Here is a 123,092-nt window from a genome sequence, read left to right on the forward strand (position 1 = left end):
GCAATTGAAGAATCCATAGACTCTAACCACTTCTGGGAAAATTGGAAAACACTAAACAAACAACAACACGAAGAATTATCTATCCAAAATGGAGATGTATGGGTAAACCACTTCTCCAATCTTTTTGGCTCTATAACAAAGAATAAAGAGCAAAAACATATACATGATCAAATACAGATCTTTGAATCAACTATTAAAGACTACCAGAACCCACTGGATTCTCCAATTACATTGAATGAGTTACAGGACAAAATAAAAACCCTCCAACCCAAAAAGGCCTGTGGTGTTGATGGTATCCTCATTGAAATGATCAAATATACAGACAACAAATTCCAATTGGCTATACTAAAACTCTTTAACATCATACTTAGCTCTGGCATCTTCCCCAATATTTGGAACCTAGGACTGATCACCCCAATCCACAAAAGTGGAGACAAATTTGACCCCAATAACTACCGTGGAATATGTGTCAACAGTAACCTTGGGAAAATCCTCTGCATTATTATTAACAGCAGACTCGTACAATTCCTCAATGAAAACAATGTACTGAGCAAATGTCAAATTGGCTTTTTACCAAATTACCGTACAACAGACCATGTATTCACCCTGCACACCCTAATTGACAACCAAACAAATCAAAACAAAGGCAAAGTCTTCTCATGCTTTGTTGATTTCAAAAAAGCCTTTGACTCAATCTGGCATGAGGGTCTGCTATACAAACTGATGGAAAGTGGTGTTGGGGGTAAAACATACGACATTATAAAATCCATGTACACAAACAACAAGTGTGCGGTTAAAATTGTCAAAAAACACACACATTTCTTCACACAGGGTCGTGGGGTTAGACAGGGATGCAGCTTAAGCCCCACCCTCTTCAACATATATATCAACGAATTGGCGTGGGCACTAGAAAAGTCTGCAGCACCCGGCCTCACCCTACTAGAATCCGAAGTCAAATGTCTGCTGTTTGCTGATGATCTGGTGCTTCTGTCACCAACCAAGGAGGGCCTACAGCAGCACCTAGATATTATGCACAGATTCTGTCAGACCTGGGCCCTGACAGTAAACCTCAGTAACACCAAAATAATGGTGTTCCAAAAAAGGTCCAGTCACCAGGACCACAAATACAAATTCCATCTAGACACTGTTGCCCTAGAGCACACAAAAAACTATACATACCTTGGCCTAAACATCAGCACCACAGGTAACTTCCACAAAGATGTGAACGATCTGAGAGACAAGGCAAGAAGGGCATTCTATGCCATCAAAAGAAACATAAATTTCATCATACCAATTAGGATTTGGCTAAAAATACTTGAATCAGTCATAGAGCCCATTGCCCTTTATGGTTGTGAGGTCTGGGGTCCGCTCCCCAACCAAGACTTCACAAAATGGGACAAACACCAAATTGAGACTCTGCACGCAGAATTCTGCAAAAATATCCTCCGTGTACAACGTAGAACACCAAATAATGCATGCAGAGCAGAATTAGGCCGATACCCACTAATTATCAAAATCCAGAAAAGAGCCGTTAAATTCTACAACCACCTAAAAGGAAGCGATTCACAAACCTTCCATAACAAAGCCATCACCTACAGAGAGATGAACCTGGAGAAGAGTCCCCTAAGCAAGCTGGTCCTGGGGCTCTGTTCACAAACACAAACACACCCTACAGAGCCCCAGGACAACAGCACAATTAGACCCAACCAAATCATGAGAAAACAAAAAGATAATTACTTAACACATTGGAAAGAATTAACAAAAAAACAGAGCAAACTAGAATGCTATTTGGCCCTACACAGAGAGTACACAGCGGCAGAATACTTGACCTCTGTGACTGACCCAAAATTAAGGAAAGCTTTGACTATGTACAGACTCAGTGAGCATAGCCTTGCTATTGAGAAAGGCCGCCGTAGGCAGACATGGCTCTCAAGAGAAGATAGGCTATGTGCTCACTGCCCACAAAATGAGGTGGAAACTGAGCTGCACTTCCTAACCTCCTGCCCAATGTATGACCATATTAGAGAGACATATTTCCCTCAGATTACACAGATCCACAAAGAATTCGAAAACAAATCCAATTTCGAAAAACTCCCATATCTACTGGGTGAAATTCCACAGTGTGCCATCACAGCAGCAAGATTTGTGACCTGTTGCCACGAGAAAAGGGCAACCAGTGAAGAACAAACACCATTGTAAATACAACCCATATTTATGCTTATTTATTTTATCTTGTGTCCTTTAACCATTTGTACATTGCTAAAACACTGTATATATATATATATATATATATATATATATATATATATATATATATAATATGACATTTGTAATGTCTTTACTGTTTTGAAACTTCTGTATGTGTAATGTTTACTGTTAATTTTTGTTGTTTTTCACTTTATATATTCACTTTGTATGTTGTCTACCTCACTTGCTTTGGCAATGTTAACACATGTTTCCCATGCCAATAAAGCCCTTGAATTGAATTGAATTGGAAACCGTTCTCCTCCGCACACAACTGATGCTTTGTAGCGACGCATTCAAGGGCATGTTTTTTATGACGACATGGTGGGTGTGTTCTTAGCTGACAATTAGTGTTTGGTTTCACATTATATTCGTTCAGTCAACATGCGTTCCTCCCACAACTGTGTATCCGGAGACCACCATTCTTTTTTTGCGTAAATAGAGTGATATTATAGTACCAGTGTGCATCAACAAAATTGACCGCATAACATATTTGATTATTACGCCAAGTGCATGAATTGGGATGTCTGCAACGGACTGGTACGCGCACAAATCCATCGGAGAAGGTCTGTACTGGATCCAGGAGAAGTTTTTTGATTCGTCAAACAGAGCAAATATTTGGCTCCTTCGAGGATCTCACCAAGATGTAGTGATAGACACAGGCTTGGGGTTGAGGAGTTTACCAGATTACATTAACACCAAATGTCTGCTTGGAGACGACCCGCAGCGAAAGAACCCCATTTTGGCGATCGCCACCCACGCCCACTTCGACCACTCAGGTGGTCTGCATCAGTTCGAACTGGTGGGAGTCCACAGTGCAGAGGTCGATGCACTGGCCAACGGAGACAACTACGAGACCGTTACGTGGCTGTCTGACAGAGAGATAGTCCAGGCTCCCTGGCCAGGATGGAGGGCCAGAGGATACAGGGTCAAGGCTGTACAACCAACACACATACTACAAGAAGGTAATAACCAAACCATACAATCTAGTGGTTATGGTACACCAATGTGGTGGCATGATTATTACCAGTAATCTGAAAGACCATTTGCTGTGTTCAGTCTCTAATGCATGATATGGATTTGAGAGAAGGATATGGTCAATATGAATGTAATTACACAGTCCTTAAAGGATGTGGATTTGCCCCTTGTTACAGAAAATCAACATTGCATTGGAATCCGCTTTCGCATTAAGCTGCATCCCATAGGGAAATGTATACTGCAGAGTAGACTTGGCAGGGCACCAACACTGACCTCCCAACTCACACACACACACACACACACACACACACACACACACACTCGCGCACAGGTGCGCATGCAAGCGCACACATGCAAGAACACACGCACACACACACACACAGCCTCACATTAAGCATGATCCACCCCTATTTTATACAGTTTTCTAACTGTATAATCAATCTCACCATACTCTCTCAATAGAAGTCAGAGCTTCAAAAAGGCCTATTGTTGGGTCTCTGGCTGCACATTGTTAAGATGACGTTTCACTCCCTACATCAGTTTGACTTGGTTACATGAACTGTACAATGTTGTCCCCTAGGAGGGATTATTTAAGGTCATGGCTTTAATGTGTGAATGACAGTGGCTCACAAATAGCATTAGTGGTTGTTATTCTGCAGTATGCCTGTATCTGCAGAGATGCTATTTTCATACTCAGCCCATAACTTTGATGGATTTTATTTCAGCCAGGGAAGTACAGCAGCCTAGACCCAGCCATACTGAATAACTACAGAGCCTGACAGGGAGAACGTCCTCATTTTCATTCACATCCACAGACCACAAGTCTTCTTTTTATGACACAAACACACACACACACACACACACACACACACACACACACACACACACACACACACAGACACAAACACACACACACACACACACACACACACACACACACACACACACACACACACACACACACACACACACACACACACACACACACACACACACACACACACACACACACACACACACACACACACACACACACACACACACACACACACACACACACACACACACACACACACACCCACCCACCCACTCTCACTCCTGATTGATCCATATTCTTCATCATAGCAGGTATTTTGTCCCTTCTTGTTTCATTTTCACTCATTGCTGCTCACTTAACAAAGTTGGAGCAAACTCTCCCCACCTAGCGTCCTATCCCTGTGTCATTTTTACACCAGTCAATACACTTCTGCTGTGTCAGTGCTGCAATGCAGTTGGAATATCTTATTGCTCAATGAGTCCATTTTCCACGTCTCTCTCTCCTTGCTCTCCCTCAGGTGATGTCATCAACCTGGGCGACAGGCAGCTGAAGGTGCTGCACATGCCCGGCCACTCCCGGGGCAGCATCTGCCTGCACGACGGGGACAACAAGATGCTGTTCAGCGGGGACGTGGTCTATGACGGAGCCATAATCGACTGGCTGCCCACCAGCCGTGTCAGCGACTACGTCAGTAGCTGTGAGCGCCTGGTGGGGCTGGTGGATAGTGAGCAGGTGGACCAGGTAATGCCTGGACACTATCAAACGTTTGGTGCAAAACGGCTCCACCACATCGCCTCGGGGTACATCGACAGAGCCGGCACCTGCCCAGCACGCTTCTCCACGTTTGCCTGGAGGACCTTGGCCGGATTGGCGCTACGGGCATCCAACACACATGGCATCTGCTAGCCACATGGCATCTGCTAGCCACATGGCATCTGCTAGCCACATGGCATCTGCTAGCCACATGGCATCTGCTAGCCGTATGGGATCTGCTAGCCACATGGCATCTGCTAGCCACATGGCACCCCCAGTTTGAATCTTTTGCAGAGTTAGGTTGGGGGATGTGAGGAATATAATTCACCCCCTCAATTAACAGGATTTCCTTGTACTGTCTATTATAAACTGATGTGATCCAAAGTATGTTATTTTAAATGATTCATCAAAATGCCCCCATTGAATTAGATCAGGCAATGATTGACAGAATATTGAGATTCCCATTATTACAGGATTCATTAAAGACTGGAAAATAAACCTTGTTTATTATGTAATATTAAGATAAATATTAGGTTGTGTGATCGTTGGAATGCTCTTTCCCATGAGGCAGCCTCTCATATGACAGTGTTTCTTAACCCCAGTACCTCAGGAGTCCCCACAACTACTCAAGCTCTTGATCATTAGTTGAGTAGCTGAATCAGGTGTGCTGTCGCTGGGCTAAAACATATTTAAGAAACCTTAGGGAGGCCCGCTTGGACTGGAGATGAATAACATAGCTCCCTTTAGAGGACACAATGTGACAGCACAACACCTACACAGAGACAGACTGACAGACAGACAGGGCATGACTCATCAGTATCTTTTATAACATTGTCCCCAGGCTAAGAGAGAGGGAGACAGCCAGCTGGTGGAGGAGACCTATATATTTTGTAACACTAGTCTCGGGCGGGCCAAGTTTTTTTTCGGGCCGCCTATGAATAAAATAAAAATATATTTTTTGTCAGTGTTATCTAATATTTATTCATTCCATTATTTTACTTCTAGATGTGTGTATTGTTGTGAATTGTTTTTAGATACAACTCTACTGTTTGAGCTAGGAACAGAAGCATTGTCTCTACACCCGCAATAACATCTGCTAAATATGTGTATGTGACCAATACAACTTCATTTAATTTAATTGACTTAAACCAGATATAAAGTATGTAGAAAAGATAATGGGCCTATATATTTATAAACAGGATTATATTTGAGAACTAACAATTACTGAAATAAAAGCTAGACCGTCAGGGAGAATAAAAAAATAAATTAATGGATTTTGTTTGAGTCACTCAGATAGCATAAACATGGCAAAATGTGTAGAATTGTAGGACATTTTCTTAGAAAAAAATGTCAGCCTCATTGCAAAATGTGTAGAATTGCAGCAACTTTGCTTTAGAACAGCTACATTTAGTCACTGGAGCCAACAGGAAGGCCTCTAAGTATTTGTTAGTTCTCAAAGATAAAGTTCCTGTAATTCTACACATTTTGCAATGAGGCTGACTTTTTTCTTTTAAGAAAATGTCCTACAATTCCACACATTTTGCCATGGTTTGTACCATCTGAGTGACTCAAACAACAAAATTCATTTTATTTTTTTATTTAAAAAAAAAATATTCTCCCTGACTGTCTAGCTTTTATTTCAGTGATTAAGTCAACAGCTGCACCATTGGCCATGCCCCCCACCTAAACCCCATTTGAATCCAGAAAAAGCCCGCTCTGTATAATCCATCACACTCGCAATAGAATAAAAGTGTTAGCACATTCTTGAAATGAGACAAACCAGTTACTGTGTGGTTTTCCTTTTATTTTCAACACTGTGAAAATGGCATTTTCAACAAGCACAAATTCCTATTGAAAGATTCATGTGACAGTTTGGCTGCTTCCCAATTCTTTACCCTTTTCCCAAAGTGTGCACTTTTACACTCCACATCATAGATTTAACAATGGTGGAAAGTCTGTCTAGCAAAGGATTTGACCAATCCACAATTATTTTAAATCCAGGACTGTTAATGTGTGGAAGTGCACACTGGGAGACGGGTGGAGAATCGCGACGCAGCCTTGGATTCCGTGTGCAGAGAATGATCGTGATATCTAGGTCAATGGCTCTTAGAGCACATTCAGACTTCAACTCTAAATGGGTGAAATATTAATTCAGTCTCTAAACTATATAAAAACAAAATACTTTGGCATGCACTCGTTTTATTATTTATTTTGAATAAAGTGTGTGGGCATGCTCTGTAAATAGAATGGGTCTATGTTGACATAGGTTTTTGGTCAACTGACACAGAGTTAGTCAACATTGACAAAAAGCACATGATGTTTGATCGAGAGGGATGTTTGATCTAGAGTTAGTGGATGGCTTTAATCCTCATGTCATACTGACGTGACATTTCTACTGGGATTATACGATGTATATCATTTCCACTAAAAAGGAGAGATATGACAGAATAAATAATCCAAGGCTGTTTCTGAATAGATACATCATTTATTATTGTTATGTTAATACAGTATTTAAAACATGACTGACAGTTCTTATTCCTTTCTCCCCTAGGATGACATGCATGCAGACAGTCTGCTAACACAAGACACTCTTGCAAGGTTAACATTCAATGTTATCTATTAGACACAGTTATAGATATGCAATCTGTTAAAAATAAATCAATATAGCTGTATTTATAACAAAATCAATCATGTATAATGTATAAGAAAAAGAGTTTTGTTAACTTATTACAAAAAAACTTTAGAGTAACAAATGCCACTTTGAAGCATGTACAGGTGTTTTGCTCTGAGTAAAAAGGAGTGAGCCAGCTGCGAGCCCTTGTGACACAGTAGCATGTTAGAAAGTCCATCAGAAGCACAGGGATTGTTAGGCTTTACTGCACAGACCAGAGACACACCTACCCCTGCCCACCTCATCACTTAACCAATACAATCAGCTGCTTGGCATTAGGTGAAAGACTACACTATTTCAAGACAAAAAAAACACAACACAATATTTTCTAGAGATCAATATGTCCTGCATTGCATACTTGATGGATTACAATGTTTCATATGGTATTGCAGCAGAATTCTGAGACCGGTTTGCCGGGTATAACATTACGACTGTAGTACCACAAACTAAGAGGTCAGAGTTGTGGGATTCCAAAACTCTTCACCCATGTATGCACATTCCCAGGTTCTACGCTCTTCAAAGTCAGTACATTTGCACACGGTACTTGAATGAGGCAGTGTAACACAGGAGTTAATATGGCTTCTCCTGATTATATAGTACATTACCTTTGGCTTCCTTCAATTCATTATAATTACTCCATACATTGGTACAAATAATTGCAGTCAGTTTCTTAACGGAATGTCCCGGTGAACTCAAATATTGGTTGATGTGTATTAGGCCTACAATGTGTTCATGAATGTAGGGGAAGTTCTGGAAACCCAGCAGAGGAAGTGACCCAGATGTTATCACAGTAGTAGTTGTAGTAACAAGTAGCATAGTAAATTAATGGGAGCACAGTTGCATTAAGTTGAGTTTTCAAAATTCATTCACTTTCTGAGCAGTTTAAAGATCTGAAACAACACATTCCTTGACTTCGAGCACAATCATGCAATAAGCAAATCAGTGTATTAGTAGTTTCAGAGGACTTTTTCTGGCAGGATTTAATTGCCATTACCGACGACAGTGGGTCTAGCCATTTGAATAGATCACAAGTTACACCAACAACCCTATGACCTCACTCAGATACTAAACATTCCCATATACTGACAATTCTCCTGTCATTAGAGTGAAGTCATTCCAGTTAACACCAAGGCCCTTTCATCAGAGAGGAAGTGGGGGCTTCCTTCCTGTCAGTTCTTACCAGGGCCTTGGGTGATTTGGGGGTCTGAGCTGGGTTATACCTGGCTCTGGAGCCAATTCCGGGGGTCCAGTTTAGCCCTCAAGTTCCTGAGGCTCTGACGGGCCGAAGAGGGGTGTGAGAAAGGGGTGCCGTCTGACAACTCAGGGCTGTGGCTGCCCTCGCTGGAGCTGTTACTGGAGGTAGAGTTGGAGCAGGACAGGGTGGCCTGGGGGACGCGTTGGGCTGGGATGGGGGCAAGGGAGGAGGAGGAGGGGGGCTGACAGGAGCACTGTAACACCCCTCCACACCCCCTGCCCCTGAGGGTGCTGAGCTTGGCGTCCAGGGAGAGGGTGCGGGGGCGGAAGTGTGAGGAGGGGGAGGAGAGGGAGAGGGGCTCTGCCCAGCCACTGTGGCGGGAGCAAAGGCTGGTGCTGCAGGGGCTGTCGCTGTCCGAGGTCAGGCTGGCTTCTGAGGAGAGCAGGCCGGGCCGGGGGCAGCGCAGGGGGCTGTGGGGGAGGCGGTTGTGGGTGCGGGGGCAACCAGGAGAGTCCTGAAACAGGGACATCCAGGGAGGAGAGGTCCCCAGCTGGCTCCTCAGCTCCAGCTCCTGCATCCGGCGCGCCAGGATGTCCGTCACGGTGCTGATGTCATCAGAGGTGTCAATAACTAGGAGGAACAGAGGAAAGTGATCACTGTGGCCGTACAGACCGTCCTAATAACGTTGAGACAGTCGAATACAGTTCAGCGAGGGTAGACCTAGACTTGGTGATGCTAGTTGAAGGGGGGGTGGGGTCAGGTTCAATACTGCAATGTGTGAGTGGACCCCACTGGTACTTCACCTGTCGTTGTAATAGGAGGAGAGCAGAGCACGAATCTCAGCAGACACAGCATTATCCTGCAGCAAGATACCCTCACAGGACGGGATGGTGAGGGGGCTAGGGTCCGGGGGGCAGGTTTTATGTGCATTGACGGGCAGGGTGAAATAAAGTTGTGATACATGATTTGGGGAATAAATTGATGTGCATAACACGGTAAAAAGGAGTTAATTTAGAATGTATGAATATTAGAATTCCATTGGAGTGTAAAATTAACAATGATGGGAATAGAATGATAATGGTGGAAAAAAAGGGGGGGGAATGTAATTTGAGGACAGGAACAAAGGAGAGTGGCAGGGAAGGTGATAGACAAAAAGGAAAGATTGAGAGACACACAATGAGAGAGAGAGAGAGATAAAGGAAGAGGGAGAGAGAGAGTCAGCACGTCAGGGAAAAGAACACTTCCATCCATTATGCATAGAGGTTGGTGTGCTAGTGCGGTAATAGGCAGCTCAGAGTAGAGTCCGATGGAGAGCTCATGCATATGTACCACCACTGTTAGAACAGTCAGAAACACGCATGCGGTTAAGGGGACTATCATCCTCTGGAAATATACTGAACAAAATTTAAAGTGTTGGTCCCATGTTTCATGAGCTGAAATAAAAATCCCAGAAATGTTCCACGCGCACAAAAAGCGTATTTCTCTAAGATTTTGCCCACACGTTTGTTTACATCCCTGGTAGTGAGCATTTCTCTTTTGCCAAGATAATCCATCCACCTGACAGGTGTGGTATATCAAGAAGCTGATTAAACAGCATGATCATTACACAGATGCACCTGGTGCTGAGGACAAAAGGCCACTATAAAATGTGCAGTTTTGTCACACAACACAATGACACAGATGTCTCAAGTTTTGATGGAGTGTGCAATTGGCATGCTGACTGCAGGAACGTCCACCAGAGCTGTTGACAGATAATTTAATGTTCATTTCTCTACCATAAGCCGCCTCCAACATCTTTTTAGAGAATTTGGAAATACGTCCAACTGGTCTCACAACCGCAGACCACGTGTAACCAGCCCAGGACCTCCACATCCTGCTTCTTCACCTGCGGGATCGTCTGAGACCAGCCACCCCGACAGCTGATGAAATTGAGGAGTATTTCTGTCTGTAATAAAGCCATTCTTTTTGGGATTTTTTATTTATTGGCTGGGCTTGACTCCACAAGTGTGGGCCTACCCATGGCTGCACCCTGCACAGTCAAGTGAAATCTATAGATTAGTGCCTCATTTATTTATTTCTATTGACTGATGTCCTTATATTAACTGTAACTGAGTAAAATCATTGAAATTGTTGCAATTTGCATTTATATATTTTTGTTCAGTATATATTTCATTTATTTGTTTTTGTAAACCTATTAACCTATTATTAAGCTATAATTTTTGTAACCCTAAACGTATAACTAACAAATTACTATATGTTCTAGATTTATTACAAATAAATAAAAGCAGAAAGAAACTCAAGTCTAAGTGTCCACAACATATTACTGAATCATATAAAAAGTATTTTGGACAATTTGGGTCGCTGTCTTACCCATTTCATGGTAAAGAGAACCCTGTTTCGATGTGACCAGGGTTGGTTTCCGGGGTGATGGCAGCTCAATCTTCATTAGGTCGTCACAGCACTGCTTCCATTGGCCTGCATGGAAGAAGGAAACTGTCAGTCATCTTCCAACATCCAATCAACCTGAGAAAACCACTAACGACACATCAGGAGTCAATGAGCACATGAACAAGACCATATCAGGACCTATAGTGTAGGGTGTGTATGTCTACTCTAGGGCCAGGAGTTTTTACCTGAGCTCACCAATGAAGAACTCAGGCCCCTAATCATGTGATCCGCCTACTTACTCATGTCATAGAACTGTTGCCAGAAGGCCTCCATCCAGCGGTGTGTGTCTTCACGACTGTCTGCTGAGAGTGTGTGTGTCACCTCCTCTCCTCCATAATGGTTACTGATACAGATGCTCTGGGCCTTATTGTGGAGGTCCTTCTCCGACGCCCGTATTCTCGTCTTCTAACACACCGGATACACACACACAATCAGCTAATAATGTTGCATTTGACCAAATGATTCAATAACCTCCCCAAAAATATGAATTTAAGCATCAAAGCATTGATTTTCTCGTCAACTCACAGTGCGTGAATGCACTTACTGACGCGCAGAGCGGTGAGTGACATATATGCCAAGTCCACTCAAGTAACCTCAAGCATGAATCTGTCCCAGTTATCAGCTATCCAGGTGTGATTTGGAGTCCCATAGGGCGGTGCACAATTGGCCCAGCGTGGTCCAGGTTTGGCCTGTGTAGGCCGTCATTGTAAATAAGAATTTGTTCTTAATGGACTTGCCTAGTTAAATATAAGTTAAATACGTCCCAGTTGTCTCTCATTCCTCCCAAAGTGTGCACATGTTCACTTCCCTTCACTAATTTGAAAGGAAAGGACAGGTATAATGGGTGGAAACTTCCTGTAGCCCATGCCTCCACCAATCCAATGCTTTGGGAAGTAGTAAATGAGTGTACATTTCAGGAGAAAGGAGATATTATTGTGACGCCCTAAAGACAGTACTCCAAATGTATTTCCCCATCCCCACCAGTAGGTGGAAGCAGTGCCCTGTTCCGCCTCACTGGGTTCAGCTTGATTCTCCTGAGAGCAGAGCAGTCAGAGCTGTTGATTGATGCATGATTCTACAAAACGGTCTCTGTCTGAAGCTGAATGAGGACTTTTTGCTGTGGGTCAGGGGCCACCAGCTAGCATGCTTTATTGTTTCATCCACTGACCTTATTGATGGAAATGGTAAAAGCTGGCTCTATGTTAGCCTCTACATCCTCTTGCCGGTGATAACAGAAAAGGTTTGTCCCTTTAAGGACGCCGTAGACGTTTGTCCAACTCTGAGGGTCACCAAACTGCTGTGAGAGACAGAGGCGCTAATTAGAGAGAGAGAGAGACATGCCTTGCTATCCTCCCAAACACACACAGGCACCCTCACCTTGACCTTCAAGCAGCCGCTCATCATCTGTTGGGTCATACAGTGAGGCTGGGCAGCCAGGCGACAACACACATTGCCGTAGAGAGGCACCCAGTGTGAACACTCCTCTAGAGGGAAAGACAGAGAGGGGGATAGAGAGAGCAAGGAATGAAACAAAACATCCACACACACACACACACACACACACACACACAATAGCAGGGAATAAAAGTCTCACAGCTGCAAGGTGAGCCCCTTAACAACATGAAACTATATTACAGCTGTAATAATGAATTAAGCTGCTGCACATGTCAGGGTGTCTACTCCCCTGTACACCTCATCATTGGAGTTTTACACAGCACTCCAATTTATTACTATGACCTTGACAATGACTGTCAGTCAGCTAACACCGTGGCTGGGAGAGGGAGGGAGACTGGGATAAAATGGAGAGAGAAAGAGATGCGAAAGAGGATATCTAGTCGGTTGCACAACAATGCATTCAACCAAAATGTTGTCTTCCGCATTGAACCCAATCCCTCTGAATCAGAGAGGTGTGGGGAGCTGAGAGAGCGAGAGGTACCGAAACAGAGGGAGGGAGAGAAAGAGAAGTCTGACCCATATTTACTGTACATGGGATAAACCACATCCCTTCTGTGACCTACCGTTGCCCGAGATGCTGAGGTCATGTGTGCGGAAACTGTCCTGGACGTGTGACAGTGACAGGGTGGTGTGGGCCAGGAGATGGTACTTCGGTCCCCTGTGAACAGAACACATGGCAGAGGCACTGGTGAGCTGTGTGACTGTGGTACTAAATATACACGTCGGTGTCTACGTCAGTGACTTTGTGTGGGTGTTTCGCTGCAGGACTGCATACGTGTGTCTGTATGAATGACTGTACACTACATGCCTAGAAATAAGTCTCAGGGTGTGTGAATATCACTACAGAAGTAGCGTGTGTACACAACATAAACACTCACACCACTGTGGGCAGAGGCAGCAGCAGTGTGGCTCCTCCTCCGTTGCTGATGGGGCTGCAGGCTCCAGGGTCCATGGCGACGCGGAGCTTCTTCCCTGCCGAACGGCCCAGAGAGCTGCTCAGTTTGCTGGCTAGTTTCCGAGGCGTGCTCCCTGTGGAGTAGTCCTCCTCTGAACAGCAGCTGTACAGCTCCACGCGCAGCTCAAATCCCGGGCTGGCCTCGCTGCTTGACACGGCAAACACATATGGAGAGATACACAGTTATACGTGCATAGAAATGCATGCACACACATGCACACACATGCACACACATGCACACAGCAAAAACAAATATAAGCAAACACAGTCACACACCGAAAACACATACTTATACAGACACAGAATGTACATTGAGTGTACAAACATTAAGAACACCTTCCTAATTCAGTTGCAGACACATTTACCCTCAGAACAGCCTCAATTTGTCAGGTCATGGACTCCACAAGCTGTCGAAAGCGTTCCACAGGGATGCTGGCGCATGTTGACTCCAATGCTTCCGACAGTTGTGTCAAGTTGGCTGGATGTCCTTTGGGTGGTGGACCATTCTTGATACACATGGGAGACTGTTGAGCGTGAAAACCCCAGCAACATTGCAGTTCATAACACAAACCAATGCGCCTGGCACCTACTACCATACTCAAATATTTTGTCTTGCCCATTCACCCTCAAATGGTGAATGACACATATACACAATCAATGTCTCAATTGTCTCAAGGCTTAAAAATCCTCCTTTAACCTGTCTCCTCCCCTTCATCTACACTGATTGAAGTGGATTTAACAAGGGACATCAATAAAGGATCACAGCTTTCACCTGGATTCACCTGTACAGTCTATGTCATGGAAAGAGCAGGTGTTCGTAATGGTTTGTACAGTCAGTGTACAGTATCAGTCAAACGTTTGGACACTTACTCATTCAAGGGTTTTTCTTTATTTTTACTATTTCCAAAATGGTAGGATAATAGTGAAGACACCAAAATGATGAAATAACACATACGGAATCATTTAGTAATCATCAAAGTGTTAAATCAAAATACATTTTATATTTGAGAATCTTCAAAGTAGCCACCCTTTGCCTTGATGACAGCTTTGCAAACTCTTGGCATTCTCTCAACCAGCTTCATGAGGTTGTCACCTGGAATGCATTTCAATTAACAGGTGTGCCTTGTAAAAAGTTCATTTGTGGAATGTCTTTCCTTCTTAATGTGTTTGAGCCAATCAGTTGTGTTGTGACAATGTAGGGGGGTATATAGAAGATAGCCCTATTTGGTAAAAGACCAAGTCCATATTACGGCAAGAACAAATTAAATAAGCAAAGAGAAACGCGAGTCCATCATTATTTTAAGACATGAAGTCAGTCAATGCGGAAAATGTCAAGAACTTTTAACGTTTCTTCAACTGAAGTCGGAAAAACCATCAAGCGCTATGATGAAACTGGCTCTCATGAGGACCGCCACAGGAAAGGAAGACCCAGTCACCTCTGCTGCAGAGGATACGTTCATAGAGTTACCAGCCTCAGAAATTGCAGTCCAAATAAATGCTTCACAAAGTTCAAGTAACAGACATATCTCAACATCAACTGTTCAGAGGAGACTGTGTGAATCAGGCCTTCATGGTCGAATTGCTGCAAAGAAACCACTACTAAAGGACACCAATAAGAACACTTGCTTGGGCGGCCAAGAAACACGAGCAATGGATATTAGACTGGTTGAAGTCTGTCCTTTGGTCTGATGAGTCCAAATTTCAGATTTTTGGTTCCAACCGCCATGTCTTTGTGAGATGCAGAGTAGGTGAACAGATTATCTCCGCATGTGTGGTTCCCACCGTGAAGCATGGAGGCGCAGGTGTGATGGTACATTGCTGGTGACACTGTCAGTGATTTGTTTAGAATTCAAGGCACACTTAACCAGCATGGCTACCACAGTATTCTGCAGCGATATGCCATCCCATCTGGTTTGCGCTTAGTGGAACTATCATTTCTTTTCAACAGGACAATGACCCAACACACCTCCAGGCTGTGTAAGGGCTATTTGACCAAGAAGGAGAGTGATGGAGTGCTGCATCAGATGACCTGGCCTCCACAATCACCCCACAGAAACCCAATTGAGATAGTTTTGGAAGATTTGGGCCGCAGAGTGAAAGAAAAGCAGTCAACAAGTGCTCAGCATATGTGGGAACTCCTTCAAGACGGTTGGAAAAGCATTCCAGGTGAAGCTGGTTGAGAGTGTGCAAAGCTGTCTTCAAGGAAAAGGGTGGCTAATTTGAAGAATCTCAAATATAAAATATATTTTGATTTGTTGAACACTTTTTTGGTTACTACATGATTCCATATGTGTAATTTCTTAGATTATGTCGTCACTATTATTGTACAATGTAGAAAACAGTAAAAATAAAGAAAAACCCTTGAATCAGTAGATGTGTCCAAACTTTTGACTATATATATGTATCAGATACTGACACAGGATTTCAAAAATATATCCATTATCTTATCTATCTTTATCATACAATCATGACATTAAATAAACATGCCCTTATACAGACCAAACAACACTCTCTATATGAAAGATAAGACAGCAAGGCTGTGTTTACACAGGCAGCCCAATTCTGATATACACTGCTCAAAAAAATAAAGGGAACACTTAAACAACACAATGTAACTCCAAGTCAATCACACTTCTGTGAAATCAAACTGTCCACTTAGGAAGCAACACTGATTGACAATAAATTTCACATGCTGTTGTGCAAATGGAATAGACAACAGGTGGAAATTATAGGCAATTAGCAAGACACCCCCAATAAAGGATTGGTTCTGCAGGTGGGGACCACAGACCACTTCTCAGTTCCTATGCTTCCTGGCTGGTGTTTTGGTCACTTTTGAATGCTGGTGGTGCTTTCACTCTAGTGGTAGCATGAGACGGAGTCTACAACCCACACAAGTGGCTCAGGTAGAGCAGCTCATCCAGAATGGCACATCAATGCGAGCTGTGGCAAGAAGGTTTACTGTGTCTGTCAGCATGGTGTCCAGAGCATGGAGGCGCTACCAGGAGACAGGCCAGTACATCAGGAGACGTGGAGGAGGCCGTAGGAGGGCAACAACCCAGCAGCAGGACCGCTACCTCCGCCTTTGTGCAAGGAGGAGCACTGCCAGAGCCCTGCAAAATGACCTCCAGCAGGCCACAAATGTGCACGTGTCTGCTCAAACGGTCAGAAACAGACTCCATGAGGGTGGTATGAGGGCCCGACGTCCACAGGTGGGGGTTGTGCTTACAGCCCAACACCGTACAGGACGGTCGGCATTTGCCAGAGAACACCAAGATTGGCAAATTCGCCACTGGCGCCCTGTGCTCTTCACAGATGAAAGCAGGTTCACACTGAGCAACCGCCATGTGACAGAGTCTGGAGACGCCGTGGAGAACAGTCTGCTGCCTGCAACATCCTCCAGCATGACCGGTTTGGCGGTGGGTCAGTCATGGTGTGGGGTGGCATTTCTTTGTGGGGCCGCACAGCCCTCCATGTGCTCGCCAGAGGTAGCCTGACTGCCATTAGGTACCGAGATGAGATCCTCAGACCCCTTGTGAGACCATATGCTGGTGCGGTTGGCCCTGGGTTCCTCCTAATGCAAGACAATGCTAGACCTCATGTGGCTGGAGTGTGTCAGCAGTTCCTGCAAGAGGAAGGCATTGATGCTATGGACTGGCCCGCCCATTCCCCAGACCTGAATCCAATTGAGCACATCTGGGACATCATGTCTCGCCCCATCCACCAACGCCACGTTGCACCACAGACTGTCCAGGAGTTGGCGGATGCTTTAGTCCAGGTCTGGGAGGAGATCCCTCAGGAGACCATCCGCCACCTCAACAGGAGCATGCCCAGGCGTTGTAGGGAGTTCATACAGGCACGTGGAGGCCACACACTACTGAGCCTCATTTGGACTTGTTTTAAGGACATTACATCAGAGTTGGATCAGCCTGTAGTGTGGTTTTCCTCTTTAATTTTGAGTGCGACTCCAAATCCAGACCTCCATGGGTTGATAAATTTGATTTCCATTGATCATTTTTGTGTGATTTAGTTGTCAGCACATTCAACTATGTAAAGAAAAAAGTATTTAATAACAATATTTCATTCATTCAGATCTAGGATGTGTTGTTTTAGTGTTCCCTTTATTTTTTTGAGCAGTGTATTTCCACTAATTGGTCTTTTGACCAATCAGATTAGGTATTTTGCCAATAATGGCGTAAACACAGCTTTAGATACAACATAACACAAATAGGACTTACAACACTATGGTGTTGTCAAAGCAGATGTCGGTGAGTGTCCGGTCCACTATCACCATGTCTGTGTCGTGGATCTCCGCCCCCACCTGGAGCAGACAGAACACTGCACACCGATGCAGCTCTGAGAGAGGTAAAGAGAGACAGACAGAGAGAGAGATAGAGAGAGGGGGTATGCTAATTTGGTATAGAGCAGACCTAACTCACTCCATTAAATTAATCAAAACAGGAACATTCTACATTTGGCTAGAAATTCAAAAAGAAATTATCCTAACAGAGAAAAATGTCCTCCTGTGTGCTACCTATATCCCCCCACTAGAATCCCCATATTTTAATGAAGACAGCTTCTCCATCCTGGAGGGGGAAATCAATAATTTCCAGGCCCAGGGACATGTACTAGTCTGTGGTGACCTAAATGCCAGAACCGGACAAGAACCTGACACCCTCAGCACACAGGGGGACAAACACCTGCCTGGAGGTGACAGCATTCCCTCCCCCATATGCCCCCCCTAGGCACAACTATGACAACATAACCAACAAAAACGGGTCACAACTCCTGCAGCTCTGTCGCACGCTGGGTATGTACATAGTCAACGGTAGGCTTCGAGGGGACTCCTATGGTAGGTACACCTATAGCTCATCTCTTGGCAGTAGTACTGTAGACTACTTTATCACTGACCTCAACCCAGAGTCTCTCAGAGCGTTCACAGTCAGCCCACTGACACCCCTATCAGCGACCAAAAAAAAAAACGACTCAGAAAAAGAGGGAAACGAAGCGGTCTTCTGGTCAGACTCCGGAGACGGGCACATCGTGCACCACTCCCTAGCATTCTTCTTGCCAATGTCCAGTCTCTTGACAACAAGGTTGATGAAATCCGAGCAAGGGTAGCATTCCAGAGGGACATCAGAGACTGTAACGTTCTCTGCTTCACGGAAACATGGCTAACTGGAGAGACGCAATCCGAAGCGGTGCAGCCAGCGGGTTTCTCCACGCATCGCGCCGACAGAAACAAACATCTTTCTGGTAAGAAGATGGGCGGGGGCGTATGTCTTATGGCCAACGTGACATGGTGTGATGAAAGAAACATACAGGAACTCAAATCCTTCTGTTCACCTGATTTAGAATTCCTCACAATCAAATGTAGACCGCATTATCTACCAAGAGAATTCTCTTCGATTATAATCACAGCCGTATATATCCCCCAAGCAGACACATCGATGGCTCTGAACGAACTTTATTTAACTCTCTGCAAACTGGAAACGATTTATCCGGAGGCTGCATTCATTGTAGCTGGGGATTTTAACAAGGCTAATCTGAAAACAAGACTCCCTAAATTTTATCAGCATATCGATTGCGCAACCAGGGGTGGAAAGACCCTGGATCATTGTTACTCTAACTTCCGCGACGCATATAAGGCCCTGCCCCGCCCCCTTTCGGAAAAGCTGACCACGACTCCATTTTGTTGATCCCTGCCTACAGACAGAAACTAAAACAAGAAGCTCCCACGCTGAGGTCTGTCCAACGCTGGTCCGACCAAGCTGACTCCACACTCCAAGACTGCTTCCATCACGTGGACTGGGAGATGTTTCGTATTGCGTCAGACAACAACATTGACGAATACGCTGATACGGTGTGCGAGTTCATTAGAACGTGCGTTGAAGATGTCGTTCCCATAGCAACGATTAAAACATTCCCTAACCAGAAACCGTGGATTGATGGCAGCATTCGTGTGAAACTGAAGGCACGAACCACTGCTTTTAATCAGGGCAAGGTGTCTGGTAACATGGCTGAATACAAACAGTGCAGCTATTCCCTCCGCAAGGCTATCAAACAAGCTAAGCGCCAGTACAGAGAAAGTAGAATCTCAATTCAACGGCTCAGACACAAGAGGTATGTGGCAGGGTCTACAGTCAATCACGGACTACAGGAAGAAACCCAGCCCAGTCACGGACCAGGATGTCTTGCTCCCAGGCAGACTAAATAACTTTTTTGCCCGCTTTGAGGACAATACAGTGCCACTGACACGGCCTGCAACGGAAACATGCGGTCTCTCCTTCACTGCAGCCGAAGTGAGTAAGACATTTAAACGTGTTAACCCTCGCAAGGCTGCAGGCCCAGACGGCATCCCCAGCCGCGCCCTCAGAGCATGCGCAGACCAGCTGGCCGGTGTGTTTACGGACATATTCAATCAATCCCTATACCAGTCTGCTGTTCCCACATGCTTCAAGAGGGCCACCATTGTTCCTGTTCCCAAGAAAGCTAAGGTAACTGAGCTAAACGACTACCGCCCCGTAGCACTCACATCCGTCATCATGAAGTGCTTTGAGAGACTAGTCAAGGACCATATCACCTCCACCCTACCTGACACCCTTGACCCACTCCAATTTGCTTACCGCCCAAATAGGTCCACAGACGATGCAATCTCAACCACACTGCACACTGCCCTAACCCATCTGGACAAGAGGAATACCTATGTGAGAATGCTGTTCATCGACTACAGCTCGGCATTCAACACCATAGTACCCTCCAAGCTCGTCATCAAGCTCGAGACCCTGGGTCTCGACCCCGCCCTGTGCAACTGGGTACTGGACTTCCTGACGGGCCGCCCCCAGGTGGTGAGGGTAGGCAACAACATCTCCTCCCCGCTGATCCTCAACACTGGGGCCCCACAAGGGTGCGTTCTGAGCCCTCTCCTGTACTCCCTGTTCACCCACGACTGCGTGGCCATGCACGCCTCCAACTCAATCATCAAGTTTGCGGACGACACAACAGTGGTAGGCTTGATTACCAACAACGACGAGACGGCCTACAGGGAGGAGGTGAGGGCCCTCGGAGTGTGGTGTCAGGAAAATAACCTCACACTCAACGTCAACAAAACTAAGGAGATGATTGTGGACTTCAGGAAACAGCAGAGGGAACACCCCCATCCACATCGATGGAACAGTAGTGGAGAGGGTAGCAAGTTTTAAGTTCCTCGGCATACACATCACAGACAAACTGAATTGGTCCACTCACACAGACAGCATCGTGAGGAAGGCGCAGCAGCGCCTCTTCAACCTCAGGAGGCTGAAGAAATTCGGCTTGTCACCAAAAGCACTCACAAACTTCTACAGATGCACAATCGAGAGCATCCTGGCGGGCTGTATCACCGCCTGGTATGGCAACTGCACCGCCCTCAACCGTAAGGCTCTCCAGAGGGTAGTGAGGTCTGCACAACGCATCACCGGGGGCAAACTACCTGCCCTCCAGGACACCTACACCACCCGATGCTACAGGAAGGCCATAAAGATCATCAAGGACATCAACCACCCGAGCCACTGCCTGTTCACCCCGCTGCCATCCAGAAGGCGAGGTCAGTACAGGTGCATCAAAGCTGGGACCGAGAGACTGAAAAACAGCTTCTATCTCAAGGCCATCAGACTGTTAAACAGCCACCACTAACATTGAGTGGCTACTGCCAACACACTGTCAATGACACTGACTCTACTCCAGCCACTTTAATCATGGGAATCGATGGGAAATGATGTAAATATATCACTAGCCACTTTAAACAATGCTACCTTATATAATGTTACTTACCCTACATTGTTCATCTCATATGCATACGTTGATACTGTACTCTATATCATCGACTGCATCCTTATGTAATACATGTATCACTAGCCACTTTAACTATGCCACTTGGTTTACATACTTATCTCATATGTATATACTGTACTCGATATCATCTACTGTATCTTGCCTATGCTGCTCTGTACCATCACTCATTCATATATCCTTATGTACATATTCTTTATCCCCTTACACTGTGTATGACAGTAGTTTTTTTTGGAATTGTTAGTTAGATTACTTGCTCGTTATTACTGCATTGTCGGAACTAGAAGCACAAGCATTTCGCTACACTCGCATTAACATCTGCTAACCATGTGTATGTGACAAATAAAATTTGATTTGATTTGATTTGATTTATCAGACCACAGCAAAATCACAGTCTACTTAAACAGAGCAATACTCAATCATGAGGCATCAAAGCCAAAGGAACTGAGTAACATTAAGAAATGCTATAGATGGAAGGAATGCAGTTTGGAAACCTACCAAAAAACAATTAGGCAACAACAAATTCAATCCCTCTTAGACAATTTCCTGGGTAAAACGTTCCACTGTAATAGTGAAGGTGTAAACTTGGCAGTAGAAAATCTTAACAGTATATTTGACCTCTCAGCTTCCCTATCAAATCTAAAAATCTCAAATAGAAAACCGAAGAAAATTAACAATAATGACAAATGGTTTGATGAAGAATGCAAAAATCTAAGAAAAATTGAGAAACCTGTCCAACCAAAAACATAGAGACCCGGAAAACCTGAGTCTACGCCTTCACTATGGTGAATCACTAAAACAATACAGAAATACACTACGGAAAAAGAAGGAACAGCATGTCAGAAATCAGCTCAATGCAATTGAAGAATCCATAGACTCTAACCACTTCTGGGAAAATTGGAAAACACTAAACAAACAACAACACGAAGAATTATCTATCCAAAATGGAGATGTATGGGTAAACCACTTCTCCAATCTTTTTGGCTCTATAACAAAGAATAAAGAGCAAAAACATATACATGATCAAACACAGATCTTAGAATCAACTATTAAAGACTACCAGAACCCACTGGATTCTCCAATTACATTGAAAGAGTTACAGGACAAAATAAAAACCCTCCAACCCAAAAAGGCCTGTGGTGTTGATGGTATCCTCAATGAAATGATCAAATATACAGACAACAAATTCCAATTGGCTATACTAAAACTCTTTAACATCATACTTAGCTCTGGCATCTTCCCCAATATTTGGAACCAAGGACTGATCACCCCAATCCACAAAAGTGGAGACAAATTTGACCCCAATAACTACCGTGGAATATGTGTCAACAGTAACCTTGGGAAAATCCTCTGCATTATTATTAACAGCAGACTCGTACATTTCCTCAATGAAAACAATGTACTGAGCAAATGTCAAATTGGCTTTTTACCAAATTACCGTACAACAGACCATGTATTCACCCTGCACACCCTAATTGACAATCAAACAAACCAAAACAAAGGCAAAGTCTTCTCATGCTTTGTTGATTTCAAAAAAGCCTTCGACTCAATCTGGCATGAGGGTCTGCTATACAAACTGATGGAAAGTGGTGTTGGGGGTAAAACATACGACATTATAAAATCCATGTACACAAACAACAAGTGTGCGGTTAAAATTGGCAAAAACACACACATTTCTTCACACAGGGTCGTGGGGTTAGACAGGGATGCAGCTTAAGCCCCACCCTCTTCAACATATATATCAACGAATTGGCGAGGGCACTAGAAAAGTCTGCAGCACCCGGCCTCCCCCTGCTAGAATCCGAAGTCAAATGTCTGCTGTTTGCTGATGATCTGGTGCTTCTGTCACCAACCAAGGAGGGCCTACAGCAGCACCTAGATCTTATGCACAGATTCTGTCAGACCTGGGCCCTGACAGTAAATCTCAGTAAGACCAAAATAATGGTGTTCCAAAAAGGTCCAGTCACCAGGACCACAAATACAAATTCCATCTAGACACTGTTGCCCTAGAGCACACAAAAAACTATACATACCTTGGCCTAAACATCAGCACCACAGGTAACTTCCACAAAGCTGTGAACGATCTGAGAGACAAGGCAAGAAGGGCATTCTATGCCATCAAAAGAAACATAAATTTCAACATACCAATTAGGATCTGGCTAAAAATACTTGAATCAGTCATAGAGCCCATTGCCCTTTATGGTTGTGAGGTCTGGGGTCCGCTCACCAACCAAGACTTCACAAAATGGGACAAACACCAAATTGAGACTCTGCACGCAGAATTCTGCAAAAATATCCTCCGTGTACAACGTAGAACACCAAATAATGCATGCAGAGCAGAATTAGGCCGATACCCACTAATTATCAAAATCCAGAAAAGAGCTGTTAAATTCTACAACCACCTAAAAGGAAGCGATTCACAAACCTTCCATAACAAAGCCATCACCTACAGAGAGATGAACCTGGAGAAGAGTCCCCTAAGCAAGCTGGTCCTAGGGCTCTGTTCACAAACACAAACACACACTACAGAGCCCCAGGACAGCAGCACAATTAGACCCAACCAAATCATGAGAAAACAAAAAGATAACTACTTAACACATTGGAAAGAATTAACAAAAAAACAGAGCAAACTAGAATGCTATTTGGCCCTACACAGAGAGTACACAGCGGCAGAATACCTGACCACTGTGACTGACCCAAAATTAAGGAAAGCCTTGACTATGTACAGACTCAGTGAGCATAGCCTTGCTATTGAGAAAGGCCGCCGTAGGCAGACATGGCTCTCAAGAGAAGACAGGCTATGTGCTCACTGCCCACAAAATGAGGTGGAAACTGAGCTGCACTTCCTAACCTCCTGCCCAATGTATGACCATATTAGAGAGACATATTTCCCTCAGATTACACAGATCCACAAAGAATTCGAAAACAAATCCAATTTTGAAAAACTCCCATATCTACTGGGTGAAATTCCACAGTGTGCCATCACAGCAGCAAGATTTGTGACCTGTTGCCACGAGAAAAGGGCAACCAGTGAAGAACAAACACCATTGTAAATACAACCCATATTTATGCTTATTTATTTTATCTTGTGTCCTTTAGCCATTTGTACATTGTTAGAACACTGTATATATATATATAATATGACATTTGTAATGTCTTTACTGTTTTGAAACTTCTGTATGTGTAATGTTTACTGTTAATTTTTGTTGTTTTTCACTTTATATATTCACTTTGTATGTTGTCTACCTCACTTGCTTTGGCAATGTTAACACATGTTTCCCATGCCAATAAAGCCCTTGAATTGAATTGAATTGAGAGGTAGAGAGAGACAAAGACAGACAGACAGACAGACAGACAGACAGACAGACAGACAGACAGACAGACAGACAGACAGACAGACAGACAGACAGAGACAGAGAGACAGAGAGAGAGAGACAGAGAGAGAGAGAGAGAGAGAGAGAGAGAGAGAGACAGAGAGAGAGAGAGACAGAGAGACAGACAGACAGAGAGAGAGACGGACAGAGAGAGAGAGACACAGAGAGAGAGAGACACAGAGAGAGAGAGACAGTGAGACAGAGAGAGAGAGACAGACAGAGACAGAGAGGTAAAGAGAGAGAGAGGTACAGGTAGAGAGAGAGGTATAGGTAGAGAGAGAGGTAGAGAGAGAGAGAGAAGTAAGAAAAGCAGCATGTGGAAGACATTTGACTAGATTTCCCCACTTGAGAACTCCTCTGGCACTATCTGCACCCTCTGTGGATGTTTTAAACAGACGGAGGCTACAGAGTAAATTATTGGAGGATTGTGGGTTTGGCTGTCAAACTGGACAGACTGGGATGAACAAACACCAACTCTAGCAGCTGTTGGACTTGGACAGCCGCACTGTGAGAGTCTGGCCTAAGTAGTTTTAAGAGTGTTCTTCACATGCAGCACGGTGTGTGAGTGTATCGTTTTACACTAAATGTATTTGGGAGTGTGAGTGTATCGTTTTACACTAAATGTATTTGGGAGTGTGAGTGTATCGTTTTACACTAAATGTATTTGGGTGTGTGAGTGTATCGTTTTACACTAAATGTATTTGGGAGTGTGAGTGCAGGTGTGTGTGTGCATGCATCAAAAGCGCACACTCTATCATTGCCATCTTAGGCTTCCTTATCTTCCCACTGCACTTAAAAACCTGCACTAATTGCCTCATTATAGATCTATTAGGTCATGCAGACCTCACCAAGGAGTCGGGTTTCAGACCTCACCAAGGAGTCGGGTTTCAGCACTTTTGTTATTTTTACCATAACGTTTTGATCTTAACACGTAGCAGTCAACATAAACCATAACACAGCGCTATCAAAAGAGCACCTAGAACTACAAATACCAGATCCTACGCAGATCCAGGCCTCTTTGCTGCAGTAGCACAGACAAAGACAACAGAACAGAAGAGGGCTGTCTGTGCAGCAGGTTTCTAAGCCAGAGGCCATCATACCCAATCACTTACTGTTGGAATGTTTGCTTGTCAGTGAGCTGCTGACTTTACAGAGGGAAAAATAGAAACGTACATACATTTCAATAGCCGTACAGAAGTCTTTTTAAAAGAGCATGAACTGTTATGCTCACATGTTCAGTGCTTCAGTTCTAATACATTAAGAGTTCTCTTTCCCAGGGCCCGTATCCACAAAGCGTCTCAGAGTAGGAGTGCTGATCTAGGATCCGATCTCCCACCTGTCCATGTAATGTTATTCATTATCATCTAAAAGATTAAACTGATTCTAAAATCAGCCCTCCTACTCTGGGAGGCTTTGTGGATACCACTTTACCCAAATTCTAATCAATTCACATGGCTTCACTCACTCAGTTGACTCACATCACATCTCTTCACACAAAATCAAAGCGATGGATAATAGCACATGAATCAGTGAGGAGTCTATTCACACCAGTTCCAGCACACTGATATGACTCATTGATGAGTCTATTCACACCAGTTCTAGCACACTGATATGACTCATTGGTGAGTCTATTCACACCAGTTCTAGCACACTGATATGAATCATTGATGAGTCTATTCACACCAGTTCTAGCACACTGACATGAATCATTGATGAGTCTATTCACACCAGTTCTAGCACACTGACATGAATCATTGATGAGTCTATTCACACCAGTTCCAACACACTGATATGACTCATTGGTGAGTCTATTCACACCAGTTCTAGCACACTGACATGAATCATTGATGAGTTTATTCATGCCAGTTCTAGCACACTGACTCAAATCAAATCAATTGTATTTATATAGCCCTTCGTACATCAGCTGATATCTCAAAGTGCTGTACAGAAACCCAGCCTAAAACCCCAAACAGCAAGCAATGCAGGTGTAGAAGCTCTCCTCACCTCCTTTGTTCTTGAAGTACTCTGTGTCTTTCCACATGAGAGGGATCCGCAGGTCTGCAATGACAAAGGACAGTCAGAGTGACAGTGAAATCCATCACAAATGTAAGATATACACAACCACAAACTCATACCACACACACACACAATCTTTTATCTCCCCCACCAGACAGTTACTGTCATAATGCGCGCGTCCGCGCTTGTGTGTATGATGATGAAGCCCATTCTCTGCACTGAGCTTACTCGCTAAACGGCTTCCTGTCGACCCAGTCAATCAATGATAAGTCACAACTTCTGTTCATCAACTGTGTGTGTGTGTGTGTGTGTGTGTGTGTGTGTGTGTGTGTGTGTGTGCCCCTCCAGCTGTGAGCAGTCCGAAGCAGACAGGCAGTCCGAAGCAGACAGACAGACCTCAGAGCCCCCTGTCCTCCTGTCCTCCCACTGAACCAGCGCAGTTCATCATAATCCTTTAATTACCTCTTCTCTCTCCTACTCCCACCCTCATCCTTTTATGTCAGTTTGTTATGATCCCCATTGGCTTTGCCGAAGCAGCAACTACACTTCGTAGGTCTACAAAAAACATGACAAGTAACAAAACATTGATAGACAAGGAAAGTCACACAAATGTCAAATACAACAATATCCAAACAATGCAACTAAAACATTATACAAACAATACAACTAAAAAAATGATGTGTGTGTTAGAGAGTGTGCCCTCACAGTCTCCGCCTTTCCATTAGTTGTTATTTTGTATTAAAAAAAAATGTAAAGGTCATTTTGCTGTTTGCTTGAGTAATGGGAGATGGAAGGGAGTTCCATGCGATCATGGCTCTGTATAAAACTATGCATTGCTGTCAATTCCTTTTGGACTTGGGGAACGTGAAGAGACCCCTGGTGGCATGTCTTGTGGGGTATGTACGGGTGTCTGAAGAGACCCTTGGTGGCATGTCTTGTGGGGTATGTACGTGTGTCTGAAGAGACCCCTGGTGGCATGTCTTGTGGGGTATGTACGTGTGTCTGAAGAGACCCCTGGTGGCATGTCTTGTGGGGTATGTACGGGTGTCTGAAGAGACCCCTGGTGGCATGTCTTGTGGGGTATGTACGGGTGTCTGAAGAGACCCCTGGTGGCATGTCTTGTGGGGTATGTACGGGTGTCTGAAGAGACCCCTGGTGGCGTGTCTGGTGGGGTATGTACGGGTGTCTGAAGAGACCCCTGGTGGCATGTCTTGTGGGGTATGTACGTGTGTCTGAAGAGACCCCTGGTGGCATGTCTTGTGGGGTATGTACGTGTGTCTGAAGAGACCCCTGGTGGCATGTCTTGTGGGGTATGTACGGGTGTCTGAAGAGACCCCTGGTGGCATGTCTTGTGGGATATGTATGGGTGTCTGAAGAGACCCCTGGTGTCATGTCTTGTGGGGTATGTACGGGTGTCTGAAGAGACCCCTGGTGGCATGTCTTGTGGGATATGTATGGGTGTCTGAGCTGAATGTTATTTGATTATGCAGACACTCTGAAATTTGTCACAGTATTCCTCAAAAAAACTAGAAGAGAATCAGTTAATCTCTCGTCAACCAGGAAAGACTGGCATGCATGCTGTTGATGTTAGTTCTCTATGTGCTGTTAAGGGCAAGGTGTGCTGCTCTGTTCTGAGCCAGCTGCAGCTTTGCTAGGTCTTTCTTTGCAGTACATGACCATATTACCAGACAGTTATCAAGATAGGACAAGACCAAAGCCTGAACAACTAGTACAGTAGACTTTTGTCTAATGATAATTGACCATCCAATGTTATACCTAGGAGTTTTGCTTCCTCAACTTGCGCAATGATCACACCCTTTTATGAGTAGGAGTATGTTTACATGCAAACAATAATGAGACTATTGTGGATAGTCAGATGTTTACATGGACACATCTGAAATCAGGTTACCTGATGGCACTCTGATCAATGCCGAAAATCACCAATCAAACTAAACGTTCTACCACAGCGACCATGTTATTTTTGGGAAGCATGTTTGATTCTGAGTTCGGACATAATATATCATGTTTGTTTGTGAAAACTACTTCTAAGACTCGTACATTCAGTTCCGACTTCACTCGCGCTAAAGAGGGAGATTTGAGCTCCCGGTGCTGGCACATGAGCAGATCAGATACACCACTGGAATCAAATCAAATCATATCAAATCAAATCAAATTTTATTTGTCACATACACATGGTTAGCAGATGTTAATGCGAGTGTAGCGAAATGCTTGTGCTTCTAATTCCGACAATGCAGTAATAACCAACAAGTGATCTAACTAACAATTCCAAAAAAACTACTGTCTTATACACAGTGTAAGGGGATAAAGAATATGTACATAAGGATATATGAATGAGTGATGGTACAGAGCAGCATAGGCAAGATACAGTAGATGATATCGAGTACAGTATATACATATGAGATAAGTATGTAAACCAAGTGGCATAGTTAAAGTGGCTAGTGATACATGTATTACATAAGGATGCAGTCGATGATATAGAGTACAGTATCAACGTATGCATATGAGATGAACAATGTAGGGTAAGTAACATTATATAAGGTAGCATTGTTTAAAGTGGCTAGTGATATATTTACATCATTTCCCATCAATTCCCATGATTCAAGTGGCTGGAGTAGAGTCAGTGTCATTGACAGTGTGTTGGCAGTAGCCACTCAATGTTAGTGGTGGCTGTTTAACAGTCTGATGGCCTTGAGATAGAAGCTGTTTTTCAGTCTCTCGGTCCCAGCTTTGATGCACCTGTACTGACCTCGCCTTCTGGATGACAGTGGGGTGAACAGGCAGTGGCTCGGGTGGTTGATGTCCTTGATGATCTTTATGGCCTTCCTGTAGCATCGGGTGGTGTAGGTGTCCTGGAGGGCAGGTAGTTTGCCCCGGTGATGCGTTGTGCAGACCTCACTACCCTCTGGAGAGCCTTACGGTTGAGGGCGGTGCAGTTGCCATACCAGGCGGTGATACAGCCCGCCAGGATGCTCTCGATTGTGCATCTGTAGAAGTTTGTGAGTGCTTTTGGTGACAAGCCGAATTTCTTCAGCCTCCTGAGGTTGAAGAGGCGCTGCTGCGCCTTCCTCACGATGCTGTCTGTGTGAGTGGACCAATTCAGTTTGTCTGTGATGTGTATGCCGAGGAACATAAAACTTGCTACTCTCTCCACTACTGTTCTATCGATATGGATGGGGGTGTTCCCTCTGCTGTTTCCTGAAGTCCACAATCATCTCCTTAGTTTTGTTGACGTTGAGTGTGAGGTTATTTTCCTGACACCACACTCCGAGGGCCCTCACCTCCTCCCTGTAGGCCGTCTCGTCGTTGTTGGTAATCAAGCCTACCACTGTTGTGTCGTCCGCAAACTTGATGATTGAGTTGGAGGCGTGCATGGCCACGCAGTCGTGGGTGAACAGGGAGTACAGGAGAGGGCTCAGAACGCACCCTTGTGGGGCCCCAGTGTTGAGGATCAGCGGGGAGGAGATGTTGTTGCCTACCCTCACCACCTGGGGGCGGCCCGTCAGGAAGTCCAGTACCCAGTTGCACAGGGCGGGGTCGAGACCCAGGGTCTCGAGCTTGATGACGAGCTTGGAGGGTACTATGGTGTTGAATGCCGAGCTGTAGTCGATGAACAGCATTCTCACATAGGTATTCCTCTTGTCCAGATGGGTTAGGGCAGTGTGCAGTGTGGTTGAGATTGCATCGTCTGTGGACCTATTTGGGCGGTAAGCAAATTGGAGTGGGTCAAGGGTGTCAGGTAGGGTGGAGGTGATATGGTCCTTGACTAGTCTCTCAATGCCCATTAAGATGTTTACACGTCATGATAATTCAAAAGATTGCCCAGAAAACCAGGTGTTTTAATCAGCAGATGCTTATTTAGATTTTGGCCATACGCCGATTAATATAAGTAGAATAAGGTGTTTGCATGACTATTGCATAATCTGCCTACTGGCATAATCAGTTGAATATCGAATTATTACTGTGAGCTCACTGGCTTTGGGTGCTGACATGTAGAGTGTGGAATCAGCCGCAAGCATACTCATTCTAGCTTTGTGTAAGACCAGTGACAAATAATTTGTAAAAATAGAGAAGAGTCACGTTCCAAGGCAACTGCCCTGAGGGACACCGCATTGTACATATCTGATGTTAGAGAAGCTTCCATTGATAAACAACTCTGTAGTGAAATAGTCATTGAAATGATCGGCAACATCGAAAGGTTTTGTTATAAATAAACCATCACCTTCAATGAACGATGGAGATTAATTGGGTTTTCTGCCCATGATATCATTTAAGGTACTCCAAAGTATTTTCCCATTGTGCTTTATGTCATTTATCTTTATTTGGTAATACAAGTTATTTTTCTTTGTGTTAAGTTTAGTCACAACATTTCTCCATTGACAATATGTCAACCAATCAGATGAGCAGCATAACTTGTTTGCCACCTCTTTTGCATAATTTCTTTAAACCATAAAATGTTTAAATCCTCACCCCTTGTTCCCTCCCCCTCCACACCTAACATCATCCTCACCCCTTATCCCCCAAACCCATTCCTCCTTCTCCCCCAACCCTTCATTCCTTATCCCCCCCAACCCATTCCTCCCTCTCCCCTCAAACCCATTCCCCCTCCCCCAACCCATTCCTTCTCTCCCCCAAACCCAGTCCTCCCTCCCCCAAACCCATTCCTTCTCTCCCCCAAACCCAGTCCTCCCTCCCCCAAACCCATTCCTTCTCTCCCCACAAACCCAGTCCTCCCTCTCCCCTCTCCCCCAAACCCAGTACTCCCTCTCCCCCAAACCCAGTCCTCTCTCCCCCAAACCCAGTCCTCTCTCTCCCCCAAACCCAGTCCTCTCTCTCCCCCAAACCCAGTCCTCTCTCTCCCCCAAACCCAGTCCTCTCTCTCCCCCAAACTCAGTCCTCTCTCTCCCCCAAACTCAGTCTCTCTCTCTCCCCCAAACTCAGTCCTCTCTCTCCCCCAAACTCAGTCCTCTCTCTCCCCCAAACTCAGTCCTCTCTCTCCCCCAAACTCAGTCCTCTCTCTCCCCCAAACTCAGTCCTCTCTCTCCCCCAAACCCAGTCCTCTCTCTCCCCCCAAACCATTTCTCCCTCATTATACCCCCCTTTTCACTTAGCCTAACCCCTTATCCCACACTCAGCCTTTAAATTAATCCCTTTCCATAACCCACATACCCTCACCCCTCCGTAGTGGGGGGGTCCTCCTTGGAGGGTGGCTATGAGACCCAGAGACGATCTTGCTTATCATCATGAGCCCGCCCCCCTCAGCATGACGGACAGCATATGCATGGCATAATAGGAGATGAGACAGGGTGTCAGGGCCTGATGAAGTGGACTACATGAAGCTCTGCTATTGGGTAGACATGCAGCTTTCCTTTACATAGGTACACACACACACGCACACACACCTGGGGCCTACCTGAGATGGCCACCTTTCCTTTACAGGGTAGTCTGTCGTCCGTAGGCCCTGCGTCCGATGACCTAGTAGAAACAGAAAGAAGAGGATGACAACAACGGAAAATCTCATTGTAAACCCTGCTCAATTGCCCACTCAGACCACATTAAATCCTTCACCCTATGGGTATAACTCCATTTATGCACCTAAGTTCCTACCCCGCCCCCTTGCCCTGCCCATTTGCCCTCTGACCTTAGTGCAACCCTCTGCATGACCTGGGCCTCCTTCATCCTCTGCAGCTCCGACATGTAGGCCATGATGCGGGTGTTGCAGGTGAGCAGGCTCTTGGAGGCCTCCAGGGCCTGTTCTCTCTGGGAGCACGCAGCCAGCAGCTTACAGGCCCCGTCACGCATCCGGATCTCATGGTCTATTTTCTTCTGGATGTTACTGTCCTGCAGGCAGAGAGAGAGAGGGAGGGAGAGATGGGTTTGGACATATTACTGACTGGAACAGGGTTGGTCTTTGAGGAGTGAGACTGTAACAAGAGGGTAAGTGTGACAGTTCAGTTTAAATGTGACAATGACTGTGGAGAAGAGCGTTTGTGTTTATGGGAGAAAGAGGGCAAACGTGTGTGTGTGTGTGTGTGTCTCGTGGGCCCATTAGTGGGGTGTATCCCTGAAAGCATTCTGGTGTCTCTGTGCGTTGAGGCGTGGGTCAGTCAGGGCACAGAGTAGTCAGGAAGAGGCTGTAAATATGCCCTTAAACTCTTCTGCCTCCCCTCCGGCACGCAGACACCAAGATGCTTAATCATTTAACACACCTGTCTATATAAGATCCCACAGTTGACAGTGCATGTCAGAGCAAAAACCAAGCCATGAGTTTCAAGGAATTGTCTGTGACAGGATTGTGCCGAGGCACAGATCTGGGGAAGGGTACCAAAACATTTCTCAGCATTGAAGGTCCCCAATAACACAGTGGCCTCCATCATTCCTAAATGGAAGAAGTTTGGAACCACCAAGACTTTTCCTAGAGCTGGCCGCCTGGCCAAACAGAGCAATCGGGGGAGAAGGGCCCTGGTCAGGGAGGTGACCAAGAACCCGATGTTCACTCTGACAGACCTCCTGAGTTCCTCTGTGGAGATGGGAAAATCTTCCAGAAGGACAACCATCTCTGCAGGACTCCACCAATAATGCCTTTGTGGTAGAGTGGCCAGACAGAAGTCACTCCTCAGTAAAAGGCACATGAAAGGCACCAGAGAAACAAAATTCTCTGGTCTGATGAAACCAAGCTTGAACTCTTTGGCCTGAATGCCAAACGTCATGTCTGGAAGAAACCTGGCACCATCCCTACGGTGAAGCACGGTGGCGGCAGCATCATGCTGTGGGGATGTTTTTCAGTGGCAGGGAGACTAGTCAGGATCAAGGAAAAGATGGAAGGCGCAAAGTACAGAGAGATCCTTGATGAAAACCTGCTCCAGAGCACTTAGGAACTCAGACTGGAGCGAAGGTTCACCATCCAACAAGACAGCGAGCCTAAGCAGACAGCCAAGACAACACAGAAGTGGCATCAGGACAAGTCTCTGAATGTCCTTGAATGGCCGAGCCAGAGCCCAGACTTGAACCCGATCGAACATCTCTGGAAAAATCTGAAAATAGCTGTGCAGCGACGCTCCCCATCCAACCTTATAGAGCTTGAGGGGATCTGCAGAGAAGAATGGGAGAAACTCGCCAAATACAGGTGTGCAAAGCTTGTAGCATCATACCCAAGAAGACTTGACGTTGTAATCGCTGCCAAAAGTGCTTCAACAAAGTACTGATAAAAGGGTCTGAATACTTACGTAACTGATTTAAGTTTTTATTTTTAATAAATTAGCAAAAATGTCTAAAAAACTGTTTTTGATTTGTCATTATGGGGTATTGTGTGTAGATTGATGAGGGGAAAACAATTTAATACATTTTAGAAAAAGGCTGTACAGTAACAAAATGTGGAAAAAGTGTACACACACACACAGTCACACAGTCAAAAGTTTGGGCACACCTACTCGTTCAAGGGTTTTTCATTTATTTTTAGTATTTTCTACATTGTAAATAATAGTGAAGACATCAAAACTATAAAATAACACATATGGGATCATGTAGTAACCAAAAAAAATTGTTAAACAAATTAAAATATATTTTATATTTGAGATTCTTCAAAGTAGCCACCCTTTGCCTTGATGACAGCTTTGCACACTCTTGGCATTCTCTCAACCAGCTTCATGAGGTAGTCACCTGGAATGCATTTCAATAAACAGGTGTGCCTTGTTAAGGCCGTCATTGTAAATAAGAATTAGTTCTTAACTGACTTGCCTAGTTAAATAATGGTTAAATAGATGTATATATTTTTAATGTTTACCAAGGAGAGAGACAGAGGGGGAGATGATAGAGAGAGAGGGGGATAGAGAACAATATAAAGAGAAGGATGAACCTTAGGGAAAAGCAGGAGAGAGATAGGGAAAAGCAGGAGAGAGAGATAGAGAGCAAGATCTGGGTATAGTGGGCAGGCACAATTAGTCTGCCACAACTATGTGTCTGCCCACTCCACCAGATCCCTTCCTCTCTCTCTCCTGCTTTCCCTCTCTACCCACCCAAAGCATGGCTGCAGTGAGGGAGGGAGGGGAGGACCTGGGGAGGGAGGGAGCGAGGGAGGGGCAGGGGCAGGAGAGGGAAGCAGTGAGGGGCAAGGCCAGGAGAGGGAGGGAGTAAGGGGCAGGGCCAGGAGAGGGAGGGAGTGAGGGGCAGAGATAGGAGAGGGAGGGAGTGAGGGGCAGAGGTAGGAGAGGGAGGGAGGGAGGGAGGGGCAGAGGTAGGAGAGGGAGGGAGGGAGGGGCAGAGGTAGGAGAGGGAGGGAGGGAGGGGCAGAGGTAGGAGAGGGAGGGAGGGAGGGGCAGAGGTAGGAGAGGGAGGGAGGGAGGGGCAGAGGTAGGAGAGGGAGGGAGCAAGGGAGGGGCAGGGCCAGAAGAGGGAGGGGCAAAGCCAGGAGAGGGGTGAAGGAGGGGCAGGGCCAGGGCCAGGAGAGGGAGGGAGTGAGGGGCAGGGGTAGAAGAGGGAGGGGGAGCGAGGGAGGGGCAGGGCCAGGAGGGGGCGAATGAGGGGCAGAGCCAGGAGGGGGAAAGGCAGGGCCAGGAGGGAGGCAGGGCCAGGAGAGGGAGGGAGTGAGGGGCAGGGCCAGGAGAGGGAGGAGTGAGGGGCAGGACCAGGAGAGGGAGGTATTGAGGGGCAGGGCCAGGAGAGGGAGAGGCAGGGCCAGGAGAGGCAGGGCCAGGAGAGGGAGGTATTGAGGGGCAGGGCCAGGAGAGGGACGTATTGAGGGGCAGGGCCAGGAGAGGGAGGGAGGGAGGGGCAGGGCCAGGAGAGGGAGAGGGAGGGGCAGGGCCAGGAGGGCCAGGAGAGGGAGGGGCAGGGCCAAGAGAGGCCCCAGGGAACTGTAGGCTATGATCATGGGGGCGAGAGGAACGCACATCAGCAGACTGTCATTAACACACAACACATGGGCTCTCTCTCTCTCCTTCACATACACACGCAAGCTTGTCACACGTAAACATACACTTGCAAGCACACACACCCTAGTTTCAAGACATGCACAAAGAAACAGGCTCAGACTTTGTTCGTCTATCCATCCCTCATACACACAAACACAGAGACATAGCCTATGCTAACACAAACACAGAGACATAGCCTATGCTAACACATACACACAAACACAGAGACATAGCCTATGCTAACACATACACACAAACACAAATTCCACCAGACGCAAATATACAAAAAATTTAATAAAATCACCCAAAACCAATGGCTTGTTCAAGTAGGACAGTGGTTCTCAACTTTTTTCGGTTACTGTCCACCAACAAAATGTTGCTCTACCTGAAGTACTCCTAAAGTACACTTTCATATGCATTTTACCAGTTAGATTTTGGTCTCATGATTCTTCAAATAGCCCCTATGGATGGGCCAAGTAGCCCCTATGGATGGGCCAAGTAGTCCCTATGGATGGGCCAAGTAGCCCCTATGGATGGGCCAAGTACCCCCAGGTGTCCTAGTACCCCTGTTTGGGAACCACTGAAGTAGGACACTCTGTTATAGTTTGGTTCTGGCACCATGGGTTACGAGGTATGATAGTGAACTGGGGGGGGCATTCAGCCTGATCACTAAAAATAGACGGCTGTTTGATAAGGTCCTGAGAACATCATATATGTCATCCTTTGCAGAAACAATAAAAATGATTTCCCAGCACTGAACGCCAACTCCTGATGGTTGATAGTTGGCGGAAACAGCATGTTGTTTTTAATTATAACCACTTGGAGTGAATACCTAAACTTAACCCTTTGAGTTGTTTCTGTTTTAACCCTGTAACCAGGCGGAATTGAACCTGTAACCAGGCGGAATTGACCCTGTGACCAGGCGGAATTGACCCTGTGACCAGGCGGAATTGACCCTGTGACCAGTCGGAATTGACCCTGTAACCAGTCGGAATTGACCCTGTGACCAGGCGGAATTGACCCTGTGACCAGGCGGAATTGACCTTGTAACCAGGCGGAATTGACCCTGTGACCAGGCGGAATTGACCTTGTAACCAGGCGGAATTGACCCTGTGACCAGGCGGAATTGACCCTGTGACCAGGCGGAATTGACCCTGTGACCAGGAGGAATTGACCCTGTGACCAGGCGGAATTGACCCTGTGACCAGGCGGAATTGACCCTGTGACCAGGCGGAATTGACCCTGTGACCAGGCGGAATTGACCCTGTGACCAGGCGGAATTGACCCTGTGACCAGGCGGAATTGACCCTGTAACCAGGTGGAATTGACCCTGTAACCAGGCGGAATTGACCCTGTAACCAGTCGGAATTGACCCTGTAACCAGTCGGAATTGACCCTGTAACCAGTCGGAATTGACCCTGTAACCAGTCGGAATTGACCCTGTAACCAGTCGGAATTGACCCTGTAACCAGTCGGAATTGACCCTGTAACCAGTCGGAATTGACCCTGTAACCAGTCGGAATTGACCCTGTAACCAGGCGGAATTGACCCTGTAACCAGGCGGAATTGACCCTGTAACCAGGCGGAATTGACCCTGTAACCAGGCGGAATTGACCCTGTAACCAGGCGGAATTGACCCTGTAACCAGGCGGAATTGACCCTGTCCAAGGCACAGACTTCTCCCTCCGGTCTGAATGTGTTTCCCAGTCTACAGCCAGAGTGCTGAAGTCACCAGGGCCTGAACGAAATCTGCAGTGGTCTAATGGTGGAAGAACCAGAGGCTTTGTCCCAATACACATAGCACTGAACAGAACCAGCAAATGTAATAAACTATCCACAAACAACTCACAAGACACACATGGTAAGCAGATGTTATTGCGAGTGTAGTGAAGTGCTTATGCTTCTAGATAATACACACAATCTAGTAAAGGAATGGAATGAGAATGTATAAGTATAAAATATATGGATGAGCAGTGACAGAGCGGTTAAGATGCAATAGATAGTGAAGGATACAGTATACAATATATACATATGAGATAAGTAATGTGAGATATGTAAACATTGTTAAAGTGAATAGTGTTCCATTTATTAAAGTGGCCAATGATATCAAGTCTGTATGTAGGCAGCAGCCTCTCTGTGTTAGTGGTGGCTGTTTAACAGTCTGATGGCCTTGAGAAAAAAGCTGTTTTTCAGTCTCTCTGTCCCAGCTTTGATGCACCTGTACTGACCTCGCCTTCTGGATGGAAGCGGGGTGAACAGACAGTGGCCCGGGAGGTTGTTGTCCTTGATGATCTTTTTGGCCTTCCTGTAGCATCGGGTGGTGTAGGTGTCCTGGAGGGCAGGTAGTTTGCCCCCGGTGATGCGTTGTGCAGACCGCACCACCCTCTGGAGAGCCCTGCGGTTGTGGGCGGTGTAGTTGCTGTACCAGGCGGTAATACAGCCCGACAGGATGCTCTCAATTGTGTACCTGTAAAAGTTAGTGAGGGTTTTTGGTGACTCCTGAGGTGCTGTTGTGCCTTCTTCACTACACTGTCTGTGTGCGTGGACCATTTCAGTTTGTCCGTGATGTGTACGTCCAGGAACTTTCCACCTTCTCCACTACTGTGCCATCGATGTGGATAGGGGGTGCTCCCTCTGCTGTTTCCTGAAGTCCACAATCTTCTCTTTTGTTTTGCTGACATTGAGTGAGAGGTTATTTTCCTGACACCATACTCCGAGGGCCCTCATCTCCTCCCTGTAGGCCGTCTCGTCGTTGTAATCAAGCCTACCACTGTAGTGTCGCCTGAAATTTGATGATTGAGTTGGAGGCGTGCATGGTCACACAGTCATGGGTGAACAGGGAGTACAGGAGAGGGCTGAGAACACACCCTTGTGGGGCCCCAGTGTTGAGGATCAGCGGAGTGGAGATGTTATTTCCTACCCTCACCACCTGGGGGCGGCCCGTCAACGAAATTACGTTGAACCAACATGGAATAGACGTTTAATTGACGTCTGTGCCCAGTGGGAATGGACGGCTTTAGGCATACGTGCGACTGTGTGTTTGTCGGGAGAGTATCAAATCAAAGACATAGTGTGTGACTGCTGCCAGCTGTTCCCACACAAAGGCACTGAGTGTTCCAGTGCAGCTGGGCCCCTGCTCAGAGGGGAGCGGTGTGTGTGGTTGTGGACAGAAAAAGAAGATATATATATATATATATATATATATATATATATAATCACATATATATAATCACATATATATATGGGTGCATGCGTGTGTGAGAGTAGGAATGTTTTAGCGTGATGTTTCAAATGCCTTTTCGCGGTCGGTATCGCAAGAATTAAGGTGAGTATTTTTTCTTTCAGTTTTATGAGCATTCTGTTTTTTTGGTCTCGTCTCCTTCACTTCTTCTGTGCACCTTCCCACTCGCACAGACACCAAGCTCATTCCCCTGCCACTCACAACAACAAAGAGACTAAAGATCACTTCTTCCTCTCTGACGCCAAGCAGTTTCAACTCGCTATTTGAATCTGAGGTTTGGTCCGACATAAAATCGGCCATATGGAAACCGACACACATTATTTTACTGTAATAGAGGAGAACTTAACATTTGTAACGATACCCTTTTTATGTCTCAACTCCCACAATGTTGAACAGATCTTTTGCTTGACATTAAAAATAAATATTATGTGGCTACTCACAAGACCTGTGTTAATTTTCTATCATGCCTGAAACCAGAAGTTGGTGATTATTAACCAATGTGCATTGTCCATAAATCTGGTTAAATTTGGAACCAAAATGTCATTTTTATTTTTATAAAATCTCTCTATATATATCGTGAATCGCCCACGAGTAAAAACAACAATAATAATACAACAATCTGATTTTAGGCTATATCACCCAGCCCTATGTGAATGTGTATTTGCATGTGTGTGAGGGTTTAGTTTGAAGAGACCAAGCCTGTCCATGGTGAAAGGAAAGTGCCTAAGAGCTTCACAACAACAAGCTCATCCGTTAAGAGTAGAGACTGGCAGCCAAGCCAAGCCCTGCTTACAGACTCACTAAGACCTTCTGGCAGACTCACCCTCATGAACTGAGATTAGCTTGGTTTGTTATCAATTACACAGGGCTAGTACCACTTGTACCTCATAAAGTGTCCTCAAGGCTCAGGTTTTAAAGGTGTGACTAAAATAAGTAGGCTAATCTGAGAAGATACTGAATTTACCAAATTAATTCATTGGTGTGCACATTCAGAGAGTTAAAACCTCCAGAATATTTTTTTCAATTTTCATCTAAAATGACATTCCCAAATCTGAGCTCAAGACCTGAAGCAAGGATATGCATATTCTTGACACCATTTGCAAGGAAACACTTTGAAGTCTGTGGAAATGTGAAATGAATGTAGGAGAATAACAGATTCTATCTGGTAAAAGATAATACAAAGAAAAAAACATGCGTTTTTTTGCCATTTTTTTTGTACCATCATGCAAGAAATGCAAGAGAAAGGCCATAATGTATTATTCCAGACGGATCCAATTAACCATCGTTTCTCTGTTCAAAATTTTGTATCAAGAATTCCCAAATGTACCTAATTGGTTAATTAATAACTTTTCAAGTTCATAACTCTGCACTCTCCTCAAACAATAGCATGGTATTCTTTCACTATAATTAATAGCTACTGTAAATTGGACAGTACAGTTAGATTAACAATAATTTAAGCTTTCTGCCAATATCAGATATGTCTATGTCCTGGAAAATGTTCTTGTTACTTACAACCTCATGCTAATCACAGCCTACGCTAGCTCAACTGTCCCGAGGGGGACCCACCAATCCTGTAGAGGTTTTAAGCCACTGTGCCCCGGTAGGCCGTCATTGTAAAGAAGAATTTGTTCTTAACTGACTTGCCTAGTTAAATAAAGGTTATATTTAAATATGATATTTGGGCCATATCGCCCAGCCCTAACTCCACTACATTCCATTGTCTGCCAATCTAACAGGAATGGGAAAAACTCTAATGAGAATGATTGGCATAACTGACTGTCCGGGAGCTGCAAGAGGAAATTAATTACACACAAAACCATTATGCACAGCAGGGCGCCTATACACACACACACACACAAGCATAATAGACAGTAGAAAAGGCCCAGTGTTAAATTGTAGGTTGGAACAAAGCCACAAACTACTACACATGTTCAGAGCACTGGCTCGTTAACTGATTAGCTGGCTTTTCTTGTAAGCTAATGGAAGAGAAAAGAGAGGAACTGTTAAGATAGGCCTAGGTAGGACCCTGATCAAAGTCTCCTATGATCTCTCTCAACGAGACCTTTTTGATTCTTCTCTTCATCCTGGAATTCAATTGAAGAAAGACGGAGCGAGAGACAGACAGATACAATGCAGAGAGAGGAATCTGCTGTGGAAGAGAGGAGGGATGAGGGGGAGAGGACATGGTGTGCCAGAAAGAGATAGACCCCACTTGTGGTGCCTGTACACACACACACACATACACCCCACACACAGTCACACCCACACTGCTGGTGGCTGCGTGGCACTCTCTAATCCAGGGCTTTTCTGTGTCTGAAGCTGGATGAGGAAATCAGGGCTAATCAGATGAGCCGTTCTAGCTGGCCCTTAAACTCCCTCCCCCCCTAACCCTCCCACTCTAACCTTCCCCTAATATAGACTTCCAGCAGACATTGCAGGGGGACCTTGGACCCTGGGTGACTACACACATAGACCACACATCCAAAACATGCATACACAAACACACCAAACGAAAACAAACACACCCTGACTTAACGTCACTGCTGCTGCCTTATTTAGAACACACACACACACAAGACATAGAAGTAGATAGCAAGTAGAAGATGCTTGTGGTGATGCTGTGAGCAGGACCATTGGCTCTGCCACCTTGTCATATCATTACATTTACGTCATTTAGCAGACGTTCTTATCCAGAACGACTTACAGTACAGTAGTGAGTTCGTACATTTTCATACTTTTTTCCCGTACTGGTCCCCTGTGGGAATCAAACCCACAAACATGGCATTGCAAGCGCCATGCTCTACCAACTGAGCCTCATGGGACATTGAGGGGACAGTGTTCATCATCATATATGTGACTCGTTTTAGGAGACTAGGCATATGTCACGCGTCACTACTTCACAGGAGAGCCTTATTAACAAACTTGTATGCCACCTGTAAATACGAATAAATAGTTTATATTACAAGCCTAGTTGGTTGAGCCATGGAAAAAGTCAAGAACCTTCCCGGTAGCCATGATTGCCTGAGATAATGGATGGGCTGGCCTTCCCAGGAGATGAGTTTGGATTGGTCAGCCATGTAGCAAGCTTCTGTCTATAACGTGAGCTGGTCAGTATGTGTAGGTAATCCTTTTTAACGTGGCTTTAAAAAAAAAAAGATATCACGTAGTAGAAATGCAAAAGTGTTGCTCTCCACTTTCCGGAAGAACGAGTTTTGAAATCAGTGGCATGCCCAGTGGAATTGGAGAAAATTCTGTAATTTGATTGCAAATATGAAGAGGGAGTCGAAAAGAGAACACAGAAGGCTGTTGTATAAAAGACTTGTCTTCGGATTACATTTTCAAACTAAGGGCAACCATGGCATCCATGACAGAGAGGGAGAAGCATCCATCCATGTATTTGGGTAAGAGAGCCTAACTAGCTAAATTTTTATATATTACATATTTCTAATTTTGTCAGAATGTCATTTTAATTTCAAGTTAAAGCGTACTGTTAGCTAGCTAACGTTAGCTGGCTGGCTCGCTAGCCAACATTACATGTATGATCCTCTGTCCCCCAGGTCCTCTGTCCCACAGGTCTTCTGTCCCCCAGGTTCTCTGTCCCCCAGGTTCTCTGTCCCCAGGTCCTCTGGTCCCCTGTTCCCAGGTCGTAGTAATGTTATTTGTATCTCAGAGCTATTTGCATTGCTAGTTAATGACTAATGTTAGCTAGCTAGCTAACATTGAACATGGTTGGTTAATTACAGTGGGGCAAAAAAGTATTTAGTCAGACACCAATTATGCAAGTTCTCCCACTTAAAAAGATGAGAGGCCTGTAATTTCCATCATGGGTACACTTCAACTATGACAGACAAAATGGAAAAAAAAATCCAGAAAAATCACATCACAAAATCACAACACATTTAATTAATTTATTTGCAAATTATCGTGGAAAATAAGTATTTGGTCACATACAAACAATCAACATTTCTGGCTCTCACAGACCTGTAACTTCTTCTTTAAGAGGCTCCTCTGTCCTCCACTCGTTACCTGTATTAATGGCACCTGTTTGAAATTGTTATCAGTATAAAAGACACCTGTCCACAACCTCAAAATGTCACACTCCAAACTCCACTATGGCCAAGACCAAAGAGCTGTCAAAGGACACCAGAAACAAAATTGTAGACCTGCACCAGGCTGGGAAGACTGAATCTGCAATAGGTAAGCAGCTTGGTTTGAAGAAATCAACTGTGGGAGCAATTATTAGGAAATGGAAGACATACAAGACCACTGATAATCTCCCTCGATCTGGGGCTCCACGCAAGATCTCACCCCGTGGGGACCAAAGTAACAAAGCCTACCATCAGTAACACACTACGCCGCCAGGGACTCAAATCCTGCAGTGCCAGACGTGTCCTCCTGCTTAAGCCAATACCTGTCCAGGCCCGTCTGAAGTTTGCTAGAGAGCATTTGGATGATCCAGAAGAAGATTGAGAGAATGTCATATGGTCAGATGAAACCAAAATATAACTTTTTGGTAAAAACTCAACTCGTCGTGTTTGGAGGACAAAGAATGCTGAGTTGCATCCAAAGAACACCATACCTACTGTGAAGCATGGGGGTGGAAACATCATGCTTTGGGGCTGTTTTTCTGCAAAGGGACCAGGACGACTGATCCGTGTAAAGGAAAGAATGAATGGGGCCATATATCGTGAGATTTTCAGTGAAAACCTCCTTCCATCAGCAAGGGCATTGAAGATGAAACGTGGCTGGGTCTTTCAGCATGACAATGATCCCAAACACACCACCCGGGCAACAAAGGAGTGGCTTCGTAAGAAGCATTTCAAGGTCCTGGAGTGGCCTAGCCAGTCTCCAGATCTCAACCCCATAGAAAATATTTGGAGGGAGTTGAAAGTCCGTGTTGCCCAGCAACAGCCCCAAAACATCACTGCTCTAGACGAGATCTGCATGGAGGAATGGGCCAAAATACCAGCAACAGTGTGTGAAAACCTTGTGAAGACTTACAGAAAACGTTTGACTTCTGTCATTGCCAACAAAGGGTATATAAAGTATTGAGATAAACTTTTGTTATTGACCAAATACTTATTTTCCACCATAATTTGCAAATAAATTCATTAAAAACCTACAATGTGATTTTCTGGATATTTTTTTTCTCATTTTGTCTGTCATAGTTGAAGTGTACCTATGGTGAAAATTACAGGCCTCACTCATCTTTTTAAGTGGGAGAACATGCACAATTGGTGGCTGACTAAATACTTTTTTGCCCCACTGTAGGTGTGGACTGTGGTAAAACACACACACCTTTCAATCAGACATAGAGTAGTGTAACACGGATCATCGTGAACTGTTCTCCCACTAAACAGGTAGGCCATACGAGGGCCTGACAGACAGCCTATATAAATGACTGACTGGTTCCTGTCTGCTGCGAGAGATGCCTGCCACACTGAATTACCTGTCTGGCTGCTGGAGTCTATCTACATACACATAAATCTATCCCCTGCAGAGACATCCATCACTTTGACTGTCTAATATACTGCTCTCCATCTCTCCTCCATCCCTCTTCCACATCTCCTCAACAGGCTCGTAGGAGGCACCCTGCAGCTCATCAGGAAAAACCAACCAGAATGATTCGCTGCTTCTAAAAACAAGTCGGAACAGAGAGAACTAAATTGTATTTATTTTTTTATTTCACCTTTATTTAACCAGGTAGGCTACTTGAGAACAAGTTCTCATTTACAACTGCGACCTGGCCAAGATAAAGCATAGCAGTGTGAACAGACAACAACACAGAGTTACACATGGAATAAACAAGTCAATAACACAGTAGAAAAAAGAAAAAAAGAGTCTATATACATTGTGTGCAAAAGGCACGAGGAGGTAGGCGAATAATTACAATTTTGCAGATTAACACTGGATTGATAAATGATCAAATGGTCATGTGCAGGTAGATATACTGGTGTGCAAAAGAGCAGAAAAGTAAATAAATAAAAACAGTATGGGGATGAGGTAGGTAAATTGGGTGGGCTTTTTACCGATGGACTATGTACAGCTGTAGCGATCGGTTAGCTGCTCAGATAGCAGATGTTTAAAGTTGGTGAGGGAGATAAGTCTCCAACTTCAGCGTAAAGGAGTAAAGGATGCATTTTATGTCTGAATGTGAGGTAAAAAAAAAGAGTACACTATTGACTGAGCATGTGGAATGTGTGTGGCTCGGTTCTCACAGATGATAAATGACATTGACCCGATACTGTAGTGGCCGCTCTAACAATGAAAAGTAATGTCTTCAAAAACGGAAGGCCCTCGGGAGGAGGCAAGATAAGGTGGGACCACTCGAGCCAATGAGAGGCCAAATAACGCATGTGAAGAAAAGGCACAAGGGGTTTACACTACTTACCACAGCCAAAGTTTAAAAATCTGTATCTTAAAAATTAATGAAAACAAATATTTAACCTTTTTTTGCTTAATTTAAGGTTAGACATAAGGTTAGCAGTGTGGTTAAAATCACATTTTGAGAAGAGAAATGGCAGAAATAGGCGAGGTTTATGACTGTGGCTGTGGTAACTAGTGATGACCAGACAACTCCTATATTTGTTTTTTCTTCACAAAGTTGCCAGGATGTCATGTGTCCTAATTACATCAGTACGCTCATAAGAACCTAATCATCAAATAAGCCACACGTAGCAAATAAGCCATACAAAAACTCCAGGCTTGGTGAGCGAAAAAAATAAAATATGTCACCTGCTGGAGAAGATAGGGATCACTGGGCCCAAAATCTCTCACTTCACCTCCTCTTCTCTGGTTCTCACTTCGACAATAACTTCAAGGACGCACACACACACACATGGCCCCTATTCTCTAGTCGGCCCCTATTAGCTCGTGCCGACTAGAGAATTGGGAGTCCTACAACATCATACCTGTGTCACGGTCCTTAACCCCCAGGACAGGAGTCCTACAACATCAGACCCGTGTCACAGTCCTAAACCCCCAGGACAGGAGTCCTACAACATCATACCTGTGTCACAGTCCTAAACCCCCAGGACAGGAGTCCTACAACATCATACCCGTGTCATGGTCCTTAACCCCCAGGACAGGAGTCCTACAACATCATACCTGTGTCACAGTCCTTAACCCCCAGGACAGCAGTCCTACAACATCATACACGTGTCACGGTCCTAAACCCCCAGGACAGGAGTCCTACAACATCATACCCGTGTCACGGTCCTTAACCCCCAGGACAGGGTCCTACAACATCATACCTGTGTCAAGTCCTTAACCCCCAGGACAGCAGTCCTACAACATCATACGTGTCACGTAAACCCCCAGGACAGGAGTCCTACAACATCATACCTGTGTCACAGTCCTTAACCCCCAGGACAGGAGTCCTACAATATCATACACGTGTCACGGTCCTTAACCCCCAGGACAGGAGTCCTACAACATCATACCCGTGTCCCGGTCCTTAACCCCCAGGACAGGAGTCCTACAACATCATACCTGTGTCACAGTCCTTAACCCCCAGGACAGCAGTCCTACAACATCATACACGTGTCACGGTCCTAAACCCCCAGGACAGGAGTCCTACAACATCATACCTGTGTCACAGTCCTTAACCCCCAGGACAGGAGTCCTACAACATCATACACGTGTCACGGTCCTTAACCCCCAGGACAGGAGCCATGATATTGCGCTGGCCTGGGTGGCCAGAGGCAGAGTCACAATGACAGATATGTGAAAGACAGAGGAAACATGTCCTGACCTTTACAGCTGAAGCCGAGCAGAGAGCGAGAGAGCGAGAGAGAGAGAGACAGGATGTTACTGCATTCTGCTCCTCTGCAGTGACTATATTGATTGTGGAAAGCAGAGGAATCACATGTACACAGACTGTAGGCCTATCATTACACTAACGCAAAAAGAGATCTCTACTGAAACTAGCATGATGACCTTTTTACATTTAATGATAAGAGTATGTCTGTCTCTGTGACTTGTAATGACAGGGAATGGAGATGTAGAGAGATTCCTAGAATTAAAATATATAAAAGAGAGACTGGCTGTAGCAGCCTCTGTGTCACAACGCAAGTGACTTTTTCCATATTAGACTACAACGCATCCGTAGAGGCAACAAACATGCACACACACACACACACACACAACAGGAAGGAGTCCTAGACAGTCCTCATAAGAGCGGTCACACACCCTCAAGCTCAAACATTACTGTCTGCTGCAGCAGTGCTTCAGTGATGCTGGCATGTGCCTGGAGCCCAGCACATAGAACAACACAAGTTGACATTGAGATTGTATATGATAAGACAGGTCCAAATACAGGTGATCTTGTCCTTTATCAAAGTCAGTGTGGTACAAGAGAAATGGACAGAGATTCAGGCCACTGCTATAATACTCTGACAGAAGCACAAGGCATCTACAGCAGCTCTCCACAGTCTGGAAATGTATTGATGACTGAAACGTCATTAAAAAGCACAGTAGCTGCAATGTCCCACTTCTCAGAAGTTGAAAGACAATGTCTCCTAATGTCCCACAGAACATCCCAAACCACACCCCATCTACCCTGTGACCCAACCAGATGAGAGCTATGCCACAGCTAAATAATGTGTGTGTCTTTGACTAATGTCCATTTGTAGAGAATAATCTAGCATGCCTTCAATGTCACCACAGAGAAGAACTGTTTGTTCATGATGGCATACAGTATGTCATGCACTCTCCTTGTCCCCACAGGGTTTCTCCATAAAAATGGCACGACTTTTAACAATGTACTTTCCCTGCTGTACAATGAGCTACTACAAGTGGACTTGTTATATGTATTTATGTCATGAATGACTGTTGTGATGATTTTATGGCAGAAGAACGCACAATTCCTATGTAGCCTAGATCAAATAGTCTCTAAATTAAAGCATGTCAACATTTCCACTAGAAACACCTATGAAAAAATAAATGACCTATTTACTTAGATCAACGTAAAGCCAGCACACTTACCCGCTGATTCTTTGAGTTATTCATGCCGGCCATGATTGAAAGATGTACACTCTTCAAGTCTCCAAACCAGCAAAACGCTTACGCAACAGGCTACACGCAACGTTCCAAACCTCCCTCACACCCAGAAAACAGATTCCTCAAGACATAAATCAATCAATTAACAGAATATCCAAACATCTTCAGAAAGGTTGTATGTAGCCCACTGCAGTGTGTTGTGTGATCACTATAGTCCGTTCACCAAAACCGGATATCCCTGGCTCGCGCAGGACCAGTGGTGAATGTGGCATTCATCTGCCCAAACTCATCTCTGCGCTGTCATCAGTAAACTAGCCCCTCCGACTCGCTCTCCAGCACCGGGCGGGTGGCTGAGGAGGCGGGTGTGCACACCCGAGAAAGCAGGCAGGAGCGTGGGCAAGGTTTTAGTATAAGGTTGCGCGTCTGTCAAATCCGTTGCTGACTGTGGCTATAGCTGCCCACTATGGAAAATGATATCCAAAATAAATAGAATGCATGTGCGTCCGACTCTACAGTGGTTTTGAAATGGTGACAGATCCCGTATGACTCAAATCGCTTGGGTTAAAGCAAAGGTACGTTGTTTTCTTACAGCGCATGAGTCCACAGCTAGGCTACTGTGCCACAACAGTACTGTAACACAAATCCCTGCTAAATCTCTTCCTCCTCCCCCTCTTTTCTCTATCCTCGCCGAATTTCCATTGCTCAAGCAAATAACGTTTCAAGATTACATCATCGCCAGTTTACCGTGTGGAGACTGTGTGACAGTCGGTGCTTGTGAGGGTCTGAAACGGTCATTGCCTGGACTGTTTAAATAAAGGATAATCTGAGGTGTTTGGAAAATATGAAGATGACTATCATCTATCCAAATTTCAATCCGGGACTGTGACAACATTTCGCCTCAATACTGTGCATAAGCAAATATAAAATACCAAATAGTAAATGTTTTACATGCAGGGTTGGTTCTAGCCTTTTGGGGGCCCTAACCGAGATTTGGTTTGGGAGCCCTCCACCTTGCATACACATTTTACATCTCTTGATGGTGGAGAGAAATTTACGTTTTAAAGTAAATTTCTTGCAATTATATAAAATATACACAATGTTCAAAAGTTTGGGGTCACTACCCGCAAAACACCCGTCTCAATGTCAACAGTGAAGGGGCGACTCTGGGTTGCTGGCCTTCTAGGCAGAGTTCCTCTGTCCAGTGTCTGTTCTTTTGCCCATCTGAATCTTTTATTTTCATTAGTCAGTCTGAGCTATGGCTTTTATCTTTGCAACTCTGCCTAGAAGGCCAGCATCCCGAAGTCGCCTCTTCACTGTTGACGTTGACTGGTGTTTTGCGGGTACTATTTAATGAAGCTGCTAGTTGAAGGCTTGTGAGGCATCTGTTTCTCAAACTAGACACTAATGTACTTGTCCTCTTGCTCAGTTGTGCACTGGGGCCTCCCACTCCCCTGTGAAGGTAGTAGTACACAGCGTTTTACGAGATCTTCAGTTTCTTGGCAATTTCTCGCATGGAATAGCCTTCATTTCTCCGAACAAGAATAGACTGCCGAGTTTCAGAAGAAAGTTCTTTGTTTCTGGCCAGTTTGAGCCTGGAATCGAACCCGCAAATGCTGACGCTCCAGATACTAAACTAGTCTAAAGAAGGCCAGTTTTATTGCTTATTTAATCAGGACAACAGTTTTCAGCTGTGCTAACATAATTGCAAAATGATTTTCTATGATCAATTAGCCTTTTAAAATGATCAACTTGGATTAGCTAACACAACGTGCCATTGGAACACAGGAGTGATGGTTGCTGATAATGGGCCTCTGCACACCTATGTAGATATTCCATAAAAAATCAGCCGTTTCCAGCTACAATAGTCATGTACAACATTAACAATGTCTACACTCTATTTCTGATCAATTTTATGTTATTTTAATGAACAGAAAATGTGATTTTCTTTCAAAAACAAGGACATTTTTAAGTGACCCCAAACTTTTGAATGGTAGTGTATATATGACCATTTCATAAATGGTAAAATTGCGTGTGATATGATTTTGGAACCCGCTCCCTCCGTCGCCCCAAGATGAATGGTTTTGACCACGATCCACTGATTTGATTGGTGCAGCTAGAAATCATAAGTGTATATCTTACAATGAAAAGAAAGAAAATTCCACGAAGTTGTTTATTATCTATTTTGTGCTGTTGTTACATTTGTATTGGTATTTTGTTTCACGCCCCATGTGCTCAGGGTGTCGTTACATATCATTAGCGGCGTGCATCATGAGCAAAGTTATTGTAGCCTATCATTTCCCTTCCCCTAGCTGTGAGAACCATGGCATGAGCACTGGCTGACTTGGCATTGCTGTCACGCAGCTAAATGGCCTGCCAGCAGTCTACCAAAGGTTGCACCGTGTCCATTACAATGTATAAAAGAGCATCTCTAGTCCAGACAGTTAAGTTATCCATATTACCGGAGCTTCATCTTATTCTTTGTAAGGCATTTCACGGTCGCAATTTATGGAACATTCCAAAACTTGAGATAACAATAAATGCCCAAGTCAAAAGTTACTGGTTTCCTTCTATTAATCCGTGGCAAAGTTTTTCCTAAATGCGCATTATAAATCCAGCTCCAGAACCACCCCTAGCCTAGCCACCTGGCTAATCTTTTGTATATGGTATAACAACAACAGATAACATTACCTAGCTATGTAGATAAGGCTAGCATGCTAGAAAGCTACACTGAAAGGTGTCAGTACCCTACTTGTTATTTCTCCACCTCGTTCCAACCCCCCAATTGGTGAATATGCATTAGCAGCCTGCATCATTCTTCGCAGGTGGAACCTAAACAAGAATTTCCGCTATAGGACAGGAATTACTTCAAAATAGGGGCAGCATTGCCCTCTGGTGGGGGCCTTTAAAGCTAAATTCCTACAATTCTACACATTTTGCCAATACTTATGCCATGTTAATATGATATCTAAGTGAAAATAACTAACTAAATCAAAAAATGGGGGTCCCCCTGGAGGTCAAGGCCCCTGGGCATGTGCCCTGCATGCCCGGTCGGTATTCAGCCATGATTACTACAAGTTTGATCGCTGGCTGAACTGACTACCAATCTAAAAATTGACATGACTAATTATCAGCTAATTGAGTGAATGACAAGAGAAAAACTCCTGATGCACAACCAAATTTTAGAAATTGCACCTGGTGTATTTTACACAAGAGTGTGCAAAGCTGTCATCAAGGTAAAGGGTGGCTACGTTAAAGAATCTAAAATATATTTAGATTTGTTTCACACTTTTTTGGTTATTACATGAATCCATATGTGTTATTTCATAGTTTTGATGTCTTCACTATTATTCTACAATGTAGAAAATAATAAAAAGAATAATGAAAAAAAAACTCTTGAATGAGTAGGTGTCCAAACTTTTGACTGATATATTATAATATTTGTCAAATAAATCAGTATATTTATCCCAAGTCTACTCTATAAGTAAAACATTAGCCGTTCCTTGTTCCCTGGCCGTGGCTAAATTGCAAAGCCTTGTGGGTGCGCTGGGAAGTTGGTGTGCACTGATGCGCATCGTGCTGTCAGCCGGTGATGGATGAAAGCGTTTTGCAGCCTGGGTGATGGAAAGGAGAGTGGAGGAAACGGATGGCCTACAGAATTAACTGTGAGAACAAACGGGCTTCAAATACACCGACTGCATGCTCTGCCAAATACAAGTTCTTAGCGTTCAACTAGCAATGTTTCTGAAAGCATAAATCAGATTGTTAATACTTTATAGGCACTATAGGTATAATGTGTGATAACTTATGAGCATACATTAAATGGCTTATACAGTAAAAGTCTATAGTATGAGATGCATGGCATGCTAATGACATGTCTTGGAATTCATTTTTAGTGGTTAGAGCGTTGGGCCAGTAACCGAAAGGTTGCTGGATCAAATCCCCGAGCTGAGAAGGTAAAAATCTGTTATTCTGCCCCTGAGCAAGGCAGTTAACCCACTGTTCCCTGGGCGCCTAAGACGTGGATGTCGATGAAGGCAGCCCCCCGCACCTCTCTGATTCAGAGGGGTAGAGTTAAATGCGTTAGCCACATTTCAGTTGAAGGCATTCAGTTGTACAACTTTTTTTAATTAAAAAAATAATTATTATTTCACCTTTATTTAACCAGGTAGGCTAGTTGAGAACAAGTTCTCATTTGCAACTGCGACTGACTAGTTATCCCCCTTCGCCATTGTAGCCTCCCTACAGGGCCTTCAGAAAGTATTCACAACCCTTTACCTTTTCCACATTTTGTTGTGTTACAGTCTGAGTTTAAAATGGATTACATTGAGATTTTGTGCAACTGATTTACACACAATACCTCATATTGTCAAAGTGGATTTTGTTTTTGTGGATTTCTTTTTAAAAATTAATAAAAAACATTTAAAGCTGAAATGCCTTGATCCGATAATTATTCAACCCCTTTGTTTTGGCAAGCCTAAATAAGTTCAAGTGTAACAAATTGCATAATAAGTTGCATGGACTCATTCAGTGTTCAATAATGGTGAACATGTACCACACACACACACACACACACACACACACACACACACACACACACACACACACACACACACACACACACACACACACACACACACACACACACACACACACACACACACACACACAATTATCTGTAAGGTCTCTCAATTGAGTAGTGAATTTCAAACACCTTTCAACCACAAAGACCAGGGATGTTTTTCAATGCCTTGCAAAGAAGGGCACCGATTGGTAAATGTGTACAAATAAATATCCCTTTGAACATGGTGAAGTCAATAATTAGGCTTTGGATGGTGTATCAATACACCCAGTCTCTACAAAGATACAAACATCCTTAACCTTTTGTCTTGAATACAACGCCTTATGTTTGGGGCAAAAACAACACAACACATCACTGAGTAGCACTTGATATTTTAAGCATGGTGGTGGCTGTATCATGTTATGGGTATGATTGCCATTGGTAAGTACTAGAGAGTTGCTTCCCAAGACGACATTGAATGTTCCCGAGTGGCCTAGTTACAGTTTTGACATAGAATCGTCTTGAAAATCTATGGCAAGGCTTGAACATGGCTGTCTAGCGATGATCAACAATCAACTTGAAAGACCTTGAATTTTTTTTAAAGAATTATGGGAAAATATTATACAATCCAGGTGTGCAAATAGCCTAGTAATACAGCACTTTTTATATTTTCATAATTAATAGGCTGACACATTACCTTTAGCTACAGAATATCTCACCACCATGAGTTTTCATCTCCACCCCTCTCTCCTTCATTCCATTCTCCAGTGTGCAGAGAGAGGGACTGTCAGTTTAATTTAAAATGTTTCATTGTGAAAACATGTTACTGTCGATGTTCCCGAAGAGATTTCACTTGTTTTCCTAAATTAAACACTGGGTTGGAGAGAAACAGGTTTGGAGAGCCCATGGCATAAAGCGTTTGGGTAGAATATTACCGGTTATTACCGACATGACTGAAAAACGAACCCTTGGGAAAGTGGCCTCCATTCGCTATTCGGGTGCATACAGATGACATGTCTTTTCCCACCGCCGCTGTTCTTGTCCAATTGATAACGGGCCATTCAAAATGAATTTCACATATTAGTAAAGACAGGATTCAATTGAGAATAGTCTGATGGCTGAAAATATGCTCACTTGATGAGAAAACAGTGTGTGCAGCCTGAGGCAAGGAACAGAGTGCAAGCTTTTTCTGCTTCTTTCTCAAATCATCAACAGCCTATAGTACATCATTTAGCCAATATACCGTACTCTATGTTTTGATTTCTAAGACATTCTAAGGGTTGTATTATTCACAACTAAAGTTGCCAAATAACTCAAAATGTAACATATATATGTAACAACCTGTTTCAAATGATCACTTTCACGCTCAACATAGCCACTTCATATGTGCACTCTTGCTGCAGAATGGGAAAAATATCCTTACTATTTTATTCAGCTAAGTTAAATTATATTCTTCTTACAAAAAAATCAAATAATAGCATGCGATTTATAAGCATATCTTGACCCCTATATGAACAAGTCTACAGACTATGGCACGGCGCATATCCAGATTACAGTAGGCCAACTCATATTCTGTTCTCTTGACTAAAATAAATCATGAATGTATTGTGATGGTGTATATTCAATTGATTTATTACACTGTAAATGTTTCAAAGGCTCGCATCAGCGGCTTGTATGTGTGGAGACCTGGAGAAGCTATACGTGTTCATGTTAATTAATGGCCAATTACCGTGAGACCGGCAGTCTTTTGCATGACAATAACCTGCTGATAAAATTTCACGACCGCCACAGCCCTAGATGTGGTCGAGGTAAAGAAGTGGAATGGAAAACAGATGAAGATCTGGTAAGATATAAGAAATTAGGTTTGGAGGGAGGAGGAGTGGGCCTGTTTGGCATGACTACACTCAAATACAGTACAGTCACGCACTACCCATCTCTACATCTATAACAGAGATCTTCACCTCCGGCTAAAGACTGTGGAGGAGGCAGTCTCGCGACGGTTTGTCATGGTAACCGCTTCACTGTGAGTACTGTTATGACTACCACACTGTTGAGAGCCAGGAGCAGTGTGGTCAAGCAGCCATCAACATCATTTGCTGAAGGACCATCATCTGATCAAAATCATCTGATCAACATCATCTGCTGTAGGACCATCATCTGATCACCATCATCTGATCAACATCATCTGCTGTAGGACCATCATCTGATCAACATCATCTGATCAACAACATCTGCTGTAGGACCATCATCTGATCAACAACATCTGCTGTAGGACCATCATCGGATCACCATCATCTGATCAACATCATCTGCTGTAGGACCATCATCTGATCAACATCATCTGATCAACAACATCTGCTGTAGGACCATCATCTGATCAACAACATCTGCTGTAGGACCATCATCTGATCACCATCATCTGATCAACATCATCTGCTGTAGGACCATCATCTGATCAACATCATCTGATCAACAACATCTGCTGTAGGACCATCGTCTGATAACAACATCTGCTGTAGGACCATAATCTGATCAACATCATCTGATCAACAACATCTGCTGTAGGACCATCGTCTGATAACAACATCTGCTGTAGGACCATAATCTGATCAACATCATCTGCTGTAGGACCATCATCTGATCAACATCATCTGATCAACAACATCTGCTGTGGGACCATCATCTGATCAACATCATCTGATCAACAACATCTGCTGTGGGACCATCATCTGATCAACATCATCTGATCAACATCATCTGCTGTAGGACCATCATCTGATCAACAACATCTGCTGTAGGACCATCATCTGATCAACATCATCTGATCAACAACATCTGATCAACATCATCTAATCAACAACATCTGCTGTAGGACCATCATCTGATCAACAACATCTGCTGTAGGACCATCATCTGATCAACATCATCTGATCAACAACATCTGATCAACATCATCTGATCAACAACATCTGCTGTAGGACCATCATCTGATCAACATCATCTGCTGTAGGACCATCATCTGATCCACATCATCTGCTGTAGGACCATCATCTGATCAAGAACACTGACTGATGCTGTTGCATTTTAGATTAGAGACGGTTAACATCGAGAGACACAATACCTGTTTGTAATAGGTCGTAATCAATAAAACGTCACAATAAGATGCAGAGCATTTGAAATGTGTAGTTCAGACGATGCTCGTCAAGAGGTGATGATATTTACACCAAATTAGTTATAACATTTATTTAACAATCGAATGAAAACGGCATGTAGTTGTCAATGGTTTTAGCGGAGCTGGGGGTCTCCTTGCCCAGCATCAGCTAAATTGAACGCTGTTGTTACGTTTTATCGATAATGACCTATAGGATTAGACAGGAGGCAGTGGTCCCTTTACCCTCAGGGCACTGGGCCACAGACTACCCTGCCACGTACACTACATTACAACAACAAGCAGACACCATACATGGTCACACGCACACACAAACACCAGCAACAACAAGGCGCCCACACACAAGAGAAATTTATGTAGAAAACAAATAACTGCACACAGACAGCGTGAATGATAAAACGAAGAGGCTAACCCAAGGATCCGGAATGAGTTTTAAAAAAACCAACTGTAATCCCCAAATGACTATGATACTGTCAATCCTGAATACATGCTCAGATGTTTGATGTCCCAAATTGCACCCTATTCCCTTTGTGGTGCACTCCTTTTGATCAGGGCCCTATGGAGCCCTAGTGCACTATAAAGGGAACAGGATGCCACCTGGGACAAAAACTGATGCCTTTGCATTCCACTGGATGCATTTCATTGATGTGTCTGACCTCTCCAGCTGCGTCCCACTGACACGACCGCTTCCGTTCTATTTACTTTCTCACTGAAATAAACATTTTGCCAAACAAAGAACCATCTCTTTTCCGATGTGAGCCGTCAGTCCCTGGAGATCCCTTCTGTCCTTCCTTCCTCGTCATACACATCACGGTCTGTCCGTCCATCCATACACCATTCGGTCTCAAATGCTGTATGCTCGTGCTACTTTCTCTCCTATTTTTGATAGATTTTGTTTTTGATAGATATTCATTGTTTTTGTATTAGGGCTTGAGACATGATGACGTGGCCTATTTCCTTCCTAGAGGCAGGGGAGCGTTTCAGTCAGGAAATGGCCTGAGTGTACTAACTGTCGGGTAAATTGGACCATCAATCAGAACAGCACATGACAGGCTGTGTTGGGTTTCTTTAACAAAATTGGAGGTTTTGGTTTTCAACTGTTCACCTGGACTGCAAGAAGTGAAAATGACATTTTCCAGAATGACAGACATGTTGTCATGGATCCCTCCGGTACTGCTGCTCATTCTGTTCACCAGTTCCGGAGGTCGACTTCACCGGCCTTCTAGTCTGCGCTGAACTGTCATTACGCACACCTGGTTCCAATTCCTCACAGATTCTGTTTGTATAAATGTGCCCTTAGTTTCCCCATTGGGCTGTGGATTATTGTTCACATGTCCGTTGCTGGTGTGAGTACCTATTTGTTGTCTCAGCCTGTGCTGCGTGTTTTGTGCATTGTGTATTACAGGTCTTGTCCCGTGTCGTTCTATGAGGTTTACCCTCGCTCTTTGTTTGGGAACATCCCCGTGTTTTGTATACGTGTTTGTTTAGGGTGGATTAAAAACCCAGGTGATGTATTCCTGCGCCTGTCTCCAAATCCTTTACACCAGCGTGACACATGTCTTGACATTATTCAACTATTGTAATACATGAAGACTACTGTATAGTTCAGGGGTGTCAAACTCATTCCATGGAGGGCCCAGTGTCTGCTGATTTTTCTTTTTCCTTTCAATTAAGACCTAGACAACCAGGTGAGGGGAGTTCCTTACTAATTAGTGACCTTAATTCATTCATCAAGTGCAAGGGAGGAGAGAGAACCCGCAGACACTCGGCACCTCCGTGGAATGATTTTGACACGTGGTTTAAATGGATTCTCTAGATTCTCACAGCAACAGGCATTACAAGACAGCCGTGGTCAACAACAGTGGGGTCAAGGGGCTTAAGTTCCACCTAAGTGTCCCTGACACAAACATCTACGAACATGACCGGTGTTCTGACACACTGACCAATGACACCTTGTCTGAGGGGGGCGTGGCTGAGCAGGGGTTAACAATGGGTCTCTGGGACAGACAAGTGGCCAGCCGGTGAGGAGTGAGCTGTGTGCTTCCAAGGGCCAATGAAAAGGCCTACACCACTACAGTAAACTAGCTTAGGCTTTACATCTCCCAGTCAACATTAGACCCCCCTGCTGGAGGAACAGTGTGGCATTCTGCTTCTTCACTGGGAAAGGCTATTGTGCAGAGAGAGAGAAAGGGAAAGAGAGAGGAGAGAGAGACAGAGAGGGCAAGAGCAAGGGGAGAGAGAGAGAGAGCAAACATGTGCAGGAGAAAAGAGCTCCACAACATAACAGGCAGACAGCCTTATGGGAAGCCATCCCAGAGTCAAAGTCAGCCAACTTAAAAAAGGGCACTGTTTCAACACCCCAGACCCCCACTCCGTCTGTGACCCTGTACTAGTGACCCCTAATCGAGAGCTTGTGGGTAGGGGGGTTGCATAACATCACCCTGTCTGAGTGTTTGTTCCGCTGACGACATCTTCTGGAGGCAGAGGGGAGAACAGGCTGTCCGGGCAGCCCATTCCAGCCAGCCCAGTCAAGCCCAGCCAGCCCACCTCAGTCCAGACCAGAGAGACTGACCCAGTCCCAGCTCCCACAGTCATCTCTGGGGATTTACACCTAAAGTAAAGGCATCCACTCAGCCATCTACAGTTGAATTCGGAAGTTTACGTACACTTAGGTTGGAGTCATTAAAACTAGTTTTTCAACCACTCCACAAATTTCTTGTTAACCTACTATAGTTTTGGAAAGTCGGTTAGGACATCTACTTTGTGCACGACACAAGTCATTTTTCCAAAAATTGTTTACAGACAAATTATTTCAAGGTATCACAATTCCAGTGGGTCAGAAGTTTACATACACGAAGTTGACTGTGCCTTTAAACAGATTGGAAAAATCCAGAAATGATGTCATAGCTTTAGAAGCTTCTGATAGGCTGACATAATTTGAGTCAATTGGAGGTGTATCTGTGGATGTATTTTAAGGCCTACCTTCAAACTCAGTGCCTCTTTGCTTGATATCATGGGAAAATCAAAAGAAATTAGCCAAGACCTCAAAAAGGTCCACCAAGACCACCACAAGTCTGGTTCATCCTTGGGAGTAATTTCCAAACGCCTGAAGGTACCATGTTCATCTGTACAAACAATAGTACGCAAATATAAACACCATGGGACCACGCAGCCGCCATACCGCTCAGGAAGGAGACGCGTTCTGTCTCCTAGAGATGAACGTACTTTGGTGCGAAAAGTGCAAACAATCCCAGAACAACAGCAAAGGACCCTGTGAAGATGCTGGAGGAAACAGGTACAAAAGTATCTATATCCACAGTAAAACGAGTCCTATATCGACATAACCTGAAAGGCCACTCAGCAAGGAAGAAACCACTGCTTCAAACCCGCCATAAAAAAGCCAGACTATGGTTTGCAACTGCACATGGGGACAAAGATCATACTTTTTGGAGAAATGTCCTCTGATCTGATGAAAGAAAATTAGAACTGGTTTGGCCATAATCACCATCGCTATGTTTGGAGGAAAAAGGGGGGGGCTTGCAAGCCAAAGAACACCATCCCAACCGTGAAGCACGGGGGTAGCAGCATCATGTTGTGGGGGTGCTTTGCTGCAGGGGGGACTGGTGCACTTCACAAAATAGATGGCTGCATGAGGAAGGAAAATGATGTGGATATATTGAAGCAACATCTCAAGACATCAGTCAGGAAGTTAAAGCTTGGTGGCAAATGGGTCTTCCAAATGAACAATGACCCCAAGCATACTTCCAAAGTTGTGGCAAAATGGCTAAAGGACAACAAAGTCAAGGTATTGGAGTGGCCATCATGAAGCGGTGACCTCAATCCTATAGAAAATGTGTGGGCAGAACTGAAAAAGCATGTGCGAGCAAGGAGGCCCACAAACCTGACTCAGTTACACCAGCTCTGTCAGGAGGAATGGGCCAAAATTCACCCAACTTATTGTGGGAAGCTTGTGGAAGGCTCACCGAAACGTTTGACCCAAGTTGAACAATTTAAAGGCAATGCTACCAAATACTAATTAAGTGTATGTCATCTTCTGACCCACTGGGAATGTGATGAAAGAAATAAAAGCTAAAATAAATCCCTCTCTCTACTATTATTCTGACATTTCACATTCTTAAAATAAAGTGGTGATCCTAACTGACCTAAGAGAGGGAATTTTTTCTAAGATTAATTGTCAGGAATTGTGAAAAACGGAGTTTAAATGTATTTGGCTAAGGTGTATGTAAACTTCTGACTTCAACAGTATCTACCCATAAACAGGCATCAGTTAGACCCTCCAGTATAACCTTACTACCAGGTATCCTAAGACTGCAATAGCTTAGTTTGAGAGGCACAAAGAGCAGCGTACTATATTTGCTTTGACCTAGGGAAATTGTGTTGAAACATGCATACACTGAGTATACAAAACATTCACCAGGTGAATCTAGGTGAAAGACAAATTGAGACATGGATTGTGTTAGTATGCCATTCAGAGGGTGAATATATAGACAAAATATTTAAGTGCCTTTGAACAGGGTGTGGTAGTAGGTGCCAGGCGCAGCGATTTGTGTCAAGAACTGCAACGCTGCTGGGTTTTTCATGCTCAACAGTTTCCTGTGTGTATCAAGAATGGCCCACCAACCAAAGGACATCCAGACAACTTGACACAACTGTGGGTAGCATTTGAGTCAACATGGGCCAGCATCCCTGTGGAACGGTTCTGACACCATGTAGAGTCCATACCCTGACGAATTGAGGCTGTTCTCTGGGGAAAAGGAGGGGGTGCAACTCAATATTAGGAAGGTGTTCCTAATGTTTGGTATACTCTGTGTATAAATCACATTTTTTGCCGCAAATGTGAAGATGTATAAGCCCAACAGAGGATATCTAGCTGAGAGCCAAACCGAAATCTAAAATTAGAAGCATCTGGAGATAACTCCCTGAATCTGCACGCCAATTAATTAAAGTTCAGTATCTTCTTGCTTAGCCTAGCTGTTTTTGCCCACAGGACTGCCGTCAACCCTAGACACTGTTGTGCATGAAAAGTGCAGGATTGCGTCAGTTTCTGAGATACTGGATCCAGTGCACCCAGCACCAACGATCATACCACACTCAAAGTCACTTGTTTTGCCCAACGTTCACTCAAACAGTAACTGAATGCCTCGATGCCGGTCTGCCTGCTTTACAGTGCCTTGCAAAAATATTCATCCCCCTTGGCATTTTTCCTATTTTGTTGCATTACAACCTGTAATTTAAATAGATTTTTATTTGGATTTCATGTAATGGCCATACACAAAATAGTCCAAATTGGTGAAGTGAAATGAAAAAATAAAAAACTGAAAAGTTGGCATGTGGGAGACTCCCCAACATATGGAAGAAAGTACTCTGGTCAGATGAGACTAAAATTGAGCATTTTGGCCATCAAGGAAAACGCTGTGTCTGGCGCAAACCCAACACCTCCCTTCACCCCGAGAATACCATCCCCACAGTGAAGCATGGTGGTGGCAGCATCATGCTGTAGGGATCTTTTTCCATCGGAAGTGACTGGGAAACTGTTCAGAATTGAAGGAATGATGGATGTTGCTAAATACAGGGAAACCTGTTTCAGTCTTCCAGAGATTTGAGACTGGGCCCGAGGTTCACCTTCCAGCAGGACAATGACCCTAGGCATCCTGCTAAAGCAACACTCGAGTGGTTTAAGGGGAAACATTTAAATGTCTTGGAATGGCCTAGTCAAATCCCAGACCTCAACCCAATTGAGAATATGTAGTATGACTTAAAGATTGATGTACACCAGCAAAACCCATCCAACTTGAAGGAGCTGGAGCAGTTTTGCCTTGAAAAAGGGCAAAAATCCCAATGGCTAGATGTGCCAAGCTTATAGAGACATACCCCAAGAGACTTGCAGCTGTAATTGTTGCAAAAGGTGGCTCTACAAAGTATTGACTTTGGGGGGTGAATACTTATGGACGCTCATGTTTTCAGTTTTTGTTATTTATTATGTGTTTCACAATAAAAAAATATGTTGCATCTTCAAAGTGGTAGGCATGTTGTGTAAATCAAATGATACAAACCCCCCCTAAAATCCATTTGAATTCCAGGTTGTTAGGCAACAAAATAGGAAAAATGCCATGTACAGTGAGGGAAAAAAGTATTTGATCCCCTGCTGATTTTGTACGTTTGCCCACTGACAAAGAAAGGATCAGTCTATAATTTTAATGGTAGGTTTATTTGAACAGTGAGAGACAGAAAAACACATGTCAAAAATGTTAGAACTTGATTTGCATTTTAATGAGGCCCCTCTGCAAAACATGACTTAGTACTTGGTGGCAAAACCCTTGTTGGCAATCACAGAGGTCAGACGTTTCTTGTAGTTGGCCACCAGGTTCACACATCTCAGGAGGGATTTTGTCTCACTCCTCTTTGCAGATCTTCTCAAAGTCATTAATGTTTCGAGGCTAATGTTTGGCAACTCGAACCTTCAGCTCCCTCCACAGATTTTCTATGGGATTAAGGTCTGGAGACTGGCTAAGCCACTCCAGGACTTTAATGTGCTTATTCTTGAGCCACTCCTTTGTTGCCTTGGCCTTGTGTTTTGGGTCATTGTCATGCTGGAATACCCATCCACGACCCATTTTCACTGCCCTGGCTGAGGGAAGGAGGTTCTCACCCTAGATTTGACAGTACATGGCCCCGTCCATCGTCCCTTTGATGCGGTGAAGTTGTCCTGTTCCCTTAGCAGAAAAACACCCCCAAAGCATAATGTTTCCACCTCCATGTTTGACAGTGGGGATAGTGTTCTTGGTGTCATAGGCAGCATTCCTCCTCCTACAAACACGGTGAGTTGAGTTGATGTCAAAGAGCTCCATTTTGGTCTCATCTGACCACAACACTTTCACCCAGTTGTCCTCAATCATTCAGATGTTCATTGGCAAACTTCAGACGGGCATGTATATGTGCTTTCTTGAGCAGGGGGACCTTGCAGGCGCTGCAGGATTTCAGTCCTTCACGGCGTAGTGTGTTACCAATTGTTTTCTTGGTGACTATGGTCCCAGCTGCCTTGAGATCATTGACAAGATCCTCCCGTGTAGTTCTGGGCTGATTCCTCACCATTCTCATGATCATTGCAACTCCACGAGGTGAGATCTTGCATGGAGCCCCAGGCCAAGGGAGATTGACAGTTCTTTTGTGTTTCTTCCATTTGCGAATAATCGCACCAGCTGTTGTCACCTTCTCACCAAGCTGCTTGGCGATGGTCTTGTAGCCCATTCCAGCCTTGTGTAGGTCTACAATCTTGTCCCTGACATCCTTGGAGAGCTCTTTGGTCTTGGTCATGGTGGAGAGTTTGGAATCTGATTGATTGATTGCTTCTGTGGACAGGTGTCTTTTATACAGGTAACAAACTGAGATTAGGAGCACTCCCTTTAAGAGTGTGCTCCTAATCTCAGCTTGTTACCTGTATAAAAGACACCTGGGAGCCAGAAATCTTTCTGATTGAGAGGGGGTCAAATACTTATTTCCCTCATTAATTTTTGTTGTTGTTATTCTGTCTCTCACTGTTCAAATAAACCTACCATTAACATTATAGACTGATCATTTCTTTGTCAGTGGGCAAAAACGTCCAAAATCAGCAGGGGATCAAATACTTTCCCCCCTCACTGTATATAGCCACGTGACTCACTGTCTGTAAGAGCGATCCATTTCCATGAACCTAATAAACTGTCTTGCAGAAGCAAAATAATGAAAGCCATAGAATTGGGCCACTTGAGCTCAAAGCGACCGGTAGAGTTTAGAGTAATTTAAGAACATTGACAGTGTTTCTCTCCTGCCCAGACTCAGAACTACAGCGGCCTTCAACTCTTGCTAGGAGACCATGTGTAGTCCTGCAGAGGCATCCTGCACATACACACACACTCCTGTGGTGAGGCGTGATTCAATTTCACAGCCTGACACATGCTTGCACTACACACACACCTCGGCAATCTGTCCCAGCAACATAATTCTCTGAGTCACAAGGATGTCTGCGCTACCCACTTCAGGGGAATATCCAGCAGTGACTTGTTTGTTTTGATGGTGATAAGTGTTTGTTTATTTGGTCCCGGGGGAGGGAGGGAAGGAAGGAAGAGAGAGAGAGAGAGAGAGAGAGAGAGAGAGAGAAGCACTTATAAATGAGACTCCACCTTCCGGTCCTAACACTGGCTTCTTAAAGACAGAGTGCCTACCATAACTATATACACATATACAATAACTGAAATGGACAGGCTAATACACACACACACACACACACACACACGACACGTATCAATCCCCACAGACGCAGATAAATGTACATGGATTCTGTAAAAATACACTAATACTCACATAGAACAGAATCACAACACTCCTTGACAATTGTCTTGTAAACAATAGACACACACACACTTATATTCATGTACAAATACTGTAATCTCAAAAGTACACAAAAATAATAACTACAGATGTACATTACATCAACATGGACAAATTAAAACAAAAGTTTATAAGCACAAACAAATACACTATCAAGAAACACTTTTTCACAGACAATTTACATGAAAAGACAGCCGACATCTGTAAAAACAGCACACACAGCCAGCTGCAACTCCAGAGTATCTTCAGAAGTTTTTAGGACTTGTGTTTTTCATTACTTCTCTTGGGCAAGGTTGTTAACAATTTACACAGTGGTTTTTTGACTACTTTCTACTCAGAGACAACATGAATCAAGCTGAGATTTGTTCTGGCTCTGTATTGCTATCCATCTTATCATGCCAGAGTGCTACGTCTGAGTGAGCTGTGTTAGCTGAGTAGAGAAGGATAGAAGGAAGAGAGAGAGAGAAGACAAGGTAGAGAGTGGTAAAACAGAGTGGTAAAACAGAGTTTGAATGAGAACAGAGGGAGTTAAACATGATGTTAGAGAGAGTGCATGGGAGGACAGTGTAGGATGTTAGAGTGAAAGGACAGAGTGGGCAGCAGGGAGAAAGCAGAGAAAGTGAGGGCTGGGGGGAGGGGGCTGTTGCTAGGCTGTTGCTTGGCTGGCTGTCTGTCTCCTCCTGCACCCTCCTGGCTCCTGACTGGTGTCTTTCAAAAGGAAGCTGGCTGAAGTCAAGGCATTTCACTGGTTCCTGAGACTAGGGCAGGCCTGCTCCTAGTCCTAACCACACCAGGACCCAAGCTGGGGCCAGCGGGGGCGTGGGTGACCATACACAATGTCCCCTTTCTCTACTGCCTATCCCCATGCCCACTCCCTCTCCACAACTGCAGGGCACAACTGCGGTGCGACAGCCATGCAGGGCACAGTTGCAAAGACAGACAGAGTCCCATTATGATAGAACCCAGAGAGATCAAAATACACACATGTAGTGGCCCTCACCATAACAACAGGATTCTGTATAGACACAACCCTACAACCGCTCTCTAACACACACAACCACACTAACATACAAACACAACCGCACTAACACAACCGCACAAACACAAACACAACCGCACAAATAAAGATAAAAATAAAATAAAAACACAACCGCACAAACACACCCGCACTAACATACAACCCTACAACCGCACTAACACACACACACACAACCCTACAACTGCACTAACACACACAACCCTACAACCGCATTAACACACACAACCCTACAACCACCCACAACCGCACTAACACCTGCGCTAACACACACACCCGCACTAACACACACCCGCATGAACACCCACACCCACACACATAACCGCACTAACACCCCCCCACACACACACACAACCGCACTAACACCCACACACACCACCGCACTCTCACACACAATCGCACTCACACCCACAACCGCACTCACACCCACAACCGCACTCACACCCGCAACCGCACTCACACCCGCAACCGCACTCACACCCGCAACCGTACTAACACACCCAGAACCGCACTAACACAACTGCACTCAAACATACACAACCCTATCGCACTAACACACACCCGCACACACACACAACTGCACTAACACACACAACCCTTCAACCGCACTAACACACACACACACACACACAGCCGCATACAACTGCACAAACACACACAACCGCACTAACACACACAACCCTTCAACCGCACTAACACACACACACACACAGCCGCATACAACTGCACAAACACACACAGCCGCACTAACACACACACACACACAACCGCACTCACATGCACACCCCTACAACAGCACTAACACACACACACACACACAACCCTACAACCGCACTAACACACACCCGCACGCACACAGACACACATTATATATCCAGCTACACCAAAGGCTTATCTGGGATGGCTTAGCACACCTTCTGTGCGGAAGGCAGATCTGGGATCAGTTAAGCTACTTCCACAACCTGACAGCTGAACCAACACTGGGAGAGGAGAACCTGGATCTCCCTGCTGACTGGACGTGAATTAATTAATGGATGGATGGGTGCATGGTTGGATGAATGGAGGAATGAATGGGTGGATGGACCTTTGTAGTAGCTTTGAGCGTACACCATCACTTTTACTCTTCTGGGTCTTAAACCAAGTAAACAACCAATAAATCAACAAGTAAATCAACAAAAACAGAGTTGACCTCCTAAATACATGATGGCCTAGTACTCAGCATACCAGGACCAGCAGGGACAGCCTTCATATCGGTCTTGTTAGTCTACATTATGGAACATGTTTATTAATCACGGCCCACCAATACACCACATATCAAAATTAACCATGTAAGTAACACCACAGTGTTCCTGTGGTGACACCATACCATTGTGACAAGGTCAAGGAAACAAAAGTATCCCTTTAATAGTACAGGGTATTTCACCTACAATGGACTATTGTGTGTAACCTACTTTTCATTGCTTTTGTTGCACACAACAGTGGTCAGTGTTTCATCACAGCGGATAAGACAGGGAGAAGCTGCTCCATGCCATTGTTGTGTTGCTCAGCCTGGGTAGGGCTGGCTGGGTGTTACTGGGGTTACTTGTTGGGTCAACTAATCCTCTCTGTCCCTGAGCAGCTGATCTGTGATCTTTCTAATATCTCAGCAAACAGAGGCAGCATCCAGTGGAATAACAAGGGGAGAGGTACAGAGGCGAGGAGATGGGAGAGGAACGGAGGAGGAGATGGGAGAGGGACGGAGGAGGAGGAGATGGGAGGAGACCGAACGGGAGGGGAGGAGATGGGAGAGGAACGGGGGAGGAGGAGATGGGAGAGGAACGGAGGAGGAGGAGATGGGAGGAGACCGAACGGGAGGGGAGGAGATGGGAGAGAAACGGAAGAGGACATGGGAGGGGACCGAACGGGGAGGGGAGGAGATGGGAGAGGAACGGAGGAGGGGGAGATGGGAGAGGAACGGAGGAGGAGGACATGGGAGGAGACCGAACAGGAGGGGAGGAGATGGGAGAGGAATGGAGGAGGAGGAGGAGATGGGAGAGAAACGGAGGAGGAGGAGATTGGAGGAGACCGAACGGGAGGGGAGGGGGTGGGAGAGGAATAGAGGAGGAGGAGATGGGAGAGGAACGGAGGAGGAGGAGATGGGAGGAGACCGAACGGGAGGGGAGGGGATGGGAGAGGAATAGAGGAGGAGGAGATGGGAGAGAAACGGAGGAGGAGGAGATTGGAGGAGACCGAACGGGAGGGGAGGAGATGGGAGAGGAATAGAGGAGGAGGAGATGGGAGAGGAATGGAGGAGGAGGAGATGGGAGGAGACCGATCCGGAGGGGAGGAGATGGAAGAGAAACGGAGGAGGAGGAGATGGGAGGAGACCGAACGGGAGGGGAGGAGATGGGAGAGGAATAGAGGAGGAGGAGATGGGAGAGGAACGGAGGAGGAGACCGATCGGGAGGGGAGGAGATGGGAGAGGAATAGAGGAGGAGGAGAAGATGGAAGAGAAATGGAGGAGGAGGAGAAGATGGAAGAGAAACAGAGGGGGAGGAGATGGGAGAGGAACGGAGGAGGAGGAGAAGATGGAAGAGAAACAGAAGGAAGTGGAGGAGATGGGAGAGGAACCGAGGGTAGAGGAGGAGATGCTCGGGGCTCCCGAGTGGCACTGTGGTCTAAGGCACTGCATCTCAGTGCTAGAGGAGTCATTACAGACCCTGGCGCATACACACACACACAATGTGGTACAGTATGTTTCCAAAAAAGATCAGAACAGAGTAGTAAGGTTCTTCAATGAAAAGAACACCCTCCCTACAGTCAAACATGGGGAGGTTTGATAATGCTGTGGGGTTGCGTTGCTGCCTCTGGTACTGGGGGCCTTGAATGTGAGTAACGCATCATGAAATCAGCAGATTATAAAAGGTGATTTGGAGTCCAATGTTCAACCCAGTGTCCAAAAACTATGTCTCCATTGAAGGTTGTGGGTCTTCCAGCAGAACAACAACCCCAAACACACATCAAAAAGCACCCAGGAACGGTTCAAGAAGAAACGCTGGACTATTCTGGAATGGCTGGCAAAGAGTCGAGATCTGAAAACACATCCATTATCTATGGCGAGAGCTGAAAACACATCCATTACCTATGGCGAGAGCTGAAAACACATCCATTACCTATGGCGAGAGCTGAAAACACATCCATTACCTATGGCGAGAGCTGAAAACACATCCATTACCTATGGATGAGAGCTGAAAACACATCCATTATCTATGGTGAGAGCTGAAAACACATCCGTTACCTATGGCGAGAGCTGAAAACACATCCATTACCTATGGATGAGAGCTGAAAACACATCCATTATCTATGGTGAGAGCTGAAAACACATCCGTTACCTATGGTGAGAGCTGAAAACACATCCATTATCTATGGCGAGAGCTGAAAACAGCAGTTGGTGGAGGGCACCCCTCAAACGTGAAAGAATTAGAGCAGTTTGCTGAAAATTGAGCCCAATTGCCAGTAGAAAGGTGCAGGAAGCTACAAGAAGCATTTGTCAGGAGTCATCTTGGCCAACAGCTGTGCAAACAAGTACTAGTTTCAGGGTGCCAATAATGTTGTCCATGTTAATTGTATTTATTTTCTGAATTACATTTCTAAACTTAAGTTTGCAAAAATACTATTAATTCTTCTGGGGCGGCAGGGTAGCCTAGTGGTTAGAGCTTTAGACTAAAACAGGAAGGTTACAAGTTCATACCCCTGAGCTGACAAGGTATAAATCTGTTGTTCTGCCCCTGAACAGGCAGTTAACCCACTGTTCCTAGGCTGTCATTGAAAATAAGAATTTGTTCTTAACTGACTTGCCTAGTTAAATAAATGTTCAAATAAATAAAAAATGTTGAAAATCCAATAAGGTGTGGAGATCAAATGTTTTTGATTTTTTATTTCAACTTTAGAAGAAATTGAGAATTATTTAAGAAAAGTGCAAGGGTGACCTATCATATAGTGTATTTGACCTTAGACAGCACTCTGGGCTACAGGCTAATTATAGCCTTTTTAGGGCCCTCCCCTCTGCCTGTGACCCCCAGTAAAAGGACAGGGGGGGCATGGGACTGGCCAGTGACTTGGAGGACAGAGCCCTGGAAAGCACACTCACTAATGCAGTCACTCAGGCATCTCCACTATATCTGTCAATGATCTACAGTGTGTGTGTGTGTGTGTGTGTGTGTGTGTGTGTGTGTGTGTACAGGCATCATGCTGACCCCTCTATTGGGAACCATTTGTTTCACTGGGCTGTTTCCTGTTCCCATCAGCAGGCAGTGGGCTGGGAATTCCTGCATTCCGTAGACAAAAGGGCTTCACAGCGCTGTCACTGACTAGGTGTTTTACTGTGGCCCTTAGGAGCGTCATAACTGAGGTGAGCGAGAGAGCCATGAAAAACAAGAATCACAGCTCAGAGGAGCCAAGAATGTGGTGATTCCTATTTTAAAAAGGGACTTGTTAAAAGGGTAGGTAACATAAACGTAACCTCATGCAACATATGGATTTGCATTAGTATACGCATCAAAAGTCCTGATGCAAAATTACACCTATTTTTCAAGTTATTACATGAAACTGATCAGAATTCCAAAGAATGCCAAAGTCATGCCAGAAAATGTTTTGCGGGGTGTGACATTATATGAAGGATCCGGCAAGCTAGCCGATTCCCTATAATGTAAACTTCAACAGAAATAACTTAAAATGTGTATTGAACAAAAATATAAAAACACAACATATGTAAAGTGTTAGTCCCATGTTTCATGAGCCGAAATAAAAGGTCCCAGAAATGATGAAAGTCCAACAAAGCTGTTGCCAGAGAATTGAATGTTAATTTCTCTACCGTAAGCTGACTCCAACATCAATTTTGAGAATTTTGCAGTATGTCCAAAATCAGCCTCACAACCGCAGACCACGTATAACCATGCCAGCCCAGGACCTCCACATCCGGCTTCTTCACCTGTGGGATCATCTGAGACCAGCAGCCAGGACAGCTGATGAAACTGTGGATTTGCACAACTGAATAATTTTTGCACAAACTGTCAGAAACGGTCTCAAGGAAGCTCATCTGTGTGCTCGTCGTCCTCACCAGGGTCTTGACATAACTGCAGTTCGGTGTCGTAAAGGTCTTTAGTTGGAAAATGCTCACCTTCGATGGCCACTGGTATGCTGGAAAAGTGTGCTCTTCACGGATGAATACCAGTTTCAACTGTACCGGGCAGATGGCAGACAACGTGTATGGAATCGTGTGGGCGAGCGGTTTGCTGATGCCAACGTTGTGAACAGGGTGCCACATGGTGGCGGTGGGGTTATGGTATGGGCAGGCATAAGCTACGGACAACGAACACAATTGCATTTTGTCGGCCGTCGCTGTAAATATAAATGTATTCTTAACTGACTTGCCTAGTTAAATAAAGGTTCAGTTTAAAAAATATATCAATGTCAATTTGAATGCGACGAAATCCTGAGGACCATTGTCATGGCATTCATCCGCCGCCATCACCTCATGTTTCAGCATAATAATGTCGCAACAATCTGTACACAATTCCTGGAAGCTGAGAATGTCCCAGTTCTTCCATGGCCTGCATACTCACCAGACATGACACAGATTGAGCATGTTTGGGATGCTCTGGATCTATGTGTACGACAGCGTGTTCCAGTTCTCACCAATATCCAGCAACTTTGAACAGCCATTGAAGAGGAGTGGGACAACATTCCACAGGCCTCAATTAACAGCCTGGTCAACTCTATGCAAAGAGTGTCACAATGTATGAGGCAATGGGCACACCAGATACTGACTGGTTTTCTGATCCATGTCCCTACCTTTAAGGTATCCGTGACCAACAGACGCATATTTCCCATTAATGTGAAATGTATTGATTAGGGCCTAATGAAATTATTTCAATTGACTGATTTCCTTATATTAACTGTAACTCAGTAAAATCTTTGATATTGTTGCATGTTGCGTTTATATTTTTGTTCACTGTATATATGTATAACTTTGAGCTGGATTGCCTGTCTTTGCAATTCGTATATTCTGGTAATAGACGCCCAATGGGCGTTGTTGGTGCCCCCTTGTGTACTAAGCCGGTAATACCGTAAATCCCGGTGTGAGAGAAGGACGGTATGAGGGTACGCAGATAGGACAATCTGGTTACAGCCAAACCTACCACCTAACCAGTTATCAAATAATGTTACCGGTATATGCAGTTATATCTTAGCCAGCCAGCTGTAGCTAGTTATTTTGCCAGGGACCTCACAAGACAATATTATCATGATACTTTGGTGCCAATATGATATTTATTGCGATTCCCATGATTCTATTTCTATTGCAATTCGATACAAGGATTTTATTGTATTCCAAACATATTGCTCACCATATGTTTGCTGCAGAGGCACAAGAGAGAGCCATGAGAAAACAAGTTGAGATCAGTCATAGAAATAAAAGCGCTGAAAATAAATTGGCTCCCTGTTAAAAAAAAAGAGAACAAACTGTGAAGGAAAAATACTGGAGTTTTTGTGCAGGTACAGCCAACTAGCGCAAACATATTGCGATATAAATGATACAAAATATCGTAAAAAAGAACATCCCGATATGGAACTATCAATTTTCCCCCATCACTATTAGCTAGCCAGCTAACTAGCCTAGATAGCCAAGTAGTAAGCCAGAGAACACCAACTAGTCTAGCACAGGCAGGAAGCCACAAAACACAACAATAAATCCAGCAGATAGAGAGAAGAGTTACCTCATCCTTGTGGGTATTATTACTGCAACCATCAACAACAAACCTCCTTGGCATATTTAGCTTTTTAAAAAGCTGTTGGGTCTGAAATGTAAACTAAAACTAGCTACAGATGACGGAAAACTAAAACAACTCACCTCGCTTGACTACCAAATGCACAGGAGAAGAGGAGATGCACTTTGTTGAATTAATTTATATTGTTTCATCTTCATGGATGTACATAGTAGTTCACCAATACCAACACTTGGGCTTGAATGTAATTACATACTAGCATGGCTAGTAGCTAACATTAGCCAGCTGGAGCTAGCTAGGTAGCACCAGTTCTCCACATGACATTTACAATAGTGCATTGTGGGTAGTTCCGAAGATATCCGAAAATATGTTGACTACAACTAAGTTACTAAGTCATTGACCACACTACATTGTTACTTTGGTGAGTAAAAACTCATGCTATCTACCCTTTAAAACCTGAACAAACAGGGATGTTGTAAGGAGGGTAAGGAGTGTCTACCTGGATGACTAAAAACAAACCATAACTTGCTGTGAGCCGGAGCATTGACATACTCTGATTATGTAAAGGTCTGGAATGCTGGCTCTGACCCTCTGGGTGTGTTCTCTTGTTCTATGTAAGCACAGCAGCTCAGGACAGCTGCACACCGATGACCAATGTCTTACCAGTAGAACTCCAGGAACTAAGCTGAGAACTCATGTTTGCACCTTGGACAGATACAAGCCTCCCAGACAGCAACAAGGGGGAAGTTTACTGTTTTTAGTCATCCACAGGACTCTTCTAAACTACCAACCTTTAGGGCAAATGATGGTCTGCTACAGCTTATGGAGGCCACGCTGCAGCACACGGAGAACTCAGCATGGAGTTGTAGTGGGTCGCACAGCTCTACCACATATATATAATCGATTCCAGCAACCCACCCAGACAGGGAAACCATTGCAGACACTGAAGAGAAACACAAGCCTGTTTACTGAGATCCTACACTGACAACCCAGTTGGGATCTCTTTGTTGAGAGTGTATCTGCCACTGCTTTCTGCCAGCATAGAACACAGATTCAGCATGTAGACTGACTGGCTTTTTCCAGTTTGTTTGTGAAGTAAACAAGTCAGTGGCTCAAAGGAAGCTCTTTCATAGAGTATAAATGAGTGGTTTGAGACTGATTGACATCTGGTGACTGGGATGAAAGGGTACAACTCGTGAGAGCATCAGTGATGATTCTGTAATGATTGAGGGATTGAGGATTCAACGGGGAGGCAGGGAACGTCAGGGGCAAAGCCGGTGTTATAAATTCTCTTCTGGACACAAAGGAGACCCATCTGGGTGGGGGTGTCCGTGTGTGGTATTGTTCTTCTATCCTCATGGGGACCTGAAACCCCCAAATGTCCCCACAAGGATAGTAAAATGAGGGAAATTCTTCCTCGTGGGAACATTTCCCACGTCTCCATGAAGACAAAGGCTATTTTCATTTTAGGGGTTAGGTTTAGGGTTAGAATTAGGGTTAAGGGTTAGGGAAAATAGGATTTTGAATGGAAATAAACTTTAGGTCCCCAAGAGGATAGAAGAACAAGTGTGTGTTTGTGAGTATGCGTGTGCCCATTAGACACCCACTGTTCTATTAAAAAGTCATGTTGTCCATCGTATACCCAAATGGACCAACTGGCTTTCTGTTTGGGCCAGATGAACTAAGACACAGCTCCATGAGTAGTGGAGGTGAGATGCCAACCTGTGCCATGGTGATACTACTGCACCCTTCAGCACAGCACCCTTCAGGTCCCACAGTTGCAGAGGCTGACACTCCCATTGTCACTTAGATGGTGGGTCACGACCTTCAATGGGTTTGAATGTTTTTTTTTATTGTAATAAAATACTCCAGTCTGACCTTAAACAACTAATACCAGGTAGAAAGTGTGTAAAAATGATAATGAACCTATATTTTTTTAAATAATTTAACCTCTATACTAGTATTTAAAATATAGAGTTATTAGCAGTGCTAATTCACGGATGTGGATGATTTTGTGGTCTCAAACCAGTAAGCTTAACATTATGGGCAAAATTGAATTATTGACAATAAAAAAAGAAGGGACTGTTGTCATATAATTGGTCAATTTACTATCAATATAGAATGAAACATAGTTTTCCAGATTTCAACAACTAAAAACTAAAGATCACCATGCGAATATTGGATGACAGAAAACCTGGTTAAAGGTCCCAAGGTAAAACCAGTAGATGACACGCTCCTAACACACAACAGCTGCAGAGCTAACATAGTTTCACAATAGAGCAGCCAAGCGTCCAAAAATGTTACATTAGAATTTCCTTTTGATATTCCCTGTATGATTTCCAATGGCCATGTGTCTCCTGCCTCTCTCCTCAGATTAAAGCCTCCATGCAGTGTTTTAATGTTATTTTTAAATCATTACTGTAGGTCTAATAAATCACTGTGTGTGTTTATTTAATGAAAATAACTCCAAAATATAATTGTAATAATTTAGTTCCCCGAGGATCTTTTGGCCATTGAAATGCTGTCTGATTGTGTGGGAGAAATAAATCAGAATATATTTACATACACAGCCCTGATTGGCTGATAGGATGGTCTAGAGCCCTCTCTCTTACCCAGATGAATGGTCATTGGTCTATTATAAATCAGATCAGATTGTGATGTCATGATCTGGGCTAAAAACTCCACCCCACCTGAACAGGCAGACATTTCTGCCATCTTTTCAAACAGCTCATACACAAAAAGGGCATTATCATAATTTTCACAATTTCAGAGTGTTATTTTAACCTTCTAGTGCAGAAATATTCAATGCCCCTTTAGTTCAGACACTCTGCTCGTCAAAGAACAGACACATTGTGTTCTCTGTGAGGTGGACTGTAATGCTCAGCTTAGTCCCAAAATGACTAAATTGTTATGTATAATGTTCACATCAACGAAATAACACTGACTACATAAGAACCAGTACAGTCCTATTTCACTTGGCAATTGATACGTATTGCATGATTAGGCCTCTCTTCCTTTCCATCTCTCTTTCCCTGTCACACGCACCCACGTTTACCCCATTGGGGACTTGTGAGTCCCACACATACAGCATGCAGCTGCAGATAGAGTGTTAGTACGCTGGGTTAGAGAGTAAGTAACTGTACATGACTTGTGGTGTTTTCTGTTCTCTCTCACTGAGAACTTCTGGAGACCACACCAGAGTAAGCATGACACCTTGGTCAGGGACATTCTTCAGCTAGCCCCTCCTAACTCTTAATATGTAAAAGCAGCGGAGCTGGGAACTCACTCAGTAAACTGGCTCATGTAGTCTACTGTATGTACACAGTTCAGTGGAAAGTCGGAATTGAGCGCCTGTACACGCTGGTCCCTGCCACATCAGATACTGTCTGAGATAGACCACAGCTTACTCGCTCTCCCTGTCTATTGCCACCCTATGATTTGTACACCTACACTTCAAAATATAACTTAACTGAAACGCCCTGCTTGACTTCGACTAGCAGGTGAAAGAAGAGCTAGGACATCAGCTCCTGTGAGAGGCGCTGGGAATCAGTTGTGACAGTGATAGCTTCCATAAAAGTGCAGTCAACCTTTGGGGACGGTCTACGTTAATTACCTGTAAACTCAGGGCAATCTGGCGAATGTACATCATGTTCAGGTCCTCCAAAATGCGCAGTTTGTCCTCCATATCAGCGTATCTGTCCATTGGCATCCCTCGAAGAAATATCCACAAATTGAGGTAGCCTATGATTTAAGGTTTTCACTTCCACGCCCCCCTTTTAAAATGAATTTGTTACAAATGTGAGGCGTTTAAGGGAGCTGAGAACTCAAATTCCCAAGGAAAAAAATGCTACGAACGCTTATGGTGGCAAATGAAAAACTTAGCAGACAGTAACATGAAGATTTAGAGAAAATACTAATTTTGAGAATGTACTGTTAGATAAAGTACTGGAGACGCGCAGCGGTCTCCAAATCCAATACGCAAAGAGCATACGCCATAAACTTTGTGTCTTTCGAACTATTCAAACCAGTTTCTCTGTTAAAACTGCACAGCACTGACTTTTCCGCGAACCAAAGAGGTAGAGAGACGTGTGCGAGCGCCCTAACAGTATACAGTAACACTGTTCATAAAACATACAGCTAGTCCACAGTGTATATTCTTGGCTACTTCTTTTCAAGCAACAAAGGGCCTCTCAAACACCCACAGTCAACACCCCTCCTGGGCAGTTGCGGAAAGAATGGTCCTTTTTAATGCAATTATTCTCTTTGTGTCCTTGCGTCCTGATTGTGAGGGTGCCGTCTGTCCACTGTGACAAGACCTCTCCGCAAAAGGGCATCGCCTCCGCGGGAACGAACAGCACAGCAACCCCACTGTGCGCAATAATCGCTACAGGAGCCGGGGGAACTCGCGCTAAATTAACCCGTACAACGCGCCTCTCGAAACGGAGCATTAAACACAAAGTGGGAGAAAATAAAGAAAGAAAGAGACTCCACTCCCTTTAAAATAAACAAATACGAAATACCAAACAATTAAAGGGGCATCTGAAAAAAAGGAAGTGGCGAGGGGGATAGCTTTGTTCTTTTCAGACACTTGATAACAAGTGATATTAAAATCGTGTCAGATGGCGCATTACCACACTTAGATAAAACAAGAAAAAAATATGCCCAACCTAACAGCAAATGAAAGACTAACCCCTGAAAACCTCGCTATCGTAAGGCAACGGTGACAAAGAATGAGATGAGAAAAAATATCTGAATTATTCATATTTTAAGAGTGGACATCGTTCGTTTCTGTATATTCACGGACGAGAGGGAACTATTATGCATAATGACGGACACCGGGGCTTTTGGGATGGTCAATTAAAATGCATATTTGACAATACAAGTCCCGTATGACATAAACCTTTCCATTGCTTATTTAATAATGTATTATAGACTATTCAGGAAAACCCTGTCAATTTAAAAAGAGGCGTCCTCAAACGGAAAACAGGCTAATGGATGGAATTATCCCATTTAAATAACATTTTTTTTTAGCTAGTATCATTAATGAAATTGTGAAAACTATCAGTTGAAACCATAGGTCTATTACTGAATTTGATACTCTAAAAATAGTCTACAATTTAGGGCTTGCAATCGATGGGAAGTGTATTTCCAAGGTGTAGCCTAATAAATAGTCTACAATTTGGGCTTGCAATCGAAGTGTATTTCCAAGTAGTAGCCTATTAAAGATGTCAGGCGTATATGTTTATGAGAAAAAATGTGTTTTCCAAGCATCAGTGAATTTATTAACAGTATAACTTTCCAATGTTTTCTCAGTTCACGCAGCCAAATGTTGGTGCCCAGTCTTCAACTCTTGAAGCGCTGGCTCTCTAACTTGCACAGTTATAGTTATTTCTAGGTGTTCCTCTTCACCAGTGGAACTTCGGAGTCCTGAAATTGAGAAAATCCCAAAGCTAAACGTTCTAGAGTCCACTTTCTGCCAAATGTTCCTCTCATTTTCCTCTGAGAAACTTCTGGGGTTATGTCTTCTGTGTTCTTCAAAACAGTAACGAAATGGAGATGGCTGAAATCAAGAAAACTGCTCCCAAATCCGGGCCGATCCCACCATCATTTTTTGTCTCCTGTCTCATTTGCGCGCGTCCTGTAGCGGGTTCAGGCGTTCCAGTGAATTACAGATGATGTGCCAGTGCATCTGGTGTGTGTGTCCTTCCATGTGGCGTGGGAGAGACCGCAATAACTACAAGCGAAGCCCCTCACAGGAAACTGGGGTCATCCCGCGCACAACTCTCACGACCTTCTTACACACATTTATTCCTCTGTTGTTCACAAACACTACAAAATAAAAACACATGTGCACGCACAATTCCCTGCACCGCCCCCCGAAAAAACACACACTTCCATGTCATCCTCATTCTTTCACACAAACACATATTTGCTCAAGTGAATGTTATACTCTAGGGTTTACAAGACAGGGATAAGGTAAAAATCTGAAAACAAATCAACTGTACTAAGCCTCCCCCCACCACCACCACAGAGCACAGGAGCAGTAGCTCACCAGGTCATTTCCCCAAGAAAAGCCTTCAGCCTGAAGTTTAAATTACCCAGCTAATCTTCCTCAGACACTGGGTTAGGCTATGTACAGTAAGAAAATAGATGTATTGTTCTAGTGGAGGGAGGTGAAAAGATACATAGTGGATTAGAATGCACTGGAGGGAGGGTGTTTAGTGTTTATGAAAACAGCCTGTGACTGGTTCAGAGGTTAAACCTCCCAGTACCACCTAGCAGTCCCCCCAGAAACTCTATCTGACATGTGGAACTCTGCAGCAGCAGGTTGGGCAAAATCCTGTATGTAAGTCACTTGTCAAAACTTCAAAACCACAGTACTAAAACAACATTAGAATGTTAAAGCACAAGGGAAAGAATCCTCTGCATAGTGCTCTCAGAGGCAGGAGAGAACCCCTATTCTCGTCTCTCAAGGCTTCTTTCTGCTGAGAAGAGTTCCAATGCTAGCGGGAGGTGTGTGAAGTCATTCCATTGCCCATTCAGGCATTAGGGCACATCTTTAGATCATGGATTCATGTGATTCTAGGACTTCGAGGCAGTGAAATCTATAGACTATTTTGATGGAAAAGGTCACATACACAGAGCCAAGAACTATTCTAGAATTGTAGCATCAGAACTAATCAGTTGCTTCTTTTACATTACAGAACCATTCTATTATAATGTACCTGCGTCTATGTTCACCATATTTGATCAAATAGGAGAACATGTGGAAAATATGATGACCATGTCCCAAGGTGAGATGGCCCGAGAAAGAGAGAGAATCTTATCACATAACACACACATTCCTCAGTGTGCCAGTCTAGCTTGCCCTGGACCTTACGTAACAGCCTGGGATATTGGCTGCGTTCACAATGCCCGGCGTGCTCTGTGTTCCTGAGCGGATGTGTAGAGTAATATGGGACATTTCCTGTCTGTAATCAGCAGGGTGGAACACACGGCCAGTCGGCCAGTCAATAGGTAGTGGCTATTAGCTACAGACTAGCCAATCCTGGTCTTTGTTCCTCACCTGATTAAACTCCACATGATCTAGAGGTCGAAGACTATGATTGATATAGTCTTCGATATTATGAATCATGTGTTTTAGTGCGGGGTCGAAACAAAATCCTGCATACACTGGAGCCCTTCAAGAGCAGGGTTGGCCAGTCACTGCTATGGATACATTATTATTTATTTTTTTTACCTTTATTTAACTAGGCAAGTCAGTTAAGAACAAATTCTTATTTTCAATGACGGCCTAGGAACAGTGGGTTAACTGCCTGTTCAGGGGCAGAACGACAGATTGGTACCTTGTCAGCTCGGGGATTCGAACTTGCAACCTTTCGGTTACTAGTCCAACGCTCTAACCACTAGGCTACCCTGCCACCCCAGGGTAGCCTAGTGGGGATGAAGGGATGGCAGCTAAGAAGATAAAGGGAGAGTCTCCACTGTCCACTGTGTAACTTTAGCCCATTAAACATTAACCGACCAGCATGATTGAATTGGATTCTTTCACATGAGGAGAGAAACCCCCTGTTGGTTTGAACATTTACTGTTCAGGTCATCAGTCAACCTACTGAATCACTAGGTTAGATGGGCCTGTCTAAAACCCATTCCAATTCTTATCTCTGGCACAATTATTGACAAAAGAAGCAATGTTGATTGGTCAAATGAACAATTATTGATTTTTTTTAAAAATAGGGCTTCCTGTGTAAACACAGTCAGAGTAGGAAAGGGAGTACAGATACATTGTCACGACTTCTGCCGAAGTCGGTTCCTCTCCGTGTTCAGGCGGTGTTCTGCCGAAGTCGGTTCCTCTCCGTGTTCAGGCGGTGTTCGGCGGACAACATCACCGGTTTTCTAGCCACCATCAATCTATTTTTCATGTTCCATTTGTTTTGTCTCATCTGGTTTCAATTGGTTTCAATTCCCTAATTATATGTTGTATATGTTCCCTCTGTTTCCCCCATGTCCTTGTCGGGAATTGTTTATTGTAAGTACGTGTTTTATGTAACTGGGGCGATACAGGTTTCATGCCCATGTGTTTTGTTATTTTTGTATGCCGGTAGTTATGTACATTAAACGGCTCCGGCTATTTACCAAGTTCTGCTCTCCTGCGTTTGACTTCCATGCTACCAGTTACACACCCCTGACATACATGGGGACGTGTTGAACTGACCATGTTCTGCTCTCCTGCGTTTGACTTCCATGCTACCAGTTACACACCCCTGACATACATGGGGACGTGTCGAACTGACCATGTTCTGCTCTCCTGCGTTTGACTTCCATGCTACCAGTTACACACCCCTGACATACATGGGGACGTGTCGAACTGACCATGTTCTGCTCTCCTGCGTTTGACTTCCATGCTACCAGTTACACACCCCTAACATACATGGGGACGTGTCGAACTGACCATGTTCTGCTCTCCTGCGTTTGACTTCCATGCTAACAGTTACACACCCCTGACATACATGGGGACGTGTTGAACTGACCATGTTCTGCTCTCCTGCGTTTGACTTCCATGCTAACAGTTACACACCCCTGACATACATGGGGACGTGTTGAACTGACCAAGTTCTGCTCTCCTGCGTTTGACTTCCATGCTAACAGTTACACACCCCTGACATACATGGGGACGTGTCGAACTGACCAAGTTGCAAAGGTCCAAAATACTTGAGGGTATTTCTATCAAAAAAGGACCCATGAACACAAAACATGAAGTTCCTAGGTGCACATCAACTTGGGTGTCAAATTTCAACCTTTCTTCATCTTCAAAATGTGGCAGAAGAAAAGGCTTTGATAAACAGATGGAAAGGGTCTAGGAAAGCACATTCAGAAATACACTGACTGTGGCATTCAGAAATACATCAAAACACAATGTTGACATAAAGACCACCGCCAACTAATATCAACACTTATATTTAGTTTTTGACAAATTCTTTACCTTCCGTAAATATTGCCTTCTGTCTCGTAAATATTGCCTTCTGTCTTGTAATTTACAATTACCAACAACCCATATATCTTGAAGATATTTCCTCATTTCTCTCCCTCATGAGGAGGAAGGATAATGAAAGTTCACAGAATTAACAAGTAATGGTAGACCTATCATATTAGTTATAGCGATTTTACTGATATCAACTTTGTTTATAAATTAAGTGATTCAAACTTGTAAGTCAGTTACCAATTTGGTAACAGAAGTACCCCAAAAAATCCTTAATGGAATTACTGCAACTGAATTGGCTTCAATGGGAAATCATAATAGTCATGAACCACAGTTGGGTCACCTGCTATGTTCCTCCCTTCCACCAGCATACCATTATGTTCAGCTCATAAATGGAAATCTGAACCTATCATAGATTTATGCTTCACAAGTTTGGATTGCAGTGAATAGAGCACAGTACAATACAGTACAGTAGAGTACAGTAGAGCATAGTACACTGCTCAAAAAAATAAAGGGAACACTTAAACAACACAATGTAACTCCAAGTCAATCACACTTCTGTGAAATCAAACAGTCCACTTAGGAAGCAACACTGATTGACAATAAATTTCACATGCTGTTGTGCAAATGGAATAGACAACAGGTGGCAATTATAGGCAATTAGCAAGACACCCCCAATAAAGGAGTGGTTCTGCAGGTGGGGACCACAGACCACTTCTCAGTTCCTATGCTTCCTGGCTGATGTTTTGGTCACTTTTGAATGATGGCGGTGCTTTCACTCTACTGGTAGCATGAGACGGAGTTTACAACCCACGCACGTGGAGGCCACACACACTACTGAGCCTCATTTTGACTTGTTTTAAGGACATTACATTAAAGTTGGATCAGCCTGTAGTGTGGTTTTCCACTTTAATTTTGATTGTGACTCCAAATCCAGACCTCCAAGGGTTGATAAATTTGATTTCCATTGATAAGTTTTGTGTGATTTTGTTGTCAGCACATTCAACTATGTAAAGAAAAACGTATTTAATAATAATATTTAATCCATTCAGATATAGGATGTGTTATTTTAGTGTTCCCTTTATTTTTTTGAGCAGTGTATATTGTACTGTACTGAAATATACTGTACTATACTGTGATGTCCAAACTTGTAAAACATGAGGAGAATGACATTCATATTTATGAATTTCTTTGTCGTACAAATCAGGAACCAACGATGTAAAATAGTTTTTTTTTTTTTTTTCCAGAGTCAAGGTGTCATGTCATCGCTGACAACACATTCTTTCTGCAGACATCTTTCAATCTTAATCCGGAGATGATAGCTAACAGAGTTTTTGGGAAACGTGGTCGCATAAAAACCTGAGAAAGATTTGAAGGTAATATAGTTACTCATGTTTGCATCTGCACAGTTCTTACACTAAATTCGTTTTTTGTTCATTTTTTAGGGGAAATTGTTAAAAGTAGTCCTTGTGTATGGAGTTGTACTGTTTGTTAAACTGTGAAAATCAAATGTTTTTTGTTTGTGTTAGCAGTTGATGTTATTCTTTAATAACACAGACCCCAAAGCAAATCAATGGGAGGAAAATAGGTTTATTCGAAGAGGACAAATCATATAGAAGTAGATGGTCATTCTCCCCTGTCCTCAGTGATGCTCTCCAGTGAACAATGGGACAGAATGTAGTTTATAACCCAGCCCTAACTGGGTCAAATGGCCCAATAACAAGTATCCTATTTCAGGTTGAATATATAGACAAACTCCTCCCATGCCTCTGCATTAATCCCCTATTACAGAAAATGCACCATTTCCTTTGATCGTTAGTACTGCATTGACCCCTCGTCCTCCGTCTCTGCGTTGTGTATTTATCTTCTAAATATTCTTATATTTAACATACATTTTCAAGAGAAAAAAACTGAGCCAGAGTGTAATTCCGTTACCGTGGAATTCCATTAATACTATGTGTGTGTAAGTCCTTTCAGTAGGAGAGAGTACCAGAGTCAGATCCGTTTAAGTGTCTCCAGTCTGCCAACAGTCAGGCAGCAGGGCAGGGCCCCAAACCACAACAAAAGTACCCTGGCTGTCATCTACCCCCAATCGGTAAACTGAGCCCCACCCACGCCACAGCTCCCACGCACAAACATCAGCATGCGCTGATATAGACACATATAAATAGAAAGACTGTGGGAAAACATACGCAAAACATCCCCCCACACACACAAACTCTCAAGGACACTTTGAGACGGTCAAGGACTGTGTGAACTTGTGAGCCAATAAATTATCTATGGAATTGGGTGTTAGTCTGAGAAACCATTTGATGATGCGGTACACTGTCTGTGTGATTCAGTGTGTTTTTCTTCTAGTGGGAGTCAGTAGGAGTCAGTCGGCAGGCGTATCATGCAACACACCTGTTTCACCTAATGATATCGTCTGATGAGCTGTGAAACCAGACGGCAGTCATACAGAAACCTCCGGAGGACACAGACCCAGACAGATGACAGAGGGAATTCACTTTGTTGTCTGTTCTCAATGTGACATCACAGCTCACTACAATACTGTAAACGAGCTTTCACAATAGTTTTTAACAGATTTTGCAATATAGAGTGATATCATTGTTTTCTATCATTAGTGGGCATGTAGCATAAGAACAGTGAATCACACACTTGGAGCGGTATGGGAGAGTAGTAGTCTATGTCACGTTTTTCCAGCATCAGTAGCAGAAGCAGAGCTAGCATAGGGACCTTTGACTCATTTGAAATATCTCAGCAGCATTCTTGGCTGACAACTACGAGAGAGAAACAGTGAGTACACACACACACACACACACACACACACACACACACACACACACACACACACACACACACACACCACACACAGCTAACAGGCTACACATGTTCACTGACACAAGCATTTCCTCCACACTTATCCCTCTGGAGACACTTCAACACCAAGTCAGCTGGAGCCTGCAGGAACTTTCTGTGAGCCTCCAAGCCACCCTCCCTGGCCGCCTGTAAGCCCTCAGTCACTGTACATACGCTAAGCTTCATCCCATCACCCTGTACCTCAATTAACTCGTCATGAGCACATTAGCCAATTCAACTCCATTGATTTCCATCCTCATGAAGGTAACGTCTATATTGTGACAATTCATTGTTTTGTCTCTTTTGGATGAAGTTGAATTTCTATGGCTCATCAATTTGTCTTTAGAGACTCATTTTGATGGATACTCAGAGAGATGAATCCTAGATTTACATGTATATACATTCTACATACAGTAGTTATGTAGACAATAGTTAGACAGAATGATACGTTTTTGCTCTGTACTAGATAAGGACATTACACAATGGAACAATGGCTCCCTCTACAGGAACAACTGCAAATGGCGCATTCCATTTTTATACTTGGTGAGACTCTTAGCGCGCGCACACACACACACACACACACACACAGGATGTGAGTACTAAGTGAATCCACAACAAACCAAGAACTCTGTGTTAGTCCAAACAAAGCAATTAAGAGTAAACAAGTTTGAGGAGAGGTTGAGTACAGCACTGCTGGAAGACAGTGTTCAGTTGTCTTGTTTTCCTTCTTCGGGAAGTGAAAGAGAACCACAGCAGAGAGAAACTGCAGACCTATTTTCTATCACCAACTGCCCTCTGAGGCCACAGTCAGTGTTCAAATGGGGGCAGTAAGAATGGGAATGGGGTCACTGGAGAAAAATCCATTCTGTAGCTATTAAAAATCCAATCTGTCGCTATTACCTGAAGAGAGGTTGTAATGAGCATGAAGGGAACTATAAACTAAAAAAGGGAACCAGAAATTAAAATAAAAATCAAGGCTAAAAGGGTACTCAACAACAACTGAAAATGGACAGTTAGGTACACCTATTGGTGTACAAACACAGTCGCTCATTCCTCCAGACCAACCGTAACCAGTGACCTCAGCCCTTGCAAACTCAACAGCTGTCGAGCATCCAAAAGTTGAAGTGGATTTCACAATAGAGTGGCATTGTTTTCTCAGTCAAATCATAATCAAATTGTATGTCACATGCGCCAAATACAACGGATGTAGACCTCATCGTGATACACTCACAGCCCTTCCCAACGATGCAGAGTTAGAAAATACAACGGGTGTAGACCTCATCGTGAAACACTCACAGCCCTTCCCAACGATGCAGAGTTAGAAAATACAACGGTGTAGACCTCATCGTGAAACACTTCCCAACGATGCAGCCCTTCCCAACGATGCAGAGTTAGAAAATACAACGGGTGTAGACCTCATCGTGAAACACTCACAGCCCTTCCCAACGATGCAGAGTTAGAAAATACAACGGGTGTAGACCTCATCGAAACACTCACAGCCCTTCCCAACGATACAGAGTTAGAAAATACAACGGATGTAGACCTCATCGTGAAACACTCACAGCCCTTCCCAACGATGCAGAGTTAGAAAATACAACGGGTGTAGACCTCATCGTGAAACACTCACAGCCCTTCCCAACGATGCAGAGTTAAAAAATACAAATAGTAACGCAAGAGGAATAAAATACACAAGAATGGAGCTATAAACAGGGTGTACCAGTATCAAATCAAATTTTATTGGTCACATACACATGGTTAGCAGATGTTATTGTGTGTGGCGAAATACTTGTGCTTCTAGTTCTGACAGTGCAGCAATATCAACAAGTAATATTTAACAATTCTACAACTACCTAATACACACAAATCTAAGTAATAAGATTATATAAATATAAATATATGGATGAGCAATGACAGAGCAGCATAGGCAAGAGGCAATAGATGGTATAAAATACAGTATATACATATGAGATGAGTAATGCAAGATATGTAAACATTATTAAAGTGGCATTATTAAAGTAACTAGTGATCCTTTTATGAAAGTGGCCAATGATTTCAAGTCTGTATGTAGGCAGCAGCCTCTCTGTGTTAGTGATGGCTGTTTAACAGTCTGATGGCCTTGAGAAAGAAGTTGTTTTTCAGTCTCTCTGTCCCAGCTTTGATGCACCTGTACTGACCTCGCCTTCTGGATGGTAGCGGGGTGAACAGGCAGTGGCTCGGGTGGCTGTTGTCCTTGATGATCTTTTTGGCCTTCCTGTGACATTGGGTGCTATAGATGTCCTGGAGGGCAGGTAGTTTGCCCCCGGTGATGCATTGTGCAGACTGCACCACCCACAACCGCAGGGCTCTCCAGAGGGTGGAGAGAGTTGCCATACCAGGCGGTGATACAGCCTGACAGGATGCTCTCAATTGTGCATCTGTAAAAGTTTGTTAGGGTTTTAGGTAACAAGCCAAATTTCTTCAGCCTCCTGAGTTTGAAGGGGCGCTGTGGCTCCTTCTTCACCGCACTGTCTGTGTGGGTGGACCATTTCAGTTTGTCCGTGATGTGTACACCGAGGAACTTAAAAGACATTCCACCATCTCCCCTGCTGTTCTGTTGATATGGGTAGGGGGGTGTTCCTTCTGCTGTTTCCTGAAGTCCACAATCATCTTCTTTGTTTTGTTGACATTGAGTGAGAGGTTATTTTCCTGACACCACACTCCAAGAGCCCTCACCTCCTCCCTGTAGGCTGTCTCGTCATTGTTGGTAATCTAGCCTACTACTGTGTGTGAGTGAGTGTGAATATAGTCTGTGCAAGATAGCATCAGTGCAGATAGTCATTTAACTATTTAGCAGGCTTAAGGCTATTTAGCAGTCTTATGGCTTGGGGGTAGAAGCTGTCTTGGAGCCTGTTGGTCCGAGAGCCGATGCGCCGGTACCATTTGCCAGACGGTAGCAGAGTGAACAGTCTGTGGCAATTTTTTGGCCCTTCCTCTGACGTTGCCTGATATAGAGATCCTGGATGGCAGGGAGCTCGGCCCCAGTGATGTACTGGACCGTCTGCACCACCATGCTTTGGGCTCGAGGGCAGTGCATTTGCCATATCAAGTGGTGATACAGCCAGTCAAGATACTCTCGTTGGTGCAGTTGTAGAACTTAAGGATCTGAGTGCCCATGCCAAATATTTTCAGTCTCCTGAGGAGGAAGATGAGGTGTCGTCCCCTCTTCACGACTGTGTGGGTGTGTATGGACCATGTTAAGTCTAGGGCCGGGACGATACCAGTATCATGATACACGTTAGTATCGTGGCCAGGAAACGTAACAAAGCGTATTTAACTTCTTTAGGAAAACAGCCCTAATGCTATAAACAAACATTATGTTGTCTTCCTGTCATACTTATTCATTCTCCAAGCTATAGCACACAATATTCTACATACAGAGGTTTTTAAAAGACCAAAGAGTCTGTTCTGCTTCGTGTTTAAAGTTTTACCACACAGCACGGACTTCAATCAGCCACCAGCCTACACACACACACACACACGCACGCACGCACGCACGCACGCACACACATGCACACACACACACGCACACACCACACACACCGCACACACCCACACCCACACGCACACACACGCACACACACACACACAATCTACAGACATTTACCTAGTATTTTGGTTACAGTATGTACTGTGAAATTCCACAACATAACTATAAATCCATCCCGAGCATACATGCACAAACACACAGAGGGAGAGAATGAGAAAGCACACCCCTCTGAGAGGGAGGCCCTGACTGCCTCTACTCACAATGGCCAGGTGTTGATGTGATGTGTGTGGGAGAGAGAGTGAACAGATCCTTTGTCCAAAGGAAAGGAAAGGAGAGGGGGATGGAGGGAAGAGTACAGGTGCTGTAAGCAGACAGGCATGTGACCTGGCTCTGGTTCCCCTGTTCCTGAGGCTTAGGATGCATACCTGGTATTCTATTCCCTATGTAGTGCACTACTTTTGACCAGAGCCCTATTGACTAAATAGGGAATAGTGTTCCAATTGGAATGCAATCTTAGTGACCGTGTGAACTTGAAGTTGTTTATGGGCTGGACATGCTGAAGTGATAGGCTACACTTAAACCAACGGGCTCTGAATAGTAACACAAAGACACCACCACCCTGGGCACTAGAGTCTGACACTCTGGATACTGACCCCATCACCCTGGGCACTAGACTCTGACACTCTGGTTACTGACCCCACCACCCTGGGCACTGGACTCTGACACTCTGGTTACTGACCCCACCACCCTGGGCTCTAGACTCTGACACTCTGGATACTGACCCCACCACCCTGGGCACTGGACTCTGACACTCTGGTTACTGACCCCACCACCCTGTGCACTGGACTGACACTCTGGATACTGACCCCACCACCCTGTGCACTAGATTGCAATGTCATCCCAGACCAGTAGCAGTCAGTCAGCATCTGGCAAGGCAAGAGAAGGCTCAGAGTCTCAGATACTGTGCAGACAGCCAAAAACATCTCAAAGCAGCGGGTGGCTGTTCTATCGCTTGCTGTGACCACAATGGGTTAAAAGAAACCACCTGTTGGGGGACAGCGAACGGTTCATGTTTGTGTCACCGTTAGTGTGTTTCCTCTCAAGGAGGAATAGAACCCCAGCATCTGTTAGTGCCTGGTTTGAGAAAGCTGTGAGCTTGAAACATGCTACTGACTAACTGATAGGTCTGAAATCTGTCCGTCTGTTTAGTCCCAGAGGGTATTATCAGGGCTCTTATGTACAGGAACAAGGACATTAAACATGAATGAATGCAGACATTCCATCTCTACCCATCCAAGTAAACTCCAGGGGGTATGGATGCGTGTGTTCCTATCCTTCTCTCAACTAGGTTAGTGAGAGACCTCCTCTGCCAAACTATCAGTACAATAGACAAAACAGAAACTAGTGGAATGGCCTCCCGAGTGGCACAGTGGTCTAAGGCACTGCATCACAGTGCTAGCTGTGCCACGAGAGAATCCGGGTTCGAGTCCAGGCTCTGTCGCAGCCAGCCGCGACTGGGAGACCCATGGGGCAGAGCACAAATCGCCCAGCATCAGCTGGGTAAGGGGAGGGTTTAGCTGGCAGGGATGACATTGTCCCATTGTGCACTAGCGACTCCTGTGGTGGGCCGGGTACAGTGCACGCTGACACAGTCTCCAGGTGTACAGCGTTTCCTCCGACACATTGGTGCAGCTGGCTTCTGGGTTAAGCGGGCGCTGTGTCAAGAAGCAGTGAGGCTCGGCTGGGATGTATTTTGGAGGACGCACGGCTCCTGGTTGGAGGATTATGGATTTCCTGCTTATTCCCTCTTGATTCCGGGCAATCTTCCAACTTGGATTTCAGGAAAATCAGGGAATTTATTGAAAGTTCCAGGAATTGTGCAACCCTACCAATGGGAGTAATCTTCAGACTCCTAGACTTTTGGAAGGTATTCAGGAATGATGCATCTCCATTTAACTGTGTTGCATAGACAAGTCTTTACCCATGACAGCTCAGGAGTCGGTGCCCACACACAAAAGCCTGCTTGTGACTGTGTGAATGGGGCTGCCGTGAGAGGGCGTTGGTGTTAGTTAGTCATTGTCTTGGTGTGTGTAGGCTTTTGTGTGTGTGTGTGTGTATACACATGTCCATACACATCACTGATAGGGGCATAGACATTCTAGAGACAGACTTGTGTTAGTCACTTCCTGCCAAAATACAGAAATACAGCTGATGCATGCTATGTTGTTGTCTTCGGTCTCTCTTTATGTAGTGTTGTCTCTCTTGTCACAATGTGTGTTTTGTCCTATATTTGTATTTTATTTTAAATCCCAGTCCCCATCCCCGCAGGAGGACTTTTGGTAGGCTGTCATTGTAGATAAGAATTTGTGACTTGCCTAGTTAAATAAATGTTAAATAAATCATATTGCCTGTATTTCTGTATTTTGAAAGTACATATCTTGAAAACTTGATTGTTGACATGCAAAACATTTAGGGACTATATCAACAATGGACGAATTAAACAAATACCAAAAGATAGTTTATGGGTGGAATTTTACTTTAACCTACAAATGTGTCAAAACTGTCCTGCCTCTGGACAGAGTCTGCTGACCCTGGCCCACAGGCATTGGACATGAGTGTGTGTGAGTATGCGTCTGTACAGGGAAGGGAAAGGATGTTCGGCACATTCTCAACAAGCCTTCAGCTGTTCAACCATAACCTGACACCCTCTACTGATTGCTGCACAACACAAGAGATGTGTGTGTGTGTGTGTGTGTGTGTGTGTGTGTGTGTGTGTGTGTACACAAGAAAGCAAGCATGTGTATGTTGACTGCCAATGGGAAAAGGAATCAAACTGGGTGTATTCTCTAAAGGAAAGGTTTAATCAGAAAAGAGGACCAGTCTGTATACTAAAGTAGAGGTCTTCATGGGTCCAAAAGTGGCTTTCCCTCCCGACCTGGTATGCATTTTAAACGGAGACATTTACCGAATGGACCCGAGGACACTCAGACTCGTTTTGAAAAGGCCTGTGGAAAAACAGACCCCTTATGGTTCAGATCCGATAGACCCGTTCATATCCGAGAGTAGAAAGAGAGAGAGAAACCTCAGACTGGGCACTGCCAGCGCCATCAATAGATCAGAGATATTGGCCAAATGATCCACAGTTAAGCCCTTTGTGTCCTTAAAAACGACCCAATAACAAATTACCAAAGAAACGAGTTGTAATTTGATGACTTGCATATTCAAATCTTTATAGCCAATTCATGGATTGCACGTTTAGTCACAATATTGTTTTGAATATTCGTTTTAGGACTGATGCCCAGCTGAGCATTCTACTCAATGCAGTGTCAATGCAGTGTCAATAGGTGCTGACGAAGATCTTGTCTAAAGTAAATAAAGTAAACAGGACAATGAAAAACAAATGATAGACCCACTAATCACAAACCAGATGGGATGGCGTATCGCTGCAGAAGGCTTCGGTATCCATGCTTGTGAAGTGTACCTTGAATGACACGGCGGTTGGAACCAAAAATCTCAGATTTAGACTCATCAGATCAAAGGACAGATGTCCACCTGTCTAATGTCCATTGTTCATGTTTCTTGGCCCAAGCAAGACTCTTATCAAATCAAATTTTATTTGTCACATACACATAGTAAGCAGATGTTATTGCGAGTGTAGTGAAATGCTTATGCTTCTAGATCCGACAGTGCAGCAGTATCTAACAGGTAATATCTAACAATTCCACAACAAAACCTAATACACACAATCTAGTAAAGGAATGGGGTAAGAATATATAAGAATAAAATATATGGATGAGCAGTGACAGAGCGGCTAAGATGCAATAGATAGTGAAGGATACAGTATACAATATATACATATGAGATGAGTAATGCGAGATATGGGGGCGGCAGTGTTTAGAGGATTGGGCCAGTAACCGAAAGGTTGCAAGATCGAATCCCCGAGCTGACAAGGTAAAAATATGTCGTTCTGCCCCTGAACAAGGCAGTTAACCCACTTTTCCTAGGCCGTCATTGTAGATAAGAATTCGTTCTTAACTGATTTGCCAAAACAAAGCTTAAATTCAAGAATATATATGTAAACATTATTAAAGTGACTATTGTTCCATTTATTAAAGTGGCCAATGATATCAAGTCTGTAGGTAGGCAGCCACCTCTCTGTGCTAGTGGTGGCTGTTTAACAATCTGATGGCCTTGAGATAGAAGCTGTTTTTCATTCTCTCTGTCCCAGCTTTGATGCACCTGTACTGACCTCGTCTTCTGGATGATAGCGGGGTGAACAGGCAGGGGCTTGGGTGGTTGTTGTCCTTGATGATCTTTTTGGCCTTCCTTTGACATCGGGTGACTACCAGAATATAGTTAATTTCCCCCCACCTTCTGATGTTCCCAGAATCTCTATGTTAACCAAGGGATTTGCAAATGTAAACATCAGTAGGGTAGAGAGAGGAAAAAGGGGGGAAGAGGTATTTATGACTGTCATTAACCTAGCCCCAGGCCAACGGCATGACACACAATCCATGCATGTTTTGTTTGATAAAGTTCATATTTATATCCAAAAATCTCAGTTTACATTGGCATGTTATGTTCAGTAATGTTTTGCCTCCAAAACATCTGGTAATTTTGCAGAGAGCCACATTAATTTACAGAAATACTCATCATAAACTTTGATGAAAGATACAAGTGGATTAAAGATAAACTTCTCCTTACTGCAACCGCTGTGTCAGATTTCAAAAAATCTTTACGGTGAAAGCACACCATGCGATAATCTGAGTACAGCGCTCAGCCACCAAAACAAGCCATACAGATACCCGCCAAGTTGTGGAATCAACAAAAGTCAGAAATAGCATTATAAATATTCACTTATCTTTGATGATCTTCATCAGAATGCACTCCTAGGAATCCCATTTGTTGGATAAAGTTCATCTTTATGTCAAATACCTCCATTTTGTTCGCACGTTTAGTTCACTAATCCAAATGCAGAAAGCGCGGGCACTAAGTCCAGACTAAAAGTTTTTTAAAATCCATTAAAGTTCGTAGAAACATGTCAAACTATGTATATAATCAATCTTTAGGATGTTTTTATCATAAATCTTCAATAATATTCAAACCGGACAATTCCATTGTCATTAGAAAGGAAAGGGAATGGAGCTCGGGCTCTCGCTCAATAAACAACTCATGGCTTTCAGCTGAGCCACCTGCTTTGAGTGGTCTTATTCTCTCCCCTTTCACAATAGAAGCATGAAACAACTTTCTAAAGACTGTTGACATCTAGTGGAAGCCTTAGGAAGTGCAATCTGACCCCACAGACACTGGATAGTGTATAGGAAAAAAAAAAAAAAAAAAAAAAAAAAAAACTACAAACCTACAAACCTCAGATTTCCCACTTCCTGGTTGGGTTTTTCTCAGGTTTTCACCTGCCATATTAGTTCTGTTATACTCACAGACATAATTCAAACAGGTTTAGAAACTTCAGAGTGTTTTCTATCCAAATCTACTAATAATATGCATATCCTAGCTTCTGGGCATGAGTAGCAGGAAGTTTACTCTGGGCACGCTTTTCATCCGGACGTGAAAATACTGCCCCCTAGCCCAAAGAGGTTATTAAGTGCTTGAAAGTAAGCATTTTACGGTAAGGTACACCTGTTGTATTTGGCTCATGTGAGAAATAACATTTGATATGTCACTCGCCGTGGAAGTTGAAGTAAGCGTTCTCTGGCAAAGAGGGCCTGCTTGGAGATGTTAAGCCCGGATGGGACGCAGACCAGAAACGTCTTTCCCGCCCTGGATCCAGAGGTTCTGGCACCTTATTCCTTAGGGGCTTCAGATTCGAGATGGGATCCGGAGGTACATGCGCCTTCGTACTCCGTTCCGTCTTCCTCTCTGGTGGCTTCTACCTTGTGTTCAGATCCTCAGAGCTCCCACCCTTATCAGACCGTGATGCTGCCTGAGAGACCGGCCCAGTCATCATCTATGATGGATACTGCAGCCCGCTCAGGTCTATCGGGCCCCACCACCATTTGGTCCCCGAGGGGGGTCTTCTAAACCACTCAAGGTAAAAGAATGTCCGGACCTCCTCGGCTGTTTCACCAGCTGTCATCATCAGCAGCTCTATGGTGAGAAACATCTCGGTTCCCAGTGCAAAAACCCTTTGCTACTCAGGAGCACAAGTACAGAACATAACAAGGCTGCTTCCGACTGTTCTACCACAGATGCCAGGAGCTCACGCTGTCATATTAGATGTGGGGTCAAACGACATCAGGAGGGCTAGCTTGGAACTTCTGAAAATTGATTTTAAAGAAATGATTCTAGCATTGAAAATTTTAAAAAAGCAGCCAATCATTTCAGGTCTGGTACCATCGTTGGGCCGCAGGTGTGAAAGATTCAGCAGACTACTGGCATTACACACCTGGCTAAAAGATTACTGTAGTTCTGTTTGAATCACTTTAATAGATAACTTTGACACCAAATAGGTCTGGCAGCCCAACCAATTAGCAAACGTACTGCAACTTGAGAAATCATGTGACTAAACTAAATAAAAATAAACTATACTATGAAACAAAAATAAATCATATAAATAATGATAGTAAAAAACTTTGGAGCACCTTAAATTACATTTTGGGAAAAAAGTACAACTCAGCTCCATCATTCATTGAAATACTTTCAATTGCCAATGACCTTCAATGGCAAGATTAGCTAACTTACACATGACATGCCAGCAACAAACGCTGACACTACACATCTAAGTATATCTGACCAAATTATGAAAGATAAGCATTGTAATTTTGAATTCTGTAAAGTGAGTGTGGAAGAGGTGAAAAAAATATAGTTATCAACACTGACAAACCACCGGGGTCTGACAACTTGGATGGAAAATTACTGAGGATAATAGCGAACGATATTGCCACTACTATTTCACATATCTAAGCCTACTAGAAAGTGCGTGCCCCCAGGTTTGGATGGAAGCAAGTCATTCCGCTACCCAAGAATAGTAAAGCCCCCTTTACTGGCTCAAAACAAATGCATGCTTTTCAACCATCCGCTGCCCGCACCCACCCGACTAGCATGACCACCCTGGACGGTTCCGACCTAGAATATGTGGACAACTACAAATACCTAGGTGTCTGGCTAGACTGTAAACTCTCCTTCCAGACTCATATTAAACATCTCCAATCCGAAATCAAATCTAGAATCGGTTTTCTATTTCACAACAAAGCCTCCTTCACTCATGCCGCCAAACATACCCTCGTAAAACTGACTATCCTTACCGATCCTCAACTTCGGCAATGTCATCTACAAAATAGCTTCCAACACTCTACTCAGCAAACTGGATGCAGTCTATCACAGTGCCATCCGTTTTGTTACCAAATCACCTTATACCACCCACCATTGCGACCTGTATGCTCTAGTCGGCTGGCCCTCGCTACAAATTAGTCGCCAGACTCACTGGATCCAGGTCATCTATAAGTCTATGCTAGGTAAAGCTCCGCCTTATCTCAGTTCACTGGTCACGATAACAACACCCACTCATAGCACACAGCAGTTATATCTCACTGATCATCCCCAAAGCCAACACCTAATTTGGCCGCCTTTCCTTCCAGTTCGCTGAAGTTGGAGACTTTTATTTCCCTCACCAACTTTAAACATCAACTATCTGAGCAGTTAACCGATCGCTGCAGCTGTACATAGTCCATCTGTAAATAGCCCACCCAATCTACCTACCTCATCCCCATACTGTTTCTATTTTATTTACTTTTCTGCTCTTTTGCACACCAGTATCTCTACTTGCACATCATCATCTGCTCATTTATCACTCCAGTGTTAATCTGCTAAATTGTAATTATTCGCTCCTATGTCCTACTTAATGCCTACCTCCTCATGCCTTTTGCACACACTGTATATAGACTTTCTTTTTTCTACTGTGTCATTGATTTGTTTATTGTGTTACTGGCTTGTTTATTGTTTACTCCATGTGTAACTCTGTGTTGTTGTCTGTGTCACACTGCTTTGCTATGAGAACTTGGGGGCTGTTTGTTAGACTTCAGTGCGGCTTTTGACATTATCGATCATAGTCCGCTGCTGTAAAAACTTGTGTTATGGAGAGGGTGTTCTTTTTGTTGTTGAATTTTACCCCCTTTTCTCCCCAATTTCAGGGTATCTTGTCTCATCGCTACAACTCCCATACGGGCTCGGGAGAGATGAAGGTTGAAAGCCATGCGTCCCCCGAAACACAACCCAACCAAGCCGCACTGCTTCTTAACACAGCGCGCATCCAACCCGGAAGCCAGCCGCACCAATGTGTCGGAGGAAACACCGTGCACCTGGCGACCTGGTTAGCGTGCACTGCGCCCGGCCCGCCACAGGAGTCGCTAGTGTGTGATGAGACAAGGATATCCCTACCGGACAAACCCTCCCTAACCCGGATGATGCTAGGCCAATTGTGCGTCGCCCCACGGACCTCCCGGTCGCGGCCAGCTGCGACAGAGCCTGGGTGCGAACCCAGAGTCTCTGGTGGCAGTGCCCTAGACCACTGCGCCACCCGGGAGGCCCAATGGGTGTTCTTTAATGGAAGCCTCTCCAACATAATCCAGGTAGAATCAGGAATTCCCCAGGGTAGCTGTTTAGGCCCCTTACTTTTTTCAATCTTTACTAACAACATGCCACTGTGTCTATGTATGCGGATCACTCAACACTATACCTGTCAGATACTACAGCAACTGAAATGACAGCAAAACTTAATAAAGAGCTACAGTTATTTTCAGAATGGGCGGGAAGGAATAAGTTAGTCCTAAATATTTCCAAATTTAAAAGCATTGTATTTGGGACAAATCATTCACTAAACTCTAAACCTCAACTAAATCTCGTAATCAATAATGAGGACATTTAGCAAGTTGTCATTTTCAAAACATATTGATAACGCAGTAGCTAAGATGGGGCTGAAGTCTGTCCATAATAAAGCCCTGCTCTGTCTTCTGCCCTGCTCTGCCACTATCAACATGGCAGGTCATACAGGCCTAGTTTTGTCGCAACTGGACTACTGTTCAGTAGTCTGGTCAGGTGCCACAAAGAGGGACTTGGGAAAATTGCAATTGGCTCAGAACAGGGCAGCATGGCTGACCCTTAAAAGTACACGGAGAGCTAACATTAATGATATGCATGTCAATCTCTTATGGCTCAAAGTGAAAGAGAGATTGACTTCATCACTACTTGTTCTCGTAAGAAGTGTTGACAAGCTAAATGTACCGAGCTGTCTGTACTTGCACATAGCTCGAACACCCATGCATACCCCACAAGACATGCCACCAGTGGCCTCTTCACAATCCCAAAGTCCAGAACAGACTATGGGAGGCACACAGTACTTCCTAAAGCCATGACTACATGGAACTCTATTCCACATCAGGTTACTGATGCAAGCAGTGAATCAGATTTTTTTTAAATTGGTGAAAATACACCTTATGGAACAGCAGGGAATGTGAAGAGACACACACAAAAGGAACAAGCAAATAAAAAAGGCTACCACTGCTATACAGACATTCAGTTGAAGTCTGAAGTTTACATACACCTTAGCCAAATACATTTCAACTCAGTTTTTCACAATTCCTGACATTTAATCCTAGTAAAAATTCCCTGTCTTAGGTCAGTTAGGAACACCACTTTATTTTAAGAATGTGAAATGTCAGAATAATGGTAGAGAGAATTATTTATTTCAGATTTTCTTTCTTTCATCACATTCCCAGTGGGTCAGAAGTTTACATACACTCAATTAGTATTTGGGAGCATTGCCTTTAAATTGTTTAACTAACGAGTTTTAATGACTCCAACATAAGTGTATGTAAACTTCCGACTTCAACTGTAGGTGTACAGAAGGAGGCTAATTTGTTCATTTTTTTTTATCAAAATATTTTCTAGCGAATGGTGAGTTGCACACAGTCCATTTGGCTGCTCCAACGTTCTTATCATATTTTCCCTAAAACATGTCCCCACCTCCGGCTTCTCTTCCTCCTCTGATTTGAATTTGCCATCAACAGTAGGGTCTCTCTCTCTCAATGGAATGACATCACGGGTTCCTGATCTGTACTACACAGAAATGCATAATTCTGGCTATGATGAATGTCATTCTCCTCATGTTTCACAAGTTTGGACATCACAGCGCAGCAGAACATAGTAGAGTACATTGCGGTACTATACAGCACAGTAGAGTACAGTACAGTACTTTTCTTTACAGTACTGTGCTATCCAAACTTGTGTAACTTACATCTATGATAGTTTCAGATTTGGTCCAGTCAGATCAGTCTGTGGACCTTAATATCAAAGCCAGGGTTTCAACTACACTGAACAAAAATATAAAAGCAATATGTAAAGTGTTGGTCCCATGTTCCATGAGCTGAAATAAAAGATCCCAGTAATTTTCCATACGCACAAAAAGCTAATTTTGCTCAAATTTTGTGCACACATTTTTTTTACATCCCTGTTAGTGAGCATTTTTCCTTTGCCAATATAATCCATCCACTTGACAGGTGTGGCATATCAAGAAGCTGATTAAACAACATTGAATTGATTAAACATTACATAGGTGCGCCTTGTGCTGGGAACAATAAAAATCCACTCTAAAATGTACCGTTTTGTCACACTGCCACAAATGTCTCAAATTGAGGGAGCATGCAATTGGAATGCTGACCTCAGGAATGTCCACCAGAGCTGTTGTCAGACAATTTAACATGAATTTCTCTATCATAAGTCGCCACCAACATCGTTTTAGAGAATTTGGCAGTATGTCTAACTGCAGACCACGTATATGGCATTGTGTGGGCGAGCGGTCAACGTTGTGAACAGAGTGCCCCATGGTGGCGGTGGGGTTATGGTATGGGTAAGCATAAACTACGGACAATGAACAAAATTGCATTTTATCAATGGCAATTTGAATGCACAGAAATACCGTAACAAGATCCTGAGGCCCATTGTGAGGTCCATTTAAAAAAAAAATAGGTATCTGTGACCAATACATCCATATCTGTATCCAGGCATGTGAAATCCTTATATTAGGGCCTAATGAATATGTTTCAATTGACTGATTTCCTCATATGAACTTACTCAGTAAAATCTTTGAAATTGTTGCATGTTGCATTTCGATTTTTGTTCAGTATACTTTTCATTGTCCATGGACCATGTCCATGCTCCCTCATGAGGAAGACAAATAAAAGCTGGCTGAGGCACAAGGCAATATTTCTTAAACTTACATAAGGTAAACAGTTTCTCCAAAACAAAATGTAAGTGTTGATATTAGTTGGCAGGGGTCTTTAGGTCAACATTGTGTTCCTATGTATTTCTGATACCCTTTAAGACTTTTCTGATGTTTTCTAAGACCCCTTTTTCATCCGTTTATCCAGAAATTGTGACGACCCTCCCACTCTGTCTGCCGTATTCTCTCTTTGTTCTTGTTTCCTTATTAGGATGCCGGTGGGCGGAGTTGGGAGGGTCGTCAGCTACATGGGAAACACCTGGGCAAGGTGTCTCCCAGGATAAATACACCTCTTCCACATTCATGGAGGAGACTCTCTCCATGCAGACACTTTGATAGATTTTGTTGTGTTTCTTGGTGGTTTTTGGTTGTTTGCTTTAGCACCTTCCAACACCCTGCATTATCACATTCATGCATGCAAAACACTCACTTACACTACTGATTACTGATTACACACACCATTGTATATTTTCCTTAGTTGCTTCATTTAATAAATATATATTTTGTTACTCCTTACCTCCACGTTGTCTCCCTTTTGTTACGGGCTTTGAGCCGGTTCGTGACAAAATCAAAACTCAAAAATTATGCAAATATTCGGGGATGGAACATTTTTGAAAAATGCCTTCATTTCACAAAAATAAACTTTTAGCTTTCATTTGACATGCTCCTATGAACTTCACATGTTGGTGCTCATGGATAATATTCAGAGGAAATGCCCACAACCAACTTAACAGGAAGAAAGGAGGAGGAGAGAAGTGAAAAGGAGAGAGGGAAGAGGAAAGAGAGAGAGAGGCTGGTTCAATTGTAAGGCATGCCATTTGTTTTTCCCTTCTCACCAAGCATTATAATACTATTGCATTGTGAATTGTGAACAATGGCAGGATGCTGTTTTCAAAAAATGAAATGTTTAATCTTGTGCAAAGATGGGGGGGGCGCAGCTTGATGTATTACATTTGGACAAAGTATTCTCTATCTTGGATGTACAAACAGTCACAAGCATTGTCCACACACACAGACAAAGCCGGCAGCTAGCAAAACAAACTCAAGCTATACACGCCATCATTTATTTGCCAAAGGTACGTTCTGCATACCAAGGAAGCCTCTCAGAGAAGGAGAGGGTCCAGGCTTTGTTTCAAAGGGGGGGTGAGGGGTAAACCTCCTCCTGGCATCACTAATGCACCCCTGTCACTATTGACACATGCATTATGTCAGGGAAACCTAAGAGGAACCCTTTGGCTCCCCCAGTCCCTTAAGGCGGTCCCTCAGCGTGGCATTTGTGCCCCAGGCATGAGTCTTGAGCTGGGCCAGAGCACTGAGTGATAGATTGTGTATTGTTCTCCAGGCCCTGGGCGACTCCCCCCGTGTTCATGATTCGAGGCGTTTCCTCTCTGTGGCAACAGCACCAGCCATCTGTGTGAGTTTGAGGTTGAGTGAGTGACAGAGCGACCACCAGTCCCCCCCCCCCTTCGGAAAGTATTCAGACACCTTGACTTTTTCTAAATTTTTCTACAACCTTATTCTAAAATGGATTTTTTTTAAATCCAACAAATCCTCAGAAATCTACACCCAATACCGCATAATGACAAAGCAAAAAGAGGTTTTTAGAAATTTTAGCAAATGTATAAAAACATTAATAACAGTAATACCTTATGTTCATAAGTATTCAGACCCTTTGCTATGAGACTCAAAATGGAGCTCAGATGCATCCTGTTTCCATTGATCATCCTTGAGATGTTCCTACAACTTGATTGGAGTCCACCTGTGGTAAATTAAATTGACACAGAGCATTCGTACAGTATTCAGACCTCTAGACTTTGTCCATATTTTGTTACGTTTCAGCCGTATTCTACAATTGATTAAATTGCCCCCCCCCTCATCAATCTACAGACACTTTACCCAATAATGACAAAGCAAAAACAGATTTAAAAGGACATTTTTGCTAATTTATAAAAAACAGAAAAATGAAATATCACATCTACATAAGTATTCAGACCCTTTACTCAGTACTTTGTTGAAGCACCTTTGGCAGCAACTATAGCCTCAATTAATCTTGGGTATGACGCTACAAGCTTGGCACACCTGTATTTGGGGAGTTTCTCTGAATTCTGCTCAGCATCGTCTCAAGCTCTGTCAGGTTGGATGGGGAGCGTTGCTGCACAGCTATTTTCAGGTCTCTCCATAGATGTTTGATCAGGTTCAAGTTCGGGCTCTGGCTGGGCCACTCAAGGACATTTCAGAGACTTGTCCCAAAGCCACTCCTGTGTTGTCTTGGCTGTGTGCTTAGGGTTGTTGTCCTGTTGGAAGGTGAACCTTTGCCCCCATCTGAGGTCCTGAGCACTCTGGAGCAGGTTTCCATCAAGGATCTCTCTGTACTTTGCTCAGTTCATATTTCCCCTCGATCATGACTAGTCTCCCAGTCCCTGCCACTGAAAAAACATCCCCAAAGCATGATGCTGCCACCAACATGCTTCACCGTAGGGATGGTGCCAGGTTTCCTCCAGACATGACGCTTGGCATTCAGGCCAAAAAGTTCAATCTTGGTTTCAACAGACCAGAGAATCTTGTTTCATAAGATCTGAGAGTCCTTTAGATGCCTTTTTGGCACCTTTTACTGAGGAGTGGCTTCCGTCTGGCCACTCTACCATAAAGGCCTGATTGGGAGTGCTGCGGAGATGGTTGTCCTTCTGGAAGGTTCTCCCATCTCCACAGAGGAACTCTGGAGCTCTGTCAGAGTGACCAAGGCCCTCCTCCTCAGATTGCTCAGTTTGGCTGGGCGGCCAGCTCTAAGAAGAGTCTTGGCGGTTCCAAACTTCTTCCATTTAAGAATGATGGAGGCCACTGTGTTCTTGGGGACCTTCAAATGCTGCAGAAATATGTTGGTACCCTTCCCCAGATCTGTGTGTGACGACCCTCCCACTCTGTCTGCCGTATTCTCAATCCTGTCTCTGAGCTCTACGGACAATTCAACTGTGGGACCTTATATAGACAGGTGTGTGCCTTTCCAAATCATGTACAATCAATGTAATTTACCACAGGTGGACTTCAAGTTGTAGAAACATCTCAAAGATGATCAATGGAAACAGGATGCACCTGAGCTAAATTGAGTCTCATAGCAAAGTGTCTGAACTTATGTAAATAAGGTATCCATTATTTATTTTTAACACATTTGCAAAATGTTGTACAAAACTGTTTTATCTTTGACCTTATGGGGTATTGTGTGTAGATTGAAGAAGGACAAAAAAACATTTAATCAATTTTAGAATAAGGCTGTAATGTAACACCATTTGAAAAAATTGAAGGTGTCTGAATATGTTTTTGTGTATCTATATTTTATAGCTACTATTTTTATTATTGTCTTCATCATTTTTGTATATCACTACGCTTTGCCAACATTGATTGATCTTGTCATTCATGCAATTAAAGCATATTGAATTGAGATGGCCCTATATCCATATAGGATATAGGGCCTGTCTCTAAGCCTGTATGCTCATGCACAGACAGGCTTACATAAATCATCTGGAAAAACACATTGGTGGTTTATAGTCATGTAATCTCTGCCAAACCACATTAAACATTTTAACTGTGCTCTCATGCCCGAAATAGTGCATGTCTGAGAACAGTGCAGGTATGCGCCAGGTCTCAACAAAACTTCTGGAGCATTGAATGTTGCAGATAGATTACAAGCAGTCACACAACTCGTAAATGACTCCAGCAAAATAACTTCTACACCACAAAGCTGGGAATAAACTACATCCCTGGTAATTTAAGTTGTTTTGCACCAGCTCCACAGCATCATAGGCCCAGCCGGACTGAACTGGTACAGATCAAATAGAGATGGGTCCTCCCTGCCTTGACATTCCCACTGATTGGACAATGTAGGATTGGTGAAAGCAATAGGTTGGTAACCTTGCTCTCACTCATCCAATCATTTCTAGATCATTTATAACCTCCAGGAAGGCAGGGTGCATTTTGTAAGTATTGGAACGAGGCCCATGGTGCTCTGCTCCACAGGCCCTGCCACATGCTCCTGGAGGCTAACTGGACTGGGAGAGAGTGGGTGGAGAGCTGGGACTGGGAAAGAGTGGGTGGCCGCCAGGGACTGGGAGAGAGTGGGTGGAGAGCTGGGACTGGGAAAGAGTGGGCGGCCGCCAGGGACTGGGAGAGAGTGGGTGAAGAGCTGGGACTGGGAGAGAGTGGGCGGCTGCCAGGGACTGGGAGAGAGTGTGCAGAGAGCTGGGTGTGGGTGTCTCCATCACAACATCACATGATCCAACCACATCCTAAACCAAAGTATAGCTGCTGGTGGCCATGGTGGTTGGGTGGGTAGTGTCAGAAATGACATTGTAGGGTCGAGTTTGAACTCTTAGCTTTCCATTTCTCTCTATATCACTCCCACTATCCATACATGGGTGTCTCTCTGTGGCAGCAAAACAGCATGGACAGAATAGTTTGCAGTGAGTTTAGTGTTTTGTGCGGGGCAATTGAAAAGGCAGATGCCAACTCCCAAAGAGAGTGAAGCAGAGGAGCTGGACAGAAGGGAATACACTATGTGTGCATGCACGCACGCACGCACGCACACACACACACACACACACACACACACACACACACACACAGAAAAACAGACAGGCTGCCATACGTGTTGATTCAGCAGTAGTCTGGTAGTCAGATGGAGATCCATCCATCATGAACCCCAGAGACAGAGTAACCAGGAAGACCCACAGGAATACTACTATACTGGAACTACAGTAGCAGATGTGGACACACCCCTCCAGGAACACTCACAGGTGGAAAGAAAGACATATATGCAAGAGTTCTCAGAGTGAGTGGGTTCAAACCAAGTCCACAGCAATTCTATATACAGTATATATTTTTAATTCTCCCCAATTTTGTGATATCCAAATTGGTAGTTACAGTCTCGTCCCATCGCTGCAATTCCTGTATGGACTCTGGAGAGGCGAAGATCGAGAGCCATGCGTCCTCTGAAACACGATCCCGCCAACCTGCACTGCTTCTTGACACACTGCTCGTTTAAGCCGGAAGCCAGCCGCACCAATGTGTTGGAGGAAACACTGTGCAGCTAGCGACCGAAGTCAGCATGCATGAGTCCGGCCTGCCACAAGGAGTCGCTAGAGCGCGATGGGACAAGGACATCCCAGCCGGCCAAACCTTCCCCTAACCCGGACGACGCTGGGCCAATTGTCAAGTGTGCAAAGCTGCAATCAAGGCAAAGGGTGGCTACTTTGAAGAATCTCAAATATAAAATATATTTTTGTTTGTTTAACACTTTTTTGGTTACTACATGATTTCATATGTGTGTTATTTCATCATTTTGATGTCTTCACTATTATTCTACAATGTAGAAAATAATAAAAATAAAGAAAAACCCGGGAATAAGTAGATGTGTCCAAACTTTTGACACAACTTTTGATATATATATATATATATATATACACACAAACACCACACAACCGTTCAAAAGTTTGGGGTCACTTAGAAATGTCTTTGTTTTTGAAAAAAAGCACATTCTTTTGTCCATTAAAATAACATCAAATTGATCAGAAATACAGTGTAGACATTGTTAATGTTGTACATGACTATTGTAGCTGGAAACGGCAGATATTTTATGGAATATCTACATAGGCGTACTGAGGCCCATTATCAGCCACCATCACTCCTGTGGTCTAATGGCATGTTGTGTTAGCTAATCCAAGTTTATCATTTTAAAAGATTAATTGATCATTAGAAAACCCTTTTGCAATTATGTTAGCACAGCTGAAAACTGTGTCCTGATTAAAGAAGCAATAAAACTGGCCTTCTTTAGACTAGCTAAGTATCTGGAGCATCAGCATTTGTGGGTTCGATTACAGGCTCAAAATGGCCAGAAACAAAGAACTTTCTTCTGAAACTCGTCAGTCTATTATTGTTCTGAGAAATGAAGACTATTCCATGTGAGAAATTGCCAAGAAACTGAAGATCTCGTACAACGCTGTGTACTACTACCTTCATAGAACAGCGCAAACTGGCCCTAACCAGAATAGAAAGAGGAGTGGGAGGCCCCAATGCACAACTGAGCAAGAGGACAAGTACATTAGAGTGTCTAGTTTGAGAAACAGACACCTCACAAGTCCTCAACAGGGAGCTTCATTAAATAGTAGCCGCAAAACACCAGTCTCAACATCAACAGTGAAGAAGCGACTCCGGGATGCTGGCCTTCTAGGCAGAGTTCCTCTGTCCAGTGTCTGTGTTCTTTTGCCTATCTGAATCTTTTATTTTTATTGGCCAGTCTGAGATATGACTTTTTCTTTGCAACTGGTTTGATTCCAGGCTGTATCACAACCGGCCGTGGTTGCCACAATCTATCTGCAAAATTAAAGCTGATCTACACCCAAAAAAAAAAAATATATATAAATATATAATATATATAATATATATATATATATATAAATATATATATATATATATATATATATATATATATATATATATATATATTTTTTTTATTTTATTTTTTTTAAAACAAACAAATTTTAAATTTGGTGGATTTCGAAAAGAGGCGTATCCAGAAAACATGATGCTAACAGAAAGGAATGAGGTGGGTAGCTAGCTAACTGTGTGCCATTGTGGCAAACTATTTATACTGAACAAACATTTAAAAAACGCAACATGCAAATATATCAATGATTTTACTGAGTTACAGTTCAAATAAGGAAATCATTCAATTTAAATCAATTCATTTGGCCCTAATCGATGGATTTCACAACTGGGCAGAAGCTCAGCCATGGGTGGGTCTGGGAGAGCATAGGCCCTACCACTGGGGAGCCGGGCCCACCCACTCGGGAGGTGCACCTGTGTAATGATCATGCGGTTTCATCAGCTTCTTGATATGCCACACCTGTCAGGTGGACGGATTTTCTTGGCAAAGGAGAAATGTTCACTAACAGGGATGTAAACAAATGTGTGCACAACATTTTGAGAGAAATAAGGTTTTTGTGCGTATGGAACATTTCTGGGATCTTCTATTTCAGCTCATGAAACATGGAACCAACACTTCACATATTGTGGTTATACTTTTATTCAGTATATAAACAAAAAAATCTAATCTCTTAAAAGTTTAGTTCATTTTTGTTCTATTATCTATACAATGGGCTATCATTGATTTTTACCCAATAGACCTGACATACTGTATTACCTCTCAATTAGCTTTCTGTTTTGATAGGGTTATTTTACCTCAAATTCTTCAGGCCTACCTATAAAAAAATAAAAATAATAAAACTCTGAACCTCTGCCCAGCCTGGCAAGAGTGGTGGTGGTGGTGGAACAAACAAAGACACACACATGAGTTTCTGTTCTGGAAAATGTGGCTCAGGACATTTGACCTGCAGCATTTAAGTGTACCGGACCCATACGCATTGGGTTCATAACCCATTAGGGCATTCACCACGGTGCTCAGAATGACAGAAATCACAAATAGATTAAGGTAATTCATATTAACAGAACATGCAAGTCAAGGGTGCAACGATGTGCAGTCTTTCTTTCCTAATTCTGATGAGCAATTTGACGATATTAAAATAACTGTCCACATTTACTTTTCCTCAGCCAACAAGTTGAGTAACGAACAGAAAAAAAATCACTAGACTATGTCAAACTACTATCCCCACAGTAGATAAGTTGACCTATTCCATTGGTCAGCCTGTCGAGAAAGAAAGAAATAGCCTATACCAAACAGACTCTGGGACAGTTGTGGGATGATAGATCCCAAATTCATACAACCAGTAGGCTGTAGGCTACATAATATATATTTTTTAAAGCAAATGAGTCTGATGCCACAGATCAGAACGTTTATCTTAAAATGTTGATAAACTATTTTTGTTCACATAAGCGCAGCAATGCGCACAAGGCAGTAGGCTACGTGCAAATGTTTGTTTCCAGGCCTCCTGGGCCATATACAGCGTTCCTTACTGAGTTCCCTGAATTCCTATCGGACCTTGTAGTCATAGCAGATAATATTCTAATCTTTGGTGACTTTAATATTCACACGGAAAAGTCCACAGACCCACTCCAAAAGGCTTTCGGAGCCATCATCGACTCAGTGGGTTTTGTCCAACATGTCTCTGGACCCACTCACTGTCACAGTCATACGCTGGACCTAGTTTTGTCCCATGGAATAAATGTTGTGGATCTTAATGTTTTTCCTCATAATCCTGGACTATCGGACCACCATTTTATTACGTTTGCAATTGCAACAAATAATCTGCTCAGACCACAACCAAGGAACATCAAAAGTCGTGCTATAAATTCACAGACAACACAAAGATTCCTTGATGCCCTTCCAGACTCCCTCTGTCTACCCAAGGACGCCAGAGGACAAAAATCAGTTAAACACCTAACTGAGGAACTCAATTTAACCTTGCGCAATACCCTAGATGCAGTTGCACCCCTAAAAACTAAAAACATTTCTCATAAGAAACTAGCTCCCTGGTACACAGAAAATACCCGAGCTCTGAAGCAAGCTTCCAGAAAATTGGAACGGAAATGGCGCCACACCAAACTGGAAGTCTTCCGACTAGCTTGGAAAGACAGTACCGTGCAGTACCGAAGAGCCCTTACTGCTGCTCGATCATCCTATTTTTCTAACTTAATTGAGGAAAATAAGAACAATCCGAAATTCCTTTTTGATACTGTCGCAAAGCTAACTAAAAAGCAGCATTCCCCAAGAGAGGATGACTTTCACTTTAGCCGTGATAAATTCATGAACTTATTTGAGGAAAAGATTATGATTATTAGAAAGCAAATTACGGACTCCTCTTTAAATCTGCATATTCCTTTAAAGCTCAGTTGTCCTGAGTCTGCACAACTCTCCCAGGACCTAGGATCAAGAGAGACGCTCAAGTGTTTTAGTAATATATCTCTTGACACAATGATGAAAATAATCATGGCCTCTAAACCTTCAAGCTGCATACTGGACCCTATTCCAACTAAACTACTGAAAGAGCTGCTTCCTGTGCTTGGCCCTCCTATGTTGAACATAATAAACGGCTCTCTATCCAGCAGGATGTGTACCAAACTCACTAAAAGTGGCAGTAATAAAGCCTCTCTTGAAAAAGCCAAACCTTGACCCAGAAAATATAAAAAATTAATCGGCCTATATGGAATCTTCCATTCCTGTCAAAAATTTTAGAAAAGGCTGTTGCGCAGCAACTTACTGCCTTCCTGAAGACAAACAATGTATACGAAATGCTTCAGTCTGGTTTTAGACCCCATCATAGCACTGAGACGGCACTTGTGAAGGTGGTAAATGACATTTTAATGGCATCGGACCGAGGCTCTGCATCTGTCCTCGTGCTCCTAGACCGTAGTGCTGCTTTTGATACCATCGATCACCACATTCTTTTGGAGAGATTGGAAACCCAAATTGGTCTACACGGACAAGTTCTGGCCTGGTTTAGATCTTATCTGTCGGAAAGATATCAGTTTGTCTCTGTGAATGGTTGTCCTCTGACAAATCAACTGTAAATTTCGGTGTTCCTCAAGGTTCCGTTTTAGGACCACTATTGTTTTCACTATATATTTTACCTCTTGGGGATGTTATTCGAAAACATAATGTTAACTTTCACTGCTATGCGGATGACACACAGCTGTACATTTCAATGAAACATGGTGAAGCCCCAAAATTGCCCTTGCTAGAAGCATGTGTTTCAGACATAAGGAAGTGGATGGCTGCAAACTTTCTACTTTTAAACTCGGGCAAAACAGAGATCCTTGTTTTAGGTCCCAAGACCCAAGAAACAAAGAGATCTTCTGTTGAATCTGACAATTAATCTTAATGGTTGTACAGTCGTCTCAAATAAAACTGAAGGACCTCGGCGTTACTCTGGACCCTGATCTCTCTTTTGAAGAACAAATGAAGACCATTTCAAGGACAGCTTTTTTCCATCTACGTAACATTGCAAAAATCAGAAACTTTCTGTCCAAAAATGATGCAGAAAAATTAATCCATGCTTTTGTCACTTCTAGGTTAGACTACTGCAATGCTCTACTTTCCGGCTACCCGGATAAAGCACTAAATAAACTTCAGTTGGTGCTAAATACGGCTGCTAGAATCCTGACTAGAACCAAAAAATTTAATCATATTACTCCAGTACTAGCCTCTCTACACTGGCTTCCTGTCAAAGCAAGGGCTGATTTCAAGGTTTTACTGCTAACCTACAAAGCATTACATGGGCTTGCTCCTACCTATCTCTCTGATTTGGTCCTGCCGCACATACCTACACGTACGCTACGTTCACAAGACGCAGGCCTTCTAATTGTCCCTAGAATTTCTAAGCAAACAGCTGAAGGCAGGGCTTTCTCCTATAGAGCTCCATTTTTATGGAATGGTCTGCCTACCCATGTCAGAGATGCAAACTCGGTCTCAACCTTTAAGTCTTTACTGAAGACTCATCTCTTCAGTGGGTCATATGATTGAGTGTAGTCTGGCCCAGGAGTGGGAAGGTGAACGGAAAGGCTCTGGAGCAACGAACCGCCCTTGCTGTCTCTGCCTGGCCGGTTCCCCTCTTTCCACTGGGATTCTCTGCCTCTAATCCTATTACAGGGGCTGAGTCACTGGCTTACTGGGGCTCTCTCATGCCGTCCCTGGAAGGGGTGCGTCACCTGAGTGGGTTGATTCACTGATGTGGTCATCCTGTCTGGGTTGGCGCCCCCCTTGGGTTGTGCCATGGCGGAGATCTTTGTGGGCTATACTCAGCCTTGTCTCAGGATGGTAAGTTGGTGGTTGAAGATATCCCTCTAGTGGTGTGGGGGCTGTGCTTTGGCAAAGTGGGTGGGGTTATATCCTTCCTGTTTGGCCCTGTCCGGGGTGTCCTCGGATGGGGCCACAGTGTCTCCTGACCCCTCCTGTCTCAGCCTCCAGTATTTATGCTGCAGTAGTTTATGTGTCGGGGGCTAGGGTCAGTTTGTTATATCTGGAGTACTTCTCCTGTCCTATTCGGTGTCCTGTGTGAATCTAAGTGTGCGTTCTCTAATTCTCTCCTCTCTCTTTCTTTCTCTCTCTCGGAGGACCTGAGCCCTAGGGCCATGCCCCAGGACTACCTGACATGATGACTCCTTGCTGTCCCCAGTCCACCTGGCCGTGCTGCTGCTCCAGTTTCAACTGTTCTGCCTTATTATTATACGACCATGCTGGTCATTTATGAACATTTGAACATCTTGGCCATGTTCTGTTATAATCTCCACCCGGCACAGCCAGAAGAGGACTGGCCACCCCACATAGCCTGGTTCCTCTCTAGGTTTCTTCCTAGGTTTTGGCCTTTCTAGGGAGTTTTTCCTAGCCACCGTGCTTCTACACCTGCATTGCTTGCTGTTTGGGGTTTTAGGCTGGGTTTCTGTACAGCACTTTGAGATATCAGCTGATGTACAAAGGGCTATATAAATAAATTTGATTTGTTCCATAATGCATTTAGCGGAAAAACACCATCTAAAGCACACGCACATGAGAGCGGAATTTAGAAAGAGGGGAGATCTGATATGCAATAACCAACATCTGCTAATTTTATTTATAAGCTTTTCTATACATTTAAGTCGACCAAAAGCCAGCTATTACCGCCTAATGGAAACCCCACACAGAGCCTGTATTGGGCTTCACAGGGTGAAAGGGGTTCTTTCACAACACCATGGCCTGCTTCATTGATATGCCACTGGCTGTGTCGGGGCATTGAGATCTAATGGGGGCACTGCAGTCCCACAGGGAAGGAATTGGCTGTGAGAAACTCTCAGGTATTCCAGGGTATCAATAACATGGAACACAATGGCTGAAACCTACATTATCTAACATCATTAGCATGGAACACAATGGCTGAAACCTACATTATCTAACATCAAGAACATGGAACACAATAGCTGAAACCTACATTATCTAACATCATTAACATGGAACACAATGGCTGAAACCCACATTAATCTTGTATGAGGAATGGAAAGCGGATTATGGAGAGAGAAGGCAGTGATTGTTTGGTTGTTGTCGGTGGAAAGACTAAATGACAAACTGAAAAACAAAATGTGAAAATCTAAACAGTTTAGATGCTCATCAACAAAATGGGCAATGCCACTGGAAATTCAACCTAAGCATGCAAAACTAAAGTTAGTATTTTCCGAATGTAACATTCAGCATTTAGGAGTCCACATTTTGGGGTATACTGTTCTATATACACACACACACACACACACATCAAAACTTTGTTTGTCAATTCAGTCTCATCCATAACACTAGAATTGCCCATAAGTAATGTGTTAACACTGGAAGAGAAAAGGGCCTATAGGGCAGGATTTATTCAGGGTGGAACGTCCCTATCAAGCAAAAGCTTCAGTACAGCTACAGTACAACAGAGCTACAGTACAGCAGAGCTACAGCTACAGAACAGCAGAGCTACAGCTACAGAACAGCAGAGCTACAGCTACAGAACAGCAGAGCTACAGTACAGCACAGCAGAGCTACAGTACAACAGCAGAGCTACAGTACAGCACAGCAGAGCTACAGTACAGCTACAGTACAGCACAGCAGAGCTACAGTACAGCACAGCAGAGCTACAGCTACAGAACAGCAGAGCTACAGTACAATACAGCAGACCTACAGTACAGCTACAGTACAGCACAACAGAGCTACAGCTACAGTACAGCAGAGCTACAGCTACAGTACAGCACAGCAGAGCTACGGTACAGCTACAGTACAGCAGAGCTACAGTACAGCTACAGTACAGTACAGCAGAGCTACAGTACAGCTACAGTACAGCACAGCAGAGCTACAGTACAGCTACAGTACAGCACAGCTACAGCTACAGTATAGCTACAGTACAGCACAGCTACAGCTACAGCTACAGTACAGCACAGCTACAGCTACAGTACAGCACAGCTACAGTACAGCTACAGTACAGCACAGCTACAGTACAGCTCAGCAGAGCTACAGTACAGCACAGTTACAGCTACAGTACAGCACAGCTACAGCAGAGCTAGAGTACAGCACAGCTACAGCTAAAGTACAGCAGAGCTACAGTACAGCACATTACAGCAGAGCTACAGTACAGCTACAGTATATTACAGCTACAGTATAGTACAGCTACAGTGCAGCAGAGCTACAGCATAGCTACAGTACAGCAGAGCTACAGTACAGTGACAGTACAGCACATTACAACGCAGCTACAGCAGAGCTACAGTACAGCTACAGTATAGTACAGCTACAGTATAGTACAGCTACAGCATAGTACAGCTACAGTACAGCTACAGTACAGCTACAGTATAGTACAGCAGAGCTACAGCACAGCTACAGTACAGATACAGTACAGCTACAGCATAGTACAGCTACAGCATAGTACAGCTACAGTATAGTACAGCTACAGCATAGTACAGCTACAGTACAGCTACAGTATAGTACAGCAGAGCTACAGCACAGCTACAGTACAGATACAGTACAGCTACAGTACAGCAGAGCTACAGTACAGCTACAGTACAGCACAGTAGAGCTACAGTACAGCTCAGCAGAGCTACAGTACAGCACAGTTACAGCTACAGTACAGCACAGCTACAGCTACAGTACAGCAGAGCTAGAGTACAGCTACAGCTAAAGTACAGCAGAGCTACAGTACAGCACATTACAGCAGAGCTACAGTACAGCTACAGTATATTACAGCTACAGTACAGCTACAGTATAGTACAGCTACAGTACAGCAGAGCTACAGCATAGCTACAGTACAGCAGAGCTACAGTACAGCGACAGTACAGCACATTACAACGCAGCTACAGCAGAGCTACAGTACAGCTACAGTATAGTACAGCTACAGTATAGTACAGCTACAGCATAGTACAGCTACAGTACAGCTACAGTATAGTACAGCAGAGCTACAGCACAGCTACAGTACAGATACAGTACAGCTACAGCATAGTACAGCTACAGCATAGTACAGCTACAGTATAGTACAGCTACAGCATAGTACAGCTACAGTACAGCTACAGTATAGTACAGCAGAGCTACAGCACAGCTACAGTACAGATACAGTACAGCTACAGTACAGCAGAGCTACAGTACAGCTACAGTACAGCACAGTAGAGCTACAGCACAGCACAGTAGAGCTACAGTACAGCACAGTAGAGCTACAGCACATATACAGCAAAGCTACAGTACAGATACAGTACAGTACAGCTACAGCTACAGTACAGCTACAGTACAGCTACAGTACAGCAGAGCTACAGTAAGTGACAGGGTTTCTGTTAGCTGAGTTTCTGTTAGCCGGTAATAGCCGGCTTTTGGCATCTTTTATTGGTATTGGTGTCTTTGCAATATATACTCCAATTTAATGAAATATCTTGTTTTTGTCTATAACTGTTCTGTACTTTGTTATGTATGTGTGCATTCTATGTGGACTCCAGGAAGAATAGATGCTGCATGTGCAATAGCAAATGGGGATCCTAATAAACTAAACCCACTAGTAATAACTTTCCGACATGATGCCTCTCCAAAATCAGATGGCCATGAGCAGTCCAACCACATCTGCACAGACACATTCATTCATCAACTAGTACAGCATTCAACACCACTGTCCACTCCAAGTTTGTCACCAAGCTTAGGACCCTGAACACCTCCCTCTGCAACTGGATCCTGGACTTCCTGACGGGCTGATCCCAGGTGGTGAGGGAAGGCAACATCACCTCCGCCACGCTGCCCCTTAACATAGGAGCCCCACAGGGGTGTGCTTAGTCCCCTCCTGTACTCTCGGTTCACCCACGAATGTGTGGCCACGCACGCCTCCAACACCATCATCAAGTTTGCTGACGACACAACGATGGTGGGCCTGATCACCAGTGACAATGAATCAGCCTACAGGGAGATGTTTAGTGACTTGGCAGTGTGGTGCCAGAACAACAACCTCTCCCTCAACATCAGCAAGACCAAGGAGTTGATCGTGAACTACAGGAAACGGGGGGCCGAGCACGCCCCTATCCACATCGACGGGCCGCAGTGGAGCAGGTCGACAGCTTCCTCAGTTCCTCGGTGTCCAAATCACTAAAGACATAAAATGGTCCAAACACACACACACAGTCGCAAAGAAGGCACAACGGCATTTTGACTGGCTGGATCACTGCCTGGTATGGCAATAGCACCGCCCTCGATTGCATGGCGCTACAGAGGGTGGTGCAGACAGCCCATGTTCATCACTGGCGCCGAGCTCCCTGCCATCCAGGACATCTATATCAGGCCCGGAAAATCGTTAAAGACTCCAACCACCTCTCTGCTTCTGCACGGCAGGCGGTACCGGTGCATCAAGTCTGGCACCAACAGCCTATTGAACAGCTTCCATCCCCAAGAATAAGACTGACAAAAAGTTCACAAAATAGCTACACAGACTGAGTTAACCTTGTATCCTCATTGACCTTTTTATTTTTGTCTCTGTGCACACTCACAGGGCCCTAGACACACACTCACTCACTCCATCCATCTTCTGATCACTCACACATAACATGCAAATACATTTATACTGACTCTACACCCACTCACATACAAGCTGCTGCTCCTCTGTTTATCTTACATCCTGTTGCCTAGTTACCTTACTATTCATATCTACCTGGATCAGTATCCCTGCACATTGTAAATATGCTATTGGAACGGATCCTGTATATTGTATGCTAACTTACTTATTATGGTCTTCATATTACTTATTTTTGTGTTGTATTTTTCTTGTATTACATTGTTATTGATTATTGCATGGTTGGGTTTTGCAAGAAAGACATTTCACTGTACTGCGTGTGACATTAAAACTTGAAACATGAAATTGTTTCTTGCTCGAGAGAATGTCATCTGATCTACGGAGGTCAAATACGAGGGATAGCAGGCTTCACTCAGGGAACCAAGGCAAGTAGCGAATCAATAGAATAATGGAGTGCTCCTCTCTAGCCATTTATTAGGTTGCCTGTGACATGAATTGTTAAACAAACACAGCACAGCAAGGTAGACAGAGATTCATTCCCTACACTATGGCACAATTAAGATTCCCTAAAGTATCCTTTCAGAATTCACAGTCTGCACTGCTACATTCACATTCTCTTGTATTGTATTTATTAAGGATCCACATTAGCTGCTGCCAAGGCAGTAGCTACTCTTCCTGGGGTACAGCAACATTAAGACAGTTACAGTGCATTCGGAAAGTATTCAGACCCCTTCACTTTTTCCACATTTTGTTACGTTACAGCCTTTTTCTAAAATGGCTAAACGTTTTTTTTTTTTACCCCTGAATCTACACACAACACCCCATAATGACAAAGCGAAAATAGGTTTTAGAAATTTTAGCAAATACATAAAAAAATGTTTTATTTTTTTACAGAAGTATTCATACCCTTTGCTATGAGACTCGAAATTGAACTCAGGATGATCAATGGCAACTCAGGAATCCTGTTGCCATTGATCATCTTTGAGATGTTTCTACAACTTGATTGGAGCCCACCCGTGGAAAATTTAATTGATTGGACATGATTTGGAAAGGCACACACTTGTCTGTATAAGGTCTCACAGTTGACAGTGCATGTCAGAGCGAAAACCAAGCCATGAGGTCGAAGGAATTGTCCGTTGAGCTCCGAGACGACAGGATTGTGTTGTGGCACAGATCTGGGGAAGGGTACCAACACATTTCTCCAGCATTGAAGGTCCCCAAGAACACAGTGGCCTCCATCATTCTTAAATGGAAGAAGTTTGGAACCACCAATACTCTTCCTAGAGCTGGCCACCTGTCCATACTGAGAAATCAGGGGAGAAGGGCCATGGTCAGGGAGGTGACCAAGAACCTGATGGTCACTGACAGAGCTCCAGAGTTTCTCTGTGGAGATAAGAGAACCTTCCAGAAGGACAACCATCTCTGCACCACTCCCCCAATCAGGCCTATATGGTAGTGGTCAGACGGAAGCCACTCCTCAGTAAAAAGGCACATGACATTCTGCTTGGAGTTTGCCAAAAAGGCACCTAAAGGACTCTCAGACCATGAGAAACAAGATTCTCTTTTCTGATAAAACCAAGATTGAACACTTTGATCTGAATTCCAAGTGTCACGTCTAGAGTGGCTTCGGGTCTCTGAAGTCTCTGAATGTCCTTGAGTGGCCCAGCCAGAGCCCGGCCTTGAACCCGATCGAACACCTCTGGAGAGACTTGAAAATAGCTGTGCAGCGACGCTCCCCATCCAACCTGACAGAGCTTCAGAGGATCTGCAGAGAAGAATGGGAGAAACTCCCCAAATACAGGTGTGCCAAGCTTGTAGCGTCATACCCAAGAGGACTCGAGGCTGTAACCAAAGGTGCTTCAACAAAGTACTGAGCAAAGGGTCTGAATACTTATGTAAATGTTATATTTCAGTTTTGTATTTTTAATACATTTGCAAAAATGTCTAAAAACCTGTTTTTACTTTGTCATTATGGAGTATTGTATGTAGATTGATGAGAGGGGGAAAACGATTTAATACATTTAAAAATAAGGCTGTAACGTAACAAAATGTGCAAAAAGTGAAGGGGTCTCAATACTTTCCGAATGCACCCAAAAAAACGACATGACATGACATAACACTTTTCACAACACATTAAGTGTGTTCCCTCAGGCCACTACTCTACAATACAAAATCCATGTGTATAGAGGTCGGACGATTATGATTTTTCAACGCTGATACCGATACCAATTATTGGGGGACCAAAAAAGCCGATATCGATTAATCTGACTATTTTTTTATTTATTTATAATAATGACAATTACAACAATACTGAAAACACTTATTTCAACTTAATATAATACATCAATCAAATCAATTTAGCCTCAAATAAATAATGAAACATGTTCAATTTGGTTTAAATAATGTTAAAACAAAGTGTTGGAGAAGAAAGTAAAAGTGCCATGTAAGAAAGCTAACGTGTAAGTTCCTTGCTCAGAACATGAAAACATATGAAAGCTGGTGGTTCCTTTTAACATGAGTCGTCAATATTCCAAGGTAAGAAGTTTTAGGTTGAGGTTATTATAGGAATTATAGGACTATTTCTCTCTATACCATTTGTATTTCATATACATTTGACTATTGGATGTTCTTATAGGCACTTTAGTATTGCCAGTGTAACAGTATAGCTTCCATCCCTCTCCTCGCCCCTACCTGGGCTCGAACCAGGAACACATCGACAACAGCCACCCTAAAAGCATCATTACCCATCGCTCCACAAAAGCCGCGGCCCTTGCAGAGCAAGGGGAACAACTACTCCAAGTCTCAGAGCGAGTGACGTTTGAAACACTATTAGCGCGCACCCTGCTAACTAGCTAGCCATTTCACATCGGTTACACCAGTCTAATCTCGGGAGTTGATAGGCTTGAAGTCATAAACAGCTGCTGGCAAACACACGAAAGGGCTGTTTGAATGAATGCTTACGAGCCTGCTGGTGCCTACCATCGCTCAGTCAGACTGCTCTATCAAATATCAAATCATAGACTTAATTATAATATAATAAACACACAGAAATACGAGTCTTAGGTCATTAATATGGTCAAATCCAGAAACTATCATTTCGAAAATAAAACGTTTATTCTTTCAGTGAAATACGGAACCGTTCCGTATTTTATCGAACGGGTGGCATCCCTAAGTCTAAATATTCCTGTTACATTGCCCAACCTTCAATGTTATGTCATAATTACGTAAAATTCTGGCAAATTAGTTCGCAACGAGCCAGGCGGCCCAAACTGTTGCATATACCCTGACTCTGCATGCAATGAACGCAAGAGAAGTGACACAATTTCCCTAATTTATTATTGCCTGCTAACCTGGATTTCTTTTAACCAAATATGCAGGTTTAAAAATATATACTTCTGTGTATTGATTTTAAGAAAGGCATTGATGTTTATGGTTAGGTACTTTCGTGCAAAGATTACGCATTTTTCGCAAATGCGCTTTTGTTAAATCATCCCGTTTGGCAAAGTTGGCATTCTTTGTTAGGAAGAAATAGTCTTCACAGTTCACAACGAGCCAGGCGCCCAAACTGCTGCATATACCCTGACTCTGTTGCACTGAACGCAAGAGAAGTGTCACAATATCCCTTGTCAAAAGAAATTCATGTTAGCAGGCAATATTAACTAAATATGCAGGTTTAAAAATATATACTTGTGTATTGATTTTAAGAAAGGCATTGATGTTTATGGTTAGGTACACATTGCAAATGCGCTTGTTAAATCACCCGTTTGGCGAAGTAGGCTATGATTCAATGATAAATTAACAGGCACCGCATCGATTATATGCAACACAGGACAAGCTAGAAAAACGAGTAATATCATCAACCATGTGTAGTTAACTAGTGATTATGTTAAGATTGATTGTTTTTTATAAGATACGTTTAATGCTAGCTAGCACCTTACCTTGGCTCCTTGCTGCACTCACATAACAGGTAGTCAGCCTGCCACGCAGCCTGCCACGTGGAGTGCAATGTAATCGGCCAAGGAATCGGCCCTAATTAAATCGGCCATTCCGATTAATCGGTCGACCTCTAATAGAGTGCATGTGTTACCATGTGTATGTCTGAGCGTCTCTTCACAGTACCGGCTGTTCCATAAGGTGTATTTTTATCTGTTTCTTTTTAAATCAGATTCTACTGCTTGCATTAGTTACCTGATGTTGAATAGCGTTCCATGTAGTCATTTTGTATTTTATTAGGGTCCCCATTAGCAAACTCAGCAGCTACTCTTCCTGGGATCCACACAAAACACAATACAGAACATCAATAGACAAGAATAGAACTACATTCATTTTTTGCTGGTCTGTGGTGTGTAACAAAAAATCAAATCAAATTTTATTTGTCACATACACATGGTTAGCAGATGTTAATGCGAGTGTAGTGAAATGCTTGTGCTTCTAGTTCCGACAATGCAGTAATAACCAACAAGTAATCTAACTAACAATTCCAAAAAAAACTACTGTCTTATACACAGTGTAAGGGGATAAAGAATATGTACATAAAGATATATGAATGAGTGATGGTACAGAGCAGCGCAGGCAAGATACAGTAGATGGTATCGAGTACAGTATATACATATGAGATGAGTATGTAAACAAAGTGGCATAGTTAAAGTGGCTAGTGAATCATGTATTACATAAAGATGCAGTAGATGATAGAGTACAGTATATACGTATACATATGAGATGAATAATGTAGGGTATGTAAACATTATATTAGGTAGCATTGTTTAAAGTGGCTAGTGATATATTTTCACATACATTATCAAGCATTTCACACATATTATCCAGATACTGACTGTTAGCACTTGGTGGTCTATAGCAACTTCTCACAAGAATGGGCTTTAGGTGAGGCAGGTGAACCTGTAGCCATATTACTTCAACAGTATTTAACATGAGATCCTCTCAAAGCTTTACAGGAATGCAGTGACCATATTACCGCCAGTCATATGTCATGACCACAGTAAAATTCGACATGACCGTTGAGTCACAGTAATCTACTTTTATGCACTCTGGACATGCGTTGGTTCTACCAAACTTGCTAAAGATCATCAGATCGCTAATGGCCTGGTACTCGGGGATCTATTGTCCCTCTAACCACTGACTTCAACGCAAATGCAATAGGAAATGACATCAAACACGTATCAAAACAACATCATGCTTTTAAAACTCACCTCACTGTGATGATCAATTTGAAGAAAGAAGTTCAACAGCAGGTTGAAACTGAGTGTAAAATAAGGTTGTTGTGGATGTTGTTTCAAAGTCTAACACAACAAGGTGATGATTCATTCAAAACCCTGTATGCATATTAGAGCTTATGCATAGGCTTATGAGCCCAAGCCCCCACCTGATGCTATGCTCCACAATTTGCCTGGGAGAGAAAGTATAGCCCTAGGCAATGCTGTTGGTTTACTGGTTGTGCAGGGCGGCTTACAGAGTTAGCCTACAATTATATTTCATTTGTATTTGAGTTTGAATAACCTAGAAATAGGGCATGTTTTTACATGCTCATAATGAATTGGGTAACACATTACTTTTAGCAACACAGAATATCTCACCACCGTGCGTTTCCATCTCCTCCTCTCTCCTTTATTTATTTTTAGAGGGGCTGTCAGCAGTTTAGTGAAATATCTTTTGGTTGAAAAAACATGTTACTACCGAAGTTCCCGAACATATTTCACTTGGTTTCCCCAAGTGATGCACATGGTAGCTGCAGGAAAAGGGTTGGAGAGCCCATGGCATACAGAGTTTGGGCAGAATATTACCTGTCCCTTAGTGAGATCATGCTCCTCAAACAGTGGTTGATGCCCGGAGTGAAATAAGTTGTCTTATATTTATTTCTCTGCTGCTCATATTAAGCACAGCTCCACTATAAAACCAACTACCCGGCATCATTGAAAAACGGACCGGCAGGAAAGCGTGCGGCCTCCGGATGACAGGTCTTTCTCAAATCATCAGTAGCCTATAGTCCAGCATGCGGTCCATATATCTTTAGATTTTTAAGGTTTGTATCATTCACAACTGAAGTTCCCAAACAATTGTAAATCTAGCGTATAGAAACTTTTTCAAATTATCACAAAAGTTTTTACCTGCGAGGGTAAAAAAAAACACGCCCTGTTAAGAACTATTTTTATTTATTTAAATATTTCGTACATATATATTGACTTTCAATTGACTCACAAAAGTGATAATTTGAAAAAGTTTCTATACGCTAGATTTACAATTGTTTGGGAACTTCAGTTGTGAATGATACAAACCTTAGAAATCTAAAGATATATGGACCGCATGCTGGACTATAGCGCTACACACATACACACATACATACATACATACACACACATTATATACACATACACATACATACATATATTTGAAATGTTGTTAATATTAGGACAACATTTATATTTGTGGGAACAAATTTGAGATTGTCCCATTTTTAAAGAATCCCTGAGCTCTAAAACAGCACCATTTTATCTTAGGCTCATGACAAAATGTGTAAAAGCCTGAGATTAGCTATAATACTCCACATTTTTTTCAGTGCCCCATGGAAGAACAAATGATTGCGGGGCACCGCGAAACTGCGCTACGCCACTGGGCGAAATCATTGCGCTTTGATGCATGGCGGAACGACCAGTGAAAGTAAACAAAATCCCATACGGTTGTCCTCGAAAACCACATACTGAGAAGGACATCGTGGTGGCAATAAAGAAGAACCTCAATTACCTGTAAAGTGTCCAACAAAACACTTCGTCTGAATTTTCCTCGCCGTATCTCCATTTCAAGGGCTGAACCCCGGGCAATCGTGGCTCTTGTTGTTTGATTTCGGCAAAACATTGCAAACTTCTGGTGCTAATCAAAATGACCTTGCTGTTTGAAACGTCGTATTGGTAGAGCGCTAGCGTGAATATACTTTTCAATGTAGCTCATCCAGGTGCGCAGCTACTGCAACATTTATCGAAAGGACACAATTATGTCAACTCAGTCTTACAATTATTTCTCAACCGCAAAGAACAAACTATTCATAGATTAACGTTTACAGACTCCTTCCGTTCCAGCATCTTTCCAAGACTGTTATAAATTCCCTGGTGTGCCCACTATTGTGTGACACCGCTGTGGTGCGCGACGTAACTTTTCCACTATCCCAGTTCAGACCTCTACGGGCGGTGTCTCGCTTAGCGCTGTGTGTAGGCAGTGATTTGGCTTTGTATTGCTGCTGGTTGGTTGGTTGGTAGGCTATGATTGTGTAGAGCCGGGCACGGTACGGTTGGAGGGAGGGAGGGACTGCAACTGAACAAACACCCGAGAAATGACAGAGGCCTGTTTCTTCTGGTTGAGTTACAAAGTAGATCACCTCCACTAGGCATTGCTAGGGCAGTGAATGGGGACAACCTGCCTCCCTACTGACTGTACAGCCTAGCTACTGTAGAAAAATGACATCAGTCTACTGTTGGTGCTGCTACTGATTCTGGTAACAGATTATTCATAGGCAAAAGAGAGGACAAGTAGGATGAAGGGGTGTACATTCAGGTAGGTGTCATGGACCAGATGGGGCAAATAGGTTTCTGTCGGGATAGATGTGTCTACGCAGGGTTGGATTAAAAACCTACAGGAGGGTAGCTCTCCAGGAACAGGGTTGGATTAAAAACCTACAGGAGGGTAGCTCTCCAGGAACAGGGTTGGATTAAAAACCTACAGGAGGGTAGCTCTCCAGGAACAGGGTTGGATTAAAAACCTACAGGAGGGTAGCTCTCCAGGAACAGGATTGGAGTGAAAACCTACAGAATGGTAGCTCTCCAGGAACAGGGTTGGAGCAAAAACCTACAGGACCGTAGATCTCCAGGAACAGGGTTGGAGTGAACACCTACAGGAGGGTAGCTCTCCAGGAACAGGGTTGGAGTGAAAACCTACAGGAGGGTAGCTCTCCAGGAACAGGGTTGGAGTGAAAACCTACAGAACGGTAGCTCTCCAGGAACAGGGTTGGAGCAAAAACCTACAGGAGGGTAGCTCTCCAGGAACAGGGTTGGAGTGAAAACCTACAGGAGGGTAGCTCTCCAGGAACAGGGTTGGAGGGAAAACCTACAGAACGGTAGCTCTCCAGGAACAGGGTTGGAGTGAAAACCTACAGAACGGTAGCTCTCCAGGAACAGGGTTGGAGGGAAAACCTACAGGACTGTAGCTCTCCGGGACCAGGGTTGGAGGGAAAACCTAGAGGACTGTAGCTCTCCGGGACCAGGGTTGGAGGGAAAACCTAGAGGACTGTAGCTCTCCGGGACCAGGGTTGGAGGGAAAACCTACAGGACTGTAGCTCTCCAGGAACAGGGTTGGAGAGCCCTGGACTCTACTGTGCTGCTCATATCATATACAGACAGACAGGAAAGCATGAGGATGCAGGATGTGTGTTTTGGGTATCAACTATAATTGAAAAAGATAATGGACGGCTCTTGAAGAGAGTTAATATGACATATAAAGTTTTATACCTAAACTAATGGAGCCTGCCTCTCCCATCACTCCCTTCCCCCTCACCGCAATCAGTTCTATTGGAGGGATGCTGATGGTTGTTGCCTGTGTGGGTAAGGTAGGTATGGGTGACAGAGATCATGTCTGTAGGGGCACCAGCCTGGGTTCCATGGTTGAGAGGCCACCTGTAATGGCTGGTGGGCAAGGCGCTATGTTTAATTTATGACCACCTGTAATGGCTCATAAAGATCAAGGAATGTGTATCAGAAACCCTCCCTGCACTGAGTCATATGGACTACTAGGCCTGCTGAGATTGGAATCTGAAAGGTCAAAGGTTGTCTGTCTCGGATAGGTCTCGCTGAAGACTTATCGCTGGTATTAGCTACTCATTCTTCTAATGGTCTCAATCCAGAGAATCAGTTCATTTGACTAAATTTAGTTTTCAGCCATGAGGGTTTAAAGTTTCTACTGTCTAATAGAATGTGAAGGTGACTGTGTGCCTCAATTTTCATTTGAAAGGGGGAGGGGCAGTTTAGTCTTGCCAAAGCTGTAAATGTTAGACCTGGCTGCCCTCTCGGACACAAACTGCCTTCCGTCTCCTGACCAGCCCTCAGAACTAGGCACGCCATATGCCTAAAGGGCCATCCTCACAACGCTATCAACAAGGCAGGTCCTACAGGCCCTGGTTTTGTCGCATCTAGACTACTGTTCAGTA

The 123,092-nt window shown here is 43.8% G+C and overlaps 2 protein-coding genes across 9 annotated transcripts; one reads left to right on the forward strand and one right to left on the reverse strand.

Annotated features, from left to right (window-relative positions):
- Positions 1-2,616: 2,616 nt before the first annotated feature.
- Positions 2,617-5,762, forward strand: LOC112246892 (metallo-beta-lactamase domain-containing protein 2-like). The gene is made up of 2 exons (XM_024415488.2): positions 2,617-3,209; positions 4,557-5,762. The coding sequence occupies exons 1-2, from the start codon at positions 2,768-2,770 to the stop codon at positions 4,943-4,945; spliced, it is 831 nt and encodes a 276-aa protein (XP_024271256.1). The 5' UTR covers positions 2,617-2,767; the 3' UTR covers positions 4,946-5,762.
- Positions 5,763-7,257: 1,495 nt separating this feature from the next.
- On the reverse strand, positions 7,258-121,126 carry rtkna (rhotekin a). 8 transcript variants are annotated; one of them, XM_042320338.1, is made up of 13 exons: positions 120,644-121,126; positions 32,393-32,592; positions 32,165-32,226; positions 26,722-26,775; positions 17,752-17,869; positions 13,440-13,664; positions 13,125-13,219; positions 12,484-12,590; positions 12,275-12,400; positions 11,346-11,511; positions 11,029-11,133; positions 9,462-9,557; positions 7,258-9,288 (listed from the first exon to the last, which is right to left on the reverse strand). In XM_042320338.1, the coding sequence occupies exons 1-13, from the start codon at positions 120,752-120,754 to the stop codon at positions 8,678-8,680; spliced, it is 2,076 nt and encodes a 691-aa protein (XP_042176272.1). In that variant the 5' UTR covers positions 120,755-121,126; the 3' UTR covers positions 7,258-8,677. The 8 variants fall into 8 exon arrangements, with proteins under 8 accessions (XP_042176272.1, XP_042176273.1, XP_042176270.1 ...); XM_042320339.1 differs by having other exon boundaries at positions 11,346-11,508; positions 12,275-12,403; XM_042320336.1 differs by having other exon boundaries at positions 12,275-12,403; positions 120,644-121,125.
- Positions 121,127-123,092: the final 1,966 nt, after the last annotated feature.

This window comes from Oncorhynchus tshawytscha, linkage group LG04 (genome assembly GCF_018296145.1).
Source record: "Oncorhynchus tshawytscha isolate Ot180627B linkage group LG04, Otsh_v2.0, whole genome shotgun sequence".
NCBI lineage: Eukaryota > Metazoa > Chordata > Actinopteri > Salmoniformes > Salmonidae > Oncorhynchus > Oncorhynchus tshawytscha.

Coding starts and splice junctions, on each gene's coding strand:
- LOC112246892 (XM_024415488.2), top strand. CDS start 2,768: ATGTCTGCAACGGACTGGTACGCGCACAAATCCATCGGAGAAGGTCTG. Junction 3,210..4,556: donor AACACACATACTACAAGAAG/GTAATAACCAAA, acceptor GCTCTCCCTCAG/GTGATGTCATCAACCTGGGC.
- rtkna (XM_042320336.1), bottom strand. CDS start 120,754: ATGTTTTGCCGAAATCAAACAACAAGAGCCACGATTGCCCGGGGTTCA. Junction 11,512..12,274: donor TTACCATTTCCATCAATAAG/GTCAGTGGATGA, acceptor CCGGTGTGTTAG/AAGACGAGAATACGGGCGTC. Junction 11,134..11,345: donor GCAACAGTTCTATGACATGA/GTAAGTAGGCGG, acceptor TCTTCCATGCAG/GCCAATGGAAGCAGTGCTGT.